Raw genomic sequence first — 115,059 nt, forward strand, 5'->3', positions numbered from 1 at the left:
CATACGTTCCTTAAAACCTCTTTCAGTATGTCAACTGACAATAGCAGAAGCTGTCCCCCAGGTGGCTGTCTGCCCAACATGACTCAGAGCTGGTGGAGAAATGATCATCTAACCAACTGTGATGGGATGGAAGGGCCTCAAGACAGTCAGTAGCCCTGGAAGACATATTCCCTTTACTTATAAGTACACATCTGGAAAATAGTTGCATTGGATTAAAGCACTTTGCTATTTGATCTTTAGTGGCCTTGTTCAACAAAACATAGGTTATTTCTTTGGCATGGCTACCACCTATTTACTTAGAGCTGAACCACTAACGGTGCAATATGCAACATAGCATTTGACGTATACTGTCTTCAGATTAAGAGAGACTTTTATTTATTTATTTATAATGTGAATGCATAGAAATGTGTTCTAATGAGAGTGTTGTTGCACTCATCCAATATTCAGTGAAGAGTTGTCTGTTACTTCAGCTGTGACTATTAAGCATGTTGTAATTGATTCTCTGATGTTTTGTTTTTTTCTAAACATTTCTTCTGTGGCGCAAATCATTTTAAAGGTTTTTTTGTAACCTCGGGGATTGTAGTGGGTACAGACATTAGCTTCTCGGTTGCTCTTAAGGGCAACAGATTGATATACTTTCCAACTTATCCTCCCAACTTTCAGTTTACAGCATTACTTTCAGTAACAGTATTGAAGTGAATCATCAAAAACAGATAATCAATAAGAATGTCTGCCATAGGATATGATGCTAATAAATAAAATAACAGCAAAAACCGAATTATGAATACTACTCATTTTGAAAGCACTGGTTGAAAGTGTACAAACTACAGATCATTGACATTGGCTTCTGGCCTGCTTTCCTAACATGACTGGCCAGGCAGGGTGAACTTATCAAAGTGCAAGGTGGAGTCAGTTTTTTCCATCGTAACGTAGTTTAGTTTTCCACTTCAAACGGCAGGGTGTTTTCTAATTAACTAAATATGTCATGAACTTTAGCACAGACGCAGGCCTGAGTAGAATATTTTACATTGAGGTTATGAAACCAATTGTTTTAGGCACATGTGTCAAATCAGCCAAAGCACGTTATGCATAAATGGACTTGTAGAACCTACGCTTCTAAGCTTATCTGCAAATAGAAAGTGTGCATTAAATTAGTATCCATGTTTGAGCTTCTTGAAACTTGTTAGAATTAAAAACCAAAAGACTGCATTTGTTAGCATCTGTCTTGGTTCTAATATTCATAACATGTACTGTTTTATTATTTGTTGTGTGTTTGGTTTGTTTTGATTAATGCTTGGTTTGATTATTTTGTGCAGAACACCCGAATCACATTGTTTCCAAGAAAAACAAGATTGTTGCAGCTCTCTGTCAAAACACTTACCATTTCCTTGGCTGGATTTTAACAGTTTAGCATGAACTACAGAAAATGATGAGCCTCCAGAAGGTTCAGATGATTCCTGTTAATTTTTTCATCAGCCAAAGTGAAACCCTGCACCTGGCATCTTCCTATGGGGTGAGCAGTAATACTTCAGGGTGATTGTTCTGCACACCGAATCTGATAAACAACATCCATCTCCAAGAATACTTAGAGGAGAATTGAGTGCTGCAGGTCTGTGCTGAGAGTGCTGAGAATAACGCTCGCTGGAGGATCACATAACACACTGGATGAATGCAGCTGCTGCAGAGAGGATTTTGAAATTAAAATGACATCATTCTAAATTCATAAAGGAAGTACAAAAAGGCTTAAAATAATGTTGTTTTCAAACCATTAGTTGTTAGTTACATAACGTATATTTCAAAGGAAAAAGTCACCATTACTCACACTAATTTCGCCAGATGAAACAATAATGGGATTCAGTTTTACATGGTACAACAATCAAATACTATCCTATTTCTCTTCCTCTCTTTTGTGACTGCAGTGTTCATTTATTTTCTTCTCCATAGTTTCTGCCAATCAAATTTGAGATTTTAACATTTTTAAAACAGTGTTTGTAGTAGAAGCCAACGTAGAGATTCACATACTGTGGGAACTCTATGCAATTACACATAACTACCGTATAATGTTATAGCACGAGAGCATGTATAGAAAGAAAGGATGAAGCCATAATATCAATACTGGCTGGTCGTTCTCTCCAAATTACCACCTACAGACATTCTTGAATTTAAACACTTTTGTTTAATTCCCCTTCTGTCATTCAGAACAATCAGTGCATAGTTGTATTTAAATATTTCTCGTATTGTACTATCACATATTATTTGATATCAATGCAGTTTCTGCTTTGCATTGTACTATGACATATTTTTTTCTGCATCACTTTCCTTCTCCTTATTTATACCTGGTCACATAGATATAAAAAGGCAATAGCCTGTAACCACATGGAGATCACCTTTACGCAAATCTTTGATTTGTTGATTCATGTCTGCCCAGACTCTCCTCGCTCCACGGAACGGTATCACCACTGTAAACATCCTGCCTCACAAGTTAATGAGCTCGATGAGTTAGTGCTGTTTTATTCTCTGATGGCATCGAGCACATTTATTTTGGTCGTCCATCTGTACATTTTATACATGTGTGAAACCTATTTGAATTTTAAATTAGCTGTTTCTCTCTTAGTGCCAATTAAAGATTAAACACTTCAGAGTCTTCTCCACAGTGCTTTGGAGACTCAGTACAGAGAGGTCTTGCCGTACACGAGAAATAATATCTTTCATATTGTGCTTTTCCATTAAGTTAGTTATCACTTTCCGTTTGTCTTATTATCCCTGATGCATCTGGCCCACTCCAGTAAGTTGAACATATTGCATTCAAATGGAACTAGATTCAAATTGTAAACAATATAAAGTAGAGGTTTGAAAAATAAGGAAAGATATTTGGTTTGTACTATAAGTTACCCATACAAGAACAAGACAAGAAAAGACAGGTACAGGTTATCTTGGATTCAGGGGATTCCATAACTATCTCTTTTAAAGAACAGCAAGATTTAGCAACATTATGGAACATGCAGAATTACAAGGAACTGCGTAGGAGCAGCTAAAAACAAGTCCCCTGTAAAGCAGTGACTTTTCAAATCATTTTTTAAATCTGTAAAATATGTAGCAGTTATGTCTGGATACCCTACAGGGTGTGAGGCTCTGCAATTCCATGGGTTAAGGAGTTCATCCTCCCAGTAAATAAATGCATTTCCAGCTAGATGGCTTGATAAAGGTATATAGGGGTAATAGGGGAAATATTAAAAAGGCTTTTGCCTGTCACAGAAGGCTGCTTTCACTCTTTGTTGCTTCATATAAAACTATCCAGTAAATGACTTCCAGATGTCGGTATGCTATTTCAGATAACTGTCGACAGGGCACATAGTTTCCATTGCACCTTACGTGAGTGGTAGCCATTTATTCAGATTATCATTGAGATAAAACTGCTGCCTCCTTTACCTCTCAATGCAGGCTTTTGGGTTTTAAGCTTAAGTTCCAGTCCATTAACTGCCAGTTGAGCTCAGTCAAAGGCATCTGTTTTTTCCCTGATAAGTAGACAACACATTGTGTGATGATAAACAGCGATGGCAATGAATTGATCCTGCACCCTTTTCAAAAAGATAAGGTGCAGAGAATGCCATGACTGATTTTATACCAGGTTATCAAGTCCCCAGGGCACTAGCTTACAACTACCACAAAGCTTGTTAGAAACAAAAAACCTTATAAAAATCCAAGGGCAACTTCATGAGAAAGAACTGAAAAATGGGCAGAAGCACTTCAAACAAGAGGCCAAAACAAATAAAAATCTCAAAAAATATTTTATATGGTGAATCTAAATACAATCCAGAAAAAGAAAAAGGCATTTAAGATTTTCTGACACCAGTAGTCAAAATACTGAAAGCAACATTATATGTTTGAAGTAACAGTAAAAATTCCATTGGGGTAAATGAAAAGTTTAATCAAAGATTTCTAATTGCACCATCCAAAGGGAATTTGTCTATATATGGCAATAAACATATATTAAGCTGTCGAGTGCCAAGTATTTTTCTTGAGATCCAAAAATCCTCTGAGACTGGTGCTCACATAGGAAAGCTGAAATGATTCCATTATTATAACTGCTTGATCTCAGCTATACAGCATCAGTTGTGTTATATTTGTAAGAGGTCATTAGCTATGTTATACTTTTGTATGCACTGCAACCATACCCCTTTTTGAAAACACAAAGCTTCCTTCAACACGTTCCAAGAATAAGGAAAACAAACTGGAAATACTTTGTCATTCATGACTGATTATTGAATGAGTCAGATTTTCTCCGGGACAACTTTGAATTCTGGAATTGCAGGACAATAAATTATATGGCAAGAGTTGGTGACCTTAACCCCATTGAAATGTTATGGCATGTGCTTGAGAGGGAGAGAAACAGAGATGTGCATCTAGCATAAATATAATCCAAGATTTTATTAGAGCTCAACTGATGAAAATAGATACATTGCTAAAGATTGTATACTTAGGCTCATGCCAATGCATGTGTGTCATGTGTGTGCCAAGAAGGCAGGATTTTCCATGTGTAAAGTTGACAAACAAATCATTTCAAATGTTTCGCTTTGGCACTTTCTTTTAAGAAGGTAAATACATTTTTTAATTAATCAGTAGTTGATGCTTATTTTTGCTCACTAATATTTATTTCTCTTGGACTACCCATATTGCCTCACAGTTCTGCACATTAATATACACACGGGAACAGGGGGGTGCCGTGACTGGGGGAGTCAGTCACGGGGGGCAAAGAAGATTTATAGGGGTGCCCCAATTCCCGACATGGAGAAGAGACTGAGAACAGTGTTGCACCTTAAAAGCTCCCTGAGAAATAAATCTGTTGCAGGAATCTCAACTCTCTTATTATTATTATTTATTTAATTAATTATTTATTTTTGTCATTGGTGGATCCAGTTGCAAAAAGCCGGAAACTCTACAATATATATATTAGGAAATTGAAGAATAAATTATATACAGTTAGGTCCATAAATATTGGGACAGTGACACAATTGTCATCATTTTGGCTCTGTATGCCACCACAATGGATTTGAAAGGAAACCATCAAGATGGGCTTTAAGTGTAGACTTTCATCTTTAATTTGAGGGTAATTAAATCCAAATTGGGTGAACAGTGTAGGAATTACACCCATTTTTATATGTGCTCCCCCCAATTTTAGGGGCTCAAAAGTAATTGGACAAACTAACATACTCATGAATTAAATTGTGAGTTTCAATACTTGCTTGCAGATCCTTTGCAGTCAATGACCAGATGCTGGGTTTCTTCCCTGGTGATGCTCTGCCAGGCCTGTACTGCAGCTGTCTTTAGTTCCTGCTTGTTCTTGGGGCGTTTTGCCTTCAGTTTTGCCTTCTGCAAGTGAAATGCTGCTCAATTGGATTCAGGTCAGGTGATTGACTTGGCCATTGCAGAGCATTCCACTTCTTCACGTTAAGGTCATTGTCCATCTGCACTGTGAAGCGCCATCCAATGAGTTGTGAAGCATTTGGCTAAATCTGAGCAGAAAATGTAGCCCTAAACACTTCAGAATTCATCCTGCTTGTGGTAAACCTTCTGTATTTACACTGGTGAAGTCTTCTCTTGACAAGTTACACCTACCTCCTGGAGGGTGTTTTTGATCTGGCCAACTGTTGTGTTTGTTTGTTTTGATTTCAAAGGCAAACCTGAAGGCAAAACACCCCAAGAACAAGCAGGAACTAAAGACTGCAGCTGCAGTGCAGGCCTGGCAGAGCATCACCAGGGAAGAAACCCAGCATCTGGTGATGTCTATGGGTTCCAGACTTCAGGCAGTCATTGACTGCAAAGGATTTGTAACCAAGTATTGAAACTCACAATTTAATTCATGATTATGTTTGCCCAAATACTTTTGAGACCCTAAAATTGGGGGGACCACATATAAAAATAGGTGTAATTCCTACACCGTTCATCGTGCATACAGAGTCAAAATGATGACAATTGTGTCACTGTCCAAATATTTATGGACCTAACTGTACATCTAAAAATCCAAACTGCTCAGTCTGTGGAGTGGAATCATTCAAGTGCAAGGTATTGAAGTCACAGAATCACATTATAAATATTCCAGAACAAATTCCATATCATCACATTATAAGTGTGACAATAAGGGCATATTGCTATGGCAACTGTGCTAGCTGAAGGGTCTAAGGATTAGACGAAGAGCACACCAAGCACTTTTATTTATTGAGAAATCAGAGTGATGTAAACAGACAGGAACAGTAATTGTAGCAAACTACATATAACTATGTAGTGAATCCGTAAATATCCAATCAATCCACATGTTCAACCCACTTTGTCCAGTACAAGGTCATGAGCAGAAGGAGCCTCACCAGGCTTAAGGCTGGGTACTACCTGGATGGGACACCAGTCCATCACAGACACATAGATAAATAAAATATAACAAATCTTATATACCAAGAAATAAGGGGTGAGAATAACAAGAGGTTAATATAGATCTATCTCCAACTCCTGTTTTAGTCAGTCCGCTCCTCAGTTCCCATTAATCTTCCAAATTCCTTTGATTTGACTTTGACTCTAGGTCACAGTGTGCCAATATGTGTAACTCTCCAGTTAATTAGTTAATAGAAATCCCAAAAGACTGTCACAGCTGTATTTTGCAAAATAAAAAGAGCATTAAATATTAAAAGAAATAAACACAAATCATGAAATCATATTATACATTTTGATCCCCAGGGTGACATATATGTCACATAGATAGGCCTTGTAAATTGGCATAATACATTTTTGTAAATCCTGTTAAATATTTGTGACATTTACGTCACACTGGGTTGTTAAGGATTAACACTTCCTTGCCTGGAACACATCAGCGTTGATCATCATCAGTTTCCTACTTGCTGTCTACAACAATGCAGCACAACAGTCATTTCACTCTCCCTGGCTGACAGCGCTGTAGTGATGATAGAAGTAGTGAGTATACTCTAATACCAAAATATCCCCCCCACACCTTCTGGGGGGGAATTATAGAAGAGTATACACAAAATCTTAGTGGGTATACACAAAATTACATGGGCATTTGCAAAGTTCCTTTCAAATTAAGTGGGCATATGGTGTATGCCTGCGTATGCTCTCGACCACTGCTGGGTGATTTCTTTGCTGTTTAACGGTTACTGGAGTACAAGACGCATACCACATTTCACATCTTTCCATCAGTACATGCCCAGCCCACTTCCCACAAGCCAGAGTTCAAGTCATGGGATTTCTATTGCCTCTTTTGCTCTTAGTTGTCTTGCAGGTTAGGAGGTGAAAAACAAAAAAGTGAAATATGTGCTACAGAGGAAAATAACCAACAAGTGAAGAAGAAATATGGGACATTGGGCATTTTGTTATCAGATTAAAATGTAAAATGGTCAATTATGGCAGAACTACTCAGAAATTATATTTAAGATCCTTTGTTCGGTGTGATTCAGTTTCAGTGAGGATTGGGAAGGCAAAATTGGTGTACCCAAAGAGTCTCAAGCAAAGACACACTGCTTATGTCCTATTTAGCTCAACAATGTGTCTTTCCTGATGAGTGCAACAGAAGCTAAATAATCACTTTTGGCACCATTTTGTGTGTGAATACAAGATGCATCAGTATTAGATTGAAAATGTTAGGGTTTCACTTTGATTATTTGAAGGATCTCAACAAATAAGATTATAAAGTATTTTCGCTGTGCATTTGCAAATTGGTTCAACATTAATGTTGCTGAGTGCCCTGCTATCCTGTTCATTTAAATTAGTAACAGTTTGGAATCTACCCTCTTACCACAACAGACACATTGTGCCAAGCAGCTAATCAGTTTGTCAATTTAGATTTATAAACCAGTAAATGACATCCTTGAATCTTCCATTTGCCCAGACAAGCGCTGCTGCACCCACTTCATGAGGTATGGGAAATTCCAGTATTTAAAGCATTGTGTTTAAAAGACAAGGCCATGGATTATCTATGCAAATTAAACCTACACACAGCAAATTTTTAGCTGTGCAATAAAACTTCACAGTATTCTGGCCAACCTACCCTTCTTTTCTGCATGGTTTCGTTTAGGAACGGGTGTCTGCTGTTCTGAAACACCGGTGCATAAACACTTTTCTAGCAAATGTTTCTTCCAACTTCAAAGCCTAGTCAAGAAGATGAAGATTGTATCTGTACATACACATAAAAGCATGTGGTACAAGTAAAGCATGTAATGTGGAAAAGATTGATATCACAAGCAATAAGCTCCATCTGCAGCAATTTGGAATATCATGTAAGAATATGAACACATTACAATCGGTGAATTGTCTTAGACAGGAATGAAGCAAGAGTCAATCCATTGGAAAAAACATATATTCCAAAGCTATTTGAACTGATATAATAATAATCACAATAATATAATAGCTTTTGATGTATGGCTGATTATGTTAATAAACAGTGGTAACTGACAACAATGGAATCTATTACACCTCTAATTATATCAACATATAGATTATGTTTTCACCCTGATTTTAAAGCATTCACCTGACCATATCTAGATTGTAAATGACAAGGTCTTATTCTCTTACTTTTTAGCTTAATAAGTTCCCTTCCAAATTACATTAAAGAGTTTGTATATGTTTCGCAACTCCCACGTGTGTAATGAATCTATATATTGTAGAGTGTATTCTAAAAACTAACCATTTCATATTGATGTAACTACAGTGACATAATTCTCAGTACATTCATAATAACTTATAGCTGTGAAAAGTTACTGAACAACAACAGTGACAGAAAATGTTCGTCATTGTTTTACATTTCTACAGGGCACACGGTAGAGGGGAAAGTTAAACAGACTCTTGTGTGAGATGTTATCAGCAGGAGATATTGATTGCTGAAAATTTGCCGTGTTAAGTCTCAGATAGCATCTTGCACAGTTACTGCATCCGATATTGATTGTTCAACCCATCCTGCCGTTGGCTTTGGGGATTCTCATGACCTTTAGAACCAGGCTTTATGTTCATACTAAGTGTTCCAAGAATGTTTACTGCTGTTATAGGTGACTGACTCATCATTGTACATCATTGTATATAATTGTTCTAAAGTCAATAGCATTCATACTAGCATGACAAGTGCAATAAAAATCAATAATCTTCTATTTCACAACAGTCCCATTTAACAGGATTTATTCTCTACAGAATCAGATTACCAAAGAATCAAAAACCCCTATTGGTATATTTATGAGAAGCGCTTAGACATACAGTATTATGTACCAGAGAAGCTTAAAAATAAGCCCTTTTAAATTTAGTTTGGCTGGTAAGCTTGAGAGAAAAGTACCTTGGAAATAACAATGAGTTTATTCATAGTGTTAGTCACATAGGGAAATTTAAGAACTGGAAAATGTTTAATTTGTGTATAATATAGAAATTAGGGAAAGCAAAATATATAATTTCTTAAATAAAAAGGAAATATATATATATATATATATATATATATATATATATATATATATATATATATATATATATATATATATATATTATTATTATTATTATTATTTTTAAAAGCATAATTTTGTCAGGCACTTGTACTTAATGCTCCATAGCAATGTTTTGCAGAAATAAAATTATTTTACAATTGTGATTTCAAAAGGAAAAGCAAATGCCAAATACTTCTGCTCATAAATAGACCAATAACATGGTCACTATAGTCTCTGTTACAATATCAATAGCAGGAACCGGATTAAATCAAAACTTTGACCCACCCGCTAATAGCAAACTACAAACCTGTACATCTTAGCGTTTACGTTTATTATTAGAAGAAAGTGGCATCTTACTAAAAAATTAAGCCGCAACTGAGTACAGCTCTGTAGTTTCTATTAGCGAGTGGATGAAAATTTTGATTTAATCTGGCCCCAAGTCACTTAATGTAGCCATTCAACGTGGAATTCAAAAAAAGCATCCAGTGACTATATTGGTGACAAAAGGTAAGCGTTTGACAAAATTCTGTATGCTTTTTGGACAGTATGAAAATACAGTAACACTTTTTAATAAGGTGGTGTGATTTCTCATGAATTCATATATGAATACTACAGGATTAAAACATCAATACCTCATGAACATCATCTGAGTTCTGATGTTGAGCACATAACACTAACCCTAACCCTGAACCCAAACCCTAAATACAGACTCTGACCTTGTTATACATGTGATTAACATAAGAACTCAGATGAAGTGCATGACATATTCATGTGTTTATCCTGTGGTATTCATATATTAATTCATGAGGAATCACAGCACCTTATTATAAAGTGTAAACTAATGTTAAATTGAATCTAATATGAGAAATGTGAGATATGTAGGCGATATTATTCAGAAATGCCTTTGCTATCTTTGTTCTCCAATCCAGAACAAATAAAAGTGAGTTTTGCCAAGGACAATTATCTTGCTTTAAAAGAGCAGTGGAATATATACTGGGAAGGCTGTTGTAGTGTTTAAATAATTTGTTGGTTGGATTTTCTTATCTGCTGTTAAAATTGTGTCAGCATCTGCCTAAGTGCACCAAGATGCTTGAAAGTTATATTTTTAGTATGACATTAGATGATTACAGACATGGACAGGGAGAACCCCTTTGAGGAAAACACACTAACAACGTCATTTGCAAACCAGGGCTGAGCCAGGTTCCTGTTTTCTATAAGCCAACGTAAATCATTAAGATCTTAAGTAAAAAAAAAAAAAAATCTTTTGAATCTCTCATTCCCACTGCAATAATAAACAATAAAACACTGTGATTTTGACGTAACTGTTTTTCATTATACTTCTTTGTACTACGATACATATATCAATAACTGCCATAAATCAGATACCAGAACCTCAATCAACATAACATTGTTTTCTAGAAATTATTAAACATGTCACTCCCTTTTCATTGCATTCTATTTTCAGAGTTAAATAAAACAAATTAAAAAGATCAATCTACCTTTAATTTATTTTCATCACTGCATTAAGAGTACGTGTTTCTTTTGTGTTTTTGCTATTTGAAGTTACTTTGGGTATTTCATTCTGTCCTGTCTCTTTTGAGACATCATCATAACAATCCCATTAAAAATCACTTTGTTGTGCTGATTTGTTTTGTTTGTACACATATGTAATTTATCTGATTTTTTATTCAGTGTATGTATCGATTTATTTGTATTATTGTTGTTGTTGTTGTTACATCCTGTTCAATTAATATTCTATTACTATGTTGATCCACTATGTACCCCAGTCACAAGTCAGACTCAATGCAGCATCAGCTATCAGAGGAAAAAATAAGAAAAGTTAAAAAAAAAAAAGTTTTGCCCTTTTCTTTCAGGAGTCCACTGCTTGAGTGTTGTGTGTAGATGAGTTGTGTGCTGTGCTTCCATACAATGTGATGCAATCCATAGATGCTCAATCAGACACAGATCTGTCAACTCAGGTGGCCAGGTCTGTACCATGGGCTTCATGAGCATGATGGATGGTGACATTGCCTTCTTGAAAGTAGTCACCATTTTTGAAATCCAACATTGCCGATTATGTGTTTTTCCCATCCATCAACTATTCTCATACACTTGAGAGAGCGACCTTTGAAGATCATTGCTGATGCAGTTGTTTGCTTTGTTTAAGGCACATCAACAATTAACACCTTCTGGAACTCTGAGACATCTGTGATTTCCATCATGCACCTTAGTGACCCTACCTATGGTTCAGAGGAACAGGTAATGCAGTTGACACTTGGGAAATGTCAAGATTATGTGTGTGTGTGTGCGTGTGTGTCCACACACACTGGAAAGTTAGAATTAGGGAATCATATTGATACAATCACAGAAATGAAGTAAGGAATACACAGAAGACACCTCTTTCATATGAACGTGTATTCCCCATATTAAAGCAAAAAACATCTTAGGACTTGACTGTAGATTTGGGAGCCAATTGCAACAGTAGAGTGTAAGTATACTTATTTAAAGTCACGTTCAGTACTGTCATCAGTGATTTTCACTAAGCATGGTTGGATCTAACGAATAAATTCACATTGTCCATTCAACAAGAATCCTATTGGTGTTAAGTGTCCGATGTAAAAATTAGTTTGTGACCATGAGGGAGTTAGCAAAAGCATGAAAGACATGAACTTGAATGAAATACATTCAGATTTGAACCTGGAGGTTATTGTTAACTAACTAATAGTTACAATCTAGTAAGCTTGAATGTGTTTACAAACGTCTTGCGAGCTGCCATGTCCTAAGAAACTCTCTTTTAAGACTTCTAAAGAGAAACAGAAAATACTGACTAAATGCTGAAAAATAAGTTCAAACGTTTATGTAGGCTTTTCTCTAGAAAAGTCCATGGATGAGCCCCAGTGCACTGGATTTCAAAGCCTATGAGTAAAAGCCCTTTAATACTGTTTTGTAATGTTCATCGCTTTTACTTAATAGGTCATCTTAGTGCCATACAGTGATTTCCCTCTTTCGTACTGCTTGTATTTGATTCCCATTTTAACAGCAGCGCTGCATTTTATAGAACTCTCTTCATTTCCCCAAAAGCACTTTCTTATTTATACAGTAAGAGAGGTTACTTACTGGTAGACCTATTGTCATATAACATTAGGCTTGAGGGTTGCTACAATCAATTCAGTGAGGTTGCCTCTTTCTCTTGGGGGGTTGCTGCAGACCTTGTCTAAATGGTACAGAAACACCTATATATACATAAAATGGTGTAAATTGTTTTCTAAATTGTCTTCACTCTCTGTATCAATAAAAACGTTTGGACTAAACTTACATTAAAGTAATTGGTTCATCTTCTGTATAGTTTGGGAAGCTTTAAGACACATTATCAATGTCAACATTATTGCTGCTGAAGTATTTTAATCTTTAGACTTAAATCAAGAGCATATTTTTACGTTTTGTCTTTCTTTGATCACCTGTAGACTGGTTCTCTCCCCCAACTGAAGGACTTAAATTATTTCATCCAGTCTATCATTGTGCTGGATTGGTCCAATCAGACAATAAGAATAATTCATATTTTTCAATCATGGATCCATTACAAACCCCGAGTTGATGGAGTGTTACAATTATATATTTGCAGTTTGTTTCTAATTCAGCTTAGAGAAAATGTTCAAGATTCCAGCTGATTGAACTAAGTTTAGACAGGGAATGTGTAAACCTTTGGCTACTACTCCACAGAAATCAAAGCAAATCAGCACATAGCACAGTTTTAAATAAATGGTGTGCATACTTTCTGCTAAAATGTATGTATTGAATGTATATCAGTGAAATGCATGACAGTCTCCTGATCAATCAAGCTCAAGAAACTTTGATTTTGCAAAGAATACACACTCATCATTAATATCTGCAATATATAAGCAGATTCTAAATGCCTGGCAGCTGACTGTAATATTGATTTTTATTTATTTATTTATTTATTTTTAAGTCAGTTATGTTGGCAAAGTATGTTGTAACAAGTCTTAACTTATTCCAGAATAATTTATAGTGAATAGTGATATTCACATTGAATCACTGAATTGGCACTTCCCAATGTTCATTTGCAAACACTGTATGCCTCCCAGTAGCAGAGATTGTTTGTATCTGTTTCCGCGTTTCACCCTTCACCCTCTGAAGGATCGCCACATGTATTCAGACCAGCCTTAATATTAAGTCAACGTTTCCCTGTGGGGACAGACCAGAGCTCTAAAAATGGATCATATCTTCACAGTTCTGGCTCAGCTCACCACATAATTATAATTGTGTCAGGATAAACAGGATGTGTATCATGTGTTTCTTATTCAGAGCCTATAACCGTACTGTGATGTTTTTGCAAACCAAACATAATAGCACACACACATACAAGCAGACACACACATGCACACACAACACATTTATATACACATTACCATATGGAATACATTACAATATACCATACAATATATTCATTATCTTGTTGTTATTATGATATATTTTTTATTTTATTGTATTGGATTTAATTAAAAAACATATTTTTGTTGTAAACTTGCATAATATGAGCTGAGTGTTTTTTTTTTATACATGCTTCAGAGCATCCATGTATGTAGGTTTTAGCTTTTTACATTTTTATTACTAATTGGATGGGTTTATGGAAGATGAAGAGCATGAAGAAAATCTGTTATGTTTAAGTTTCTGCTATGTCTTGTCTTTTCTTTACTTGTGGACATCCTACTGAAAAAAAAAAAAAACTTGGCAAAGGTATACCTGATATTAAAAACCCCAGGTTTATTAAAATAGTGTAGAGTTCCCTGAATTGAAGTCTAATCAGTGCTATTCTTGATCTGCACCAATTCTTATAATAACTGTGCTATTTATTCCTGCAGCATGGCCCGCTTGTAATCAGTGTTGATTTTCTTACCAAGCAGACCTTCCTGAGTTTTGTGTTATGCAAAAGCAAAGTGTTATAAGTTAGCATCTAATACATGCATATATCATTGAGACTTAACGTGCATTGTATTTAATTATTAATATGATTGTTTTTTGTTTGTGTAATTTATTTCAGAAATTTGCAAATTCTTTGCTTTTACTTTTTGTTAGACCTGCAATATAGCATAGATAATCAGTGAGTGCCAATACTAATCTACTTGGCATATGCCTGAATTTATCATTATTCCAACTTCAGATTATGTTCCTTTTAACAGTGTTTCTGTTGTACATATAAATTTCATGTTGAAATGTAATGGTATTCATTGAATATAGCATCCTGATAATATCACTTTCCTTATTAGAACATGCTGAAATTAATATAAATCAAGGTTACCGACTTGCAGAAACTATTTTGACATTATGTATAATGTACATGCTTCCTTGGAGATCTTTCTAGACATGCAGTGCTTTCTGGCAGCGCTGTGCTGTTTCTGATGTTTTCAAAGCATCAAAATGAAGTTTACAAAGTGTTAAAAAATACATAAAAATGATAATATGGACTTAAATTGAACCAAGATTTAACTTCCAGTTACTGATTTTTGGATGTTATGAAAAAATGTATTGTTGTTGTTTGTAGAAAAAAAACAAGAACCATATAATTAATGTATAATTAAGGATATACCTGCTAACCATTTATTTAACAAATGTAACTGTTATCAATAGTGGGTTTGGATCATGGGTGGGAAATTGGATCATTATTTATATTTACCGGGAAATATTGAAAGTGTCGCTGTATTTTATATTGATAGAATTATTGCATCGATTTGGATGGAGCTATTGGGTGGTGAACAAAATGTATAGGAAAAATTAATCATTAAGGAGTGTGAAGAAGTCAAGCAAATGAGGATGATGCCTCCAAATTCAGCTCTTTAAGAATCAGTTGTTTCAGTAATACTGAAACTGGTTAGAACATTCAGACTCGAGACTGGAGAACTTGGAAGATATATATATATATATATATATATATATATATATATATATATATATATATATATATATATATATATATATATTAGACAGGAAGGTTGGTCACTCGTTCTTGTGCAGTGAGTGAAGTTTGAGTGAGGCTTATACTTCATACACTGTTTGCAGAATGACACATAGACAAGAAGGATTTCTGAGTTGACAGGTGTAGTGAGTTGAGTGTGTGTGTTCAGTTGGTGCAAATCTTTAGGGAAATTAAATGTTGAGGGTTATTGAACCAAGACTGGGCAAAGTATAGCAAATCGGTCATCTTGGCTTTATTAAAATGTTTGGAGTATACACTATGCCTGGTTCTCAGATACTAAATGGGAGTTGAACAGGACAATTAATCTAACTTGTTGATCTTAACCGTACTTTATCCAATGACCAAGACTAGTGCTTACTATGGGTAAGCTATGCATGTTATGAATTACCAAATTTTACCAAAGCGATAAAAGTTTTGAAATAAGATTTCTAATGAAATATTTGCATATTAGTGATTATGAAATTATATGCATACTTATTTTCTTATGTGACTATTTCCTTCTGCAGTATTACTTGCACATGGAGCGCAGAAAGCTTTGAAAATGGTTTGTCCACTTTAGATGAATCTTCAAACAACCCTAATGCAGTACTGATTTGTATGTGTAATGTCATTCAAGTAGGTTAGTTATATAAGCATGGAGATGTTGCAATATTGCACAACACAGCAAACTCGGATAACTTGCATCACAGTTTTACACCTTCAAAGGGAAATAAATGACATCTGCAAGTTGGATTTGCCATTATAACTTCTATTTGTGTAGCTCTGTGTGTAACCTGGGGTCTTTCTGCAAACAAACCCTTTTGCATAATTAGTAACACTGACAAATTCGGCCTTGAGAATCATAGGGCCCTGCATATGGTTTACGTGAATGTACATCCGGAGTGATCAAACCAAAAACCACAGGATATTTCTGACCTCAGGGGAAAGTGAGCAGCTCTGCTGTGGAAAGTAGCTGGATGCCTTCCAGAATCCCGAGGCCAGCCAGGCATGAAATTCCTGCCGCAGCCACAAAAGAGCCTGTGGAGGAAACGAGGCTCTCAACAATGGGGGAGGGTGTGCAACCACAGGAGTCAAATGAATGAAGCCAAGAGGCCGCCAAGTGATGCAATCCATGGAACGAAAAACTCAGGCTTCAATATAAGAGCATTCATCATTGACTGTGACCTTCCAGGAATGTGCTGACAGACGCAAAGTGTTTGGCATGACTCTCTGCCAATGAGCAGGAGTGTAGGGAGCTTAGAGAGCCATGTTGGGATTTCTTTACCATATGGCACCACCTGCTGTCTGACAGGAAGTGTATCCAGATACACTATTTACCAGAACATGAATGGTTGCCCAATAAAGGGGGCTAAAGAAACAGAAGAATGTTTGAGACACTTCATACCTAACAAACACTGAAAAAAAGAAGCAGACTGATGAAAAAATGTTGAATGGAGTACTCCACATACCTGTTATTTATAAAGGTGTTTAATATCCTACCAGAGGAGCAGGAATACTGTAATCAGTGCTAGTGAAAATGTATGTTATTAACCAAACATAATTGTTTGACTACGTTTTTTTAAAGAGTACAGTTTTATTAAATACAATTCCAATACAGGGAAATGGCTGTGTGTCTGAGAAAGGCACTGTTACAGATTTCATTAAGGAGCCGTTTCAATATTATTTCCATTTGTGATGTTCTCCAACCTGAATAATGTATCCCTTCATCAAACCTGTTGCTGTACTTGTCCTTTCTGTGCATTTTTTCTGAATCACTTCTTTTCAGTTCAGTAATGTACTCTCTCTGAAACCTGAAGGAGTTTGAAGCACTGCTTCAAACCAGAAATGCCACGTGTACATTAGGCTACCAGTGCACAAAATTACAAACTGCATTGTGTATTTAAATTGTAATACGTATTCATGCTAGGTGGTATATTATAAATATAAAACATATTCTAAAGTAGGTAACTGTTTCAATCAATTATTTTTATTTGTATGTACATTATGCATAGTTCCAAAGCCAGATTTGATTAAAATAGAATAATTACAGCTGACCAGACTGTCATGTCATGCTGTTCACTTAAGAGCTCTTCATTGTTATTTAACAGCATATCTGTCATCTCTTTTTGTCTTTCACAGCAGGGAGAAACTGTAAATACCAAAAAATACCCAACGGATCAGAGACAAAAAATGTATAATTGCTGATAAATGGAAATATTCGCTTTTTCCAATTGCAGAAACTAAGGTTTTTAGCCAATGTTGTAAACATAACACCTGCATTTGAAATAGTTACCAGGGAACAGCTAAATTATCTGTCATCCTAACCCATTACACACCATTAGTACACCAGTGTCTGATGATTACTGTTTGTTCCTGACTTGCATCAAAGCTTTAAGAAATGATCTAAGTTGGAATTAATTGATGTCTTTGTGAAACTGAACTACTTTTTAAAAATACCCCCTCCCCTGTAATGTGCAATTACTATTATTATTATTATTATTATTATTATTATTATTATTATTTGTATTATTTGTATTATTTGTATTATTAATATTTATTTCATAGCAGACACAACTTTCAAACATCCTAGTTCAATGAGATAACAAGTACATATATAATACAACTGAGTCTTAGCTATGTGCTAAAGGGAGTGAGTGGGTGGAAAGGAGAAGTTGCAGTAAAACAATAAGTACTTACAGTGCACAAGTACACAGCATCATGAGGAAGCATAGTTAAATAAAGTGCATAATAGCAATCAGGAGAATAAGCTGCTGTCTGAGCAGATGTGTCTTCAGTAATCACCGGAAGGTGGTAAGGGTGTATACAATTAAGAGTCCTGACTTCAGTGGGAAGGTTGTTCCACCACTTAGGGGCAAGGGTTGAAAAGGAGCACCTCTGGAGGAAGGGGAGAGGAGAAGGGGTAAAGTAAGTCTTCTGGCATAGGTGGATAGCAGAGGTCTGAAGGGAGTGTGAGGAGAGATGAAAGTCAGTAGTTGGTGCAGTCTGGTTGAAACAATAGTAGGTGAGAGTCAACGTCATGAACTGGATGCAAGCCGAGATGGGGAACCAGTGAAGGGAGTGGAGTAGCATGTGCAAATCAAGGCAGCGAGAACACCAGACGACGAGCAGAGTTCTGGATGACCTGGAGCCAGCGGGTAGCAGACGCAGGCAGGCCAGAAAGGAGGGATTTGCAGTAATCCAGGCAGGAGATAACCAGGGTCTGGATGAGCAATTTAGTTGAGCAGTAGGTGTGGAAGGGACGGATTCTGTTCATATTGCTCGGGAAGAAACTGCAGGTGCATGTCAGAGTGGAGAAGTGCTGAGATTAGGAGAGAACGGGTCAAGGGTCAAGATTCCTAGCAGAAGAAGGGGGCGAGAGGGTGGCAGATTCCAGTGGAATTGAAATGGAGAGATCAGTAGAAAATGAAGAGGAGGAGGGAAAAAACAGGAAACCAGATTTGGGCAAGTTAAGCTTGAGATGATGCAAGTGTATCCAAGAGGAGATAGCAGAGAGACAGGAAGAGATGTGAGAGAGGATGAGGGCATTAGAAGAGGGAAAAGAAAGGAAGGGCATAGAAGTAGTAGTAGGAGAACCCATGGGATGCAATGAGAGGGCCCGGAGAGTGGGTGTAGAGAGAGAACAGAAGGGGGCCTAGGACAGAGCCTTGGGGCATACCTGTTAGCAGAGGTTGAGGTGCACATGAAGTTCCATGGTAGATTAAGGTAGGAGGAGAACCGGGCGAGACCAGTGCCAGAGTATCCATGATTGGCAAGGGAGGAGAGGAGAATGGAGTGATGGACAGTGTCAAAAGCTACAGAGAGATCAAGAAAGATCAGGACAGAGGAGAGGGAGGCTGCACAAGCCAAGTTAAATGAGTTAGTGACAGCTAGAAGAGCTGTTTAAGTGGAGTGAGCAGTGGGAAGACCGGATTGCAGAGGGTCAAGGAGTGAGTGCTGAGATAGAAATGCAGAGAGCAGATGGTAAACATCCCGCTCAAGGTTTTTAGAGAGGAAGGGGAGAAGGGAGACAGGGCGGTATTTCTGAAGAGATGTAGGGTCGAGGGTGGGTTTTATAACTTTATCTTAATCTTTGTCATCATCTTCTTGAGTTTCAATTTAATCTTATCATAATAATCATAATCATTATAATAATCACATATCCTGATATTTCAATATGTACTATTTAAATACAGCAATATAAGTCTTTCCAACACTGTGATGCTTTCCAAATAACCAAATCTATCATTTAGAGATATCTAAATAAGGTGATTTTTAAAGATATCTCTAAATGATTTGAATATATATTTAAATGAATTAGAGATATCTGCAAATCATTTAGAGATATCTGCAAATAACTTCCTGTTCATTTAGAGATATCTCTAAATCATTTTGAGATATCTTCAAATTACTTCCTGTTCATTTAGAGATATCTGCAAATCATTTCAAGATGGCTTCAAATAACTTCCTGTATTTTGGCTGAGATTATCACTTGTTTCCTCATTTAGTTACATAGAAATGAATGAACAAGTTAACAGGAAGTGATAATCTTGGGCTACATACAGGAAGTGATTTGAAAATATCGCAAAATGATTTGGAGATATCTCTAAATATTTGAAGATATCATTAAATTAATTAAAGATATCTCTAAATGCTAATTTGGCTTGGTATACTATGGGGCAATGCCTTCATGACCTGTGACTTAACAGGTTTTCCATCTCTGGTGGAATGTGATCCACTAATTGTTATCTTGTGAAAGTATTTTTTATCTGATAACAAATTTAACTGATGTTAAACTTAGGCTTCTAGATTGAATACTGGCACTCCTAATTACAAAATGTGGATCCCAGGTGTACTTAACTGTTGGGACTGTAGTCAGTTCAATCAAAATAGTTCCAAACCAGCTGTAAAGCCAGTTTCCAGTGAGAAAAACACATTAAAGTGCAAGACTGTTCAGAGATTTTTTAGAGACTGTTTTGCAACAGTAGCTTGTCTTTGGAATTCAGCCTTAGATGAATATGTAATTATTTGTATTCCTACATTGATTTAAAAATAAGGTTGTATTGTAAATATGGGGTGTGATAAATTATGACGAGATGTACGGACAGTGTTGCCAATTGTGAAACTTAAAATGGCATACATCTCTTTTTTTAAGTTTGAATAATTCTTACTTTTTAATAAATCTGGTAAGGAAATTGATTATAACTGCACTTAGTAACATTATATTATTTCCAATTAATTAGTGTATAAATGGTTAAACTTTTGTTCAAATAATTTTTAAGTGTGATAGATACATTTTTTTAAGTTGTTTCCCCAACACTGTTTATATACATTTAATTACATTGTAGTCATCAAGTCAAAATCATGACAAACGTGGGCATCGACTGCAACTCTATACCTCAGGCAATCAGTCAGATACTCATTCAGATAGTGCTGGGTGGCACTAAGGGCGTCACACACTACTGAAATTACCCCCCGTGCTGAGGTAATTCTAGGAAAAATGTTTTACTGCTAATCGTAATTTATTGGTATAAGTTTGCAAATGGTCTGAAGTTACCTGCAGGCAATCACAGTCATTTAGAATGCATCAGCACATGCCCCATTACAACATGTGTGTTATTAAAACTGGTTATATTGTATTTGCTTTTCTTTGGTTCTGTTTTACTGTGAGGTTACTACAAACTGACAGCATGATGTTAGGATGTTTGGCCACTACTCAAAGGCAAAATAACGTTTTCAGAGCTGCTTATTTCACATATTCAGGCAAATATTTTCTACCAATACTTCTGAATTCCTTCTTCTTAAACCCAGCACAATTTATGTAAATACAAACTGTAGTTCCAGGTTAAAATCTGGGTTTGGAGATATCCAATCACAATCTTGGACTGCAATGTACTGGCTTTCAACGCTCTGAAACACAGATCACATAAGCAACTATCCTTTTCCTTTATCAGATGTATAACTCTGAGCTGAGAGTCATGTTTCTCACCGAATAAGAAGTGGTTGCTTTGTGCTTCATTCTAATGGCTTCTGCCATTAACCACAAAGTGTCTGAATGCCAGTGTACAGGTAGTGCTCTGTTTAAGAAGGATTTATAACCCTGGCCTGTTCCAAAATATATAGCTTATGCTGTTAGTAATTGTATCAAGACTAGAGCAGCTTAGTCTTCATGTACATGAGCTATGTTATTTTGATGTATAGAAGACATCTTGTGTGAAATCAGGAGAAGTGAATTATGCACTAGCACACACTCTCATATTCTACACTGTAGCTCTGTGCAAAAAGTTAAATTCATAGACAAATATATGCATCTGTTTCAATAAGTCTAAATAAAATGCTTTGTTAACCTCTGTACATGTTTATTGTAAAGTTCCATGATTTGAGTTTGAACGTGCAAGGTAGTATTACAATAATAGGTGTGCACATTTGAAAATAGGAAGTTTCCTGTTTTCCGTTTAACCTGGTTTCATGTTGCACTCTTTTCTTTTAACTAGTCTACAACATATGACATTGCTGAAGGTGACAGATTCTGCTGCTGTGAAAAGGATGTTGTAATATAAATAAATATATTGTTGTGTACTCCTGCAGCGTGGATGTCAGCATGGCAAGATAAAAGCCAACACTAGCAGTTTATTTTACTTTTTGTTTGTAACATATCTGTGTGAATTTTATTTAGAGAGCAGAAACTTTTCAGCATATATAAGCACACACAGCGGTGCTGTTACAGAATTGTAGCACTATTTTTAAATCTTTGAAAAATATATATGTGTGGAATAGCATACATTTTCTATTGTATTCTAATCTGAAAGCTTTTCTGGTAAATAAGGTGGATTTACACCTACATAAAAGTAATGTTTCCTGTGGAGACCTCAATCTGTACTTAAAATCTACAGACGTCCGAAGTCTGAAGATCTCAACATTCAGTGATGTTTACAGACAGCCTCGGTCAGCATAGTTTCAAAGCACACTAACTGCAAACCCCTAGAAATAAGCACTCAGGTCTTATTTCATTGTTTGTTTGTGGTCAGATTCTCTGTAAAATATGTCAAGGTAGCACTGTTGTCTGAGGTGGGGAGCAATGGGATGGACAGAAGACAGGATAGTCAGGCTGAAGTAACAGAAAGGGTGTAGGCCCTGGAAACAATATGAGTAAACAAGGAGTTGCCCAGAGATGTGTCAAAGCCCTCCCCAAAGCCACAACATCACAATAAGGCTATTATCTAGTTATATCTTCCAGACCTTAAAAATTGTAATTACAGCTGGCAAACTGACACAAAAACTACCCACAGCTACATGATCTGTATTGAAACAGACCTTAACCAGAAAGCTTCATGAGACGTACAGAGGTTGCTGTCCTGCTTACAGTATATTATCTCCTGGTACACATGCAATTCTGATTCAGTAAGAATTAAACTGTTTTAACAAAAAGTGCTTTGCATTGAGTAGCTGGTCTTTGTTTTCTCACTGAACAAACACAGCCTTATGTCATACTGAAATACATGTATATTTCAGCGAATGCCAAATGCTGGCAATCCTCCAACAGTTCACTTCTCAGGCTTGTAAATGCCAAAGAGCTAAGTGGTGTATACAATTACAAAAATGGGGCATCACAAAGAATGACTCAAGGAGAAACTGAAGATTACTTTAAATAGTCTGGGAATTAGAGTCTTAATGAAATTTGTCAGAGAACAACAGGAAATTAGATATCTGACCATTCTTTTTTTTTATCAATGAAATGAATGCTGATGTCTTCAATGAAATAGTATATTTATAAATGAGACAGGATGGAAGCTGAAGGTGAGCCGGAAAACATCATTCAAGAAACAAGGGAACCATATTTACACATTGTGGAATTCAAATGTATCTTTCTAGTCCTGCAGAATATTAAATATATTGAAAATTAAAATTATAATGTTGAGCTCTTTATTCCGTAAGGTAAACAGTTTTACACCTGACATCAGGTTTCAATATCTAATTTGTATTATTTAATTACTGACTATTGAATTCCATATTTACTCTATCAGAAAATATCCAGCACTGTTAGACAAACTGTACTGGTTAATTATTGGATTAGTCTCTCATTTTGTCTGACCCTTTGACAGAAAACATCCCAGTACTCTGTTGCAAAATGTAGTCTACATTAATATATACTGTATATGTATGAATGTATTATACACACACACACACACACACACACATACATATATATATATACATTTTACATTCTACTGATAATACGCAATTGTGAAATGTTATTTATTTGTACTAAAATTTTAATTGCTTTGCCTTAATATTTTATTCTTGTATTCAATTTTCCTTTGTTTATTTTATGTATGGCACTTGATGTTTCAAATTAAAAATACACATTTAATTGCATTATATTGTAGAAATTAGAAATTAGGTCACATTTATTGCACTGCTTCTGGAAATTTCTGTTTCAGAGAACTCAGAAAAACCAAATGTACTACAGTAGTTTATTATATTTTTATTCAAAAATAACTTAAGGTACCATTTGGGATGAATGGGATTTTTACAGAATACTACAAAACAGCACTTTGTTTAATACTGAAATAAAGTACACTTGTGGTCTTGAGTGTATTACCACAAACTTTAATTTTCCTGATATTTATTTTGCTTTTTTAACAGCTTGGTTTAATGGTTAAGAAGTCATACAAGGATAAACTGACCAAGTTCGCCAATTACAGCCACATGACCCAATGTAAGCTGTGAATCAGTGCAGAATATGAACAAGCCAAAAAAGGGTTTTTGGTTCTTTAGCATTTTTTCCAATCCAAAACACATATTAGGGTTAATGTATTTTGAGTTTAAGGTGTTTTATGTTGATGTTGCACTGCATTCAACATTCTTCCTTTCAGGTGGCATTAGGCCAGGGAGATATTTTCCTCATCCTGCACAGATATGCGTCTGTCTGACAACTGGCAATCCTTATTCCTTCTTTAACGTGGGGAAAATAAGCCCATTGTGGCTTCAAAACTGCAGTATGGCTAAAAACAGAAAAAAAACTTTGGTTTAATGCTTTTTCGACCCAAGTCAAGAACATTGGTTACTCATGTAATTATATCCATTATATGGAAGACAAATATCTTCATATCAAAAATCACTACACTACAATCCTGAACTGTAGATCCTTTGGATGTAAATTAAAGGCCAAAATGCATAAATGCAGGCTGGAGAGGCATCACTTTCTTCTAGGTTTGACAAGGAAAAGTGCATACAGGTGCACAATCGGGTTCCTTACTTCAGTCATCGCCCATAACTTCAAAATGTACACTGTTTGTCTTGGTCCTGTTTTGATTTGTTTCATTTTGTTGTGTTTATTTTTGTGGGTTCAAATACTGTTGTTACTCTAGATAAGAATACCTGTGGGCACCAATGTATGGAGGAAAAAATTAACAGGTCTCATCACTCAAAAGCAACTTTTTATATTTTCTAACCATATAACCTAATCAACACATTGTAAAAACCCAGGAAGACAGGCTTATGTTATGAAGGTTCAAAGGCTTGCACATAGTTATTTACCACATTAAATGAATCTAACTCCTGATGTACAGTTTTATGGTTTGCATTGTTACTCAATGCAAGATGACGTTTTGTCTGTTATCTCATTAAGAAACAAGAACCTTTAAAATCTTGCAAAAGTGAACTTACTGAGGTTTTCTATTGAATTAAACATATTTTCAATAAATGCACTGATGTCAAAGATTGGCAAATCCCAATTCAACATGATAAATGATAGCAGCTCAGACAAGCATGTATTTTTATATAGGAAATGTATGTTTTCTTTTCTTTTCTTTCTTTTCTTTTCTTTTTAAAGGCTAACTATAATTCCTTCTACAATGCTTTTGCATGAAAATGCAGACATAGTGGTTACTTTCCAACATGAAACAAAAAACCACAATCTCCGGTCCACAAAGCGCAGAATGAGTCACAGGAAGAGGCCATTTGCTTGCAGAACTCATTAAGGGTAATGCAAGGCAAAATGGATTTCCTGTATCAATAAAATAGATTTCTGGCAGCCACCCCAACACCTGATATGGTCTGAAATAAGAGGTATTAAATATACAAATACATATTCCTGGTTGAGAACTATTTAAAGTAATTTATATCTGTATCCTGCTTTAAAATAAAGAACTGGCATAGATTAACACAAGGCAAAGGGTCTTCAACTGGGACTGATGGATACTCAAGCTTGGTATGCATATCCCATTTAAGGAGTAAATAGACGTTGTGATGTAAATGGTTGTGGTTTAATGTCTATTTTGACAGATCAGCAATATGTTTTCATTGGTTTCGACAATGTGTGGAAAGACAATGAAAACACTCTGCTGTACTTCAAGTGGAAGAACTCTAGGCTTATCCCACGTTGGTTAAAACGTTATTTTAATTAGATTGTAATAATAATTAACTCTTTAAACGCTCAAGGATATGAATCTAACAAAACTCTGAATACCACATAGTGAGATTGTGAACAGCAAAAAATGAACGGTCTACACTAGAAAACACCAGTAATTTAGATAAAGGTGGGTTGTTCATTTGGAAAAAAATCACAATGAGGTAAAACCTGTAATGGAACATGAACTTCACTGTGAATTGTCTGGGCAAACAATGCCCCCTTAAGGACATTCAGAGAAGCTTTTACCAACATACCAGGATAAAGTTCATGAATCAGTAAACATTGATGTTTCATACATACTGCCTTTATTTATATTAGTGTGTGTGTGTGTGGTTTGCATATTTACAATATTATAATGTCCACTTTTCACAGCTGATCCTCATTATGAACCCCGTTATCACATAAATAAAGAACAATATACAATAACATTGAATTGTACTCTCATTTACCTGTAGTCTGTAGTTAAACTCGAATCACAGTGAATAAAATAATGAGCTGCTACTATATGCCTTACAGTAAGAACACCTACAGGTATCTTTCTGCTCTTCACGCTTTTGTCATGCATACATCTTGCTATTGGGCTTGCTCATTGAGTTGGCTCATCATTTCCAAAGACTCATTTTTTGTATAATTTTTTTATTTCTTTGTAGAGACGTGATAGTTTGCGTTGATCGTAATGATGTGGGATAAGATTGCACTGAATAAAGTGTGAAAGTGCTTTTAATCGGATCTTCTATTGAGGCTGAACAAGTAGAACACATTTTTCATTGGGACATTTTCCCCCAATCTGGCAAGCCTGAAATGAACAATTTACTTCTATTTAATAGTATTTAAAACTATTAAATTACATTAGTTTTTTTTTTCCATTAGAGGGCAGTATTGTATTTCCAAATAAAAACGTAATTATTAAAAACTGCCTGTGTGTGCAGGGCTGGTTTTTATGTGTAAAACCATCGTTATCTTCCTTACCCACCAATCCTTAGCACATTTCACAATTCATCCTGTCAGCATTTCAAATAATTTGGGGTTATGACGTACAATGCACAACTGTACGTACAATGTACAATGTTACACAAATACTGCTACTACTACTAGCAGTGGTTTGAACATATATTTTAAAATATATAGCTTTATTTATGACATAACTTTATGTTATACAAATACCATTCATGGATAATAGGGTTTGTTTTATTATTATTATTATTATTATTATTATTATTATTATTATTATTATTATTATTATTATATTAGCATTATTAGCATTATTATTATTAGCATTATTATTAGCATTAGCATTTTTGTCTTGCTTTATTTTTTTTATTTCTATTTAACATACAATGTGAAATAGTTTGCAACGCATTTGTATGTTATATTACCCTAAGCTTTTATTATAGTGCAGTACACTGTGTTGGGCTTAATTATATGTACAATGGAGGACTATCCATGCCAAAATTAAAAATAAATAACCTGAGAAAATAATACACGAATAAACAAATAAAATAATGAATAACTATTTAAAATAATAAATGTTTAAATAAATTCTTGAAAAAGAAATAGTGAAACACATAGATAGGCTAAATGTCCATGCATTTATGTATTTCAACATTTATATATTGGTTGATTCATTGATTTCAACGTTTATTCTTGTATTTATTTCAATAAGAAACATGTATTGGTTGGTCGATTGTTCTTTTCTGTGTGTATGTATTTTTGTTGTGTTAGGGATAGTCCTCGACGTGATCCCAGACTCTCACATGGTCTGAATGCCCCGGAAACCGACCGCGGCTCTGCTGGTTGTACTTCCCCCGCACTGGAGCGGCCGCGTCCCGCACGACACACACACTGACACTGCGTCACTCCCACTCACTCCCACTCACTCCCACTGGCATTGTTCACGCCGGCGTGCTATACTATAGCAGCCAATGGAGAGGGATTTCTATACATGAAAACACGTACAGGTCATCACACGTGTGCTTATAACACACACAACGCAGTAGACAAAGTATAATCCGGCCATGTCTTCCTATTCGCTGCCGTAATGAAGCGTTGATGTACCGCGTTATTAAAGCACTCACCATCAGGTTCCCCGGTGCATTTTTGTGTTATTTTACTTTACTGAAGTCCTGGACCGACATAGCAAGGGTGAGTTTTATTCAAGACGTTATGTTTATACACATATGTGATTTGATTCTTTTTTTTAAATAAAAATGAAGTACATTTGATTGAACAGTTCAGGAAGTTGAAAGGAGACAAACCAGATAAACTACCTGCTTCAAATTATGACCAGATTCTCCAGTTTGTGTCTTTTTGTCTTGTTTTCAACAGTAATAATATTAATGTGTATGTGTGTGTGTGTGTGTGTGTCTCTACACACACACACACACACACACACACACACACACACACACAAACAAACACAGGACCATTATTCACACACAATGATGTTTTAAAGCTGGCTCTTTGTACTCTCTCTTTCAATGGGACGTTAATCCATGACAAAACAATAAGAGTTAGTAGATAATGGCTATGAATTACACAGTGCAATAGTAATCCTGGCATATGCAGGTGCATATTTAAATAAGGCTTCCAGGTTGTCCCCTCCGTATAAGGAAATATTAAACAGGTATCAAGTTGACAGCCTTAATGCTAATACATTTTAGAATTCTTCAGTCCATTAATTGTGCACTTTATTTTTGTTGTTTAACTTGTTTATCTGTTGACTTCAGTTTGCACCATGGAAATGCAGAAAATCACCATGGAATCTAAGGCAGCAGCTTCCAACCTGCTCACAATGCTCCATTCTCTGTACCAGTGTGGATCTCTCTGCGATGTGACTGTCCAGACAGAACAGCAACACAAGGATGTTCACGGAAATTTTTTCGTCCACAGAGTCGTCCTCGCTGCTTCCAGCAGGTATTTCAGGGAGCTGTTCCTCAGTGAGGAGCCGTCAGTTAATAAAGCACCCATGGTCATCTTGCATGATGTCAGCTCAGAAGAGTTTTCTACCTTCTTGGAATTTATCTACACTGCCAGACTTGAGATCGCACCAGATAAACTGCCCAGATTGAAAGATGTGGCAGAGAAGCTAGACTGTAAAGATCTGTTGGAAGCTTGTGAGGGTTCCATATCCTGCCACTGTCCGATTTTCAATCAGAATTCACTGCTAACAAGGATCATTTTGAGAAGCAAGAGCCCATCCTCTGACCAGGCCTCAGAGATCAAACTCAGAAAAGCAACTAGACGAGAGAATGACGATGAGCAAACCAAGGATAAAGCTGGTGCCACACAATTATCTGAAGATACTGAAAGAAGTAAACAAGAGGACAATGATAGGGAAGAGGGTGAATCTGGCCCAGATGTAGCAGAGACTCCTGTGATAAAACCTTTAGGGGGTTGGGAAACGAGGGTGGTTGTCCGAAAGTTACACCATGAAGAAAAGGGGAGCGACGGTGAAAGCCGGCTCGGGAGGCCTCACAGAAAGATCTTGAAATGGCGTGAAGAAACCTACATCTGTGACAAATGCAGCAAGGAATTCCAGCTTGTGAAGCAGTACCAGAGACACATGAGTAGAGAGCACAAGGTGAACGTGTTGGTGAAATACAGCTGCGACTTGTGTACCCAACTGGTGTCAAACCATCAGAACCTGCGGCAACACCGAATGACGGTCCATAGCAACGAAAGGCACTTTGCCTGCACAATTTGTAACAAGAGATTCAAACGGCCCAAAGACATCAACGACCACATCAGGAGGGTCCATGAGAGAAAGAGGTCACCACAGACCTGCCCGACCTGCCACAAGACCATCAGTTCAAAAGGAGGTCTTGCTGTTCACATCCGAACACACACCGGAGAGAAACCATACAACTGTAAAGACTGTGCTGCCAGCTTCACTCAGAAATCTTCATTAAACACCCATGTGAGGTAAGGATGACAATAAGCATATGTGTGACAAAACGCATATCCTAAATTCAGTACAATGTGCAGCATATTAAAGAAAAAAGTCATGGTTTGCCAGCTACTGAATGTGGTGATAACCTGATACTATGCAGTTTCCTTGTTGTTTCCCTGCTACAGAGGGGCATGTGCTTTTATATTTGTGTGTTTCAGACATTCTGCTTTTAATATTGTCATTGCTCACATGAAAGCAAATTGTATCCATAGTTTACAAAACGTGTGCAGTAATATATGATTTCAGATTAAATTGTGATATTTAGTGAAATTAAACTATATTGAACAGATCATCAAGAAAAGTTAAGCATTGAATGTTGTTTTATTGTCCTTGAAATGGAGATATCTTAAACCATTATACGTGAAGGTGCTGTACATGACATTTTAAGGACTCTGAATCATGCAATAGTTATTGGCACAGTATCAGTTAATTTCACTAACCAAAGAGATAAAAAAAAAAAAAAATTCTAAATATTGTTTTGTTTTTTGTAGAAAAATTCATCAGTCAGCCAAAGATAGGAATCCAAAACCTGTCTACTGGAAGCGAGTTCTTCCAAATGAGGATAGCGCTCCAGACAACACTGCAGTAGAGGTGGGAGACCCTGCAGCTGATGAAGAAGCTAATCATACCGTAGAGAAGAAGAGTCTGATTTGCAGCAATGAGGCAAAACATGTCCAAGAGAAATATAGTGTGCCTTGTACACAGGAAGAGAGTGCCTTAAAGGAGGCAGATGCACTACCATGTACTGAATTACCCTGTGAGAGTGACAAGACATTTGACCACCCTCAGACAGAGACGGAAACGGGGGACAGAGAGCAGGCAGTGGGTCTGGATGACATTGCGGGGAATGAACACCATGTGGGGAGTGCACAGCAAGATCCGCCTGAACAAATGGAGAATGAAAATTATGAGGAGTTTGAAGATGATGATGTGGAAGACGAGGATGACCCTTCTTATTCTGGGTCAGATTACAAGGAGGACCACAAGGGGGATGAGGATATCAGTGAAGAGGAAAAGAAGAAGCCCAGAAGGGGAAGGAAAAAAAATCCAGAAGCTCAGGCCTCGAAATCCAAAAAGGAGCACTACATCATCAAATGTGACAAGTGTGAAAGCCAGTTTGTCTTCAGGAGGAAGTTTGTGGCTCACTACCAGGAGGTGCATCAGTCACAGCCAGAGAAGTTCTACAAGTGCGACACGTGCGGGCGGTCCTTCGCCAACTACAGCTGCTGGAAGGAGCACCAGGCTTGCGTTCACACTGAGGAGCGCCAGTTCGCCTGCACCCTGTGTGGCACTACTTTCAAGCGCAAGAGAGATGTCCACGCTCACTACATGCGCAAACACGAGGGCCGGGTCAAGAGGCCGCTGTGCTCGGTGTGTGGGAAGATCCTGAGCTCTCGGACCGCTCTGGTCTTCCACATGAGGACACACACTGGAGAGAAGCCGTACCAGTGCTCTGTGTGCAACAGCAGGTTTGCCCAGCCGTCACAGCTCAAGATCCACATGAGGTCAGTTCTGCACGGCTCTCCATGAAACAAGTTAAAAGATGTCGAGCTGAGGTGGTTGAGTATCACTTTATGAGTTGAGTAGGGGAGGGGTACATTCATTGCAGCCATAACCATTACTTTTTTGTTTTGCCCATTCAGCAAACTAGAAACCCAGCTATCAGTACTATGTCTAAACCTCTGAATGAAGAAATAACAATCTTTTGCATTTTGTCTATGTTTGCACTGACCTTGGAAATGAGGAAAGGAGCCGTGTTTGAAAGTAAATTCAAACTGAGTGAAACTCTTAACTGAAAACAAGATTTGAAATGTTTCAGTGACTGTCTTGCTAATTATATTCTTTCTCAATGAACACAGGTGTCACACGGGAGAAAAGCCCTATATCTGTGAGGTGTGTGGCATTAGCTTTTCTGACAAAGGCAAGCTCAATGGCCACCGAAGGACACACACCGGTAAGACTCACAGCCACAGCCAGCAATTAGTCAACTGAGAAGTGGCTGTTTTCTTAAATGTCCACATATTCAAAAATATAAATTATTTTGTGGAAACTTTTTTCTTGTATTCTAGGTGAGCGACTCTTTAAATGTGATGTGTGTGAAAAGAGTTTTTCTACGAATGAATATCTGAAATGCCATAAAAGATGCCACATGGGAGCTAAACCTTACAAATGTGAGATCTGTGGGAAAGTGTTCGGCCTTCGAGCATCCTATGTTCAGCACAGCAGAGTGCATTCGGGTCAGTGGTACATTTTTTATGAATGCAATTGCAGTATAAATACATTTGTGTTGTAAATCACATTGTGTGTAAGGGCCACGTTATTATACATACATTATGTATTACTACAATATTAAATGTTTAACTCATGCCAGTCATCCACAATATCCAAATTACAGTCAAATTCTATCTGATGTAGAACAGACGTCCTGTGGGTAATTCCATCTCATGTTGGATTTGCAGTGGAAATCTACTTATTGCCTGTGTGCTCTTTATTTACAGTTATCCTTTACTAGTGGTCTGAAAAATTGAGCTTTAAACTGTGCAAATGGGACTTCAACTGCTGTTGGCTAGTTCCTTTTTTTTTAAAGGGGGAGATTTATTATGATAATTATCGGTATATTAGTTCTGAGTAACTGTTACTAACACTTGTAAGGAGAAGGAATATTCTCTAATATTCAATGCAAGATTTCATGATGACTCAAATGTACATTTATGTGCCATTATGAATGGAGAACTGTAACGTTTCTCTCCAGACACCCGTCCATATTTCTGTGAGCAGTGTGGGAAGACGTTCACCCAGCAGGGGGCACTGCGCCGGCACCAGAGAATCCACACCGGAGAAAAGCCTTATAAATGCAAGGCCTGCGACCGCAGCTTCACTGACATGTCCACTCTGAGGAGACATGTGGCGGTAGGGAGTCATTGTGTGTTGAGCCAAGTGTCTTAGATAATGCCACAAAGATCAGCCCATAATGTTTACTTTTTAAAATTCCTTTTCGACAGAATTTTACCAAACCTTATTGTAGGTTGAAAGGCTAAGAACATGTGTTGAATGTCATGCATTTTGCATTGTTAGATTTGCATTGTTGTTGTTTTTTGGTTATTGTAGGTATTGTTAAATTAGTTGGAGTTCCGTTTTCTTTAGATTGTGTTTGTTTGTTTGTTTTGTTGGTTGGTTTAGGTCCACGACAGAAAAGCACAGTGGAGGACCTATGTGATTGACCTCACCACAAAGAAGGAACACAACTGGTCCAAGATAGAGACTTTTGGAGATGCCTGTGTGGAGGAGAGCCCTGTCAATCCAGATTTCACTGGCATCCACACGCAAGCACACGAGGTGCAGGACATAAGCAAGAATGATCAAAAGGACGCCGTTCCCTCAGAGAGTTCCTAGTGCTCAAATGTGATCATTCACAAGTTTTTACACTAAGTCAAATCCGAGCTCTAAATAAGAACAGCTCTTTCCTCGTGATTGTAAATACACTTGTAATGGTCCTTAAACCTGCTGGATTAAGTGAACTATACATTGTGTATTACATGAACAGTGTACTATATATTATTGTTTTAAATCCATATCCATCTCAATAATCAGTATTTTTGTTTAGTAAGAGTGAGCCTTTTTTGTTTTATGGGAACCTATTAATTGAGATTGCACATTTGTTTAAAACACTACTGTGAACCTTAACACTTTTCTGGAACCTCATCACAGTAAGATAAAAACAAAATTCAACATAAGGTTAATTCTCAGTTTGCATAAATTATTTAAGATAGTAAGGTGTTGTTCCAATGTTTTAGTTACTTCTAAGAAACGGATCATATTTTGTACTGTTCTGTATTGTGTTTATTTTTATTGTTGCACTGAAGTGTATTTATACAACTTTTGAACTGTTGTGAACAAAACTGACCAAGTATATTCCTTAATCAAGGTTTTGGGGAATATATAAATGTATTTTTGCTCTGTATTTTCAGATTTGTTAAATAAATTCATTGCATTTGGGTATAACATTTTCTTAAGTGGTATTGTTTTGAAATGGCACTGATTATTTTGTAATTTTATTAACTAGATAAGACACAGACCTGATATGGCAATGCCTCATTAGAAAAGGATTTCCATTAAATGCATTTTATTATGTAGATACATTTTACTGAAAAAGGTCTTGTGTATATATATGTTGTCTTTTTGCTGTACCATTTTTGATACATAGCCCACCTTATTCTCATGATGATTAATTAAATAAAGCACAGGTACAGCTGTGCTCAGCTGCTGACAAATAGTTATCCACTTACAATATTTACTTAAATGTATGTTGCGGTAATATTTACTAGTTGGGTATACTTTTATGGGCAGAAAATAATTAAAATAGCATGATTGTAGAGGGTGCAGTGCTGTACGTCTGGGTTTATTACACTGTGGATGAAAATGGGGAAAAGACCTTCCTTTTGATAAGCAAAATGAAATAAGCACATTAAAAAGCACATGAAATTAGTACAGGGATGATAGCTAATGGATAGAGACTGAAAGGCCAATGTGTAGATGCTACACAAATCCTGAATCAACTATACAAAGCATAATCGAAGACTCTCAATTTATTTTTAAATGTTACAGCTTTTAAGCTTTTAAGGTGAGCTTATTCATACAGCTATAGAATAATGTCCCTCACATTTGTAGACCCTATTTAATCAATTTCTCATTGTGTATGTCATGTTGGATACTGTTTTTATTTCATTCTTACATTTTATTTTGCCATACTATAATTATGGAAAATCATTCTCCAATATTCTGAGGGAAATATTGTGTTCGAAATTAAAGGGGGGGAAATTTATGCTTCGCTTACGTCGGCCATATTTGAAAGCGCACAGGCCTCACTCTCCCACATCTAACATGGCCGCCGCATAAAGACAGCCGAGGAGCCTGGGTGCACTTTCTACAGGAAATACACTTCAGGGATTGTTGCTAGATTGTGATGGGCTGCCATTTTACCGAGCTTACGGTAAGAAAGTCCGAAACCAAAATGTGCATGACTCCTGAAGAGCCTCGACTTTTTCTCATGCCTCGTTAGCAACACACTATTGACACACCGGTGTGCTTTGCAAGGGATTTCAGACTGCATTCCTACAGTGTGTTTATTGCTTGTTTTGTTGTTTTCATATCATGGCATCGTAATGCTTTGCTCTACAAACAGCAACTTAAAAACTTTGTATTGTTAAATCAGATTTTCAGGACCATTAGATGAATCTGTCATTAACTATTGAAGACTTGCTGTTGACGCAGAGAGAAAGGTGCAGAGTTTAGGCCTAGGCAGCGTTGAATAAGACGTTTTGTAATGGGTTTAATGCACACTTTACTGAAAGTGTAGTACGGCTATAAACAAGAATGTAATTACCCCTTATTTTCAGAGATTTAATGTTTTCTTTTGATCATCTTTCATTACACCATTTATACCTTTAACAATGAAATAATGTAATGTTTAGAAAATATACGAAAAGGGGACAAAAGCAATGGCTGTTAAGCAATATAGCAATACACTGACGAGTAGAGCAATTAGACATGGCATTTAGATATGATGTTAAGATAGATGTAGTATAATGCATAATATTTAGCAGCATTATAAGGAAAATAGCTTCTGCAAATATGTCTTCCATGTAGTTGGTATATAACAGGACACTATGTTTAAAAAATGATGATGATGATAATAATCAAATAATTAACCAAGCTATATCCCAATACTTTTGGCACTTAATTGTGCAACATCAAAAATAATTAATTTCACTTTTGCTCTTCTCTCTACATGATGAACTTGCTAGCAGTGTGAAATATTCATGTCAGTTATTGTTAAATATAGAAAAGGCTAATGGGATGTAGACTATTATTAGAAACCCAAATAAAAAAATAAACGACACCTGGGCTTTTATAATATTGGTGTGCCAGTGCTGTATGTGCACAGAATACAATTATTTGCATTCTCGCATGGTTCAAAAGGACATTATTTTGTTTGCAGTTAATGTCTTTAAATCAGCGTGAACAGGAAATTAAATTTGTTTTAATTAAGGAAAAAAAAATGTGACACTGATTTGGAATCTGATACAAGAGGTCACATTCTTATTTCATTAACGAGACATGACCCCTTTCAGGAAAATGTTTCTTAGTTTGGGTTACGGCTAATTATTATAGTATTATATTCTTAAACTAATTGCTTTTGTATGTTTCTTTAAAACATACAAAAGCAATCTTGGAGGGACCATTTATCACAAAACATGCAGGAATTAAACATAATCTTGCTTTGTGTTTTAATAATTTTTTCTCTTTCTCTTTTAGTTACCCAAAGTGCAGAAACATGAGTGACTCTGTTCAGCTAGTATCAAAGTCTTACCATCAGAATTTACTGAATGAGATGCACCAGATGCAGGTCTCAGGCCAGCTCTGCGATGTGACTGTGCAGGTGGACTACCAAGGTCACCTGGAGGAGTTTGAAGCCCACAAAGCAGTGCTGGCGGCCACGAGCAAGTTCTTCAAAGACATTTTTCTTGAAGAAAATCCTGTGACTAAGTCAGATTCCAAAATAGTCTTGCAGGAAATGCAGACAGCAGATTTTGCCTGCTTTCTGGAATTTGTATACACTGCCAGAGTGGAGGTTGAAAAGGGCAGGGTTAGTAACATGCTCCAGGTAGCCAAGAAATTGCAATGTCGGAACCTAGAAGACACCTGCATCCAGGTGGTGGAGTTGAATTTGCCTGATTTGCCAAGTCCAAGTGGAACACAGAGGGACAATTTGTCACAGGAAGCCGAAGGGGAAGCTGAGACACAGATGACCTTGAACAACAGCAGCTCACAAGAAGAACCAAATACAGAAACAGCTGGGATGGAACAAAACAATCCAATGCAGAAAACAGAAAAGAAGGAATCCAGGAAAGATGAGCAAGTGAAAAACAGAAGGTTAAGCACCAGACTGGCGGGCCGCAAAGTATTTGTGGACATTCCAAAAAAGAAATATATGAGAAAGCTGAAGGACCAGGAGAAGGTGTCACTTGAGATGTCCAGCCAGTGTCCATCCGAGGAAATGCCAAAAAAAGCAGGAATGAAAGAGCCCGCAAACAAGGAGGAATATGTCCAGGAAAAGGCAGTCGAAGAGGAGGTGGAAGCTCAGGAGAGATCCGATATTGCTGATCATGAAGCCCAAGATGTGATTGAAGATGACTGTACCGATATGGACTTTGAGCCAGATGAAGACCAGCAGGCCAAGGATCTGGAAGATGGTGAGGAGAAGAAGAATAAGAGGGGAGGACTGTTCTCTTGTGAGACATGTCAGCGGGGATTCCAGTACGAGAAGAGCTTCCTGAAGCACATCAAGCAGAGTCACGGTGTCATGCCAGAAGTGATCTATCGCTGCAACACTTGCAACCAGACCTTCGCCAACCGCTGCAACCTGAAGATCCACGAGAGGCACGTCCACAGCGATGAGCGGCTCTTCCCCTGCGACGTCTGCAACAAGGCCTTCAAGAGAAAAAAGGATGTGAAGAGGCACAGCCGCCAGGTGCACGAGGGGGGTGGAGAGAGGCACTTTTGTCAGCAGTGTGGGAAGGCCCTGAGCTCCAAGACTGCGCTTATTCTTCACGAGAGAACTCACACTGGGGATCGTCCTTATGAGTGTCCGGAGTGCAAGGCCAAGTTCTCCCAGACCTCCGCACTCAAGACACACCGCAGGCATGTGTCACGCTCTGTTTTACCGATATTGAGTTACTATGGATTAAATAGTTAATCTGGGAGGGGTTAAGGGTTGGATGAGGCATACTGCTTACCTGATCATTTAGATACAGCTGAATGAATACAACTTTACATGCCACATTATAGGAAGAACTGATACAGCATGGGCTATATGTTGGGGTTTTGTTTTTATAATGGTTATTGTTAAAGCAGAATCATTGTATGCATTTTAGTGTGTACATTTTTCCTTACAAAAAATTATACACATGCAAATGCGAGGTTGGCATTGTGCAATTTATTAAAAAATCTTAGTAGAAGAGAAGTATGTGAAATTATAAAATCCCTGTTTTATAAATCTTGTGTTTCCCCTGTAGAACTCATACTGGTGAAAAGCCTTTCTCCTGTGATGAATGTGGTGCTAGATTCACACAAAACCACATGCTTGCTTACCACAAGCGATGCCATTCAGGTAAGATAATGGAGTGTAACATCAAAGTGCATAGTGTTTGTCCATCACTCAGAACCCAACCCAGTACTAAAGAGAGCCATTTGCCCCCATCACACTGCTGTAGAGTATAGATTGTCTTGCTACAATCATAAAATATTTTGCTGAATCAAAAATGTCTTGACATTATAATTCTGTAATGAAAAAGCCTTTATTGTTCCCAAGGAAATTGTATAATTCTGAATCCTGTTCAGGTCTTCAGTAAATGCTTTCATTTCACAAAATATGTCTAATATAATAATTGAATGTGTCTCATGTATATATAGTTAAACGCTTCACACCTAAAGCCAAAACAGTGGAAACATTTTGTGCATTTGATTTAAGGTTTCTGGTTTTGTGGTTTTGTTTTTTATCAGGAGAAAAGCCTTTCATGTGTGAGAGCTGTGGGAAGAGCTTTGCTTCCAAGGAATACTTAAAGCACCATTCTAGAATCCACACGGGAAGCAAGCCGTTTAAGTGTGAGATCTGCTCTCGCGCGTTCGCACAGAGGAACTCACTCCACCAGCACATGAAAGTGCACACTGGTAATAACAATACACTTAGCTGTCTGTTGCTTTCTCTTGCTGATTATCCTAAAAAGATTGGAGAATATACCTTTGTTTCCCTAATATACCAGTGTACATATGTATATAATGTATATTAAGAATAATATTGTCATGTAGCTTGATATTGAAGTGTGCATGTGGCTACACTGCTCTGCTGGTCTGTAACCCCTGCACCATGATGTATCGTTTCAGGTGAGCGGCCATATCACTGCAACCAGTGCGGAAAGCAGTTCACTCAACTTAATGCTCTACAGAGACATCACCGTATCCACACGGGAGAGAAGCCATACATGTGCATGCTGTGTAACCGGACATTTACAGACAAGTCCACTGTCAGGAGGCATACTATGGTGAGTTTAAGAAAATAAAATGTATTACTAATGTCCCATTTAAACATTGAAGTGGGGTTTAGGTTCATGTTTGGTTTTCCCCATAAAATGGAATAGGAATTAAGTTAATTTATAATATAGTGAAAATCAATGCCATATTGACCACCACACTGCACTGCACTTCCGTCCTCAGACCCATGACAAGGACACTCCCTGGAAGAACTACTTGGTGGTCCTGCAAGGCAATGTGGAAAGCGGCCACAAGAAGAGAATGAAACAAGGGGACGTGGATTTCGTGAAGCAACAGGACAAGGAGGCAGCAGCGGCAGCAGAAACCAGCGATGGGCAAAGCATGGTCACCCAGGGTGAGCCAAGCATGGTGGCTGTGTCTGAGCAGCCTGTGCCCGTGTCCATCGCGGGGGACTGGAGCTCTCCTGGGCAGACAGCCATAGCCCTGGTCAGCCATGCCACGCTAGCAGGCTACACCGTCATCCAGACTGACGCACCGGAGACTCACCTGCACGCTGTGGTCAATGTGGAGCACCTGGCTGGCACAGGTACTGAAGTAATCTCCCTGGACAGTCCCATCTCTGTGGCTTGCCCGGTGACTGTTCCCGTTTCGTTGTGCACCCCAGTCCCCACGGAGACCACCGTCGAGACACAGCTGTCTGAGCCTGAACTGGTGCCCAGCTGCCCCTCAGTCCCTGTCCCTTCAGAGGCCCCTGAGTTAAACGTGACCGAGAGCGTCAGTGTTGAAGCTATGGAGATGACCTCTGAACCTGCCTGCGCCAACACCACTGACCCCCAACACACATAACGTTTTCTTTCTCCAATTTGTTTTAATTAAAAGTTGATCAAACTAATGTACAACTCCTACATGACGATCTGAATTACGTTTTGTTTCATAGTTTTCATTAATATTTTTTAATCCTCTACACGGTGTAGTTCCTGTATATTTCATATAAGGACTCATTTTCTTTTCACTGCTTTTTGTTGACAATGTAATTGTTAGAGAACCTCTTTGTCGTACATTTCTTTACCTTACTGAATTCCAATTAATTTGAAAATAACTTTTTTGTTTCACATTTTTGTCTCTAAATATACTTGGGGAAAAAATATTTTAAAGCAAACACTTAATCAATCATATATAATTAAAACAAAAAATCTCCCCAAACTGTAAAGGTACTGATAAAGATTAGGTTAGGTGCTGATGATGTGTGGTTGTAACTGATTAATCAAGTTGAGGGGAAATCATTTCCAGTGCAGAAATTGAAGTGTTTTATGTTAATATTTTCATCAGTTAGAACATATGTTATTGTGATCTATATATACAGTAGGCTATTCTGACGTTTTTAATTGAAGTGTAACTGAAATAGCTTTTCATTACTTTTACTAAAGGAGCAGGACAAACTGTTTACCTTGTCTTTCATTTACGCAGAACATGGTCAGTTACCAAATCTGATTTACAGAACAAATCATCTTAATCATGACTTAAATCTGGTGTTTGAACCATTTATCTGTGCTGGAAGAAAAGACAGTTAAACTATTCTGTGTTGATTTGTACAAATGTGCAGTATATATAATGTTCAATTTAGCAATATTTTGACTTAATATCTATGGATAATTATATTCTATTTGGGCATGATGTGGCCGGTATGTGGTTCAGTGGAATTCCTTACAATCAGCATGGTTTCTAATTGTCCGTGGTCTTTTTTATTTGTTCAGGGGGGTGAAATCTGTAGTACTAATTAAAATGTAACAAAAAGTGTAACTGCAAAATAATGTTTTGAGCTGATATGCTGTACACTTGAGGATGACTCATTATCATTGAGGATGACAAGTCTTTGAGCCCTCAAGAGTGCTTTTCCCTTTACAACTCGGCACAGGAAATACGCAGAAGAATAATGGCTGGGCTTAATGGGTATGGCTTCTTTTCTTTTTAGAGATCGTCACCACAAACAAGAACGGCATGACATTGATCTGTTTGTTTTCTTGTTTTTGTGTTTGTTCATGGTAGCGCAGGGCTGTCCTTGTTAATTGATCTTGTGGAAACCTTTACATCAAATGCAGTAATATAAGAACCTGTCAGAAATATTTGTTCCTATCACATCACTTCAAAATCAATTGTGTGTATGCAAGATTGCACCATTACTTTTAAAACTATTTGTTTGGCTAAACAGACACCATTCCATTTCAGCAGGAATGCCTCATGCATTTGAGAAAATGTCAAGAACCTTGATTACTGACCTATTCAATGCCGGTGATTTGTGTTTGTGTTCAAACACTTTTTCTATCGGATGTTTTTTGTATAATTAGGAATGTAATGGGTTTTAAGTGTTTGTTAGGAAATGTCAGACATTCCAGTATTATGGTTTCTTATAAGCAAAAAGTATTTATTTTCATTCCATTTACAGCAGTATTGAATTTACCATATTAAAAGTGATTATTTGACAAGAGAGGCTGTGCACTTTGCACACAAATATTCAACCCATTATCTATGAAGACAACCGCTCAAAATACAAGCTTTGCATTAAATGTACACGTTTCAATTTGTGTTTTTTAGGTTTTGTGCATTAACAAAGTCCAAGGCATTTATCCTGTTTTTCATTGTCATTGTTTTATTTTGCCCCTACTTTTACTTAAACTATCATTAAATAAACTTACTAATTTACTAAGATGGTTACTTCCCAGATTATGTATTTAAGGAATGAAAAAACAATACACATTCCAGCATTGACACCAATGAAAGGCATGCTTTTTCTTTAATTGGTATGTGTGATAAAGCTCAAACGATACAAAACGAGTTGTGATAGTTAATTGTAACAACCAGAGTTCAAGTGCTGTCAACTGAAGTCTTCATTCTTTAGTCTCCTGTTCTAGTAAAATGTTCAGTTATCAACATATTTCTCAATCATTGTTTTGGCAGTTTGGTTTAATTTTGCAAACAGCTGTTAGTTTCAGTTCGCAAATATTTTGAGTGGTGTAGATACAGGATTATGAGAGGGAAAAAGGCAGTTCCAAACAGTTGTCTTCCTAATGCCAGATTACCCTCGGCCTCTCTATTAGAAAGGATCCTTGGCTTTTGTGGAATTTTGCAGAACGTGAACAGCGTAGGACTGAAGTTTTAACAATGAAAATACAACCATTTTGGAGATCTAATTTTATTACTGTACAGTTTTGCACAAACTGACATACAATAATAGATATAGAAGAGACCAGCCATTTTGTTAATGTGTTGCATGACAGTAAAGAACAAACTGATAGGCAGGTAGATTGTCTCTTTTCATTGGTCTCTGTAAAACAGATTTTTGTTTCACTTCACAACACTTCACATTACACAATGAGAACATGCTATACACATAATGATAACTATATGAACACTATATTGCTCTCTATAACAAGTACACATTAATTCACAACACACAGACATTTAATACATTAAACATGTTATACATAACTAATTGCACTGACAACACCGAGAAGGATAAGAATGCATTCTTTCACAACTGTGCAAAAATACCTTATTTCAATAACGGAACTGCAAATTACTAAGCGTAAGCAGGGACAGTAAACCACTGCCTTGAACAGGAACACAAAGTTTAGAACTGAAAGGAAAAAGTACAATTGACTGTCACCAAATTCTATTTTTAAAACCACTCATATGTTCTACAGATCAATGAAAACACAACCAAGAAAGACATGTGACTGTTTATCTGTTGGGACACAGTGAAGCCCTGAAATACCAAATGAGCAAGAAAAGCATGATCTGGCGTTTATCCACGGAAACCCATGCTCCCAAAGCTAATATGATATTTTGGACACATGAAAATTTGATATTGCTCGACTTAAGACTTCAACAATTTCTTATGTTGTAGAGTGGTGGTGATGTGTTGTTATAACAGTAGATCTGCAAAGTATTCTTTACATAACAAAATAGGCCTTTAAAATTTTTATTTGTTGCCAAACCATTTCTAACCTACCTAAATGTGTTACGTATGATCAGTCTTTGTGCTTCTCAGTGCTATGACATTAAACAGGTGTTATGTGAAGCCTATCATGTTATAATTAATGCTATAAATCCCTAACCTCTTCCAACTTCTAACCTGGTACTTCAAACACCATCCATGAAAATCAGTTTGTATGCCAGAGTATCTGAGGGTTGACCTGCAAACATAGATCTGAAATTAATTTACTTCTTTTGTCTTGCATTCAACTACAGCAAGAATATGAATGTGGCATTGACAGTTTTATACTTCCGTTCCTCTTAAATAAGCTGCCATAATATGCATACTTACATACAAATATAAATGATCAGTCTTTAGCTTCTACATTTCGCTTTAGTTGCAGGTAAAAATGCACCCATTGTTGTATACATACTTTCATACTATGAATGACATTCAAAGGCTTTATAGATAAATTATGTAACATTTTCTTCCCATAAATCAACAATACAGTGTTAAAGTGATGTCTGTATTCAAAATAAAACTATATTTGCCGTTCAATGAAAAGCATGCAATAGGTACTTTTGATTTTAACCTGTTATTTAAAGCATCTTTCATAACTTTCAATGAAACAAAAATCTGATCACAATAAACAGTTAGAAGGAAAGCAACATTTTAAGGGGGACAAAGCAAACGCCCTTACCTACACAGCATTGTTCAAAATAAAAATGAAACTGGTGATATTTATTTTAAATATATATTTAAAAATATAAAATATAGTGATTATTCCCACTCCAACTATCAAATAATTACAACTGTACATCACGCAAGACTTGCACTAGTACCATATAATAACACTGGTAATTATATGAGAAGTGAAAAGCCTTCAAACTTTTAAAGTGTTTTGTGGAATGTCCTCCGTCTTAAATACTATAAACTGTTCTACACTACATACCAAATTAATTGCATTTCATACTTGTAAAAGCCCTAAAATAGACATGTCATTTACACTTATGTCATTGGAAGGATACTAGGTAAAACAAGTTGTGTGACTGGGATCTTCACTTGGATTGACAGTGAAAAATAAAATTATATATAAAGGTGTGTGTGTGTATATATATATATACATATACACATATTATATAAATAAATACACACACACACACACACACATAAACACACATTTAATTGCAGCTATTAGTACTGAACATATCATGAAACCCAAATTGGTCACAGGCCATTGCACAAAAATAATATCAATTAAATGAAGTGGCATGCCACAGCTGACTACAGTTTTTCACTTCAGATCTCCTGCATCTCCCTGGATGGTCTTCTTGATACGAAGCAGCATGGTAGTGAGCCACTGGTCCAAACGAGAGACTGAGTCAAACTCTTTCACCTGACAAGGATGGAAGATCCAACACAAGGAAACATGGAAGATTAATTAAAACTCAAAGGAGAATCTAATTCTCTGAAACATTGTTTTGCATTTTCCACCTACAATCAGCATTATATTCATGCAGTGCCATCACGTTGACTTACATACTAGAATGAATATGATTTCAATGAACTTAAAATTGATCCACTAGAGAGAATAATGAGCTCTTTGACACTCATCTCAAAAGGCCCAAAGTGATCATTACTGCCTTTAAATCTCAAATAATTACTGCCCCTCCCCCCCACCCCAGTTTTGTATCTTTTCTGTTTTGAAGAACAGAAACACGTGGCTGTGAATTGATATTCCATGTGATGATATTGATTCCATTAAAAAAAAAAAAAAGGTAGCCACCTAGTCACCAAAACTATGTTATGACAGCAGACAGACATACATAAGAGGTATTCTTACCGCTTCAGTGAAAGCCTCACTGTTCTGCTCTTCATGAGCTTCAATAAGTTTCTGTAGTGAGAAAAGGTCAGGTCAGATTAAAGGAAGATTAAAGGCAGGCAATACAAAGGCTGAACAGGAACGTTCATCAATTATCTGTCAATTATTTAATGATTAAAGAATAAATCAGAAAGTCCATCCACCCCCATAAAGTTTTGTGCAACGTATAAACCCAATATACAACGGCCAGCTTACAACTCCAAAATAATGTAGATTAATGTGGTTGACTAATGCCTCGGTTCCACTGGCTTAAGTGTCCGTGCCATGCCGTGCCATGCCATGCCATGCCGTGCCGGACGTGTCCCAGAGCTTTTTTTGTTAAACCAGGCCGTTGCGAAGCCCATTCCTCTTATGGGAGCAGCAGAGTGACTGTGGGTTTGGTTTGTGTTTCGTTTTAAAAACAAAGACAGAGAACAACACTACGAGCGATACAGCCTGACGTGGAAAGGACTTTTGTGTCTATTTTATGCTTTCTGCTTTAGATGATTGTAAACAGCGTAATAAATACACGTTTCTGTTAAAAGTTTATAGACAACATTACATTCAGACAAGCACGTCCCCATAAGAATACGTTTCCATGTAAACAATAATACTAAACCAAATATGTATTGTTATCATCATCATCATCATTTGTGCTAGTATATATGTATTTTAAACGGCACAGCATGACCCCCTTAACTTATTACTCTTACTACAGATCTAAATATTAATAAAATCGGCTGCTACGATCCGATTATTATCCTTCAGTTTATTTTAACTAGTCAGGGCACTGCACCGGGGTCCTGTGTTAATACACTCGGATATTAACTGTAAGAAGTAATTGTTTCTGTATATGGATTTCACTCCATGCTGCTAATAAAACTGTAATTTCTTTGTGAGCGCACACGGCACTTGAGATTACATCTTCCGACACAATGTATCTGATCTCTTCCCTGTCTGTCTGCAAGTCAAGAACACATCTCGCTTTCAGAAGCGGAGATATTTCCTCAGTGGGCGGGACAGACACTTACGGACACGTCTAGCAACATACAGTTAACCCTCCACAAAACACGGACGCGTCCCCGATGCTTAGCCAGTGGAAACACCTGTTTAAGCATCCGGACGTGTCCGCCAGTGGAAACGGGGCATAAGCTACTTCTGTCAGGACTAAAATAGTCCAAAATAATGAACATCCTCCGAACAGTGAAAGTTACCAACCAATAAATATTTTGAAGGTTATGTTCCTGGAGGTGGTTGTTGATTATTGCTCTGCATATGGGAAAAGAGTTGTACCTTAAGCCAGTGTGGTGAAGAAAGAAATAAAGAAATGATTTCTTAGATGACAGGAAAGTATTAAGCATCCTGTTGAATTTCCATACCTTCAGAAGCTTACATTCTCTTGAATCAGAAAATGCTGGGAACATTTCTTCATATTTCTCAACTGCAAGCTACGGGAAAGGGAAAATAAAGGGTACAAAAAATCCTCACTTTATAATGTTATCGGATTCCTTGAATAAATGGTTTACATTATTATACTCATATTAATAAGGTTCTTATGAATCCAACAGAGCTGTGTTAGGAAATGTCCAGAACAAAAGGTAGATGGTATAGCTCCGTAAAAAGGAGTCACCTGAGTAAAGACAGAAAATGCAAACCTACATTCTCTAACTGAAAGATTCCAGCAATTGTTCAGGTTGTATGTGAATGACCTCCCCAATTTGAGTACAGTTAACTAATATTTCACGAGAGATTTTCATTAAAAATTGTGAAAAAAGAAAAGAAAAAAACACGTTAGTTCCACAGTTTGGGTAAGTTAATACTAACCTTTGCATTTAGTTCATCAACAATAAAATGGCACAGTGCAGCCTTAAAGAAATACTCTTTCGCACTGTATTTCAGTAAGGGGTTATCCATAGTGTTAGTGCCAACCTGCAGAGACGAAAAAAAAAAAAATGTAAATCGGTTTTGCTTTCAAATAAGCAAAGAAATTACACAACTACTTTTCAAAGCACACAAACCTGCTCATAAATTTCAGTTGCCTTCTGATATTGTTCTAGTTGTGCGCTATACGAAGCTACCTTCAGTAGACACTTGTTGGCAGAGCTAAATAATAATTAAAAAAACATTGTTAAAAGCAGATTTCACTTAAATTCTATAATTTAAAAGCATTTTCAAAGTTAGATGTGTGATAAGTGTGTAGTTTTCTTTCAATAAAAACTTGCACTTACCTTAGCAGATATACATTTTGAAGGAAGCTAAAAGTGTCATTTCTGCTCTACAAATGATGCAACATTAACACATAGACGAGGGTTAGACTATGCAACAGATTAATGTTCCCTTAGTCTTACCTGTTAGACTCTTCCCCTTTGTAGTAATCTGCTGCCTGTTCATAGTGTGCAATAGCCTAAAGTGAGAGAGGAGAGAAGAGAAGAATTACAAGCTGATAAATGTTGCTTCCACAAGACTGATTGTGGATACTAATTATTCCCAAAATAAACCTTTTCATTGGATATAGTTTTACATTGTATATTTAGTATTAAACCTAATTTCTATTCCACATTGAAAGTAACTCTAATAAAAGTACCTTGTACTTTCACTCACGACTGGCTTCCCCGTGTTTAAAACGATCCCCCAGGGTGTTAAAATCCAGCACAATCTATGCATTGGGCAGAGGTTTTGACATATTGCTGCAAATACAATTTATTTGAAACACTGGAGAAACACGGGGGAAAAATTATATTTCGGGAGCCTCCATTGAGATAAGAAGAGTTCACAGTTGTGAATACATACCTTTTCAATATCCACCAGCTCAGACTCATAAACCTCGGCAATTGTGATGTGGTGTTTAGCAGCAATAGTGAATCTGCCCTGTAAGACAGATGGATTGTTCCATGAATGGACTTATAATCAAAATCTCAACCCAAGAACCACAGAACGCATCCAATAATATACAGACAGATGTTGCTATACTTTTGGTCTGAGTTTCTTACCATATCTGTGTATATATCGATGGCTGCATTTAAGCAGTTGATAGCCTCTATTGCGTGCATTTGGAAAAAGGAAGGAAAAGTCAATGCAGAGATCAAACCACAGGTAAGGTATAAACCTGCTAATTTGAAAACAACAAACCTGTACTCATTAGCAACTTAATGTTTTATTAGATGCTTCTTTCTTCCACTAAGAAATATAACCGCTATCAATTACATGTCTGTAGTTTGCTATTAGGAGGCTATTCAGTTTTTATTTAATCCAGGAAAAACTTTACTGTTAGCCGACTGATTCTGTCAATATTTTTTTTAAACTGCTATTACTAGTTAAAAATATGCAGGAAAATTAATTCTGGTGATTTAGAGATTTCCCCTTACAACTTGTGGGGGGTGGGGCAGGGGGAAAAAAAAAATTACTACTTTCACTTTCCCACCTTGTGGATCTGCCTTCTTGTAAGCATTGCCGGCATCTACGAAGCTGGTGGCAGAGTCGTGCTTGCTCTGGAGCTGCATGTGCAGCTTGGCAGCCTGACAGAAGGCACTTCCTGCAGCTGGAGAGAAAAATACTCGAATGGGAAAGCTACAGGGTCTCCTTTTCCATAGAGATTTAATTCCAAACAAGCCCTCTATTATAACATTGAACCAGTTATGGCTCACTCTGGTCAAGATTAAATATCAACATGCTTGGCAGTCATTTTTACAAGGTAAATAAAAAGCAAAGCAGATTTTCTGATAGGTGTGTTTCACAAGACAGCAGTGCTTGAAGGGTCACCAAGGAGCATGGTGGAGAACACAAAAATACATTTTACATTTTAGACAATTTACCATTCCAGTTCTTGGCCATCTTGAACATGTTAGCTGCCCTTGCATACATCTCACATGCTTCTTCCACTTTAGAGTTGCCCCTAGAGAGAGAGAAGAAAAAAACATTTAAAAAGAGTATAAGTATGGGATTCTCAGAAAGACAGAGAATGCTAAAAGTAGTAATAACATTTTTAGCTGGAAAGCACAGTACCTTATCCTTAACTTCATATGCAAAACCAGACTTTGAAAATAAAAATCAAATCACACATTTAAACAACCATCCTTGCAAATAGGGGACCATAATTCTGGAGAGGGGTGCAGTTCAGGCATTTTATTTTTTTATCCTGCTTTTCGAAAATACAATTACTCCTTTAAGCCCGTTTGTTAAATTCACCTTTCTGATATTAAGTGTATGAAAAGCACACTGCTAAAAGTCAGGAAAGCTGGTACTGCAAGTGGTATTAAAAACAAAAAAAGGAGGCAGGTTTTCAATCTTATAAAATATGTGTACCCTAAAATAAAACAGATTGTTTCCCCAATTGGTGCTATATTGGTATATAATGAACTAAACTCACACACTGCACCTAGATTACTAATATGGCCCAGGTACAAAAGCTTTCAGGTATATTACAAAAGTCTTGATTTCTGAATAGCTAGGCTCCAAAATCTCTATCTACCACCCCATGACTCAGCTTAAATTATGAATGCAGTAATTAAAATTGGCTTCAATTCAACCATAAGGGTTACATCAATTCTCTGGGTTTAGTTGTTTATTATTTAAAGGAGACCAATGTATGCTGTACACATAAATTCACATTCCATACAATGAAATTATTCTTCTCAAAGAGCACACAGAGTAAAGGGTGTAAATGCAAGGATGGCATAGGACTTCTCACTGCTCCTTTCCAACAATGCAGAACAGCAGCACAAAGCTTGGGACTAACACAGGGCTAGGAAGATGCTGCAAATCTTTTTTAATATTGTTGAATTTCTCGTTCAGGGCAGACAGGGCAGCACATAACATTGCAGTTCCTCCTGTAAAGGTTTTGACAGGTAGTCAGCCAAAGCCATTTAAACATGATTTACCTCCTTCCTCCAACACTGATTTGATCACAATAAAAATAAAGCCTCAGTTAAGACGGGGGAAGCGCACACAATTTAATTTATGTACAAACCTGGTCCCCAGACCTTTTAAGAAAACGGACCTATATATATTGTCTTGAATGATCAAAAATTACATTTTCTAAGCATCCTTTGGACATAAACAGAAGCTTACTTGAGAATACAAGAACCATTATACCTGCTAAAAACAAAAAGTCTATAACCTGCATTACCTTTCAGTGTTTGGGGGATTTTTCTGGAATCATACAACTTGAAACTAACCCTTAACCAATTGTTTTATTCAAAGAACCTCCTTTTTCGAACCCTGATTTATACATGCTGGTGGAAAGAGATCATACATTAAACACTCTGCTGCACTGTTGGGTGGCAGAAAGCAAATTTACGGCAACATTCAACTGATACAACATGCTTAATATTCATTCCACAGAAGCTATTATGAAATTAAAGAAACATGTATTGCAAGAAGTAAGTTTGTCCTTGGAGTAAAAAAAAAACAACAACACTAAATCAGAATAGCTGACTCATTGTATAACATCCCATTTCATCTGTAGGAGAAACATAATCTGGCCAAACCCTGAAGCCTTTGGGAAATGCATACTTGTAATTCTAATGTATTGTATTTAGATATAAGCATGTTGAGAAAATTTAGAGATAAGCAAAAACAAAGAAAGAAACAAGCTATCAATTATGTAGTCCTGCACAATGTCTCTCCTTTGAAGGAAAATAATGAAGTATGAAGCACCAACTCGCATCTGGCGTCACATATGTCAACCAACATCTGCAAGGCCCGGCTATGCTATTGTTTAAAACAATATTTTTTACATACATTTGACCTTTTCATTAATTTCACTTCTTTTCATTACGTGAATTTGTGGGTTAAAGCTTCAAACGCCACGGATGTTACAAAACTGCTGAGTTAGAGTAAAAAAAAAAAAAAGATCTACCCCCCCGGCTCCGTTATATGAATAATAAGCACTTAAATATTATTACATGGTGTTATTAGGTTTGGAAGAAAGAACAATAAAAAGCTTATGGTACAGTTGTAACATCACCGTTCTTCTTTCTTCCTTAATTTTCCTTTTTATAAGATGGATCTTCGGCTGAAAGATGACACACAGGTATACTGTCTTAATATGCCGCTTACCCAAACATACCCCCCAGGAAGGAATGGGAAGATTTCACTTTCTTATCAGCTTCAGCCATGAGTTGAATTGCTTCATTTTCTTTCCCCTTGTTGTCCATTTTTAAAACGAAAAAATATACACGACACCTCAAATACACGTCTGGTGGGGATTTTGGTCAGACGGATATTTTACGGAGTCTGCCACCCACTCCAGATACAGTTTCCCGCAAGGAGCCTCGGGAAATGTAGTGAACGGCGAGGACTTCGTTTCCCGTGAGCGCGTCACAATGGGGGGTCACGTTTTCCACGAATTAGGCAGGGAGGGGGTCAGTGCTGCGTCTTTTCTGCCCCTCTCTCATGTTTTGTTACACAACGTTTCTCTTACAGTCGTTACCATTACTACTGCTGTCTGACACCCGCCTGTACTGAATAGCGCATGTTTCCCCCCGAAATTAAACGCATAGGATTCCCCAATCTTCACATAACATTCCCAACATCATCATTAGCTCGAAAGCTAGAAGCTCTCAATCATATATATGCGTTTTTGTAACTGGGTATTATTTTTTACATTAAGTTGTTATTTAGTCTAAAACAATATGGCACCTGTCATATATCCTAAATGCAAGCATCATAACCTGCTGGGATTTTACATCCAAAACCATGAAGCTGACCGACCACCCACTCAACAGCACCATCCAACAACTAAACCAAATGGTCTGTTCTGTTAATAACACACACAACATTGTATTATTTGTTAAAATAAAGACGGTATCAAAAAGCCTTTAACAAAATCCTACAGCACGTACAGGTCAATGACATGTTCTGAAAAGACACACACACACACACATATATATATATACACACACACATTTGAACTGTACTGTATTACTGCACGTCTAGTATAATGCTCTTATATTTTGTAAGTCGCCCTGGATATGGGCGTCTGCTAAGAAATTATTATTATTATTATTATTATTATTATTATTATTATTATTGTGTACTAGCTTATATCGTGTTTATCATGCAAGTCCAACGTTTATGTAATGTAAATGTTATATATAGGCATATATGCATTATATTATCTAGTTCAAGAATACGTAGCTATGCATTGTAAATTCAAACCATATGTCATGCAAGATGGTCTATACCTATTATTTTTTTACTGAGTTGGAAAACTGATTTATGATACCCATGATAAAACGGATACAATTTTAGTTTTGATTAAAACGGAACTCGAACTGGTAAAAAAATAAATAAAAGCTGTACAAACGTGCACATCTACTGCAATATACATGTTTTGTGAAATGCACATCTGTTCCCTATGTGACGCTATACAAGCTGTGGGCTACAATAAAGTAACGATGGTTGCAGCGAAGGCCTAGTTTAACTGCAACAACACACAATACATAAACACACATGTTGAGACAAAAACACAATGATACAGTGTTTTGTTTTAATCCAGCTAAAATTCAAATGTCGATTCAATGTATTTTTTCAAAACAGCGAATGATTAAGATGTACCCCACCCCCTCCCGGTTTAAGGCACGGACACAGCCGTCATCTCACCCAAACATGCCGCCCAGGAACGAGTGGGAGGATTTCACTTTCTTATCCGCTTCAGCCATGAGTTGAATGGCTTCCTTTTCCTTCCCGGAGTTGTCCATTTTTATTTTGGTATTTTTCTAAAAGCTACACTTTTCAAATCCGATCTCTTCCACCTCCCGTTGTAGCAGATTTATGATCAAGGACTGTATTTACTACCAGCAGCGCGTCTACATCCTCCGCCGAAAGGCTTCACGGGATATCTAGTTTATTTCTCTTAGGCGAAGCACAAAAAAGGTACAAGGAAACTACACATCCCAAAGGCACCCCGGCTTCCCACACTCACAGATTACAGCATTATGTAATGGGTGACTGAGTATTGGGCAGATATAATTAATGGAAATATATATTTTTTTCATATTATTTATTTTGTGGTGATGTGTAAAAATAAAATAAAACAATACGATACAATGGTTTTATGTACCTCTATTTGTATTCAGTATTATTACATTTAAGAATCCAGGTCTATCTGTGTTATATATCATATTTGAATATGCATGTATTCATTAATTCATTATATATTGTGTCCAGTGTTTATCCCAATTTCACTAATTTGAAATCCATCTGTTAATGTGTCTCTCCAGCAGATGGCAACAGCAACCTTCTCAGCCCTTCTGACTACACGATGCATGTATCACCATATTGTTTCAATGTTTTACGCTTCGCCAATAAGTAACTTCGAAATTCTGTAAATAGACCAAGATTGAAAGAATACTGATGAACTTTAAAATACTTTTTGAGTCTGATCAAAATATCAATGCATCAATCAAGTGTATCTATGCAACTCCTAATATAAAATAGAAAAAAAAAATCTTCACCTACCCAATAATCAATAATCAAACACAAGTCCATCTAAAACATTACCTGCATATGCAGTTTAAATCAATTTACCAAGGGTTTACCAAATGCATTATTGAAATGTTGAAAGACATGACATTAAAGCATTAAACACATATATGCCTTTAAACAATTTCATTTCAGTTAAAAATGGTTAGTAACATAGGAAAGATGTATATAATGTATTGTGCATTTGCTACAATTAACTTAATTATGGTGCACTTTAATACAAGTATTTGCACCCAGCAGTTTAACATTCTCTGCCAAAGTAACCCATTCAAATGTTACATCCATACAGAAAAAATCAAAATCATAATATGTGGAATACAAATACACCTATTTTTTGATTTTATTAATATAGCCACTTAGGAGCTTTCCTTTGAAATATATAATTTAAAATGGGTAAAAATCTACAATCTAGTTAGTTTGTGCCAAAATTTCAAGCTGGCTTCAAGGTTGACCTTGACAGAACAGTGGAAAGACATAATGGCAACTGTATTGTCTTTATTGTATAGGAGATCACACATCATGTTTGTACTTTATAACCCCACACAGAAAAATAAACTAAACATGCAGGTTAAAAGTCAGAAACAGAAAACCTCAGCAATCAGTGTAACCTTTAGATTATGGGCATTAGAACATCTGATCAGTACACATTACAAAGGTTACATGATACCCTATTTCAGTAAACAAAATCTTCTCATGTTTGATATAGACTCAGCCCTCCCACTCTTTCGCTTGTATGGATACCCTCCCTTAATTATCTAAAACCTGTTAGGTCATTAAAACTGACTTCCAGGTCCATGTGAGAAAGACAATTCTGCAAAGCTGAATTACAGCTGATTAAGAGGAGACAATTCTGTTAATTGTGCACATTAAATTATTAAACGTGATTGTGGTTAAAGTGTACGTTTGCAGTCAAAGAAAGACATTACAATGTAGTTCTTCAGTTTTATTTTCCAAGTTCATTTTGTTTAAAGTTGTTAGTTACAGGATTCTGCATACATACATAAACCTGAATTTAGATTTTCATCAGGCATAGGAGGTCAGAGTAAACCAATTGCTATTTACAGAGTGTTATTCTACATTTATACAATAAGCAATATCTTGATGTTATAACACCACATTGCTCTTGTTTTACAGTGTTCTATGACCCATGGGAAATTAGTAGGCAATAACAGCATTATGTAAATAAAAAATATATACATTTCAAACAACTACATAGATAGAATTAAAAAAAACTATGCATTGTATTGTTGCTGGCAAAATGTATTGTGTAAGACAACTGAAGAAAATACCTCCTGGTTTTTGTTTGTATATTTTGTTTGGTCCCAGCCAAAGCTACATACTGTTTAAGTTATAAGCAGAGATGCACAGAAATATACAGCTCACATGTAAAGCTCACTGAACTTTGATGAAGAATGTGAATGATTACATTCACCATAATATAACATACATTTGTACAATCAAATCAATTGTGTATGTAAACATTGTGATTAAAACCACTAAATATACTATTTAAGACTACAATGTATATCCCCAGCATTTAGGCATCACTTCAGGTAACTATATAAAAATACAAATGTATTGTTATCAACAACAGCCAGTGCTCTGAAACAGGGTAATTTCAGATTTACACCGTAGATCAACTGCTTGTTAAAGATAATTTAATAATATCATGGAAGTGAATTTGTGTGCTCAAGTAAATAAATGCATGAATAAATATGAGCAAATCCATTACCAGAAACTAAACATCCCTCTGGCCAAAAAGGTTCTTCATAAAAACTATGTATAGAAGCACAAAACCTGAAGCTAGGTCTGATCCTTAAAGGTGAACCCTTTAGGAAACCGCTCTTCTTGTTATTCATGTCACCATGTTTAATAAAAGGTACAATTGGCAGAAGGAACACAGATTTACACAAATGCATAAATAATATATTGAAGTTGGAGTGTGAGAAATGTGATAAAAAACTACAGACAAGTTACTATTCTGTGGCACTAGTGTTCAACATGCTAGGATCTATTTCTGTATGGCCTGTTCCCTTACTTAGAATTTGAAGCAGCAGATTCTATATTAATTTCATGCTTTATTTTTATCTAATATGTAATATACACTGTAAACACTTGGTAAATATATTCAGTCCTGGAGAACTAGTAGACAAGATTGATTGCCTTTGCATGGATTTCAAATTTAAGAGGAACTGAGGCCAGAATCTGACTCTATACTGCCAGCCTCTCCTGTATTGGCACAGGCTTCAGATGTACAAGGAATACAGTAGCTGGAACACACACAGCTTTTCATAGTTTCATCAGAAATCACCTCCTTCCTAGACACCTGCTCCTCTAATTTGAAGATATTTTGCTTCTCGGTCTGATCTTCACAGATCCTGGGTACATACAAAAAAGGAATGATAGTCAGTCAACACAGTAACAGTGAAGAATACCTCTAAAACTTCAATGACTTCAACCCCGAGTGTCTTTCAGTTTTTAATTTATCTGCAAAAAAAAAGCTTTACGTATCTACTAGGCAGGTTACTGTAGCACAGAGAATATAGATCCATTTCAAAAGTCACCTAAGTTTTTTAAGTTGCATCTTATAATGATTAACGCAGAAAGTTAAAAGTAAACCCTCAACCACAATAGAACATATCTAGGCTGCATAATATTTTTATTCCACCAATTCAGCACATTACACATTCCTCGGATTTCATTAGGGAGAAGTACTGTATGACATCTCCTGTATGAGTTTCATGTTGCCAGAGTATTACTGGGAACTCCAATAGATCTCTAAATGGTTGGTTCTAGCTTGAATTAAATTGGTTTTGGATTTCAAAAAGCAATACAATATAAAGCACAAGTAACATTGTGGTTCTGTAAAAACATCCTTTAAATTGTAACTTCTAAAAACAACAAACACCTTTGCCTTTTGCCCCATACATTTTTGGAAAGCTTGTGTAACCTGTGCCAAGAAATATTATTATTAATACCTATAACAATTACTACTGTACAGTCAGATCACAGATAACCCAATACCAATTATGATGGAACATGCCAAGAAATATGGTACTACAGCTGTATTTTAGAGAAAACCCTAACCCTCTGCTCTTCGCGTTATACCCACTATTGCACATGTGTGCTACAGCAGGAGTACATCTAAAGCCATGAGGCCATGCTTGTTTTAGCTCTATACATGCAGACATACTAGCCAAGCAACTGTCTATTTTTCCAAGAGAAAAAAATATGTAGCCTATTTACTTAAAACTACCTTTTATGACAAATTACAAACACACACATAATATTCAGACATTTACATTACTTATGGCAAGCCACTTAAAGACAGTATTAGTTTTAAAATTTAAGTAATTAAATAATAATAATAATAATAATAATAATAATATTAATAATAAAACAAAGGATTACAACTACAGTATTCCACTGAAGCAAATATTCACAGAAATGATGGGGGCAGTTGACTAATAAATAGTTTTAATGAAGTTTCATTGAACTTTAAAGCCATTACAAACATATTTAAATAGGGATATCTTAAAAATTACTTTAAAATACGATAACCTTTAGACAATTAAATGAATAGTACATGATTAGTCAAACAACACACAATTATTCAGGAAAGCTAATCCATTTCATGTGCACAAAGCTAATATGATCATTTAGGCATGAAATAGGAGCCAAAACATTCAGCAAAACATTCAGGAACCAGGGAGACATTACTGTTATCTGCAGAGTTCGTGTCAATGAAACTTGGTACCAAACCCTCACAAATTCTGAAAAAAAGGCAGAACAGTCACACAGATGCCTGAAAAGGACTCTTCAAAGTATGCACACTGCCACAGGTACATGGCAAAGTGGAGGAAAAGTACTTATATTATAAAAGGTTGCTCAAATTCCATTTTAACAAATCCTGTGCTCAGGTATTTCTAACAATCATATATGGCCCAATTTTATTCTCTCTCATCCAGCTTTCAGGATTTATTCCACAGCTTGTTTTGAGTTGCAAATCTTTGAATCTAAAATCATGTGAGACCCAGCAAAGGATCAACAGATAAATAACAAATCAAACTAAACTCCAAAATGCAGAAAGATTAAACAACCTGTATAATATCTAGCATAAAACAAAATATGCTACAGTTTGTTGTTTAGCAAGTTCTAATGAGCTGGACATGAAAAACTCACTCCACAGAATAATGTTTCTACTTATAGAATAACCTGAGAAAATATGAATTTTCGGTGGAGTTCCCATTTAAATCCCCAAACCAACAAGTCTGACATTATTTAGGAAATTAAAAAGCAATCAATTCATAAATAAAACTAAATTAAAATGGCACAAATGGCACAGTACAATGCATTCACCTTAGTCTCCCTAAACTAACAGTTTAAGTTAACAGTTTAACAGTAAAAGACATTGAACCTTGCTCAGCTTAATTCATGTTGGTGACTGCAAAGTAACAAGGTGCAGCTACCACATGATAAGATTATAACAGAAAAGGCAATGTCACAGTATTTACATTGAAAGTGGTAGCAGCTCTTGATAGACAATGAAATAAAAAAAACATACTAAAGCAAATGTCTTCTGTTATTGTCCAGATTAAGTAGGGTACATTGCTCTGAAAAGTAATTCACCATTTTCTACTTACACCTGTGAATTTAAAAACCTCCAATATCACACATTCTAGTGACCAATTGCCCTCAAGTTCAGATGATAAAATACTGGTTTGATTCTTATTTTATTATTGATTGTGTACCTCCTTACCAAAAACAGAATATGTTCAGTTATACATAGTTTTGCCCGACTAAGAAAATGTGTTTTTGACTAAGTTCATTATTATTCACCACTGTTGCACTACATTAGCACTGTTCTGTAAACATGCAAATCTGTACCATTTAGAGATACATGTAGGGATAGGTACACCCAGTCTATATATATTGTGACATGAGCTAGGCTATACCTCAGAGTAAAGACCAACACCAATTATTTGCACAGGACGGTGGAAATATGACATGTATGCTACCAGTCTTCTATTCATGTTAATGTATTTAAATGTATTTAAAATAAAATGTGTGTGGTAAAAGCAGCAGGGCATTTTTGGAAGAAGTTATGGTAAATTGATTATTGATTATCCAAGCAGATAGATCAAGTAGAAAATTGTGGCTGGGTCCCCATTGAAATTAAAAATGGTAAACCAGATTCAATTTAAAAGTTCAAACTGAATATGAAATGGGAAGAGTGATTGGGGAACAAACAGAACAGGGTTCTGAGTGGTCATTATTGTCACTGTAATTTCAGAACATTGTGCAGGGAAGTTAAGATTTTAATTCATCAACTACTTACTTGTCATAAATCAGTCCATCAATCCCATGCTCTCTGAGCTTTCTCCTGTTTTCATGATCATTGGTATCATCTCCCCAGCAGAAAACTACTAATCCTTTTGATTGCGCTTCTTTAATGTAGTCCATGTTTTTCAGCAAATCCTCTACATTTGCATTTATGCCCTAAAAGAAGATTATTTTTTCAATCAGTGCATATACATTTTGAGTTTCTAACAGCTGTAATCTGAATACGTGCTCTACAGAGACCCATGCTTGTTTTGTTTAGTTTTCTTCATTTTGCACTTTGGATCTATGTCAAGTATGTTCAACAGTGGCTATACCTTCTAAAAGCACTGATTCTTCAGTCAATGCTGGCTTTGCTGGGCCCTTCTCTGAGAATGAGTGAGGTGGTCGAAATGCATTTCAGTCACATTTATGAGAGATAAATACCAAACAAACAAAAAGCAGCTCTCAGAAGTTCCATTTCTCATTTGCATAAGGATTAAAATGTAACATGACAACCAAGCTCTCTCACATTCTCTGTGTGTTATTATTCTCTGAAAGGATAAATGTCTTGCTGCATTAATCTAATGAGAACACTAAGGAATTGTTTTGTTCACTCAAATTTTTAACAGCCTCGGTCTGGTCATAAAGAGATCTTAATGACTGTTCATACTCATTAATATTCCAATATACAATATATATCAGTTTACCAACATATCTTCACTCTGTGCAAAGCTGATTGCCATTGAAGTAGTCCGACACCGAATATCCATTAGATCTGGGTAGATTTCAGATTTGCCTTGAGTCAGAAACAGGACTGGGTATTTATTCTGCTTCTGGCGAACCCTGCAAAGAAACAAAATTGCATTCATGCTTCGCTTACACACTTGAATCATCAACATAAAGGAAATGCACAATAATTTAATCCACAGCAATCAAACAAAATTCAAATAATCAAACAAAGCAGAATTATATTTTAGAAACTGCCCTATGTACATTTAAAATTTCAATTTGAATTTGTTTTGGGGGGAAAAGACTAATAAACTAACTTTTGTAAATTTATTTAAATGAGACGCAATGAATTATACCTTTTATAGTGAAACGTGAACAAAACTGCTAATTTGATACAGAAATCAGGAAAGCTTGAATTACAAAATGTAAGAATTCAAGATGAATCTCGATTGTCTGACAATGTTTAATTTAATTTAATTTAATAATGTTTACGTTTAACTGCATATACAATTTGTAAGACCGGATTTGCTTGTATAGCAATCAATTGTACAAGGTTAAAGAAAAAGACTAGTGATAGACATGGAAGTTTGTTATCCTTTTCTGTACAGACTGTGCCTTCCTACGCTTCAGGAAGTAAAAATAAATGCCTTTCTTTGAACTCTGTATCTGGTCTGATTAATACAAATGAGACACAGTAAAAGCTTTACCAATGATTTTTCACTGCTATGCATTTTCAGATTTTCAATCACCTGCACTATGTAAAGTCTAAGCATAAACCACCCGTGTCTTGGTCAATTAGATGCCCCCACTGTATACGTTTAAACACTAATTGGCACCACTTTTAACCACTCCAATGTTCTGTAAACATGCCAAGTACCATTTAGAGATACATGTAGGGATAGGCACACCCAGTCTATTTATATATTGTAGCAGCACTCCAGCAGTATAGTGCGAAATCTGCCTGTGATAACACTCTGCCAACAGTAGTCTTCACAGTAACAGAAACCACCTGTGTCTTAAATCAATTTTAAGCCAAAAACCTTCTTCCTGGCATCCCCCCCCACCATACGTTTAAACACTATTTGACCAAAAATTAAAAAGGCATTTACATTTTTATCAGCACGCGAGCCAAGGCGCACACGCACGCAAGCACACAGACCTACATTGTACAAATGTCAGGATCAAACGATGAAAAAACTACTCTTCTTTTCCCAGCATTCTGGAGCACACACTTCAGGATAATGTCAAGGAAAAGGTTCATGTCAAAATACGTTGAGAGATTTCCTTCCCAGGATCCATCCTTTGAAAGAAAAAAGAGTGCAGGGCAATGGTTATATTTAGTAAATTATATATATATGTATATGTGTGTGTGTGTGTGTGTATATATATATATATATATATATATATATATATATATACACACACACACACACACACACACACACACACACACACACCGATCAGCCATAACATTATGACCACTGACAGGTGAAGTGAATAACACTGATAATCTCATTATCATGGCACCTGTCACTGGGTGGGATATATTAGGCAGCAAGTGAACATTTTGTCCTCAAAGTTGATGTGTTAGAAGCAGGAAAAATGGGCAGCGTAAGGATCTGAGCGACTTTGACAAGGGCCAAATTGTGTTGGCTAGACGACTGGGTCAGAGCATCTCCAAAACTGCAGCTCTTGTGGGTCTGCAGTCCAGTCTGCAGTGGCCAGTACCAAAAGTGGAAGGAAAAGCGGTGAACCGGCGACAGGGGCGGCCAAGGCTAATTGATGCACGTGGGGAGCGAAGGCTGGCCTGTGTGGTCCGATCCAACAGACGAGCTACTGTAGCTCAAATTGCTGAAAAAGTGAATGCTGGTTCTGATAGAAAGGTGTCAGAACACACAGTGCATCGCAGTTTGTTGCATATGGGGCTGCGTAGCCGCAGACCAGTCAGGGTGCCCATGCTGACCCGTCCACTGCCGAAAGCGCCTACAATGGGCACGTGAGCATCAGAACTGGACCACGGAGCAATGGAAGAATCGAGCATCTGTGGGATGTGCTGGACAAACAAATCCGATCCATGGAGGCCCCACCTCGCAACTTACAGGACTTAAAGGATCTGCTGCTAACGTCTTGGTGCCAGATACCACAGCACACCTTCAGAGGTCTAGTGGAGTCGATGCCTCGATGGGTCAGGGCTGTTTTGGGACCTACACAATATTAGGCAGGTGGTCATAATGTTATGGCTGATCGGTATATACAGTGAGGGAAAAAAGTATTTGATCCCCTGCTGATTTTGTACGTTTGCCCACTGACAAAGAAATGATCAGTCTATAATTTTAATGGTAGGTGTATTTTAACAATGAGAGACAGAATAACAACAAAACAATCCAGAAAAACGAATTTCAATAAAGTTATAAATTGATTTGCAGGTTAATGAGGGAAATAAGTATTTGACCCCTTCGACTTAGTACTTACTGGCAAAACCCTTGTTGGCAATCACAGAGGTCAGACGTTTTTTGTAGTTGACCACCAGGTTTGCACACATCTCAGGAGGGATTTTGTCCCACTCCTCTTTGCAGATCCTCTCCAAGTCATTAAGGTTTCGAGGCTGACGTTTGGCAACTTGAACCTTCAGCTCCCTCCACAGATTTTCTATGGGATTAAGGTCTGGACACTGGCTAGGCCACTCCAGGACCTTAATGTGCTTCTTCTTGAGCCACTCCTTTGTTGCCTTGGCTGTGTGTTTTGGGTCATTGTCATGTTGGAATATCCATCCACAACCCATTTTCAATGCCCTGGCTGAGGGAAGGAGGTTCTCACCCAAGATTTGACGGTACATGGCCCCGTCCATCGTCCCTTTGATGCGGTGCAGTTGTCCTGTCCCCTTAGCAGAAAAACACCCCCAAAGCATAATGTTTCCACCTCCATGTTTGACGGTGGGGATGGTGTTCTTGGGGTCATTCCTCCTCCTCCGAACACGGCGAGTTGAGTTGATGCCAAAGAGCTCGATTTTGGTCTCATCTGACCACAACACTTTCACCCAGTTCTCCTCTGAATCATTCAGATGTTCATTGGCAAACTTCAGACGGGCCTGTACATGTGCTTTCTTGAGCAGGGGGACCTTGCGGGCGCTGCAGGATTTCAGTCCTTCACGGCGTAGTGTGTTACCAATTGTTTTCTTGGTGACTATGGTCCCAGCTGCCTTGAGATCATTAACAAGATCTTCCCGTGTAGTTCTGGGCTGATTCCTCACCGTTCTCATGACCACTGAAACTCCACGAGGCAAGATCTTGCATGGAGCCCCAGACCGAGGGAGACTGACAGTTATTTTGTGTTTCTTCCATTTGTGAATAATCGCACCAACTGTTGTCACCTTCTCACCAAGCTGCTTGGCGATGGTCTTGTAGCCCATTCCAGCCTTGTGTAGGTCTACAATCTTGTCCCTGACATCCTTGGACAGCTCTTTGGTCTTGGCCATGGTGGAGAGTTTGGAATCTGATTGATTGATTGCTTCTGTGGACAGGTGTCTTTTATACAGGTAACGAGCTGAGATTAGGAGCACTCCCTTTAAGAGAGCTCATTACCTGTATAAAAGACACCTGGGAACCAGAAATCTTGCTGATCGATAGGGGATCAAATACTTATTTCCCTCATTAACATGCAAATCAATTTATAACTTTTTTGAAATGCGTTTTTCTGGATTTTTTTGTTGTTATTCTGTCTCTCACTGTTAAAATACACCTATCATTAAAATTATAGACTGATCATTTCTTTGTCAGTGGGCAAACGTACAAAATCAGCAGGGGATCAAATACTTTTTTCCCCTCACTGTATATATATATATATATATATATATATATATATATATATATATATATATATATATATATATATATATATAATACAAACATACAGAAAATGTATAATATATAAGAATAATATATAGGATGAGAAGAAAAGCTAGAAGATGACCACATGTAAAATGGGAAGATGAACTAATAAACTTTGCAGGCATGACATGGAATATAGAAACCAGTGGAGATATCTTGGGGAGGCCTTCATCCAGCTGTGGATTGATGATGGTGAGGATCATGATGCATCATGGGTAGGAGGATGTATAGATAAATGAAAAACATTTTTTAATACATTTTTATTTCAGGCTATAAGGCAACAAAAGGTGAAAGCTTTGAAAGGGAGTGTACACTTTCTATAGACACTATGTATGATGAAGGCTTCCCCAAGATGTTTCCACTTGCTTCTTCTATCTACAGCTTTTAACATTCAAATACAAAAACACATATACGTCTCATTATGTATGTAAAGAAAAAATTAACTGGATTTGTACAGAAAATGTATCATTTTATGAGTGGAAAAAAAACTGTAGTATCTAGAATTATCAAATCAAATAACACAAAACCAAAATAATACTTACTATTAGTTGACAGAGCCATTTTAATTCAATGTTGAAACCCACATTCTCTGGCACAGCTTGAAAGATCTTAAAATATAAAATCAATTGTGTCAGTATAAAATAGTGTTTTAATTTTTTTTAAAGCAACATTATCATCTTCTTACAGGAATAAAACAATGTATGGTGAATAAAACATCCCTGCAGAGGGACTGCAAGGCTTGACAGTTTAAGACTTATGGTAAAGCTCCCCAAACAAACCAAACATCATACACTGGACCAATCAAAAAAGGTTTTTTTAAATATCCTTCATTAGATAACCAAGCTGTGTCTCAAAGTGAGAGAAGACCATCTGTTTTCAGTCTTCAACTTTAATCAGCTGTTTGTTGAAGGTAATGGTCGGCCATCCACTTTCAGTATGCACTGGGCATATATTATCAGCTCTAAATCTGGCATGTGTTTATGTGCTTCAGTAGTAGGTCTTCGGTCACAAATGCACTGTTGCTGCTTACTTGTGCAAGTGAAGGGAAAGGCTGGTGCTCAGCAATATACTCCTCCTCATCCAGAGATTCTGTAAAATAAGAGGAAATGTTATGCTTACGGTTTATGGAAAATAAAGAATATAAAACAATCTAGAAAAAGGTTTGCCATTTCTTTATGGCTGTAGCACTAGTAAACACCCTCTATTTCCACAATTGTGTACCCCAAAAGGTGCTCCTTTTAGTGACTGGGTGCAGGTGGGTGAAAGTGTGCAGGTTTAGTGATCTGATTTACGGTCTCCTGAAACAACCAGCAGATTAAATTGGTTAACCCATCGCTTAACCCAAGCCTCAAGAAGAGAGGAATGGTAAAACTGAACAATCCAACTGAAGCCTTAAGCCCCAACTATGCATTACCATGACCCCCAAAGCAGTTTGCTGACCTCCCAGTTCCAAATCCTATTACCTAAAGTAGAGCACACTTGTCCTATAAGGATAAAATGACTAAATTTCCCCCATGAATAATTGGGCTTCTGTAACATTCCTAAGCTTGCAAAATGTGAATCTGTCATACTCAGGACTACCGCCTGATATCAGTCAACCACAGGTGGGTTTACACGCAAAAATTAAGCAGACAACAGATCTCTCACTCTTTAAATAACAAAATTACTGAGGGTTTTCTAAATGTCACAACGCATTGAAGCTAGGTGTGTGGGATAAACAATCGATAACATAATGAATGGGTTTGCATAACAAAGAGGGAAGTCTACTGGATGTACATGACTTGCAGATAAAACCATTTTGTAAGATCTGTAGTTAATGACACTGATTATGAAGACTAACAAACTCAATTGAACTCAAGTGAAAGCCGTCTCTCTGATTTTGTATTTCCCAAATTAGCTCATGCTCTTCTGTTAGTGCTTAAGAATAATAATAAAAATAAAGCACTGTCACACTGCCTTGTAATAATTAAGTACAGTTGTTAATTGAGTAAATCTAGCTACTTTAAAACCCATTCTGTCTCCTAGCTAAGCTTTCATTAATTTCTAATACATTTTAGGACAGCCCTATAACTCTATTAATATGTCACCACAAAGTGGATAGAGAGCAGAAGATCACAACAATATTAATATGAATACTTTGCGCACTGCGCATTTGGCAACAGTTTCTCAAATTCTGTTGATTCTTCCGGAGAAGCAGGCTCGGCCGACGTGACTTGCTTGCTGTCCAATGGCATCAGTCAAATATATTTTACAATGTACCCTCCCTTTCCGTAATTGCTTCTGAAAATGCTACAGCAGCTGCTTTATTTTTCAGCACTTCCAAATCTCGCAGCCACTGCTTTATTTTTTCAGCAGTTGCACTTCAGGGCCACCGTAATTAAGTCTCTTAACTGTTCTGCAGTTTACAGTTAATGGTGAAAACACTTGACATTACTTGAATCTTATAAAGATCCATTTCACATGGCACTACAAACGCATCTTGAAATGTGTTGTAAGAGTTCTAAGCAAAAAAATAAAATCAACAAATTGCTCAAGAACATATGAAAACAATCACAGTTAGGTCAAAAACTATGATTATATTTTCATATACTTAATTACCATATTTTCGTCACAATTTGCAACATCATATTATTTGCAAATAGTGTGGTACCCTTGTCAAAGACCACAATTTGTGTAGATGCGATTAATAAAAAGAAATTTCAGAGAAATTACTTTCCACCTGCATTACTTCCATGTGCTTTAAACCATTTCTTTCTTTAATAAATCAAGATTGAACGCCTTCTATGTATATAAAAACATCTCTGCTATGACTTATCATAAGTGGGCTATATTGCAAGACAAGCTACAAGCTGCTCAACATGAAGGTGGTGGTTAGAAGACCGGAACAAAGCATGTTAAAAAACACTTTATACTAGTCTTACTTGACTGTTTAAAATTACGTTTTATCTACAAAAACATTTAATGCCTTAGAACAGTGGTTCCCAATCCTGGTCCTGAGGACTCAATGTCCTGCTGGTTTTTGGTATTTCAATTCCTTAATTTAACTAATAATTGGCCTAATCTTAGTTTATGAATTTTAAGCCAATGGAGACATCACATTGAATATAAAAGTAAATTGGATTCTCAAATTCAGGATACAGTTAATGTATTTTATATTTAAAAAGCACAATTTTAACATGGATGAAATACTAAAACATTCAAATGAGTGTTTGGGAATAAGGTCCTTTGCATAACATGCAGTCTTCATTCTAATACACGTTGGATGCTAACATTTTAGAAACTAAACTAAGCTTTTTCTTGATTAACTTAAATACCATACTGACAAATACCTTTATGGTCATTCACCTTCATTGCAGCCACATGAGCCAACTGTAAAATAAAAATTGCAAGTAGTTCATTCAGCCAATCAAGCTATTGTAGGGGTACACAGGAAAAAAAAAAAACTTGAATTACCCAAAAAGGTTTTCAGATTAAACAGGGCTGGGATTTGTTTTACCTCCTTTCTTATTAAACTCTCCCCTATGCCTGAAGACCATCACCACTATAAAATATTAATACAACTTTCAACAAGGTACATATTCTGTAGGTGTCCTTCTTTCAATTAGAAAAATACATTGCACAGGTATAATATAGGAAACACGTACCAGCCTTCACAAATACACCCTACATAAAGTTATTTGTCATGACAATGGTGGAGTTTACATATGTATTTGACAAAAAAAAAAAAATCATTTAAATACACAAACACATGATTTCCATGATGACCATTTTGATATGTTAACCTACATTTCACATGTGAATGATCTCATCTTGTAGCTCTAAAAGAGAGCAGGATGTTTACTAGTCATTACAGAATAAACGTCTCTCCATCCTTTGCCACACTTTCATTTGCCAACAGCACAGGAACGGTGCACATAGCTAATTATGTATTAACTCCGCCCTTTCATCTTACTTTGTATGACATCAGATTAACTGTAGCTCTTTCCCAGTAAAATAAATGCAACCCACTTAAACTTTGCTCATTCTTCTTTGGCTAAAGCAATCACTTCTAGAGTTTTATATACTAGAGTCTATACTTTTTTGATATACCAAATAGAGGTTTTGCCCATTTGTACAAGGAAGATGCAGGTATGCAGAGAATACCCTTTTCCCCATCGACATCCCTGTACATCACTGTATATATTTTACAAGGAGATGGTCATCTTTTCAGGAATTAAGTATTTAGTAAGAATGGTGATGTTATAAACAGTCCGATCATGGTTCACTTAGGACACCCAAGGAAATATTTTATAAATCAGGATCTCAGGGTTTCAAGAACATTTGGGGAAAATAACTTGTTTCCCTTAGAGTTATGAAATTCCTATGATCCCGAGATAAAAAAATTTCCCCCACCATTGCATGACCAAAATGTACAAATATATGACAATTGTGACTATAAACTTATTGACTGGGACTTTTTTATATCATACAAAATAGCAGACATTTTTAAAAGCCAAATATTAATTACATCTTGTTTCTTGATATGGTAATCTACAGATATACATTTATAGTGAATTATTCTTACAACACAAGAACAATTAAGCAAGAATAGTTAAGAGCAGATTAAACCTTATCAAACACATCTAGGTTATTATAACATCTTGAATATTTATTTTTTGAAGACTTGAGGTTGTAACATCAACTGGGCTTAAACAGAAGCCGAGTCCTAGATCATGCAACTTCCACATGTTACATTTTTAAATATCTGGAGGGGTTTATGACAGCTACTTCCAAACATTGTTTTGCCAAAGCAAGAGTCAATTACAATAAAAGTCTAATGCAGGTTTGATTTGAAAAAGCTAAAATCTAAAGTTAACAAGAGATCACAGAATTACAATAACCATGGCATGGAAAGGGAATTCCCAGGTCGCCGCAAACTGCCTCATCATATTTACAATTTCTGATGACAACATTCAACTTCCATAAAAGGAAAACATTTCAAAAGAAAGACTTGAGAAAAGACCGATATACATCAGGAAGTCCACATTTAATTCAATGTTTAAGATAAGTTACTGGAAACTAAGGATACCAGCACATTTCAATTTATAATTACATAAAAATAACCAAAGACTGAATTTTGACTCTTGTATATCATAGTACAGTGTGACATTTTCTTACCTTTAGCAGCTGAAGTTGGTCAAATGTAAGATCCTTCACAGGAACTTCGAACAATTCCAGTGAGTGTTTATCATTTTTCTGACAAGGGGGATAAATGACATGAGGGGAATAAATGACAAAGGAAAAAGAAAACCCATAAAATGAAAACTGAAAAAAGCAAATATGTCAGCCTATTGGTTTAGGATAAGCAGGATAAGGTTTTTCAAGCACAAATGTACACTTCACTTTATTCCACACAATTTAAAAAGGATGGGGTTAATACACCATGATAAATCCTTGTTTAGAGAAGATGATTTTAGGTTACCCTGTTAATATGTTCAAGAAGCAAAACAATTTCTGCAGGCACAGTTTGTTCTCAACACTACAGTTGTTAACTACTGTTACCTGTACCACTGTCAAAAGCATTCAGACCCTTCATTTTTAACACTGATATTTGGGGATTAATTTAGTTTAACAAATATTTTTCATACAATTAAATAGATATGTTCCACTCTATGATATGTTCTTGTTGAACACTAATTCCGCCTAGAGAAAACTACCCCCACCTCACTAACATTTTTTTCGCATTTGATTCTGATTTGAGTTGTGACCTTGCAAACATGCAGGGTAAGCCTCCCAAGGTCAAACTGTTCATATATACTAGTACAGCAGAAGGTTGAAAAAGAGCTGATATATATTTCACCTTCTTCATGGAAATGCAACACGTAAGGTCATGATATACAACTGGAACATGATCCTTTGAGAGGTGGACATCAAACTCAACGTAGGCAGCCCCCTGTAAGGAAAACACATTAAAAAAAAAAAAAAAAAAAAATGAAAAGGTCACAACAAAAAAAGTTTCGTAACTCCAAGAATGCTTCTAAAGGAATTAAAAAATCCCTCAAAACAAAAAAAAAAACAAAAAACTAAACAAACTAAAAAACAAACGCAGTTGTGAAACTGCAGGATTGCAATTCATGTCCGGTATGTCATCATGACTCGTAACAATACTTACACACAGTGCAGCACTCTTGAAAGAAGCGATTGTATTTTCCCTGATTTTTGTATGCCTAAGGGTAACAAGACATACAAGAACATTACTGAATTTAATTACTGCATGGCAAGTTAATCCTAAACCACTTTTTCTTCTGCTCCTTTGACAAACCTTTTCAGAGCACTACACTAAAATTAGTGTTAGTCAAGCCTTTTCACTTTATTTTACCATCACGTTTGGATTTAATCCAGGCCTAACACAATATTGAGGCTTGTAAAAAAAAAAAAAAAAAAAACTCAGAAATGATACAGTGCATCCAGAAAGTATTCACAGCGCTTCACTTTTTCCACATTTTGTTATGTTACAGCCTTATTCCTCATTTTCCTCAAAATTCTACAAACAATACCCCATAATGACAACGTGAAAGAAATTGGTTTTAAATCTTTGCAAATTTATTAAAAAAAGCACATGTACATAAGTATTCAGAGCCTTTGATCAATACTTTGTTGAAGCACCTTTGGCACCAATTACAGCCTCAAGTCTTTTTGAGTATGATGCTACAAGCTTGGCACACCTATTTTTGGGCAGTTTCTCATATTCTTCTTTGCAGGACCCCTCAATGCTCCATATTTCAGATCTCTCCAGAGATGTTAAATCGGGTTCAAATCTGGGCTCTGGCTGGGCCAATCAAGGACATTCACAGAGTTGTCCTGTAGCCACTCCTTTGTCATCTTGGCTGTGTGCTTAGGGTCGTTGTCCTGTTGGAAGATGAACCTTCGCCCCAGTCTGAGGTCCAGAGCGCTCTGGAGCAGGTTTTCATCAAGGATGTCTCTGTACATTGCTGCATTCATCTTTCCCTCGATCCTGACTAGTCTTCCAGTTCGTGCCGCTGAAAAACATCCCCACAGCATGATGCTGCCACCACCATGCTTCACTGTAGGGATGGTATTGGCCAGGTGATGAGCGGTGCCTGGTTTCCTCCAGACATGACGGGTGCCAATCAGGCCAAAGAGTCCAATCTTTGTTTCATCAGACCAGAGAATTTTGTTTCTCATGGTCTGAGAGTCCTTTTGGCAAACTCCAGGCGGGCCGTCATGTGCCTTTTACTGAGGAGTGGCTTCTGTCTGGCCACGTTACGATACAGGCCTGATTGGTGGAGTGCTGCAGAGATGGCTGTTCTCCTGGAAAGTTCTCCTCTCTCCACAGAGACACGCTGGAGCTCTGTCAGAGTGACCATCGGGTTCTTGGTCACCTCCCTGACGAAGGCCCTTCTCCCCCGATCGCTCAGTTTGGCTGGGCGGCCAGCTCTAGGAAGAGTCCTGGTGGTTCCAAACTTCTTCCATTTATGGATGATGGAGCCACTGTGCTCATTGGGACCTTCAATGCTGCAGAAATCTTTCTGTACCATTCCCAAGATCTGTGCCTCGATACAATCCTGTCTCGGTGGTCTACAGACAATTCCTTGGACTTCATGGCTTGGTTTGTGCTCTGACATGCACTGTTAACTGTGGGACCTTATATAGACAGGTGTGTGCCTATCCAAATCATGTCCAATCAACTGAATTTACCACAGGTGGACTCCAATCAAGTTGTAGAAACATCTCAAGGATGATCAGTTGAAACAGGATGCACCTGAGCAATCTTTCACATTGTTATTATGGGGTATTGTTTGTAGAATTTTGAGGAAAATAATGAATTTAAATCAATTTTGGAATAAGGCTGTAACATAACAAAATGTGGAAAAAGTGGAGCGCTGTGAATACTTTCCGGATGCACCGTATGTAGCCCAGTGCAAAGCACTACATGGAAAGATATCAAATTAACCTTTATTTTACATTTTATATTGGCTTGCTGGGGGTTAAAAGTAAACTACTGAAAATGTGTTCAATAAAACTGGTCTTGATCTTCATTCCAGTCCTTTAGAGCAGTATAAATATACGTCAGTGATATGCACAATGCATATAATTACACACCCAATTTTCAGTTGCACTATTTAAAATGTAATGATGAAAATATAGATTGATCATTGGGAAAACCTACAAAATATATTTTCTAGCTTCTATGATAGCATTACCTTTGTCTTTCAAAAAAGCTAGTACTGCCATCAGACTGGTTAAACTCGTTAGATATAATTTCAGGATGGACTGCATCCCACATTATGACCTTTGACTACCACAGATTAGAGTGGAGACAAAAGAGAATGACTTTAATCAGTTTAATCATTGTATCCGTGGTGCACCTACTCAACTTTATCATTACATGTCTACATTAATAGGTAAAAGTTGAAAGCAGTCAGACAAAAGCATAAGAAAATAAATGGTTTGCGAGTCACTTTCTGTCTTGCAGGTTCCTATTCCCTCTAGCCACACCGTCCCTTTACCCCAAAAGTAACTTATAAAAAAGGATAAAAAAGATGAGTCAGTAAAGCATACTTTGCGGTTTGGGTACTTCCAGCTCCTCTGTGTCCTACTTCCAAAGCCGTCCTCTTTTTCCAGTATTTCCTATACGAAGCACTCATATCACACATGAAATTTTTAATTGGCCTTATTACAATGTAGTCCACTAGAAGAAAAACACATACACAAAAAGTTTAATTTAACAAGAGTTAAGAATTAAATAGTCAATCATGTCCAAGCAATGTAAATGTGAAGCAAATATCGTGGCTTGATAATAGGTTCAAATATACCACTAACCCTGATAAGCTCCAATGTAGATCTTTTAAGGTTACAATAAACTATATAATAGTTGAATTATTCATGTAATGGTAAAAAGTAATCATTTGCTTTTAATCAGAATATAGTATTAATTACGGCATGCGGACATGAAGTAATCAATACCTATGTATTTCTATGTGTCCCAGGAAATCAATAAATCAGATGTCTACTCAGTGATTTTCCTGGCGAGACATTGTTCACAAAGGAGAAAACAACCTTTAATTCTAAATACTTGAACCACTGTGATATGAAAAGCTCATAACATTGCACAAGAAAACTAAATGTGTTATAGGGCAGGGTCTGGGACACTGAAATACAGAAGTTAATATCTGGTTTCTTTTTCCATTCTATTGCTTGAGATTAAACACTGAAATGGAAAAAGCAAACATTTTAAAAGCTCTGAATCAACCATTAAAAAAGGGTTGAATTATTTAAGACATCAGTTAAATATGTGATTAATTTCTGTCAATTTCTGTTAATGTCATCAATCCTAAGGCTATGATTGTTTCATGTCAGATGGGTTTATGCTTTTGGGTTTTCAAGTTTTTAACAGCTGCACAACAATAGCGTACCTCTGACTTTTCCAAGGGACTGTCTGGAGTTTCTACCGATAATAGGCAGAGTGACGATTCCCGTGTCTTTGCCACTTTCCGCAAATGTGGAAGACAGCAGGCAGGCAGTGCCCACGAACCCAGAGTGCATGTCCCCTTGGACCACTTTGTCACTCAAATCCTCCTAGAAAGTCACAAAGATAAACCAAATGTTATATCTGTCAACTTGTAGATAAGCAGATAAATGAAATGCAGGCAAGCAGCATAACTCCACAAAAAAAAAAAAATTGTGAAGTACAGTATATGTAAAGTTCCAACGCTTAATTTTGCAACTGAACAATGCCTTCTATGCACACTGGGAACTCACGTATATCGAAGAATAAATAAAATGCACCAGTACACATGCTCGTGCACATCTGTGTGCGTGTCATCTCCAACCTCTTCAATTCAGTGGTGGATGAACTTCTCTCCATCTGGCCACACAGACCCTGGAGTTACCTGCACTACACTCAAACCAAACAGGTATAGGTTCGCTAGAAAAAAAGCATTTTGTTGACTGTACATGGGCTGAGAACTAAAATATCCCAAAACAGTTTAGATTCCCTTGTAACACTAAGAAGCACCCAACAGCCTATGCAATGTATTAAGCACTCTTAATAGTGCAAAACATTACAGTAGATAAAGGTTATAATAAAACATACAGGCATCTGGTAAATCCACAGTACAGACAAAATGCAAATGTTATATACCTCAAAAAACTCAAAAGTTAGTTCCAGGTTGTCTGGGTCCATTGTGTGAATGATGTACTCTGTCCATTGGTTTGGCTCCAGTGCATAGCCACATTCTGGCTGAGAATGGCGTGATTTATACCCATTGCTACTGATCAAACTGATCTCAAGCGTGGTTGTCATTTTACTCCAGGTGGTAGGGTGCTCTTCGTCATCTTCCCCTTCTTCCTCATAGCCTTCCAGTGTCAGCTTCAGTCTAAACCCAATTTAAAAAGGAACCGGTGCTCAGTGTGCAAACTACGATTAGGATTTAATCAATCCAATAGTGATTTAATCAAAACTTGTATCAATCAGATTATAAAAATAACTCCTAACCTCAAGATGGAAATAAATACATGCACATTTTGTTCTCTGATCTCCTTGCAGAATGGGATTCAAAACACAGTGGTATTCAAGTTGCATGTAAATGCAAAGTGTAAAGATGAACCACAGCGATGTTGCTGCATGACGCATGCTTAGCTTGAACCCTTTCAGTTTTTTTGTAATTTGCCACTTCCTGGAAACTCCACAGTAAATATACACAACCTGCACAGAAAACGTTTTAATGACATTCAAGGGAAATGTTAGTTGTTGTTTTTTCCACATGAGGAAACACTAGCTAAGAGTTTGGATTGATCAGCTTACCTGAATTGTGACTTTTTAAACTTCTTTTTTGTTATAGACACTGCTGGCTTCTGAGAGTAATGAAGGCGAAGGCGAATTTCAGTCTGGCATGTCAGCCATCCAGAATCTACACACTCGGTGTCATCTGAAATATTACAAATTAATAATATGATTGTTTTGACCAGATTTGGTATTCAATTTTTTTTTTTTTTTAATGATTTGCTATAAATAAAATGTAATATTAAATGCCTATATATTGCATATGACCACCTATAAGCTAATGTTCTTGCAAAAAGGACACCCTGCCACAGTTGGCCATCCTAGTTCATGGCTCTAGGCTCTGGAGGTTGCTTCTCTATTCCTAGTTACACAAGATGAAAAATACTTACTGTTAAAACCAAACTGTCCATCATCAAGTACTATGTCGGATTCTGAAATAAGAAAACAAGTATTAGAACATTTAGCACAAGAGATAAAAGGTAATAAGTCTATACTTGAAGACTCCTTAAAGTTGTGACTGTAATATAAACAACAGTTTATATTGCATACATGTACACCTAAATAAAGCGAAGAACAATAGAAAAATTGAACAACTGTTGGAGGAAATTGACTGAATCTTTAAAAGCTAGCTAAATTATTTTTTTTGTGGCACCTGTATATATCTTAGAAAATAATTCACAAAGCAACAGATATTTAACCATGTTGCTTTTGACGGTAGCATTTCTTACTTTATCTTTAAATTTGACAACATTTTTTTTAAAAAAAAATGCCTGATACAATCTGAACATCTGAATCTGGAAATGTGAGGACTTTTACATGTATTAAACTATTGTTCTTTCATTAGCGATCTGTCCTAGGTGTAATGGAGGATGTTTGAGGAAGTTGAGTATTGCATAGATATCCATACCGTTTGGCTAACGCAAGTGTGCAAATAATGTTCTACTATGTTGCTTTCAAATATGCAAGACAACAAAACATAACCTAATATTAGTAATTGCTGTTATCAGTTAAGTTTTGCAGCATAAGAGGACCACCCTATCCTGCTCATTGGGACCCTTTTGTTTTCAGTTTTTTGTTCCAGCAGAGCTCTTACTTAATTGAATCTTAACAGAACTAATTAGCTGAATTAGAACTTAATAGTTTTCAACCCATACAACACTACAGATGTCTTAATTGTTACGTTTTAGGTAACTTGAAATACCCAGCTGCTAAAAACTAATTAAGAAAAGTGATTGTTGTGTTATTTGAAAGCTCCACTAAATAAAACCATAAGACACAAGGGTCTAGAGGACGAGGATTTATATTTAAATATAATATCCTTATTTTTTAAAAACAAGAATAAAGAACACCCACATCCACTACTTTTAATTTGTTTGAGATACAAATTACATAAAACTGTGCTTTATGTGTTTCCATTTTTATATACCTGAGGTGTTCAATTCTCTTGGATGCTGATGGGTCTCCCACTTATTGACTATGGCTTGACATGGAACACCTGCATTCTGCAAATGTCAATGTGAAATGTATTATGGTTAAGAATCGTCAAAATCAATCAGGTAACTTTTGTCATTAAAACAATTTCCAGCAAAATTATATGTTGTGCAGTATAATCCCTTATCCATTTTTGTAGTCGTGATTTAATACTTCACTAAACAAAACGAAAAGGAAATTGGCGATAGGCTAGCTTGCCCTCTGCAGCAATGAGGCAAAACATCTTCGCAGAACAAGAGCAGTTCAGTGAAAATAGTTAAATACATTAAAAAGTCTAAATTGTGAAATCTTAAATGTATTTATCTCAGTTCTGCAGCACTAGTAAATGGATATCAGTTTATTTAGGCCAAGGTGGAAAATACAAATTTCAAAACCAAGTATGAGTCAAAATTCAAGCATAACACATTAGGCCTATAGCATTGTTACAAACCCTTTTACAGGGAGTGTAGTGTGGCAATAAATCATCACAAAACATTTCCAAAGCCGGGAAATATAAATATATTAATTACATTATTGCCAAATGCAACTTATACACAAATTCAGCTGTGCAGTCTGTGAAGTAAGTATATCTAAAATCAACACAACATTCATAGATATAAAAGCATTAAATAGGCCTAAACCCTAAATAAATGCTGCATGTCACCTGTTTAACCCTTCATCCATTTATGAACACATAACTAGCCACGTCCTACAGGTGAGGTGGAATGCTGCCTAACTATTTGAATACATTTTTATGCAATTTGTTTTTTAACCCTCTGGCAAGGCAAGACAAAACTGAATTATTAGACATTTCACAACCACTTCCACATTGTCCACAGATATGTTTTTGTTGTTCTTGTTTTTTCAAATAGGGGTTCTGGAACATAATGACCTGAACTACTAGTGGAAGTCCCACACCTGATCGTTCTGAAATTGTATCACTTAAGGTAGTACATAAAGAAAAACACAAAAACATGAATTATGTTTGCGAGACACACAATATAACAGTTAAACCAGGTTTAATATGGTTATTGTTAATTTCCATCCAGTTGCATTTATCCTTGTCTTATGCTGAAGTAAACAAGTCATATTTCATGTTTTACCATTCTATATACATGGTTTCTTAATTTAGATTAAAAAATATAATTTAAGAAACAAATACATTTTTCCATTGTATATTTAACATATACAAAGTATATCACAATGTCCACCAAAAGACAGCATTAAAGAATACCGCAGAATAGACACTCACTCTAAATGTGAAATGTATCAAGCAACTAACATCAACTGACCGCTGAATCTCACCTTAGATTCAAGAACAAAACCTTTAAAATAACGATAAGAAGAGCAAGTCCCTCTTGGAATACTGACTGTTCTTTTCCACAAAGTGCTGTTGAGAAAATAAAAATAGGAAGAGAGAAATATTTCATATTAGAAGAGCCATGATTACGACAGGGTACTCTTCCCTAAAATCTGTGGCAAGCTTGACCAAATAGGGGTCAGGAAAGATACAGAGGTGCATCGCTGGTAAACTTTATTTTCAAAACAAGCACTGTGGCCATTTCAATTAAGAAAATATATCAAAATATACAACAAACAATAGTGATCATCAGTTTTCAGTCCCTTAATTTAAAAAACTAAACTGTTACCCAACCCAATCCAATTCTCATGCCAGGCAATTGGCCAATCCCTCTACCCCCCTCCCCCCAATCAAAATTATGATCTGAAAAGACGATAAACATGTTTTCACATTCCAAATAAAAGGTGCCAAAAAGCAGGGGGGAGTGAAGAGTTGTTGAAAGGAACAAAGAGTTCTTACATTTATTTTTGGTGCAAAATAAGTAAGCCATGATATTTACCCATCTTCTCCACCAGATTCTAGAACCACTGCTTTCTGTGGAGACCAGCTGCCAAGGGCCTCACAGCTACCAGTCACAGCTATTATTTCACCTGAGGGAACAAAGGGATTCTCAGCGTTATGGTTTTGAATTTTAAGTTTATAACTGCATCTTTCTGTGGATGCATTTCCTTCTACGTACTCTCATCTGCTCACTTCATGAAGTCACGCTCATGTCATGATTTTCTTTAGTTCAAATTCACATTTTATCTGTGTGAAAACTTGTAGTCTTCAATTCATGTTATCCATAGATATCTTATTATTATCCTGTCTTATTTAAGAGTAGTTGCAGTATCCATCTAAATTATAGATAGGATTATATTTGTGAAGGAAAAGGGGTTCCAGATGTCTACTGGAAGTCAGTGTCAATCTGGTTCATACTCAAAACATATTTGAAGCTCCCTGCTTCATTTACATATTATACTCAGAATGTGAAAAACTACACAAAATCCTACATTTCCCCTGATGCCTAATATGCTACATAGCATGTCACTTGAAAAACTGGCCTGAAAACCTATACAATTATTTGGCATAAAGCTGTAAAAACATGTTACGCCTCTCCATGCTTTTCTCCCTTATCCACAAAGTTAAATTCCCTAATTTACATAGCAATTTAGGGGTCTGAAACAGCAGGTCACCTTAAATTCTAATCCATTACTCTTTCCATAACATCTGCAATTTCTAATAGATTAAACTAGTGCACTTACCTGAAGATGTTGCTCCCCTGACAATAAAAGTGACCTGAGTGAAGTCCATGATTGGAGGTGAAATGCAAATATATGTGCCTCTGAAAGGTCTCTGCAGAACAAAATGTAAGTCTTAATATTGTATTGTAAACAGGACTATACATTTCAGACGAATAAGCTATATATAAACATACGCATACACTTGTACGTTGTAATGAACAGTAATCACACTGGTAATTTAAAACTACGGTATTTATTTATTAATGTAGTTTAATAAATAGTATGCATTCAAATGCAATACATTTAAAATATACAGCATACAACCGAAACCATCTGAACGCATTTAACATCTGCACGTTTCCAAAGTAGTTGACTGACTACCAGAGTCTAGAATATGAAGATCACTAATTAAATACGTATAATTATACGCAACACTACATATGTAATGTATAATTACTAAACGCTGTTAGTATTATTAGTAATTTAGTAGGTCGCCGCCACCGCATTACCTATGGAGCTGTATGTAGCAATGCGCCGTATGTTCTGTGAAAAACGTGGCAAAACAACACGAAACGTGGACAAAAATGCTCTTTCTGTGTTAAACCATCTGAAATGAATGTTGCCGTCATATTGTCATCCATATGCATGTACAGAAAGATGAACCAGAAAGATCTGCTTTGGTTTCTGTTGGACCACCAGTGTTTATGTAGCAACACACTGTGCCTGGTAGCTGTCAGTTCAAACCGCCTAAATCCGGATTCACAGACAATACTAGCGCAGTGTAACCGGACACATTCAGCAACACTGTCTAAATAACAAATTTGCAAAATTGTGGATTGACTAACACACATGCTTGAATACGTAATTTAAAGTTCAGGTCTTACCTTTGGTCAAATGTTGAATACTAGATCGCAGGGTGCTGAATCTATATGCGGCTTTTGCAATGGCATACTTTCGGCTTTAGGTTAGGCTACCGATGATAGCCCGCCCCTGCCTCTGATTGGTTAATATCACTTACATCCTGCTTCTCATTGGTCTTCCGGAGAATCACTTACGTATATCCTTGTTGTTTTGATATACTGTCGCACATGGTTTTCTTACGCAACTTCCTGTTTATTGATTGGGTTTCATGCATAGATATGTCGGGACATTGTGTACTCCACCCATAAGTGGACATGATCTCACACAACCTTGAAATAATCTTGCCATGGCAGCAAAACAGCCTACTTGGAATGATCACTTAATTAGTTTAATACATTGCGGTGAGAGAACGAAGTCGCTTTTAATATAAATATTGTGTAAATAAAATATTATAAAACAATGTTTAAGAATCTTTATATTTTAAAGATGCTCTCTCTCTCTCTCAATTGCAATGTAATTTAATTTTTCAACTGAAGTTGCTTTATTGGCGTGCTTTATTGGCATAACATTTGCAGTGTTGCCAAAGCAATTCAACACTATATATATAAAGGGAGGGGGTCCACACACACCCTGCCCACACTGTCCCCCCGCTGTCCCCTCACTGTCCCCACCCTGTCCACACACTGTCCCCCCGCTGTCCCCACCCTGTCCACACACTGTCCCCCCGCTGTCCCCACCCTGTCCACACACTGTCCCCCACTGTCCCCACCCTGTCCACACACTGTCCCTACCCTGTCCACACACTGTCCCTACCCTGTCCACACACTGTCCACACAGTGTCCCCCCACTGTCCCCACACTGTCCCTTTGGCTGTGGCAGGCAGACACATATTTGGCTGCTATACTGGCAGTGTTCTCTTCCTCTCCCAGAAGGATGGGGACCTTTCCTGTATCTGGGAGGAGTGTGAATTCTCTGATATGCTTCAGAAATTTGGGGGTGTATTCTTTTTGTATGTATATGTACTTTGAGCAGGATAGCAGGAAGTGTGTCTCTGTTTCAATTTCCCCCTGCTCACAGTGGCCGCATAGCCACTCCTATCTGGCGAACCAGGACCGTCTGTGTCGGCCCTTTTCAATTGCCAGGCTGTGGTCACTGAGTCTGTACCTTGTCAATGTCAACCTTTGCCTTTCTGTTGGGTTTTAGACTTTTAGGTTTTCTGCAAATGTAATATTCCTATTTAGTGCCTGATAACATTCAAGTTTATCTGTTAATTTGAATTAGTTTTTCCAAATTTCATTGTATTTCTCCTTCAGGTTAAGGTCGATTGTTTTGATTGTTGTGGAGATCTGGCTTTGGGGCTCTCCGGTGTCCGTGCAGCTTGGGGTCGGGAGCCTCAGACCCAGAGGGCCCAGAGGGTCCCGCTCTGGGGAGAGCTGGTAACTCAGTAGTGCTTTGTGGTGGTGGGACTGGGGATTCGCCCTGCTTTAGGAGACCAGAACTTCACTGCCCTCTTCTGGATGAGGATCAGCAAGGGAAATAGACGCAGCTCTGCTCTGCAGGCTGTGTTGGGGGCGTTCCTGTGGACCTGCAGGATGTGCTTGCAAAATTCAAGTTGCAGTTTTTCGGTTGGGCTTTTGTCCCAGATTTTATAGGTGGGGTTTGTGAGGGCACACCACACCTCACTCCTGTAGAGCAGAATTGGCTGGATAATTGCTTGAAAATTTTTCAGTGAGATTTGTATGGGTATATTTGTTTGGCCGAATTGTTTTTATGGTGTAGAAAGCCCGACGTGATTTTACTTTTAGTGTGTTGGTGGAATGATTGAAACTCACTGAGGCACTGAGGGTCAGGCCCAGGTAGCTGTAGCTGGTGCTGTGCCATAGCACCGTGCTTCCCAAATTGAGGCGGTATCTGTGTCCTTGGGATCTGTCTTTTTTCAGGAAAACCACAACTCTGGTCTTGTCCAGATTGACTGTCAGGGCCCATTTCTGACAGTACTGCTCCAGCGGGGCCAGGTTTTGCTGCAGCCCCTGCTCTGTGGGCGACAGCAGCGCCAGGTCATCAGCGTAGAGCAGGAACTTGATCTCTCTGTCGTGGAGAGTGAGGCCGGGAGCGTCAGACCGCTCCAGCACTGTGGCCAACTCGTTGATGTAGATGTGTTAGACTCTCTCTGAGTTTCAATTTATTTTCTAATGAAGGTGCTTTATTGGCATGACTAACAGATTTGCAGTGTTTCCAAAGCAATTCAACGCTACACAGCCTATATATATATATATATATATATATGGAAGGGGAAAAATTTATGTTTTAATAAAATATATTACAGGACACAAATTAGCAAACAAAAGAAAATAAATTACAAATAAAATAATCTTAATATACATAAACATATATACACACACTCTTTCTCTCGCGTATACAATTTAAATAATCAGATTTTCTCCCACAAATTTGAGCAGTAAATTTCGTAAAATATACCCCTTACCAGTAGACTGCAATGCGCATGATTGTAGGTAGGAACTGTGTTATCCGTGCCAGGGGGACGTTTTACACGGTGACACCGCATTCCGCGTCTGGGGAGATGCTTGTTCAGCGTAATAGTCGTGCTTCTTCTGTAAAGACTGAGGTACCTTGCAGTTTAATTTCAACAGTAATACATAATTTAAAATACAACCTGATATGAAATCCTGGTGAATTCGCATTGTTAGTTTGTCATGGCATTATTCAGAGCTTCAAACATTTATTTTAAATAACAATGTTTTGACAATTCGCGAACACATTCCAACACACTTCGTTAAACAGGTTTTACTTTAATATAGAAAAAATGAATATTTTAGAATGTATCACCTTATTCTTCCCGACCAAAATAAATAAAATCTATTCATAATAACACAAGTGATTTTGGTTTAATTTTGATCCTAATTTTGATTCCCTTGTGCACCACCATTACCGGTAGCTGGTGTTTTTCCTGAGTCATCACCCCCACCCTCATTCACTGCAGTGTATGTCCTGATACTCAGCCCACTGCCTTCTTTAATCACAGTTGTTCAGTGAGGCTGTTAAAGGACCTGACAGAAGTGTGCTGATTCCTACTGTGATTATTTAGAGTCCATACAATGATTGTCCCATTAGAAAAGTGTGTCAAATTACATAAACCTAGTGTTGCAAGTTCCCTCTGAGCTATTGTAGCTTCCAAACCAATGCACTTTCTCCTTTTTTGCTCTTCCTTTAGGTAAATGTCTGAGAATAATGATCCATCAAGCTGTCTATCCCAGTTCAACAGTGAATTGGATCTGCCCAATACATTTGGCATAGGAGAGGAAAAGACGTCTCTGGGTGGAGATGCTACTGGTTCCACATTAAATTCTGTCACCTTCACAGTCCCAGAAACAGGTTTGTGTTATTTTTGTATAAATAACCATTGACTTCCATTACAGTATTGACTTCTGACTGCTCTTTGTCGTTAACAGCAGTTGGTTTGAACAAAATTATTTTTCTTTTGAATTTATAAGCTGATGGCTAATTATGGTAAACCAAGTTAACCTTCTAAGGCTATCCAGTGCAGTACTCCTTCAGTGTCTGACACCAGAGTATATCAGGATTAATGAAGAACATAAACTGCTGTACTTAATTTTGCAGACATTTGAAGTAATGGTTGGACTATGAGAACTGGTGACTTAGCATGAGTGGATTTATTTAGAGACTCAGGATTCAGGTTTAATTATCAGCTCCATATATTTTATTAAATGCATGCAAAGGAAAAGCCACCTATGACTCAAGTGAAATTGAAAGTGAAATATATAGTTTTCATGCGTATTGATTGGGAGGGCACACAATGTACTTGGTGGAACCTGGTAGTATCTAATCTATCACAAACAATCATGTGATATTGATGTAAGGTGAGACAGATAAGGAGTTTGGAAAAGTACTGACTTCAGTGACCATTTTCTGAAGCAGACATTGGATTCCTATCCAGCAGGAGATCACATACCTTTTATTTCAGGGGTTTGCAGGCAAGCAAGATGGAGCTACACCCAATTCTTGTTTTTCTGCAGGCCTGATTGGCAAACCTGTATGTCAACAAGAGCTGCACCCAGCTATTGTCTTATGCAAACCAGGTCCCCAACCTACCTGCAAGTGGGGGGCACTCCACAGTCCAGTCCAATCTTTAGGAAATTCATTTCTCCCTCTTCAAGTGGAGCTAAATGTGTTCCAGAACTGGTCATTTAATGCAAATGACATACTCAGCAAGAAGAAACCTGTTTTCTGTCTTCTGATGTAACACACAAGTAAATAATTGAGAATGTAACAACTCCCATATGATACCACAGCCAACAAGAAAACGGATATAATATTCCTAACCCTGTTTATGTTTCTACAAATGAATCATGTTCTGATAGGTATTGATAAATGAGCTGCATAGATTAATTTGATTAAATCTTGGCACAGATACCTAATCAAACAGGGATTTGTTTGGGGTGAATAGTTTTGAGAGACACTGTATATAAGCTAAACATTTACCAATTGTCACTATACAATTCTCTGAGGGCAAATACTACTGAAATGTTACAGCAGATGTAAGGAAGCATGTTGTTTCCTTGAAGTCAAAATAAACTTTGAAACTTTCTTTGAAATTACATAAATAGGATCACCAATTTTCTGTTCACAGTTTTTCATCTCCATGCTCCTTTAGAATATCTTTATGAAAAGCTAAGGATAGAACATACATGTATTTTATAGAGAATGAGCACCCTCTAGTGCAGTAGTGATGTGAATCCATTCAGGATCTTATAAATTAGTCCATGTTGAAATAGGACTATAATGTTTGTGTATGTGTACATTTTGGCTTAGCTGTGCTAATAAATGCTCTGTCAAAAGAACAGTTAATGTGAACATAACCCTGCTTTACTCAAAAGACATAATGTGTTATTGTAATTGATATTAGGGAGGGACAATGAGAATTATGTTCATCCATTAATAATAATATAAAATAAATTAAGTTTAGGATAGCGACTTTATGTAAAAAGGTTGTTCATTGCTGTTTAGGTGTTTCATTTCTCAACAAAATTAAATTCTAACTTAGCAAGGAAAGTTGAAGGAAATAGCAGTGTATTCTAATGTAAAGCTTCAGTTTTCTTATGGTGGCAACTTGAAGTTTTGTTTTATGAGAGGAAGTCATAAAAAAGATCCATGTTCATAAAGATAGGTTTCACTCAGACATCCGATATCAAATAATGTTTTTTCAGTGTATTCCTACTAAGAGAGATCAGGATAAATGAGGAGGAGGTACTAAAGGGACTAGCAGAATTAAAAACAAACAAATCACCTGGGCCAGATGGTATATTTCCAACAGTAGTTAAAGAAATGAGGGAAATTATTTATAGGCCACTAACTCAAATATTCCAAATGACACCTAGAACAGGGGATGTGCCAACTGACTGAAAGACAGCAAATGTCATACCAATCCACAGGAAAGGGGACAAAACTGAGCCAGGAAATTGCAGACCAATCAGTCTCACCTGCATCACCTGTAAAATGTTGGAAAAAATGATTAGACAGAAAATAGAGGAGCATCTTAATGAAAACCATATTCTTGGAGATAGTCAACATGGGTTTAGACGAAGCAGATCATGTCTTACTATTGTATTAGAATTTTTTGAATATGCAACTGCAACTGTAGATCACGTGAAAGCATATGATATGATATACTTAGATTTTCAGAAAGCTTTTGATAAGGTTCCACACCAAACACTGATCTTCAAATTGGAAGCTGTAGGCCTTCAGGGTAATGTAAGTACATGGATTATGAACTGGTTGATGTATAGGAAGCAGAGGGTGTTGATTAGAGGAGTTGCTTCTAACTGGAGTGAGGTTGTTAGTGGAGTTCCACAGGGATCAGTACTAGGGCCTTTGCTTTTTCTAATCTATATGAATGATCTGGACTCTGGGATAGTTAGCAAACTTGTCAAATTTGCAGATGATACTAAAATAGGTGGCTTAGCACATACAATCTCGGCAGCACAGGTTATTCAAAGGCACTTAGATAATATTCAGTTGTGGGCTGACACCTGGCAGATGAAATTCAATGTGGACAAGTGCAAGGTATTACATGCAGGTAACAAAAATGTCCACTATAATTACACTATGGGAGGAACAGAACTAGATTAAGTAACACATGAGAAAGACCTAGGAGTCTACGTGGACTCCTCACTTTCTCCATCCAAACAGTTTGGGGAAGCAATAAAAAAGGCAAACAGGATGTTAGGGTATATTGTCAAAAGTGTAGAATTGAGAACAAGGGCAGTGATGTTCAGACTGTACAATGCACTAGTTAGAGATCATCTGGATACTGTGTACAGTTCTGGGCTCCACACTTCAAGAAAGATATCGCTGCTCTAGAGGCAGTTCAGAGGAGAACAACCAGACTTATTCCAGGTCTGAAGGGAAAGTCCTACTCGGAGAGACTGAGGGAACTGAACCTTTTCAACCTGGAACAGAGGAGACTAGGTGGGAAATGACATATAAAACTAGTTGTGTCATGAACACCCTGAGCCATCAGAAAGCTGTATGCAAATTAATTTATGCTGAGAAATCAGTTGTCTGGAAGGCTGACCTTTTTTACAGCGGTTGATTGGGGGCACAGGGCCCCAAGTACATTTAGAGAGAGATTACAATATATTGGAAACATCAGAAAAAACATACGCAGGCTCAAACAAGTGGACATCTTTATTGAGCATAAATTACATCCTTTACTATACTGATCCACGAATCAAAGAGCAAAGAGAAGCATCTCTAGCATCTCTAGTTTATTTATTTTTGTATGTTTTTCTTAAAATCTAACAAACAACTAAGTGTATCCATGTGGAGTACAAAAACAATAGATCTGAGCAACTGATTGTATTTCTGTAAATATGTTTTATATTGCTAGAGCAAAACAATTTGACACTAAGGATACTGACATGTTACAGCTACCTTTTGAAATAAGACAGGGCTAAGCCATGCATTTCTAGATTGAAAAAAAAAGGAGAACATATAAGCTTTAGTGTGCACACATACCTAAATATTAGCTTCCTTCTTGGTGTGCGGAAAACATAGTGACAGTCCTCTGTTTGTATGATGTATGAAGAAATATTTAAAATTGGAAGAGATCTTCATCTTGCTTGCAGTTGTTAAAGGACAACAAGAGAATCTGGGTCTGCCCTGAAGCATAGAAATATTCAGCTGCGAGAACCTGTTTCTTAAGTCTGTGTGTCCCCGAGCATTTGCAATTTTACGACCATTGACTGTGTGGCAAGTCTGAATTGGCAGTTACTGCAGAGAGGTGAATAATGATGATGCGTGCAACTGCAGTGTTATAAATATTTCATAAACTCTATAAAACAGTATTCTATGTGGCCTTAATCTACCTTCTGCTTCACATATCATCTACAACAGCAGCAATATCTCAATATGAATCAATCTTATTGGTTCTACACGTGTGTTGTACAGTTTCAGAGAGCAGTTATTGGCTGATGTCTGGCTTCATCACATACTTGTTTTTTTAATGCAGTATATCAATGGGACTGTTTAAATTACCCTCTTCACTATGTATCATATATTCAGTAAAAAACGTTGCTTTGAGTGTTTAATAGCAATGAGTTTCCAAAGGAAATCAGATTAAAATAGGGCAAATGAAACATGAGCTTCATGTCAACCTTGCTGATATGAACAAATATTTCACAGACAGAAACATATTGATCTATTAAACATTTTATGCCTCAGTTAGAGGTTGTTGTTTTCAAATGACATATTCCTCTAGAAGGTGGCTCATTTTTTTTAAAGGAATTTAATTTTAAAGGAATGGCAAGTTTTAAGAGACATTTGACAACGTGCTTAGCATTCAAACAGTGCAATTTAAACAGAAGAGAAACATTTTTTCTCCCCAAAACCAACAGCCCCACCTAGTGGAATAGTCAATGACTTAATTGCATTTTTGTTTTTTTTCTTTCACTGGCATATTGTGTTGAATTACACTGCAGTTTTCATTTATTTTTCTCAGGGGACCAAATATAATAATGATTTGATGTTCTAACTTTATGATATTATCATAATCTTTATTCTCAGGAGAAATATTTGAATTTGTATTGTATAGTCCATAGTATGTATTCTTTTTTGGTTTAACATATTTTAAACTCAGAAACAGGAACACATATTTCCCCCAGGAATGAAAAAAGCTTAAGCTGCCTTTGTTTTTTTTACTATATATTTTATTGTAACATAAATGTTTAAATAAGCAGACTGTCTGTGGTTTTCCTACACCTATCAGGTTTCAATACACAAGTGCGTGATAATGTTTTGATTATGTTATTATGCATGGGACTCTCACACACAAATTATAAAGTTTAATTTGAGTCATCTGTCAGTGTTAGCTGCATTTAATAGCTTACTGCATTAGTTTTCAGAAGGCTATTACAATATATGTCTCAGGAGTACAGAGACACAGCTTAATCAAAACAGCTTCTGCACTCATTCTGTTCCATCTCGATACCACTGGCCTTTAGCAAGATTAACAATGATAGTGTAGTATCTTGATTTACATTTTGTTCACACACACACACACACACACACACACACACACACACACACATAAAGAAAGGAAATAAAATAAATACATGAATATTCACTAAACCTATTTCCAAGGCAGCAAATGTCTGTAGATTAATCTAATTTCATGGCTGTTTCCTAAAGGCGGCAGTTATAATAGTAATAGAAATGGGTGGCTCACATTTAAAATAAAACTTGGATTTGATTGGTTTGATTGGATTGATTCTATTTGATTTAGAATAATGTTCATTGGCCTCATAAAAATATTGTTAGTTAGATTTTAAATTAGCTGCTCTTCTTTCTAGTCGTACAAAATAGACCTGATCAAACTAACACTATAATATGCATTCAGCACATTTCTAACTATCAATTTATCATGGAAAATGCAGGCACGTAATTATGATAATACTGAGTATTGCAATAAATGCCGAACTCATATACAGATTCAAATTAGCACTCTCATTTACATACTGCTTATGTTCACATCAATCTGTTCCCTTTTCTCTTTTGGTTTAAATTTAGAATCCCTCTCTACCACTTCCTTTGTAGCTCTCAATCAAAGCCCTGTGGAGGAGACGCCTTCTCTTAGGTCTCCCTCACAGAAACACACTGCCCTGCAAAACCTAGGATCCTTTTTTCTCTCTTTCTAGCTGTTTTTTAATTGTTTGGATGTGCTTAATGTGCACATTTTCAAAGTAGCATGCCATGAAGACTGAAACACTTTATTACTATTACTATTACTATTATTATTATTATTATTATTATTATTATTATTATTATTATTATTATTATTATTATTTAAGTGGAACACATCTTGGAACATATGCAAGACTGCTAAGTAGCCACTAATAGTCCACCACAAACTAAAACATAAGGAATGCTTGTGATGAATGCAGACCATAAAGCCCGTAAATGTGCTGCCTTTAAACGCACTTTGCTGGAGTGCATAGAATGTTCCACCTTCTCTATCACTAAATGCAATACAGCCAATTTTTCAAAGAACACTTTTTTAGTGAACAAAACTCATGACGATTTATAGTTTTTAATAATATTTGACCAAAACATTTATCATGATGTTTGCCAATATTGCAGTGGATGTCATCATGATGTAAGTGTTAAGTGTGCAGTTGCAGTTGTTTTTCTCTTGCAGTGTTTCTGCAGTTACAGCATTATCTAGTGATACATTGCAACTACAGTGCAGGACTGTAGTAAGGCTATGCCCAATTTTACATACTGATGTGTAAGTCTGTAGTAAGGTCTGTCTTAAATACAGCTTTTACCAACAGCTAACAGAACTGATCTTTATACAAAACATTATAAACTGTTGGAGGCTAACTTGTAGTCCTGATAATAGCTGATTCCTGAAGGATCTTTGTGAGACTCTGTAGATTGTGCACAATTTCTTCATTGTGTAAAGAAGTACCTCAGCTCGCACATAATTTACAACTATTGCATCTCAACCTCTCTGGTCCTGGTTTCCACATTGATTTTGAAATACATTTTGCTTTTATTATTTATTAATCAAATTTGTTTTTTTAATTAAGTTGGTGTCTATACAGCAGTTGTGTATGGTGTAATTGTCTCTCAGCTTGGCCCTGCAATTCAGTATCACAGTTCAGAATTAAGATTCTGAATATTCAAAATGTTGTTGTTAGTCTAATTAATCTTTGTACCTGTAATAAATAGTTTTAACTGCATTTGTTACAGTATAAGAAAACAGTAGAATAAGAAAAAGTCTAGAATTTGCAGTAGGTAGATAGCAAGAAGAGAAAAACATCAGTTTAAAGCAGTACGCTGTGCCGAACACACACAGGGTATACCATACATATGAAATTAAATTCCAGGCAAATTTTATAACATAAATTGGTTCTTTGAGATGAGAGGTGTATTTTAAGAGCACTTTCACTTTCAAAAAAACACATAACAAAGTTATACATTAGTAAGGGAAGTATCAGTTAATGCTGTCTTAAAAGTTTTGATATGTAGGTGTCGAATTTCTGCAGACATAATTGTTACAGATTTAGACCTGCTAAATATTGCTCTAATCACTGCTTTCTGTATGTATATCAGACAATCCACACGCTGAACAGTGCCTCAGCTATTTGTAAGCATACAATATTTAGGTTGTTGCTTTAAAAAATACATTTCATGTCCCTAATATACAGTCTGCAATCCCAAAAGAAGACAAACAGAATATAAAACTATCGAGTAACAGTTTCATGCCAAAAAGTGTAAGAGTGTAAAAACTATCAAAGTATGAAATACACTTTTACAATATCAGTTAGCAGCTTTTAAGTGAGTAATAATAATAATACTGAGTTTAATCAGCATCTAACTTTCCCTTTCAGAAATATCCAAACTAACATCATTGGTTAAATAACTGTGTTTGTCTTATTTTTGTTTTAAGTTTAGGTTTATTACAGGATTGTTTCTTCTACATAGGACACTATGCTCCTTTTTATATTTATTTTAAATTATAGTTAATAGCTTGTATTATGAAGAGACATGATTGTATTTTTCCAAAGAAATGCCAAAAAACAGTCACATAAGACTAGCTTGACATGTGTGATAATAAGCTATGGAAGAGTTCTGTGTTATATAAGATAAGATCTGTAAACTGAGGAGATTCTAACACCATACAACAAAGCCAGAGAGTGTATGTTTCCTAAAAATATTTAACTGTTATTTCAGGAGACTTCTGTGAGACCTAATTAGAGCAAGAGCTTTAAACAGAGCTGTTTGAATAGAATTGTATGTGTATCCCATTGCAGTTTATAATGACCCTGTATCTGTATGTTTTTACTGGCAGTTTTAAATGAGAATTTCTGTGCTTGGGTGATTTATCTAAGGATATCTAGTAATTCTGGGGGGTTGTCAGTGGGATTATGAATCTCTAGTGCCAGGCCTTCTTAATAATTAAATTGCACAAAGTCCAACAGGCCAAATCACTGATGCCTTCTAGCTCAATTTAATGGATATATTCTATGTGAAAGGGTTGCTTAGAGAATACAGGGACCCTCACAAAAGCATGATGGATTCCACTAATGGAGAGTTACAACAGAATACAGATAGATAATATTAATCTAGTCTGAAGCATTGCAACACAGTCTAAATTTTTTATTGTAATGGGAATTGTAATTGTATTAATGTGTATAGTCTGTGGTAGATAATTGTTTTCGATATTGCAATAATACAGTTGTGAGTACTGTAAGTGTAATACAGTTAAAGGACAACAACAAGATCAGATATAATAGAATATCAGCACTAAATAAAACCATAATCAAAAAAATTTCTTCACAGCATGCCAAATTCACAACCACTTACACTGTACTGACCTACAATATTGTCAGAAAAACTAGTAACACTTTTTAGTGGTTAGATGACACTGCTATGGGGGTGTGATGTAAAAACATGGAAGTTATTTGATTGCTCTTGAGATTGGACTTGCAAAGCTGATTTGGCATATTAGCATTGTGTCATTCATTCATTAAGTTGTTATGGAGCATACTATTATTAGATCATGGTTAAGTACAATCAAAGAGGCAAAGTACAAATATGCCCTGTTGTACAGCATATAATGAATAGATTGGTACAGATTGAAGTGCGCAGCTCGTGTCATTGTCCATTTTGATAAGTTGGCATGCGAGCAGGCTGTATTAGGAGCTTTGGTAATTGAGAGTAATTTTAGAGGGAAGATACAGCGGTCAGAGAAGTGTGAACAGAATGGAAGAAGCAGAGGAAGAATCAAACAGCCCTGGATATTTAAAAAATCTGTAACTACTTGAAAACTGACAGCTAGAAGGGTGGGGGCGGGGTGGGTAGACTCCACTGGTGAGAAAAAACTCCTGTGGTGAAAAACCCCTTCGAGCTCTTTTGAATAATGCTCTCATGCCATTATTTCAGAGAGCAAAAGGTACTTCCAACTGTCTGGTTCTGGCCAATTCCCAATATGTCTGTTGGAGGTCATTATCCACAAGATGCTGGGCCATTTATGAGTCTACAATCCCCTTGAAAGTGTGTTAATAATGTGTCAGGCCTCTATAAATGCCCTTCTGGGGTTTATAGGAATTTTCTGCAAACCGGTATCCAGAACCATGATGATATCACATTGCATTCCACAAGAGCAGAGCCCCACACAGTGAATCAAAAGCAGTTTTATCAGCTGCATTATTCAGGCAGTGTGGCAGTCTTTCACAGAAGAAACCTCCCCTGAAGCGGCAGCATAAAAATAATATAATGTAGCTTTTAGGGCATTCTCTCTGGCAGTATGTATGGCAGCCTACAACATTTTGGCTGTACACCTGCATCATCTAATATAGCTGTGATAGGTATGCTATTGGTACCTACAATACTGAGAGTTATACATGTAAATGTACACCTTAACCCTTAACCCTCCAACTCACCCATTCAGTTTATGCCCAGTTTTCATAACAAAAGAGGAAAAGATCAACTTTAGTTAATCATACTCAATTAAAAAGGCTTTCTTACACATTATAAACATACATTTTCATGTAACACAAGGGAAATTAATTGAGTGAAGATGTATGCCAGCCAGGTGGTAAAGGATTGTAAGGAGAGGGATTTTTAAATCACAAAAATAAGCAATGTACCTATATCTGAGTGTATGACAATAATCATATGTATCATCATACTAATACTAGAGAAACAAGAGTGCTACTAACAAACAGTATATGAAAAAAGAGACAACCCCCTCCTTCTGAGACACTGAACTGAGACATTGATCCTACTGAGTATATTGAACCTAATGCAGTTCCTCTTTTGTATTTACAGCTTTTCCAGTGTGACAAAGTATTATCTTTATTTAAGTTACAGTGACCTGCTAAGAAATACAAAGCAATTTTCAAGTACTATTCCAACATCTGTCAACACTGCCTGTCTTTTAGCACTGGCAGATCTTAAAATGAATCAGATTTTAATCACAAATTAATGCAGGAGGTTAAAACACAGACATTTTATCAAAATATGTACAAAAAATTGTTTAATCATACACCTGACTATATGCCTACAAAATCCCTGACTTCGTGCAAGTATACCTAGAATAATTGATGCTATTTTGAAGGCAAAGGCAAATATTGATTTGATGTAGATTTTTCTTCTGTTCACTCACTTTGCATTTAGTTAATTGATAAATATAATCTATTAACATTTCTATTTTTTAAAGCATTCTTACTTTATATCATTTTTTCATACCTGCCTAAAACTTTTGCACAGTACTGTATATTTTAAATTAACACATGGGGGAAACAGGGAAAATACACATCTTGTTCTAAAGTAACAAAGATCCAGTAATTTACATGTAAATTCTCTGTGGGAACAGTTATTCAGAAAATTTGACATTCATGGCAGCGTATCTGGAAATTCTATTGGTTACTTGTATATTGAGCTTGATTTCCACAGGATTTATTGTCAACACACACACACACTTCAAAGCTATTAATATGGCCAAAATGACTCTTCTGCTCTGCCTGGTACTGCATAGCAAATAGAGGGATGTTGGCTACATTTTTCTATTAACAAAACAGGTGAGAATGCAGGAACCTCCAGACTCGTGACATCATTATTGCAGTTTCCTTTATTCAGGCAACTTTCCCATCAGCTGCCATTTTTCTGGTGCAGGTTTAACACAGCAGCTTCCTTAGAGACATATCAGTCCTGTGATTTCTTTAATTCGTCTGTTTTATTGCAGAAATTAAAATCACATCATTGCAGTTTACCACTATCTGAGAGAAACAATGGGGGGACTGCTGTAGTTAATATATAAATATAAATATTTTCAAATTATATAATTCTATGCACTACTATATATATATATACACTCACCTAAAGGATTATTAGGAACACCTGTTCAATTTCTCATTAATGCAATTATCTAACCAACCAATCACATGGCAGTTGCTTCAATGCATTTAGGGGTGTGGTCCTGGTCAAGACAATCTCCTGAACTCCAAACTGAATGTCTGAATGGGAAAGAAAGGTGATTTAAGCAATTTTGAGCGTGGCATGGTTGTTGGTGCCAGAAGGGCCGGTCTGAGTATTTCACAATCTGCTCAGTTACTGGGATTTTCACGCACAACCATTTCTAGGGTTTACAAAGAATGGTGTGAAAAGAGAAAAACATCCAGTATGCGGCAGTCCTGTGGGCGAAAATGCCTTGTTGATGCTAGAGGTCAGAGGAGAATGGGCCGACTGATTCAAGCTGATAGAAGAGCAACTTTGACTGAAATAACCACTCGTTACAACCGAGGTATGCAGCAAAGCATTTGTGAAGCCACAACACGTACAACCTTGAGGCGGATGGGCTACAACAGCAGAAGACCCCACCGGGTACCACTCATCTCCACTACAAATAGGAAAAAGAGGCTACAATTTGCACAAGCTCACCAAAATTGGACAGTTGAAGACTGGAAAAATGTTGCCTGGTCTGATGAGTCTCGATTTCTGTTGAGACATTCAGATGGTAGAGTCAGAATTTGGCGTAAACAGAATGAGAACATGGATCCATCATGCCTTGTTACCACTGTGCAGGCTGGTGGTGGTGGTGTAATGGTGTGGGGGATGTTTTCTTGGCACACTTTAGGCCCCTTAGTGCCAATTGGGCATCGTTTAAATGCCACGGCCTACCTGAGCATTGTTTCTGACCATGTCCATCCCTTTATGACCACCATGTACCCATCCTCTGATGGCTACTTCCAGCAGGATAATGCACCATGTCACAAAGGTCGAATCATTTCAAACTGGTTTCTTGAACATGACAATGAGTTCACTGTACTAAACTGGCCCCCACAGTCACCAGATCTCAACCCAATAGAGCATCTTTGGGATGTGGTGGAACGGGAGCTTCGTGCCCTGGATGTGCATCCCACAAATCTCCATCAACTGCAAGATGCTATCCTAACAATATGGGCCAACATTTCTAAAGAATGCTTTCAGCACCTTGTTGAATCAATGCCACGTAGAATTAAGGCAGTTCTGAAGGCGAAAGGGGGTCAAACACAGTATTAGTATGGTGTTCCTAATAATCCTTTAGGTGAGTGTATATATATATATATATATATATATATATATATATATAAATATATAACAAACTTTCTCTTTTTCCGAATAGTTAAGGTTTGTTAAAAATGTTATCCTGTTGTTTGAACAAACACAATTGTCTTGATGAACAATGTGATACAGGGTGATGACAAACACTACAAGACCACGGTTGGGCCCTACTTTCTCTCAAAGGATTGTCCTTTTAATCCCTGAAAATGTGACTGGTGACATGTTCAGTAAATAAGAACAAGGTCTGAATGCAGCAGGCTTTCCTGGAGGCTTTGAGGGATGATATGAGGTTTGCTGTTTGCTGCAGTGCAATTTCAGACTCACCATTGATCTATGACAGCTCAGCAAATAAAAATGTCACAGCTGCCAGGAGCTTTGTTGAAATAGGAACACTACAGAGAAAGAGTCCAACCTGCACTCAGCCTAGGCTATGTGCGGTGACCCACAATAAAAGTTTAAAAACCAGTTACTGAAGATATGTCTGAACAGAACTCACTAAAATACTGTTCTGTATTCATGTCACAGAATCCCTTAGTATTATTTAAACTATAGGTTTTGAATTTCCTTTTATATTATCAGAAATTTTAAAATAATAATAATAATAATAATAATAATAATAATAATAATAATAATAATAATAAAAATAATAAATATTGTTTCATTGAAGGGACACAAGACAATGTATTTAGTGCAAGAAACACCTGCATTGAAAAACACAAAACATCCTGAAATAAGTATATAATGCATACTTAACAGCATATTTCAAACAAGGATAATAGATAAATAATGCAGATTATATAGATAATAAAATCACATTTAAAACAAATGATACACATATCATAAGCATGTTGTACAAAAGTATATATGTGAGAAGTTAATTTGGTATCACCTGTAATATAGAGTAATATTAGATCTCATACAGTTAGGCTATTGCAAGTTAAAGATTTGGATTAGGACTAGGCCTTAGTGTTTGTTGACTGATTACATTCAGGGATGAATTGATTCAGGGATCTGCTCAATTAATGTATTGCCGAGACAAGTTGTGAAGTGAAGCTTGCTGTTTATTTTTTCCATATTAAACTATCTATTAAAAAAACAACAACGTGATTAATTTAGGATATATCTGTATTTCACACTGGGACTCTGTTGAGAACACATTAAATTACCCCTATTCACAATTCACAATAACTATCCACTGAAAGAGGCCATGAGATGAAATACAGGTCAAAGGCCTTAGTCTGAATAGTCTGTAATGCCTTGGACAGGAAATCTAGACAGAAGCGGAACATTAGTTTTCAGCAGCCATTGAGATAAACGTATCGTCAGTGATGATTACCCTCATATCTTTTATGAAGTGATGCCAGAAAAAAACATTTATCACTATCACCATCATTGCATAACAGTGCCAGCCAGGGAGGCACAAAATTAAATTCCTTATTCTCCAGAAGACAAGGACATGGAACAGGCTGGTAATATCATGGAAGCATCTGATAAGTGGAATCTCATATCCTCTAAGGGAATAATTTCATTAAAAATGTTACGTTTTTTAAATGCAACTCGATAAAAGAAAAGAAAGTTGTTATTTTTATTTTCCAAAACACATTGATGATAAAAGTTACTTTTCAGTAGTCTCCTCAATTGCAGGTACAGTTTAATGTGTATTAAAATGTTTCACTTGAAATATACTACAATATATAAAATGTCACATAGATATAGATGTTACATAAGGACGAGTGGATAACCTATATAAGCATCTTTGTGATGTAGTTACCTGTATGTATTATAGAGTTAGGGCAGTGTGGAAAGCATAGTTACCCTAAAATAGAAAGACATAACAGGCAGATGGAAAAAATATGTTGAATATTAATGAGCAACTTCATAAGCACTTTTGTTTGATAAAAACAAAGACTGTCTATATTATGTACAGTAGTTATTGCTTGCATTGCTACTTTCCTAAGAATAAGGTTATTGATTTTTTTAAACTATTCTTTGTATCCACCTTGTCGATACATTAACGAAGAGAGCTCAACCTCTGTCCACAAAAGACTGACTAATAAGGATTGCTGAAGAGAATGAAAGGAGCAACGTACAACTCACTTTGACAAACAGGCCATGGAGGCTTCAGCTCTGGCTGATAGATCTACTTTGCTGCATTCACTCTCTCTGGCAAGCAATCGCTGTTCCGTTCTGTGAATCCTTTGACTAATTTATTATTTACATTGTCCTTGATTACAGAAAAATAGTGGCAATAGTGGCCAGGTTTACACACATGGCTTAAACCATGATCTATAAATATAGTTTTACAAAAAATTATTAAACACAAACACCACATATTTCTGACATGTATTACATATACGTGCTGATTTGCTTTGGCCTTGATCTAACCTCAACAAAGACGTATGGTCCGGTATAGAAAAGTATCATAATTGTTTATTTTTAGGCAATTATATATATATATATATATATATATATATATATATATATATATATATATACACTCACCTAAAGGATTATTAGGAACACCATACTAATACTGTGTTTGACCCCCTTTCGCCTTCAGAACTGCCTTAATTCTACGTGGCATTGATTCAACAAGGTGCTGAAAGCATTCTTTAGAAATGTTGGCCCATATTGATAGGATAGCATCTTGCAGTTGATGGAGATTTGTGGGATGCACATCCAGGGCACGAAGCTCCCGTTCCACCACATCCCAAAGATGCTCTATTGGGTTGAGATCTGGTGACTGTGGGGGCCAGTTTAGTACAGTGAACTCATTGTCATGTTCAAGAAACCAGTTTGAAATTATTCGACCTTTGTGACATGGTGCATTATCCTGCTGGAAGTAGCCATCAGAGGATGGGTACATGGTGGTCATAAAGGGATGGACATGGTCAGAAACAATGCTCAGGTAGGCCGTGGCATATAAACGATGCCCAATTGGCACTAAGGGGCCTAAAGTGTGCCAAGAAAACATCCCCCACACCATTACACCACCACCACCAGCCTGCACAGTGGTAACAAGGCATGATGGATCCATGTTCTCATTCTGTTTACGCCAAATTCTGACTCTACCATCTGAATGTCTCAACAGAAATCGAGACTCATCAGACCAGGCAACATTTTTCCAGTCTTCAACTGTCCAATTTTGGTGAGCTTGTGCAAATTGTAGCCTCTTTTTCCTATTTGTAGTGGAGATGAGTGGTACCCGGTGGGGTCTTCTGCTGTTGTAGCCCATCCGCCTCAAGTTTGTACGTGTTGTGGCTTCACAAATGCTTTGCTGCATACCTCGGTTGTAACGAGTGGTTATTTCAGTCAAAGTTGCTCTTCTATCAGCTTGAATCAGTCGGCCCATTCTCCTCTGACCTCTAGCATCAACAAGGCATTTTCGCCCACAGGACTGCCGCATACTGGATGTTTTTCCCTTTTCACACCATTCTTTGTAAACCCTAGAAATGGTTGTGCGTGAAAATCCCAGTAACTGAGCAGATTGTGAAATACTCAGACCGGCCCGTCTGGCACCGACAACCATGCCACGCACAAAATTGCTTAAATCACCTTTCTTTCCCATTCAGACATTCAGTTTGGAGTTCAGGAGATTGTCTTGACCAGGACCACACCCCTAAATGCATTGAAGCAACTGCCATGTGATTGGTTGATTAGATAATTGCATTAATGGGAAATTGAACAGGTGTTCCTAATAATCCTTTAGGTGAGTGTATATATATATATATATATATATATATAAAAACCTGTATCAATCCACTGCTGGATGAAGGCCTCCCCAAGATGTTTCCACTCGCTTCGATCCACAGTTTCTCTTTTTCATGTCACGCCTGCAAAGTTTATGATTTCTACTTCCCATCTTTTATGTGGATGTCTTCTAGGTCTTTTTTTAATCTTTTGATATCCAATCAATAGTGTCCTCTGTCCCACTTTAAACAAACCTTTTCCAATGATAAAATGAGCTCTGACAATGGGAGATGTTCCACTAAGGAAAGAAAACAAAGGGAAACTGCTAGTAGGAAAGTCCTGAAATGTTTGTACCTCAAAGCCAGGAGTATAAGGAACAAGATGTTAGACTTGGAAGCCACAGTGCTGGCGGGTGACTATGATGTTGTAGGAGTGACAGAAACATGGCTTACAGAAAATGATGGGGATGAATACAAGTTGAAAGGATACACACAGTTTAGTAGAAACAGGCAAAATCGAAGAGGTGGTGGAGTAGCATTATATGTTAGAAATGACATTGAGGCAGAATAACTCAAATTTGATCCTAGTAACAAAACAGAATCTTTGTGGGTTAAACTTTTGAAGAAAAGATCTGGAGGATTAGTGGTAGGAGTGTGTTACAGGCCACCAAACTCAGATATTCAGAAAGATTGTTGCATTGTAAATTGTAATCAGGACTGCATGTAGCAAGGATGTGGCTGTTATAATGGGGGGTTTCAATTTCCCAAACTTAGACTGGGAAAGCCCAGTTGGGACTACAGAAATAGAAATAGAAATGGTTGAGAACTGTGATCACAATATGGTTAGCTTTGAGGCATACTTTCATAAAACAAGGACCAAGTCTAAAACAATGATCTACCATTTTAGAAAGCAAACCTTGAAGGTATGAGGCGGCACTTAGAAGAGTTAGACTGGAGCACATTGGATACAGATTCAGTTGGAAATGGATGGTTATATTTTAAGAATATACTACTTGAGGCTCAGGAGAAATTTGTACCAAAACTTAGCAAATTGAGGACCAACAAACATTGGCCAAAATGGTTTAATAGAAGTATGCAAAAAAAAATCAAGAGAAAGAAAATGTTGTATAGCTCATACAAAAGGGATAGAGATTAAACAAAATACAAAGAATATGTTGAATTGCAAAGAGATCTTAATAAAGGGATCAGGAAAGCAAAGAGGGAAATAGAAAGAAACATAGCTCTTGGAGCTGAAACTAATGCAAATAGCTTTTTTCAATATTACAACAGCAAGAGGTCAATAAAGGAGGAAGTGAAACAGATAAAGGGCAAAAATGGAAGTATCTTGAAAAACTAACAAGATGTGGCAAATGTTGTAAATGAGTATTTCACAGAGGTTTTTACAAAATAAAAAATGGATAACATGCCACAGGTTAACAACCAGTCCAGTCAAACCCTAAAAGAGATCAGGATAAATGAAGAGGAGGTACTGAAGGGACTAGCAGAATTAAAAACAAACAAATCACCTGGGCCAGATGGTATATTTCCAACAGTAGTTAAAGAAATGAGGGAAATTATTTATAGGCCACTAACTCAAATATTCCAAATGACACCTAGAACAGGGGATGTGCCAACTGACTGGAAGACTGCAAATGTCATACCAATCTACAGGAAAGGGGACAAAACTGAGCCAGGAAATTGCAGACCAATCAGTCTCACCTGCATTACCTGTAAAATGTTGGAAAAAATGATTAGACAGAAAATAGAGGAGCATCTTAATGAAAACCATATTCTTGGAGATAGTCAACATGGGTTTAGACGAGGCAGATCATGTCTTACTAATTTATTAGAATTTTTTGAATATGCAACTGCAACTGTAGATCATGTGAAAGCATATGATATGATATACTTAGATTTTCAGAAAGCTTTTGATAAGGTTCCACACCAAAGACTGATCCTCAAATTGGAAGCTGTAGGCCTTCAGGGTAATGTAAGTAGATGGATTATGAACTGGTTGATGTATAGGAAACAGGGTGTCGATTAGAGGAGTCACTTCTAACTGGAATGAGGTTGTTAGTGGAGTTCCACAGGGATCAGTACTAGGGCCTTTGCTTTTTCTAATCTATATGAATGATCTGGACTCTGGGATAGTTAGCAAACTTGTCAAATTTGCAGATGATACTAAAATAGGTGGCTCAGCAGATACAATCTCGGCAGCACAGGTTATTCAAAGGCACTTAGATAATATTCAGTTGTGGGCTGACGAAATTCAATGTGGACAAGTGCATGTTATTACATGCAGGTAACAAAAATGTCCACTATAATTACACTATGGGAGGAACAGAACTAGATGAAGTAACGCATGAGAAATGAGAACTGCTCTAGAGGCAGTTCAGAGGAGAGCAACCAGACTTATTCCAGGTCTGAAGGGAATGTCCTACTGAGAGACTGAGGGAAATGAACCTTTTCACTTTGGAACAGAGGAGACTCCGTGGGGACTTGATTCAAGTCTTCAGAATCATGAAAGGCGTCGACCACATCAAACCAGACGAGCTTTTCCACACACACCCAGGGACACAAATGGAAATTGGGCTTCAAGGCATTCAAGATGGAAATAAGGAGACACTTCTTCACACAGAGAGTTGTCACAATCTGGAACAAACTCCCCAGCAATGTGGTTGAAGCTGAAAATTTGGGAACATTTAAAAATAGACTGGATAGGATCCTTTGATCATTTAGTTATTAATGGACACCAAACGAGCACGATGGGTCAAATGGCCTCCTCTAGTTTGTAAACTTTTTTGTGTTCTCATGTTCTTATTGCACGGTTTATTAAACTGTATAAGCCATGTCTAGTCATTTTGTACAACAGCACTCTATGATGGATAACATAGTTAAAATACAAATGCTGTGGTTAAATATATATTAAAAAAGTCTTCCTTTGTTGTTAGAGGTGTTTAAAGTGTCTGATCTCATCAGGATAACACTTCCTGGATAGCAAAACAGAGAGGACGAATAGAAGAAAAAAAAGATTGTATGAATGAAACTATAAAAAAATGTTGTGTAATATATTGGGTTAGAAGAGGCTTATGCAGTAATGAAGATATTTTCAGATCTCTTTGGGCAGTCAGGCTGTAGTGCAGAGGGAGACTAAATAGCAGCTGTCCACTGATTCTAAACATATATCAAAACATGATTTGTTCACTCTGTGTCACACACTGTACCTATTCTAGTTTAATTATTGCTGGCATTCAAACCTACTGTCAACCTGCTGTCAACAGCTGCCTAGGCCAACGAGTTGCAAACAGAACCTAACCAAAGGATCAACTAAATAAGTGAGATTTTACAGTGCTCTGAGGCAGCCATGAACCAGTAGAGTGCCTCAAGCGAATATACAGTTGTTGAGAGGAGTAGTGAAGCACTGAGGCCTCTGACAGGGATACAGCAATATAAATGATCCATCAGTGACAGTACAGCATTTTCATAAGTTAGCACCTGTACAGCTAGTAGGTTTTCAATATATGTACATTTCAGTATTAATCTCCTTGTGACACAATAATGGGAAAAGGGAGATGCTGGCGTCTAAACTATTGCTTCAGCCTCTTATATCCTATTTATTCCTTACAAAGGGTGAGCAAATGGGAAACATAAATATAATGCAATTATGATTTATGCATTGGTGTAACATTGATTTGTGTGAGAAGATAGTAACACATCCATTATTCACACCTCTCATTCAGCCTGCTTCCTCTTGTGGCTTTCAATGTGGTAGTATGTTGCTTGCCACAGACAGCTGCTTAATCTTGAATAAATTCACATCTCCGTCCGTTGACATCTCAGTCCATTGTGACTGTTTCTGTATGAGATGCTAAACATATTTACGAGACTTTATGCTTGTAGTCTTAATACAAATGTGCACAGCTTAAACCCACACCTAAATTCCATGGTGGTGGTTGTTGTTTTTGTTTATTTTTTTGATGTTTTGTAATAGAAAGAAAAACATAAAGCAGTGGAAAAGATATTGACTAGTTAGCCTACTCTGCATTTGAAAACATTCAAAGTCTTATTCTCTTGCAAGATCTTAATTATTATTCATGATCCGTTCCAATGAGCACCAACTCCTTAAATTATTATTATACCATTCTGACATCTCCTGTCACAGCTTTTACAGACAGATTAAACTTAATGAAGTTATTCTAAATCATGCACAGTAGGTTGCTTGCCCTTTTTTCTTTTACACAATATCATCCAAAATGATTGATATATAACAGATTGAAAATTTCAGATAATGACAGACAAACGCACACACTGACTGACTGACATGCACTGAGACACTAACAAGTGGAATGCAGGTGGTGTAGTGGCAATACAAGCATATAAGTGTGTTTACAGTTAGGTCCATAAATATTTGGACAGTGACACAATTGTCTACATTTTGGGTCTGTACACCACAACAATGGATGTGAAAGGAAACAATTAACATTTTAAGTGTAGACTTTCATCTTTAATTTGAGGGTAGTTACATCCAAATTGGGTGAACGGTGTTACACCCATTTGCATATGTGTTCCCCCCAATTTTTAGGGGCTCAAATGTATTTGGACAAACTAACATAATCATGAATTAAATTGTGAGTTTCAATACTTGCTTGCAAATCCTTTGCAGTCAATGACTACCTGAAGTCTGGAACCCATAGACATCACCAGATGCTGGGTTTCTTCCCTGGTGATGCTCTGCCAGGCCTGCACTGCAGCTGTCTTTAGTTCCTGCTTGTTCTTGGGGTGTTTTGCCTTAGAAATTAAAACAAACCAATCAGAGAGATAGCAAAAACATTAAGTGTGGCCAAATCAACTATTTAGTACATTCTTAAAAAGAAAGATCAATATGGGACAGTTTAGGCACTCTGGTAGAATATGGAATGTGTTTGGCCCCCGGAGAGCAGACATGGAAAAATAATAACACAAGCAGAGAGACACACACATAACGACTCATTCTCTGAAAAATACACACAGTATTAGAGCACAAAATAATGGGTGTTCTAGATGGCACTCTAATGTAATGTAAACAATATTAGGCTATATTTTCCCTTTTTGATTTTGTAACAGACTTTTGCTTTAAGGGAAAATACTTTTTAAGCAGACGTCATTGCTCATCCACACAGTCTGCAAATACACTCACCTAAAGGATTATTAGGAACACCTGTTCAATTTCTCATTAATGCAATTATCTAACCAACCAATCACATGGCAGTTGCTTCAATGCATTTAGGGGTGTGGTCCTGGTCAAGACAATCTCCTGAACTCCAAACTGAATGTCTGAATGGGAAAGAAAGGCGATTTAAGCAATTTTGAGCGTGGCATGGTTGTTGGTGCCAGACGGGCCGGTCTGAGTATTTCACAATCTGCTCAGTTACTGGGATTTTCACGCACAACCATTTCTAGGGTTTACAAAGAATGGTGTGAAAAGGGAAAAACATCCAGTATGCGGCAGTCCTGTGGGCGAAAATGCCTTGTTGATGCTAGAGGTCAGAGGAGAATGGGCCGACTGATTCAAGCTGATAGAAGAGCAACTTTGACTGAAATAACCACTCGTTACAACCGAGGTATGCAGCAAAGCATTTGTGAAGCCACAACACGTACAACCTTGTGGCGGATGGGCTACAACAGCAGAAGACCCCACCAGGTACCACTCATCTCCACTACAAATAGGAAAAAGAGGCTACAATTTGCACAAGCTCACCAAAATTGGACAGTTGAAGACTGGAAAAATGTTGCCTGGTCTGATGAGTCTCGATTTCTGTTGAGACATTCAGATGGTAGAGTCAGAATTTGGCGTAAACAGAATGAGAACATGGACCCATCATGCCTTGTTACCACTGTGCAGGCTGGTGGTGGTGGTGTAATGGTGTGGGGGATGTTTTCTTGGCACACTTTAGGCCCCTTAGTGCCAATTGGGCATCGTTTAAATGCCACGGCCTACCTGAGCATTGTTTCTGACCATGTCCATCCCTTTATGACCACCATGTACCCATCCTCTGATGGCTACTTCCAGCAGGATAATGCACCATGTCACAAAGGTCGAATCATTTCAAACTGGTTTCTTGAACATGACAATGAGTTCACTGTACTAAACTGGCCCCCACAGTCACCAGATCTCAACCCAATAGAGCATCTTTGGGATGTGGTGGAACGGGAGCTTCATGCCCTGGATGTGCATCCCACAAATCTCCATCAACTGCAAGATGCTATCCTATCAATATGGGTCAACATTTCTAAAGAATGCTTTCAGCACCTTGTTGAATCAATGCCACGTAGAATTAAGGCAGTTCTGAAGGCGAAAGGGGGTCAAACACAGTATTAGTATGGTGTTCCTAATAATCCTTTAGGTGAGTGTATAAGGGTGTGTGTACTGTACTGCTAGATAGATTGTGGTGCTTAGATACACATGGATGGTGGCTGAAGCTTGTATTATTATGTGTAGACAACCCATTTTCTATGCTGCAGTCAGGCTTTCTTTTGAGCAGGGGATTCTGGGTCTTTTCAGGTGAGTGAGCTGGTAAAGGTTTAATTAGCAAGAATATAGTCACATGCTGTTTAATAAAGGGCAGCCATCATGTCTGAAGCTCTGCATTCACATTAATGTCCTCAAATAAAAATAAATAAATATTTGAATGCTTTACATTGTCATTCTGAAAGCTTAATTAATTATTTGAATGGAAGAACAATTATTTAGTGTAACTGATTGTATTGTCCTTTGCCTATGGTTCCTTGATGCAAACATATGATAACGGAGCTTTAGAACAACCAATTGGTTTAAGGACACAGTTTTTTGATAATGCATTTCCTTTGGTTGTATTCAAAACAAACTTTAGAACAAAGTTACCAATAAAACATTGGAAAGCGTACATCTTATCAATCTCCATTTATCTCCGAAGCCAGGTTTCTGTTCCAGTACCTTAGAAACTAATCTAATTTGGCCTGTAGTTTTCTTTGTATTACAACTTCATTGCTAGCTTTAGGCTATACCTGTTCTGCATTGAAGAGTAATGATAGCAAGATGAACAATTGTGTTAGAAAACTATTACACAGCTTGTATCTTATTAGAGCTTGTACTTTAGCAGGAAAGGGGAGGCTCATGGTACAGAAACGTGTGGCACTTCGAATTAATTAATGGACATTTTAGCTGCAGGCAAGGATCTCTGTGCTTCTTTACAATGCCTGTCTGGCACTTCTGTTTTTTGTTATGTTGCAGATGGACAGAAGAAGAAAATGAAAATACTGTAGTCTTATTTCAGTTTGACTGCTACTGAGAAAGACATCACGTTACCTTCATAATCTTTAGGTCACAATCAACAAAACTATAATTAAAAAGAAGGAAGGTTAGATTGTAGCCTGCATGGATCACTTATTGATAATTCCTTAGAAAAGTAAACATGTTTTATTTTTACATGATAATAAAACAGCAATATTAATGTTCATTTCATTTTCTAAAGCCTTGGAAACAGTGTGAAAACTGGTGCCATCTAATAAGTCCAGTTTGTTTTCTGTAATGCAATAAGGCAGCTCATTAACCAGCTCTTACTATATTGAACTTTCAAAGGAGCCCTTAAATCTGGACTCCATAGCTCTGTGCGCAGATTGGTCTGAAATTAAAACAGACTGCCATTTGGCAGCTAGTAGATATTAAACTCATTTATTATAGACAGTAGTATATTATTTTTTCTTCCCTTTTTTCTAAAACCAATTTGTAAGCCTTGAACAAATTATTTAAAGCTTTTCAAGCTCATTATTTTTTTTTGCTGAAGCAAGTGCTGTGCTCCGTAAAAGGTTTTGTAACCTGTATGTATGATTTACATTAAAAAAAAACATTTTAGTGAATTATTGAGTAATAGGCATAAGTAAAAAAAAAAAGAAAATTGAGACATTCTGAAAATTATAAATACATATGATTAGATTGGTTTTAAATAATAGAATGTTGTTCTTTATGGTTTATTTTCAGTATTATACATACTGTTTTAATTGTCTTATTCTTTGTTTTGAAGATTTAGATTATATGCAATTTTATGAAGTGATGTTTAACCCAAAGACAAAACTGCTTATACAGATTTATATTCTCACCAGGATTGGTTGAGAGAACAAATCTCCAGCAGCCACTGGGAAATGCTTGTATACTTGATCATCAAATGCAAGCAACTTGACCTTTTCCCCTGGTTGTCAGAACATTTCCAATTTAACGGGATGTTATTACAGTGGCAATGATTTAGGTGGTGATGTAACTGATACATGATGTTTTAGCTGCATTCAACAATGAGTGGGTAATCAGCAGACAAATATCAACAGTTTCATGAATACTCCTTGAGAAGCTGTGAAGAAGAAGAAGACCACTCACTGTTCTTGTGCATGCAGTGCCTCCAAGTCTTCAGAACCAATCAAGAGATTTTGGATTCAGTGATGCCACATTTCAACCTTACAGTGTTTCTTCAAAATATATTGTGACAATACACAGGGTCATGGCAAAGTGAGAATGCTCTGGGTGTTGTCATTAGGGTACAGGTCCATATTTGGAGCAGCAGGATTATTCCTGTCATTTGGCATTAACCATTGATAAATGTGTGCTATAAAAGTATGCCATCCCTGCACTGAAACACTTGGAAGCCTAGCTAGGGTTTGTTTCTTTCCTCCAGGCTATGATTAAAAAACATATTTTCTGGACTCAGTATTATCATCTGTGTGTAAGTTCCTCTTCCTGTAAACAACATGTTCTCAACTGGAGGGCTGCATCAAAGCAAGCAGCTCAGTATTGTCCAAAATTAAACACTATATATTAGTGTGTAGGTCTGTTTAAATGCATCATAAAGTTTCAATACTGTAGTGGGTCTAAGACTCCTGTCACTGCGGCTCTGCGATGATCTTAACTGCAGTAATAAAACACCCAGTGCTCATTAATTCACTTACCACAATATCTTAAATATTTCAGTTACATTCAACTAGACTGAAACTGAAACTAGACAGCAACATTTACCAGTAACATTTTCTAAAGAATAAGAAGAATAAGAATAAAATTGATAATACAAGATGTCACATGCAGATTTAAAGTTTTAGAAAACTGTCCAGTACTATAATATAGCCATCACAATTATCTATGGTCTTTCAAGCTGAGAAAATAATAACTATATACTTTGGGAAGAAAATCATATAATTTGTCACATTCAGTAAACGGTAAACAATGCCTTAATTAGATAAGGCAGTCACAGGTACACGAGGGGCTACAATGTTTCAAGAAAGTATTTAACACCTTTCAAGGAACAGAAACTGGAAGTATGAAATATGGATTTCACACACAATGGGGTGTATTCCCACAGAAGAGCTTTTGTTTCAGGCAGATGAGAATTGCTTTGAATCAATACAGCTACAACTCGACATTCATCTTGTAACAAAACCCACGGGAATATATGGAGCATTTGGTAATGAAAAAGAGAAAAATGACATAATAGGTTTGTAACAATGGCAGGTAAGCTACAGGACTAGGGAAATGGTAAATTTAAAGATGTCTTAAAGCATAGCAATATATCTGTTGGTAGTGGTTTTGCTTTTACAACAAAGTAAGGTTGTTGGGATATTCCCCTAAATATTATATCTATATATGTACTCCTTTCTCCCTTGCATGGCCTATGATAGCATTATATGTGCTTGAAGGGACTATTGTATTTTGGGGGAGCATAATACAATTTCAGCAAAGCCATGCATCTATTAGACCATTGCCTTTCAGCAGACAGTTCAAAAGATTTGCCTGATTGTCCTTGCTTTGCTTTGCTTTAACCCTGGCAGGTGGATAGTTGTTTCAGTGAAATCAGTGTTTGAAATATACTATGTAATATACTAGTAATATTCAGCACATAAATCAGGAGTAATCAGGAAATACACATGGGTCATGGTATGCAATCCATCACCACTGTGTGCGACTGAAGCATGGTTATTGTGGCCATGTTACAAGCATTGTTCCTTATATATTGGCAATGTGTTGAGGCAGTTCAGTTCTCCTCAGTTCACACACTATCTGTAGGATGTAATTATCTCAAAAGAAATTAAATTGCTGCCTTCTTCTAATTTCTCATGTAATGCTATTTTAAAACCATCGTGGATCAGCTACAGCTAACTGTAAAATGTTGTCAATTCAGCTGGTCTCAGTCTATTAAGTATTTAGGTCATTGATAATGTTTGTAATCATAATTTATTGATAATCAGGAGCTAATGTAAGGTCAAGTTCAAAAGGGTTGGAGATGTCCCTCAGCTAGGTCAGAACAGAGGTCTATTTCAGAGTCAGAAGGGCTCAGCTTAAGTTTCTTCTCCACTTGGCCATTCTGAGATATTTGCGCTTTAGAATGTGAACAACCTCAGGTGTCTCAGACAAAAAATAAAATGGGAGATGTATATAAAATAGATTTGAATGCATCAGTATTTACATCAGATTCTGAATGGGCAATAATATATTTCTATGTATTTAAAATGATTAAAACAAGAGGACAGCACCAAAATAATGAAGTGTCCCTTTATATGAGGGTCACTGAAGTGGAAAAAAGAAAGAAAGATAACATACAATGGCTGTGGTCAAATCTAATAAAAACAAGGCTACCTGCTGTTTGTGATTATATCTTTTGACTGCAAAGTACAGACACAATTCTAAGTGCTCTGCTGTTTTATTTAATTACTGTTGCTGCTCAATATGCTGTTTGGGAGAGACATTTGCAGATTTCTAATTCATTCTTAAACACATTTTCCAACAGCAGCACAAGCTACAAAAGCAAAGGGGTAAACGAGGATTGAAGTTGGAATAATAAATTGAATTTATATATGTTTGCAGAGGGATTACTATAAAACCTGTAAATTGAGCATTGTATAGTTAAGTGTATTTAGAAATAGACAAATGTTTTTGCATTTAAAAAAGCACTCAGCTCAGGGCTCAAGAGAATGTCAGATAGTGAATGGGGGAGCATTACTGTAGATGTAATTTCAATGGAATAACCTTGTTTTTGTGGACCATCACTGTAGCACAGGAACCAATAACATGTTCTTGTGCTGAAGAAGTGAAGGGCTCTTGCCATTAGCCCAGGTATTTGTTTATTTATTTATTTAGACAGTTTTGTGTCCGTTGTGTTTACAGATACATATACAATTCTTTAAAAGTAAGCATAACAAAATCAATAATGTCAATAATGTATCAGACTGGGAGAATCTCTGAAGGGCCAAAGGGTAAAGTTGCCTGCTCTGTGCAAGTCATAATAATGCAGTTGGTCTCATATACAGTAACTGCAGTAATACAGCATGCTGTTTCGGAACAGGCTTTTATGTAGGAAACATGAATATTACATTAAAGATTAAAAACTGGACGCGTGATGAGGAAAAGATTCTGAAAGGACACCTTGTTTGTATGCGGCAATAGTTGGTATTCTGCTCCACAGTATTAATAATAACGTCTCCCTCTATCTTTTCATCATCATAGAACATACAATTTAGTCTTCATCTATTATCAATGTGTTTTTTTTTTCTCCATTCTCACAGTTACAAGGATGTGCATGATATGGATAAAATAATAAAAGGCCCAGTCCTTTTTATAAGTTGCTTTTTGCTGTTCACCCTTTCTCATGCTTTATGAAGAGCATTAATGCTTTCTGCTTTTTGCTATGTTTCTACATGCAGTGGAAGTACTAGAAACAAACAACAGGCTTAGCCCATCAGTCCCTTTAGCGTCCATCACAGCCTTTTCTAACAATAACAACATTTAGTCTTCAGGAAGCATCACAGTCCATGTCACCCTGCCGGCTTTATGCCAAGACTCAGCGTTTATACATCCTAGAACAGTAATAACACTTCATAACTAACCTCAGCTGTGAAAGACATTCAGTGTTTAATGTATATCCAGCTGCGCAAGTAATTACATAAATGATGTGATACAGAGCTCCCTGGAATACAGAACAGAGGCCTATGCAGCCCTTGATGAATGGAGTTTGGCACTGCCCTACTTTAAACATCTTTCTAGACTCGAGTTCAATCAAACAGGCTGGTTTCATCTTCAGGCTGCTTAAAAAATGGTACACTAATACAGTTGTAGATATCTGTAACTTAAGGAAAATTAACAGTTCTTGTTTATGTCCTATGGGATCATTAAAAACCTTGATTGAATTGCTTATGGGTACGTAACATCTTTGATGCACTATCAAGCCCTATTGGGAATTTGAAACACAACAAAAACCGCAGTTGTCACAATTGGTAGTTAACATGTTTAACTTTTTATTTTATTATTATTATTTTCAGATTCGGGAATACTATAATATCTTTAGATCAATATTCTTGTTTGAAATACATTGTTCTTGATATCCAGCTAAAATTCAAGAAGGTGCAGGTAAATATAATTGATTTGATCTGACCTGGAAGTTTGTCAAATTGTGTTAGTACTTAGCTAACATGTTGTCCACTGGAGATAAACATGAGGTGGATGTCATATAGGAGATTATGGGGCAATTTAGTGTTAAAAAGGGGCTCACATAACTGTATATATGGTAATTTCTTCTGTTTAAAGTCTGCCTCTTATTTTCATTACTAGTATTTGTTGTGTGTTTTTTACAAGAAGAGCACACTTACATCCTTGTTCAATGTGATATTTTGTAAAGAATTTGCTGTCCTTATTCAAACAATTCAGAGCTGTGAGGACTTGGCACTTTTTTGCCTAAGTTATAAGCTTTAGCCCTTCTAGACTCATTCAGTTCACTGGTTCTTGTAAGCAAGCATGCATTTTGATAAGCACCTATAAGGTGTAAGAGGAGGAACTGGAATAAGAGAATGAATCTGAGATCTGAAATGTCTAACCCTTTGTTTTCTACAAAGAGCTTAAATACAAAGCTACTCAGTTTGCCAGCCATTTCCTGAATGTATAAATAAGCAGAGTTTTTAAACTCAGGCTTTGAAATCACACCTGCGCTATCTGGTTTTACCCAGCCTACAGATTATGTTTGTAATTTCTCACCAACCCCCCATCCCCTCACACACACTGGACTTGTGTTATGTTCCCACTCTTACTGTGGTACTTCACAGCAAAACTAAACACATTTACAGAACATAATACCTCCACATTGTATTCACAGTATTAAAGTACAGTGATGCATACCTAATTAAATAGTTAAAGTGAGACACTTATGTTAAAATCATATCAATGTTTTTTTTATTTTATTAATAAACCATAGATAAATTGTCCTTTCAGTGCACGATATAGCTGAATATCTGGGTCCAGAGTTGTATTAATATGGTCTTTAATTCAAAGAACCTGAAAATATCTTTCAAAACATTCTTTAGCACTGTCAGAAGATTTTCTGTTAGAATTTTAATAAGCTTTTGCTGCAATAAAGATGGGAAGAAAATGCCTTGCAGAAAGAAATTAATTTAAACAAAATGTGATGCTGTCATGGTTACTGAGAAAGCAAATGGTCTTCTGTTTTAAACTTTCAGGGCATGTAATTTTAATTCATGTAATCACAGGGTTAATGTATGTATGGGAATGCAGTTCCCTAAATCAACTATTTAAAATATAAATTTAGTTTCAGTATATTGTATTATATAGTTGTCATGCAGACAAGTTAAAGAAAGTAAGCATTTGGGATTTTAGAATAAAATACAACTGTGAGTTTCAAAGCCTTCAATGGTTCCATCAATTATTTACCCCTCATATTGGAATGTATAACTCCCCCCCAGTCAAAAAAGGCCTTCACAAGAGAAACATGTGAAACTCTCCCACTGACAGGTACTGGTTCTTTTAAGTGGCGAAACCTGATTGATAGAAGGAAGAGAGCGGAGAAAGAGTGTATGGTAACGGAGTCACTGTGGCTCTAAGGAAGAAACCTAAACATGACGATTACGTTCTTTACAATAAATGTATTCTGGGAGGGAAATGGCAATCCTCGTGGAGAAGACAGAAACTAAAAGAAAAGAGCCAAAATCTGTCTGTGTGAAAAGTAAAAACCCTCAAAAAAGACAATTAACCATATAGCATACATTTATACTGATTATTTTACTGGTGCACATGTAATTGCTAACAAGAGGCAATATTTTGACCATAACTGTTTCCAGTAAAATGTGTTTTCTGTTTGGTGATGATTGTGGATGTCATAGAATTAGTTTTTTTTATTCAGTTTCTTTCTTGCATAGTTGTATTTTATCAAGAGGCACAGGTGGCTACATCATTGTGACCACCAGTAACCACTGAGGTTTAAAGAGGAATATTTATTAACAGCTACCTCTGATATGAAGACTGACAGTGCACAGTATACTGTATTTAATTAAACCAGGCCTGTAATGGATTCTGAACTTTAAAAAAATACCAATAGAAATCTAAAACAGAACTGTCATCAATGTATTGCTGCTGGAGACGGGCTAACCAAAGGAGATGTATGAACAGATATTGGTTATGACAGCCCCATCTAGAATACAGAGTCTTGGCTAAAAGACTATAAGCAGCTGCAACAGCAATTCTCTCTAGTGTTTCCTGGTATAAATATTTTAATTGACCATCAGTGTTAATAATGTACTTTTACATTTATTTCTAGGGAAATTATTTATGTTGCAAATATCTAGGCAATAGGGTATAACATGTGTTGTTGTGGATGAAACACTATCAAATATATGTGTGTTACTGGAGATTAATATGCATAATAAGTTTTGTTGGATTTGTTTTAAATTATATCTCTTAATTGAAAATGCTGTGAGTCAGACTGGTGTTTAATACATTTCATCAACATGTTTCAGGGAACCAGCTCCCTAAAATGTGAAATAAAATACCAATGTTGCAACATTTAAACAGTAGGATGATCTAGACTAAATTCTCCCTTTAATTCAAAGTTGTTCTCAGCATGACTAAATTAAATTAGCCTGCCTTCCACCGTGAGGATACTTACAGACTTATGACATGGATACATATACAGTAGTTTCACTATCAGTGACATCACACTAGCATTTGACACCTTCACTTCATTATCTGCTACATCACCTCCCTGTTATGAGAATGCATTACTTGTCTCAAATCAAAATATGACTTTTATGACTGAAAATTTTGATGTTTTTTTTGCAGTTTTTAAATTGCACTTTAGAGAGACCTTTTGGAGGGTAAAAATCTTGTTTACCTTACCAGGTGGACAGCTTTCTTTTAGGTATTATTATTATATCAAATGTATCACTTAATTCTCTGTAAGATTGAATAACAATTAAGGAAATAAATAACACTGGGAGAATGTATTATGTTGCTCTGGGAGGAAAGCAGTACATATTCATTTTAAACAGCCTAGGTTACATATCAGTCATCCTGTCAGAGAAGTGAATACCAGTGAAAGCCCAGTGCTGCGGTTCACTTTTCCCACAAGCATGTCTCCCTGTGTCTATTTAATGAGCCTTAGGTGGATGTGTCTATTAGAAACATGAAAGGATAAAAGGTCGACTGAGATTTTGATTGCAATCTTGGAATGGAAGCCAAGAGGTCATTTTAAACCCAAATGCATTCTGCGAGGAGCAAATTGAAGAAAAGTAGACCAATTGCCTTTGATTGTTTACCTGAAGAATCAAAATCAAAATAAACAAAAAGGCCTTGAATGGGAAGTTTCAGACAGGAGTCTCTTTGTGATGTAAGATAAACAGCAACATAATCCGGATGGCGATCCTGACTGAATGAAAGAATGTGTTGCTACTGTAAAGATCAAAGCTTAAAAGCAGCAAAAAATAAGTAATCTACTGTTCTATAATCTATAACCTGACATTTGTATTATTGCTATACCTTTTATGTTTTTCTTGCATTAAAGCAATATATAAAACATAATAAAGTACAGAGGTCTGATTGAAAGAAGAGTAACAACTTTGAGGGTCCATTCTCTCCTATTTGCAATGTCTAATCCAATACTTTGCTTTGAACTTAAAGCTTACATTGTTCTTTATGATTCAATGAAATATTAATAAGGCTCTCTAAAAATCCACTGCATGAAGCTTGTATAATTCATAGCCTTCAGCTTTCAAGCTACAGAGCTCAGAAAAAAAGTTAAAATAGCCCTGTGCTGCAAGTTTTATTCCAGCAAAGTCTCTGGAGGTTTCACAAGTTAATTATTTGGAAGCCTAGCTGGTAGACTTCGGAAAATTATGAGACATTTGGGGTAATTTCACAGTCTCTACTATAGCATCACATTTCTAGTTGTGGCAGGATGCTCTGTTGTAATGTAAAACAACATTTGTTTTCTGCATAATAAAAATACATATTATCAGTAAACTGCAGCAGAAAGAAACTGCCTGATGAATGTACATAAAACAACATGCCTCTTTTGATACATATATGTTAATGAAATGCTTGTCTTTCTGTGTTGCTCACATTACCTTTTCAGATTGTTAAGTGTGTTCCTTAATTCCTCTTTGTATATGTCAGATAAATTAATTATAATTAATTCATGCAAAATACTATTCTGCTTTTGAAGACAAAGACTAATAATGTGAGTTAGTCTGTGAGTGTTGTTTTTCAAAAATAAGCTTTGTGATTTTCAACGACTTCAATGTGTCCGAATCCCAATCTGCAATGATGGTGCTTCTCCACTTCATGAAAAACAATCCATTTGTTTAGATACCTAATTAAAATGATTAGCATTTATAGCATGTATATCATAGCTGTCATCAATAAACCAGAGTATGACACAAACCAACTAGTCATCAGGCAGTGCACAGCCTTCTGTGATTTGCATTGTTAGAAAACAAATACCTCCAAATTGATAACAATATAGAAACAATGATCTTTAGGAATAATCAGATTGTTTTTTCTCTTCCTCAATATGCAAAATAATAGTTACATTATAAAATAAAACCATGTAATTCCTATTTGAAATGTCCACGCTTTTAAAATGTAACCAT

At 36.7% G+C, this 115,059-nt stretch overlaps 4 protein-coding genes across 9 annotated transcripts; 2 read left to right on the forward strand and 2 right to left on the reverse strand.

The window, feature by feature from the left end:
- Positions 1-27,670: 27,670 nt before the first annotated feature.
- Positions 27,671-33,797, forward strand: LOC136750563 (GDNF-inducible zinc finger protein 1). The gene is made up of 7 exons (XM_066705707.1): positions 27,671-27,988; positions 28,573-29,767; positions 30,287-31,300; positions 31,655-31,749; positions 31,865-32,032; positions 32,548-32,705; positions 32,976-33,797. The coding sequence occupies exons 2-7, from the start codon at positions 28,581-28,583 to the stop codon at positions 33,186-33,188; spliced, it is 2,835 nt and encodes a 944-aa protein (XP_066561804.1). The 5' UTR covers positions 27,671-27,988; positions 28,573-28,580; the 3' UTR covers positions 33,189-33,797.
- An 865-nt stretch (positions 33,798-34,662) lies between these two features.
- On the forward strand, positions 34,663-41,550 carry gzf1 (GDNF-inducible zinc finger protein 1). 3 transcript variants are annotated; one of them, XM_066705721.1, is made up of 6 exons: positions 34,663-34,785; positions 36,111-37,496; positions 37,871-37,965; positions 38,358-38,525; positions 38,739-38,896; positions 39,069-41,550. In XM_066705721.1, the coding sequence occupies exons 2-6, from the start codon at positions 36,130-36,132 to the stop codon at positions 39,690-39,692; spliced, it is 2,412 nt and encodes an 803-aa protein (XP_066561818.1). In that variant the 5' UTR covers positions 34,663-34,785; positions 36,111-36,129; the 3' UTR covers positions 39,693-41,550. The 3 variants fall into 3 exon arrangements, with proteins under 3 accessions (XP_066561818.1, XP_066561822.1, XP_066561813.1); XM_066705725.1 differs by lacking the exon at positions 34,663-34,785 and adding an exon at positions 34,818-34,912; XM_066705716.1 differs by lacking the exon at positions 34,663-34,785 and adding an exon at positions 34,932-35,074.
- A 470-nt stretch (positions 41,551-42,020) lies between these two features.
- LOC136750601 (beta-soluble NSF attachment protein) lies at positions 42,021-52,505 on the reverse strand. 2 transcript variants are annotated; one of them, XM_066705733.1, is made up of 11 exons: positions 52,283-52,505; positions 48,493-48,572; positions 48,102-48,218; positions 47,671-47,717; positions 47,471-47,548; positions 47,029-47,084; positions 46,699-46,783; positions 46,505-46,609; positions 46,060-46,128; positions 44,663-44,713; positions 42,021-44,215 (listed from the first exon to the last, which is right to left on the reverse strand). In XM_066705733.1, the coding sequence occupies exons 1-11, from the start codon at positions 52,378-52,380 to the stop codon at positions 44,114-44,116; spliced, it is 888 nt and encodes a 295-aa protein (XP_066561830.1). In that variant the 5' UTR covers positions 52,381-52,505; the 3' UTR covers positions 42,021-44,113. The 2 variants fall into 2 exon arrangements, with proteins under 2 accessions (XP_066561830.1, XP_066561834.1); XM_066705737.1 differs by lacking the exon at positions 52,283-52,505 and adding an exon at positions 50,738-50,934.
- Positions 52,506-54,092: 1,587 nt separating this feature from the next.
- Positions 54,093-78,949, reverse strand: gpcpd1 (glycerophosphocholine phosphodiesterase 1). 3 transcript variants are annotated; one of them, XM_066705750.1, is made up of 21 exons: positions 78,826-78,949; positions 77,963-78,053; positions 77,218-77,308; positions 76,664-76,748; positions 75,315-75,390; positions 74,278-74,319; positions 73,910-74,033; positions 73,247-73,481; positions 72,519-72,681; positions 71,665-71,794; positions 69,254-69,308; positions 68,942-69,034; positions 68,260-68,337; positions 66,432-66,471; positions 64,133-64,191; positions 63,645-63,710; positions 60,379-60,515; positions 59,194-59,329; positions 58,503-58,663; positions 56,885-56,937; positions 55,360-55,542 (listed from the first exon to the last, which is right to left on the reverse strand). In XM_066705750.1, the coding sequence occupies exons 2-21, from the start codon at positions 78,009-78,011 to the stop codon at positions 55,499-55,501; spliced, it is 1,917 nt and encodes a 638-aa protein (XP_066561847.1). In that variant the 5' UTR covers positions 78,012-78,053; positions 78,826-78,949; the 3' UTR covers positions 55,360-55,498. The 3 variants fall into 3 exon arrangements, with proteins under 3 accessions (XP_066561840.1, XP_066561845.1, XP_066561847.1); XM_066705743.1 differs by lacking the exon at positions 56,885-56,937 and having other exon boundaries at positions 54,093-55,542; XM_066705748.1 differs by lacking the exons at positions 56,885-56,937; positions 78,826-78,949 and adding an exon at positions 78,451-78,649 and having other exon boundaries at positions 54,093-55,542.
- Between the last annotated feature and the right edge of the window lie 36,110 nt (positions 78,950-115,059).

The sequence above is a fragment of the Amia ocellicauda genome, chromosome 1 (assembly GCF_036373705.1).
Source record: "Amia ocellicauda isolate fAmiCal2 chromosome 1, fAmiCal2.hap1, whole genome shotgun sequence".
NCBI lineage: Eukaryota > Metazoa > Chordata > Actinopteri > Amiiformes > Amiidae > Amia > Amia ocellicauda.

What these genes read in the sequence shown, in the direction of transcription:
- LOC136750563 (XM_066705707.1), top strand. Translation starts at nt 28,581, where the DNA reads ATGGAAATGCAGAAAATCACCATGGAATCTAAGGCAGCAGCTTCCAAC. An exon ending in CCACCGAAGGACACACACCG is followed by an intron (nt 31,750 to 31,864) that starts GTAAGACTCACA and finishes CTTGTATTCTAG; the next exon opens with GTGAGCGACTCTTTAAATGT. An exon ending in GCACAGCAGAGTGCATTCGG is followed by an intron (nt 32,033 to 32,547) that starts GTCAGTGGTACA and finishes GTTTCTCTCCAG; the next exon opens with ACACCCGTCCATATTTCTGT.
- gzf1 (XM_066705716.1), top strand. Translation starts at nt 35,025, where the DNA reads ATGAATCTGTCATTAACTATTGAAGACTTGCTGTTGACGCAGAGAGAA. An exon ending in GCACTCAAGACACACCGCAG is followed by an intron (nt 37,497 to 37,870) that starts GCATGTGTCACG and finishes TTTCCCCTGTAG; the next exon opens with AACTCATACTGGTGAAAAGC. An exon ending in GCACATGAAAGTGCACACTG is followed by an intron (nt 38,526 to 38,738) that starts GTAATAACAATA and finishes GTATCGTTTCAG; the next exon opens with GTGAGCGGCCATATCACTGC.
- LOC136750601 (XM_066705733.1), bottom strand. Translation starts at nt 52,380, where the DNA reads ATGGACAACTCCGGGAAGGAAAAGGAAGCCATTCAACTCATGGCTGAA. An exon ending in TTCCTGGGCGGCATGTTTGG is followed by an intron (nt 48,573 to 52,282) that starts GTGAGATGACGG and finishes CTCTCTCTCTAG; the next exon opens with GGGCAACTCTAAAGTGGAAG. An exon ending in GATGGCCAAGAACTGGAATG is followed by an intron (nt 48,219 to 48,492) that starts GTAAATTGTCTA and finishes TTTTCTCTCCAG; the next exon opens with CTGCAGGAAGTGCCTTCTGT.
- gpcpd1 (XM_066705743.1), bottom strand. Translation starts at nt 78,011, where the DNA reads ATGGACTTCACTCAGGTCACTTTTATTGTCAGGGGAGCAACATCTTCA. An exon ending in AAGAGAATTGAACACCTCAG is followed by an intron (nt 74,320 to 75,314) that starts GTATATAAAAAT and finishes TTCTTATTTCAG; the next exon opens with AATCCGACATAGTACTTGAT. An exon ending in TAACTTTTGAGTTTTTTGAG is followed by an intron (nt 72,682 to 73,246) that starts GTATATAACATT and finishes GTGACTTTCTAG; the next exon opens with GAGGATTTGAGTGACAAAGT.